Genomic DNA, 141,521 nt, shown 5'->3' on the forward strand with positions numbered 1-141,521 from the left:
CTACTCCAACGTGACCTCCTCTTAGCTCGTCACCTCTGTGATGACCCTTTTCCCAAATAAGGTCATATAGTCTGAGGTATGGGGGGTTAGGACTCCAACATGGGAATTTGGGGTGACACAGGGGCGACACAGTTCAACCCGTGACTGGTGCATAGGAGCGTGACTGTGTGTGCGTGTGTGCAGGCGCGCGTGTGTGTATCACTGCTGGGTGGACTCTGCCGCCGCAGTGACTGTCCTCCATGCCGGAAGCCCTTGTTTCTGCGTGCGCGCCATCCAGTTACAGAGCTGTAGAGCGCAGCTCCACACCTGTGAGGCAGCGGCCTTTCTCCACACCAGCTGACTCACAGGCTTTTTCTCCTCTCAGCTGCTTTTGCATAAAATTCCTTGAATCCTTTTTATCCAGAGGTCAAGTGCCTTTCCCCAGTCTGGGCGATGATTTTCATGGCCGCAGTGGCAATGGGTGGACCCCCCCCAGCCAAATCCAGCTTGGACATGAGTTTTGATCGGCTCAGGTAGGATTGAAAAATGTGTGTTGTTTGCCAATTTGAGAATCAGGAAATTTCACATTAAAAATCCAGGTTTCCAGGGTGCCCAGGTAGCTCAGTCTGTTAAATGTCAGACTCTTGATTTTGGCTCAGGTCACCATCTCAGGGTCAGGGGATCAAGCCTTGTGTTGGGTTCTCACTGCTCAGCAGGGAGTCTGCTTGAGATTCTCTCCGTCTCCCTGGGCCCCTCCCCTCCCTTAAATAAATAAGTAAAAAATCTTTTTTAAAAATCCACGTTTTCAATTTGGAAGATATGAAGGTCTGGATCTTCTACCTGTGTCTGTCTATTTCTACCTGTGTCTTTCTCCTTGCAACAACCGTGCTGGAAATTAGGGCTTAAGTGCCCTTTCATATGACATTGTGATACAAGGGCATGCGTGGGACCTGCATGGGTGCTGTTCTGCTGTGGGGTGCTCCCAGTCTGCTGAGTGCTGCCTACATCCTTGGCCCAGCAAACATGCCATAGAATACCATGTCCAGGGATCGTAAATACTTAGCACCTTTTCTGTCTGTGTCCTTGAGGCCAAGATATAAGAACTCAGGGACATGGGACAGCAGAAAATAGGCTGAAAATTCAGGGGGAGATAAACCAGACCCGTGTGTTGTTCAAGCTAAGCAATGAAGTCAGCAAAGCTGTTTGGAGACCAGAACAAGACCACCCATGAAAGAGCATGTGCCCTGCAGGGAGAGGACTGGGACCCAGTCACCCATCCTGAGCCTCTTCCCACTAGCCAGGCACAGCAGGGAAGAGCCCAGAGCTCTTTCCTCTACATTAGTCTTTCACCTGTGTTAGAACAAAGCCCAGGGGCTCTAGGAACACACAGGAGGATGCCTCACTTGACCTGGGACCTTCAGGAAATGGTGAGAAATGAGACTAAAGGCAGGAGAGCTGCAGACCCTGGATACTCAGCGAACCTTGCGGGATATGCTAAGACATTCAAACTTGAACCACTGGGCAACTGGGGGCCCTCAGACTCTTTTGCAAAAGGGAGGGATACCAAAGCGGGGTAGGACCAAAGTGGAGGTAGGGAGCTGTCCAGGTGCTGAATCAGCTCCCTGAGGGACTGGAAAAAAGAGATGGAAAGGAAACACACAGGAGGCTGAGTCCACAGTTAGAATTTGGGGAGAGGTGGAGGGAGGGTTAGGGTGGCCCCAAATTTCTGGCTTCCCAACACCTTGTGGTGAAAGAGGGGGCAGAACTGGAGGGTCAGTGAGGTACTTGAAGCACAGGATGTCTGCTGGAGGGAGACATGAGGCAGAGCCTCATGGAGAAGACAGGCTCCTGTCTTATGCATAGCCACTCATTAGAACTTCTAGGTTACTCACATTCTGGTCCCCTCCTGGTAGCCTGAGGGAGACCCAATTCTCCATAACCAGGGTAGGGCCAACAGAGTTGATTGCTCAGTTTGCAAGACACCAGCTGTTCTGAGGAGGGCTCCAGGGAAAATCATGCTGGACTAGAGAAGATCAAGGATGTGATGGTTAACCATGGAGCCATCTTAAAGGGGCCAGCCCGCTCCCAAAGGGGATGTCCGTGCATGCGCACTGTGCAGACACACAGGGCACACCTGCTAGACTCCGCATGACCTCAACCCAAAGGACTGAGCTGGTCCTGCTATGCAAGGATCCCTTCCCTTTCTCCCTCCTCTTCCTAGCTCTCTCTTTGCTTGCCACACATTGCCCGAGCACCTACTCTGTGCCAGGCATTCTTGGCAGCTGGAAACACAAAGGCAAGTCCTCTGGGGGCTCCCTGTGCCAGCCACAAGGAGAGGGATTCCCTGGAAGAAAGCCAAACCTCCTTGCCATTCTCTCTTCTTCTGGAGTCTATGGATTGCTGTTTGCAGCTTGAAGGCAGCTGCACCCTGCCAGGGGCCAGGGCATTCTAGGTTTACTCATACACTCCTTTCTGTCCATATTATACCCCAACTTTCAATTTTGAGAAGTAAATATGCAATTTTTTCCTCCCTGTAATTTTCCCTGCTGTGGCTGTGGATGTCAGAGCAGCTGGAAAATGTGAAAAGCTCAGTGCTTTCTAAAAGTAAAAGGAGGCTGTGCAGCATCATACATCGTCTGCTGCTCTTGGCAAGACCCAACGGCTTTGCTGGGGATTGGGGGAGATGCTCTCTAGGCTGTACTGTCAGGGGAACTTTTAACCCAGAAAATCCATGCCCCTGCCTTCCATTAGCAATGAGATAATCGCCAAGAACTAAGCATGTGTGTGTGCACACGCGTGCATGTTGCAGAGATGTCAGCCGAGGTGAGGTAAGGGTATCTGCTTACGCAGTCAGACTTTCTGTGTGTTCCTCTGGAGACTTTAAGCCCTTCATGTCTCAGTAGCTGAAGGTCAGGACAGTCTGATCTACACTTTTGTTTGGAAGAAGCAGTGAATGGGGTGCGGAGAGGCAAGATTTGAGTCAGGCAGATCTGATATCGCTTATGTAGACGTAACCTTGGCCATGTTTATTCTCTCTGGGTCCTAATTTCACCATCGTAAAATGAAGGTAGACTTGGAGATGTGCTATCCAGATCCCCCTGCAGGAAGGACTCACTAACTGCCCACAGGACATGTGGCCAGCAGCCACCTCCCAGCTGTCAGCTCCTTCAGGATCTACTGTGGTTGCAGCAAACTGTCCTCTCTGGGGTCGTGCCTTTCCCTGGGCATGCCACATCCAGTTACTGAGCAGAGTGATGCATGAAGGCACAGCCATTTCTGCCTGCTGCGGGACACTCCCATGGGCCACACCTAATTCAGCCCTCCCTACCCAGGCTGGGTTAGACCTGCATCCCTGTCTAACCTCTTCTGCTTGCTTTGGCTTCCTCCCTTTTCCCTTCACAGGTTATGATCCTTAATAAAAGTTTTGCACCCTAAACTCCATCCCCACATCTCCTTACAGAGAACCAATCCCGTATCCAATAGGGATAATGATTTTACTTCACGAGGTTATTGCTCAAAAGCTAAATGGGATGTTTATATAGTATCCCGCATGCTACTTGGAAGGTTAACAAAGCATGATATACATCTATGCCTTCTCCTTGCCCTAAAAACTATGACACTAAATCCCATCCAGGCCTTGAGCCTGTGCTGTGTAATATTGGCTTGGAGAATGTGGCCCTGAAAGTCTGTGCTGCCTGCTAAGTTCGAGGGCCGGGCAGAGGACTCTGGAGCCAGTCTTGTCCCTGTGAAGTTCATTTTCCATGGATCACATCAGCCCTCTTCAAGGTTCCTCCCTGAAAAAGAAATTGAGCATGCAAATGCTCTTTTATCATAATCACCACGTATCCACAGGGTAATTCATAAAAGAGCTGAAAATATATTGAAATTCAATATTGTTTGAGTCCAAATCAATATTAATAATTGTTTGCATTTTTAAAGTGCAATTTGCAATTGAAAAATGCACAAAGATCAACCAGTAGTTGCTAACACATCAAATTTTCCTATTAAAGGCATAGTCCCTTAACTTTAAAATGTTTCTTATACAACAAAGGATGGCGCTGATCCATGAAAATGGTTATCTATTATTTACGTGCACAACATTAGAATTTGCTTCCATTATGCATGAACGGAAAGGCCAGTTACTTTTAAGTTCTTGATTTTTAAGAAATTAAACTGTTCATTTTGAGATAATTTTAGATTCACATAACAGTTGTAAGAAATAATACAGAGTAATCTCAATGTGCCCTTTTTCCTGTTTCCTGTTCCTATACTCACCCCATACATCTTGTAATAGTATAGTATAATATCACAGTGAGGGTATTGACATTGATACAGTCAAGATGAAGGACATCTCCGTCACCACGAGGATCCCTCGTGTTGCCCTTTTAAATTCTTTAAAAATTGAAGATATTTATTTATTTATTTGAGAGAAATAGAGCACGCGAGTGGGAAGGAGGGGCAGAGAGAGAATCTCAAGCAGACTCCCCGCTGAGCAGGGAGCCTGACATGGGGCTCAGTCCCACGAACCATGAGATCAAGACCTGAGGTGAAACCAGGAGTCGGAGGCTTAACTGGCTGAGCCACCCAGGAGCCTCCTCCCCCTAATTAAAGATTTTTAGATGACAAAGGTGACTGTGGATACAGTGGAATCCCCGTCATTAGCCTTGTTTGGATTTCTGCCTTGAAATGAATTCCATCCCTAAATTGAGGCATGACTAAGTGTGGCTCAGTGTAGATGTTGAGACAGAGCAGTGGTCATGTAGGGAGGGAGTGACCTCAAGTGGGACTCGTCTCACCCAGACAGGCCTCAGAGAAACAAGGCTTTGTGGCTCAGAAAGAACCTGAGAACACAATTTCAAGTTTAACACTTGGATTAGAGTCCTTTGCTCCCTCCACAAGGACAGAGTTGTCCTGAAGGGAAAGAGCTTGGCAGCTTTGGTCCATGGAGGCCAGCAGTGATCCAGATTTGTGGCAAGGGATGGGTGGCAGGTGTGCATAAGGGATGTCTTGGCTGAAAGTCCTCCTGCTCTGCCTGATTGTGGCCTTGTGCAAATGAAATTCACAAAAACACCTTTCTCTCTGGACATTTGTCTCATACCAGAGCTGCAAGGAACTTGGGAATTCATCTTCAACGGATATTTTGGAAGCAGGCTGGTTCTGAGATTAGGAAATCAACTTGTGAGGGTCCCACAGCTTGGAGGGACAGCCAGGCCCAGAACCTGGGCTCCCCACTCTGAGCCTGGTATCCATCTTGTGACATCTGACTACTTTGTTCAGGCTGCCTGGTCCACAAATGCAGCTCCCCTGTGTTCTGGTCATGCTTCACATGGGCATGAAGTTGACCCCTCTCCGGTGCTCAGCTCCTGGGCCCACAGGCAATCATCAGTGCAGTGAGGGAAACTAACAGATAGAGGGTGGTTTCTGCTCAGTTTCAACCTTTAGTTTGCTTTTGTTGATTTTTTTTTTTACTGTGGTAAAATATGTATAATATTAAATTTACTGTTTTTTTAAAGTTTTTTGTTTATTTATTCATTTATCTGCACACTCAATGGGGGGGCTTGAGCTCAAGACTCCAAGGTCAAGAATGGCATGCACTTTTGGCTGAGCCAACCCTTTACCCCTAAGATATACTGTTTTAATCATTTTAAGTCCAGAGGCATTAAATACACTCACATTGCTGTGCAATCGTCACCAACATCCATCTCTAGAACCTCCTTCAACTTCCCCAGCTGAAACTCTGTGTCCATTAATCAATGACGCCCCCTCCCCCCTCCCCTGGTAACCACGATTCTACATCCTGCCCCTGAACTGGACTGTGTGGAGTCATACAGTGTTCGTCCCGCTGCACCTGGCTAGTTTCACGTACCACAGTGTCCTCCGTGCTCACCCATGTTGTAGCATGTGTTGTGTCTGTTGACTTATTCATATGTTCATTTCTTTTGTTTTTATTTTTATTTTTTAAAGGCTTTATTTATTTATTTGACAGAGAGAAAGAGAGAACACAAGCAGGGAAAGCAGCCTCATTTGTTTTGTTTCCAGATTGAACATGTAAGTGGAATCATACAGTGTTTGTCTTTCTTAGTCTGAATTATTTCACTTAACAGAATACCCTCTTGTTCCATCCCTATTGCAAATGGCAAGATGCCATTCTTTTTTATAGATGAATAACATTGCATTGTGTGTGTGTGTGTGTGTGTGTGCGCACTTTTAGGTATGTGTGTATATATAGACACTATCTTTATCCACTCATCTATTGATGGACAGACACTTGGGTTACTTCCATATCTTGGCTATTGCAAAAAAAAAATGCTGTAGTGAACATAGGGGTGCATATTGTCATTTTTTAAAAAGATTTTATTTATTTATTTGACAAACAGAGATCACAAGTAGGCAGAGAGGCAAACAGAGAGAGAGAGGAAGGGAAGCAGGCTCCCCACTGAGCAGAGAGCCCAATGTGGGGCTCAATCCCGGGACCCTTAGATCATGACCTGAGCCAAAGGCAGAGGCTTTAACCCATTGAGCCACCCAGGTGCCCCCATATTATCTTTTTGAATTACTTGTTTTTATTTTCTTTGGGCAAATACCAAGAAGCAGAATTGCTAGGTCATATAGTATTTCTATTTTTAATTTTTTGAGGAACTTCCATACTGTTTCAAATAGTAGCTGCCCCAATTTACATTCCCACCAACCATGCATTGAGGGTTCCTTTTTCTCCACCTCTTTGCTAGCATTTGTTGTTTCTTGTGTTTTTTATTTTAGCCATTCTGACAGGTGTGAGGTGGTATCTCACTGTGGTTTTGATTTGCATTTCCCTGCTCATTAGTGATATTGGGCATCTTTTCATGTGTCTATTGGCCACCTGTATGTCTTCTTTGGAAAAATGTCTATACAGGTCTTCTGCCCATTTTTAAATGGGATTATTTGTGGGGTTTTGCATTGAGTTGAGTGAGAGCTTTATATATTTTAGATATTAACCCCTGAGCAGATATCATTCGCAAAAATCTTCCCTCACTCAGTAGGTTGCCTTTTCATTTTGTTGATGGTTTCCTTTGCTGTACAAAAGCTTTTTCATTTGTGGTAGTCCCAATTGTTTGTTTTTGCATTTGTTTCCTTTGCCAGGGAAAACATAGCTAGAAAAATATTGCTAAGGGGTGCCTAGGTGGCTCAGTTGGTTAAGCATCTGTCTTCTGCTCAGGTCATGGTGCCAGGGTCGTGGGACCGAGCCCCCACATCAGGCTCCCTGCTCAGTGGGTTATCTGCATCTCCCTCTCTCTCTGCCAACCCCTTGCTCGTGCTCTCTTGCACTCTCTCTCTATCAAAGAAATAAATAAAATACTTAAAAGAAAAAAGAAAGCTATTGCTCAGGCCAATGCCTGAGAATTTACTGCTTATGTTTTCTTTTAGGATTTTTATGGCTTTAGGCCTTACATTTAGGTCTTTAACCCATTTTGCATTTATTTTTTGTGTATGGTGAAAGTGGTCCAGTTTCATTCTTGTGCATGTAGCTCTCCATTTGCCCCAATGCTATTTATTGAAGGGACTGTCTTTTTCCTGCTGTTTATTTTTGCCTTTTTTTGTTGAAGATTAATTGACTATATAATTGTGAATTTATTTCTGGGCTCTCTGTTTTGTTCTGTTGATCTATGTGTCTATGTGCCAGAACCATCCTGTTTTGATTACTGTAGCTTTGTAGTATAGTTTGAAATCTGGGATTGTGATACTTCCTGCGTTGTTCTTTCTCAAGATGCTTTGGCTGTTTGGGGTCTTTTGTGGTTCCATATAAATTTTAGGATTATTTTTTGCAGTTCTGTAAAAATAATATTGGCATTTTGAGAGGGATTGCATTGCATCTGTAAATTGCTTTGGGTCGTATGGACATTTTAACTATTTTAATTCTTCCAATCCATAACTATGGTGTATCTTCCTATTAATCATTGTCAGTTTCTTTCATCAATGTTTTACAGTTTTCAGAATATAAGTCTTTACCTCCTTGGCTGAATCTATTTGAAGATATCTTGTTCTTTTTGATACAATTATAAATGGGATTGTTTTCTTAATTTCATTTCTGTGAGTTACTTGTGAGTTACTACTGTATAGAAATGCAACATTTCTGTATCTTGATTTCATATCCTATAACTGCACTGAATTCCTTTATTAGATCTAATAGTTTTTTGGTGGAAGCTTTAGGGTTATATATGTATACTTCTCTATATAGTATTGTCTACATATCAGTTGCTAATAGTGACATTTTGTTTCTTCCTCAACAATTTGGAAGCTTTCTATTTCTTTTTCTTGTCAAATTACTATGGCTTGGACTTCCAATACTATGTTGAATAAAAGTGGTGAGAGGAGTCTCTTTGTCTTATTCCTAGTTTTAGAGGAAAAGCTTTTGGCTTTTCATCATTGAGTATGGTGTTAACTGTGGGTTTGTCATATATGACCTTTATTATGTTGAGGTATGTTCTCTCTATACACACTCTGTTGAGAGTTTATCTTGAGTGAATGCTGAATTTTGCCAAATGCTTTTTCTGCGTCTACTGAGATGATCATATGACTTTATCTTTCATTTTGTGTATGTTGTATATTTGTGTTGTTTTGTGAATGCTGAACAACTATCCTGCATCCCTGGAATAAATCTCACTTGATATGCTGAATGATGCTTTTCATGCAGTTTCAAATTCAGTTTGCTAATATTTTGTTTGGGGAGTTTTGCATCTGTGTTCATCAGGGATATTGGTCTGTTATTTTGTTTTTTTGTCATGGCCATATCTGGCTTGGGTATTAGGGTAATGTTGTAGAATTAATTTGGAAACATTTCTTCCTCTTCTATTTTTGGGAATAGTTTGAGAAGGATAGGTATTACTTCTTCCTTAATTGTTTGGTAAAAATTTATCTGTAAAGCCATCTGGTTCTGGGGGCTCCTGGGTGGCTCAGTGGGTTAAGCCGCTGCCTTGGGCTCGGGTCGTGATCTCAGGGTCCTGAGATCGACTCCCGCATCGGGCTCTCTGCTCGGCGGGGAGCCTGCTTCCCTCTCACTCTCTCTGCCTGCCTCTCTGCCTACTTGTGATCTCTGTCAAATAAATAAATAAAATCTTAAAAAAAAAAAAAGCCATCTGGTTCTGGACTTTTGCTTTTTGGGAGTTTTTTGATTACTCATTTAATTTCACTACTAGTAATTCGTTCAAATTTTATATTTCTTCCTGATTCAGTTGTGAAAGATTGTATGTGTTTAACAGTCTATCCATCTGTTCTAAGTTGTCTAATTTGTTGACTTTTTTTTTTTTAGTAGTCCCTTATAATCCTTTGTATTTCTGTGCTCTTGGTTGTAACTTCTCTTTTGTTTTTGTTTTTTTTTTTTAAACAAAGAACCAGCTAATCGTTTCATTGATCTTCTTTATGGTTTGTTTGTTTGTTCGTTGGTCCCTATTTCACTTATTACTGCTCTGTCTTTATTATTTCCTTCCTTCTACCAACGTTGTGCTTTTTTTGTTCTTTTTCAAGCTCCTTTAGGTGTAAGGTTAGATTATTTGAGATTCTTCTTGCTCTTTGAGGTAGGCCCATATCATTATAAGCTTCCCTCTTTTTTTTTTCTTTTTTAAAGATTTTATTTATTTGACAGACAGAAATCACAAGTAGGCAGAGAGGCAGGCAGAGAGAGGAAGGGAAGCAGGCTCCCTGCTGAGCAGAGAGCCCAATACAGGGCTCCAGCCCAGGATGCTGAGATCATGACCTGAGTTGAAGGCAAAGGCTTTAACCCACTAAGCCACCCAGGCACCCCATAAACTTCCCTCTTAGAACTGCTTTTGGTGTTGTCCCAGAGATTTTGAACCATTCTGTTTTCATTTTCCTTTGTCTCCATGTATTTTTTTTTGTTTCCTCTTTGATTTCCTCTTTGATCTACTAGTTACTTAGTAATGTGTTGCTTGGCTTCTACACATCTGTGTTTTTTCCAGTTTTTTCTTATAATTGATTTTTAGTTTTACACCATTGTAGTTGGAAAAGATGGTTGATATGATTTCAATCATAAATTTATTGAGACTTGTTTTGTGGCCTAACATATGATCTATCCTGGAAAATGTTTTATGTGCACTTGAAAAGAATGTATATTCTGCTGTTTTTAGATGAAATGTTCTGTATATATCTGTTAAGCCCATCTGGTGTAATGTGTCATTCAAAACTGCTGTTTCCTTATTGATTTTCTGTCTAGATGATCTATCCATTGATGTAAATGGGGTGTTAAAATCCCCTACTATTATTGGAGTACTCTCAATTTCTCTCTTTATGTCTGTTAATATTTGCTTTATATATTTAGATGCTCCTATGTTACGTGCACAGATATTTACAATTATATCCTCTTGTGGGAGTAATCCTTTTATCATTATACAATGTCCTTCTTTATCCTCTTGCTACAGTCTTTGATTGCTTGCTATCCTCACTTTTTTTTTTCTTCTACTTGCATGGATTATCTTTATCATCCCCTCAGTTTTAGTCTTTATGTGTCTTAGATCTGAATGAGTCTCTTGTGGGAAGCATATAGTTGGGTTAGTTTTTCTGTATATTTAGTCACCCTGTGTCTTTTGATTGCAGCATTTACCCCAATTACATTTAAAGTAATTATTGAAAAGCATGTATTTGTTGTCATTTGTTAATTATGTTTGTGATTGTTTTTGTAGTTCTCTGTTCATTTCTTCTTCTCTTCCTCTCTTCTCTTGTGTTTAATGTCTTTTAATGTTATACTTGGGATCCTTTCTCTTTATTTTTTGTGTATCTATGATATGTTTTTGGTTTCTGGTTACAATGAGGTTCATATGTAACATCCTATGTATATAGCAGTTTATATTAAGTTAATGGTCATTTAGGTTTGAACACACTTTAAAAGCACTAAATTTTTTTATTTGACAGACAGATCACAAGTAGGCAGAGAGGCAGGCAGAGAAAGAGAGAGGAGGAGGAGGCAGGCTCCCTGCTGAGCAGAGAGCCCGATGCAGGACTCGATCCCAGGACCCTGAGATCATGACCTGAGCCGAAGGCAGAGGCTTTAACCACTGAGCCACCCAGTTGCCCCTAAAAGCACTAAATTTTTACTCCCCCTCCACATTTTATGTATAAGACGTCATATTTTACATATTTTTACTTTATGTAAAGTAATTTACATTACTTTTTAAACTACTTTTTGTAGATATAATTGATTTTACTGCTTTTATGTTTTAACCTTCATACTAGCTTTATAAGTGATTGATCTACTACCTTTACTATATGTTTGCTTTATCAGTTAAAGTTTTTTCTGTCATAATTTTCTTACTTCTAGTTATGGGTCTTTTCTTTTACCGGAAGAATTCCCTTTAGCATTTCTTATAGTCTAGTTTAGTGGTGATGCACTCCTTTATCTTTTGTCTGGGAAACACTTCATCTTTCTTTCAATTCTGAACATTGCTGGGTAGAGTATTCTTGGTTATAGGTTTCTTCCTTTCAGTACTTTGAATTCCTCAGGCTGTTTTCTCCTGGCCTGCAAAGTTTCTGCTGAAAAATCAGCTGATAGCCTTATGGGGTTTCCCTTGTATGTAACTGTTTTTCTCCTGTTGCTTTTAAAATTCTCTCTTTATCTTTAGTTTTTGCTATACTTTGCAATAATTACAATAATTTTAATTATTGTGTGTCTTGATGTGGATCCCCTTGAGTTCATCTTGTTTGGAGCTCTCTAGGATTCCTGGATCTGGATATCTCTTTCCTTCCCCAGGTTAGGGAAGTTTTCAGTTATTATTTCTTCAAATAAGATTTCTATCTCCTTTTCTCTCTCTTTTCTCCATCTGAGACTCCTGTAATGTGAATGTTATTTTGCTTGATGTTGTCACAGAAGTCCTTAACTTATTTTCATTTTTAAAAAACCTTTTTTCTTATTTCAGTCTAGTTGTTTTTTACTACCCTGACTTCCAGGTCATTGATCTGTTCTTTGCTTCCTCTAATATGTTGATTCTTCTGGCGTATTTTTCATTTCACTTATTGTGTTCTTCAGCTCTGACTGGTTCTTTTTAAATACTTTCTATCTCTTTGTTGAAGTTCTTATTGAGTTCTTCCAGTCTCCTCTCAAGTCTGGTGAGTATCTATAACCATTAATTTGAATTCTTTATCAGATAGATTCCTTATCTGTGTTTTGTTTAGCTTGTGTTCTAGGGTTTTGTCTTGTTCTCGTGTTTGAATTATATACCTCTGCCTCCTCACTTTGTCTGACTCTGCGGTTGTTCTATATGTATATATGTGGTGCTCCTCTATGTGGGCTGGAAGCACCCTCTAGTTAGGACTGGGCTGAGTGCTGAGGGTGCACTGGTGGATGGAGTCAGTTTTCAGCCTAACTTGTCTGGTGGGCGGGGCTTGGCTTACATGCTATTGGATAAAAGGGTCATGTGCTAGTTGGTAGGGCTCATTCCCTCACTCCCTGGGTCAGGATTTGTTCTGGAGATGTGCCATTTCTGAACAGAGCTACCTGTTGGGTGTGGGAACTGATAGTCACTCTGGCAGGGCATCGGTCCCGGCTGGGGCTGCTCATTGTGGGAGCCACTTTGGAGAGGTGCCTGCTGGTAGGTTGGTTTGGTGGTGGTGGGGGCTAGTCTTCAGAAGAATTCTGGGGCAGGGCAAGTTAGATGGAGAGTGTCAGAACTGGCTACCTCAAGCATCTGGCCAAGACAAAAGGCAGGCAAGAGAAATAGCACCTGCCAGAACTTCCCATTCCTGGAGAAAACTCTCACAGATCCCTAACCCTCCAACACATACCCTAGAATTAGTCCATAAATCCTCTTCTGTATACCCCTGATGCTTTTTAAACTGCTGCTTCTGTTGCTGGCTCTTGGGCCCAGTGATAGAGTGCACTAGCCCTTTAAGACTGAAGAACCGGTTTCCTATAAACCACCAACTCTTCCAAAGGTAAATCGGGCTGATTTTCAAAGCCAGACATCATGGGGGCTCATCTTCTCTGTGCAGGTCCTCAGGGCCAGGGATGCCTGATGTGGGGCTAATCCTCTTCACTCCTCCATACCTGTGATGTCCCTCCTGATTGTGGATTGCCACTCCGGGAGTTTGGTTCCTGACTTTGTCTCTGACCTTCGTACACTTCTCAATATGGCCTTCTCTTGATGTCTTTAGCTCAGGAAGATCTGTTTGGCCAGGCTTCAGGTTGTTTTCAGAATGAGCTGTCACACATGTAGTTGATGCTTCAGTATGTCCCCAGGTGGAGGTGAACTTAGGATCGTCCCTCTCCACTATCTTCCCCCACTTTCCTCATTGACTTTGGTTCAACACATTAAAACTTCAGTTTCGCGTAGGAGTTTCCTAGCATAATCCATTTTTTGGCATCTAAATGACTTGTATATTTGTACTTATGTATATTAATACATATATGTACATATATATATGTATATGAATAGAGTACACATTTACCTCCATGAGTATATTGGTCTTCAAGCCCCATGATTTGAACTCTGCCTTACCAAAATGAGGATACAAAAGAGGCATCCTTGTGGTGAGTGTGCATTGGGTATGTGGGAGCTGCCAGGTTCCATCAGGATCTCTAATGGACCCCACTTCCTCGCCTCCTCTTTTCTCACAGGACTGGACTCCTCTTTGGACCTAATTTTAACCCAGACCTGATCAAAACAAACCCACAGCTCCCTGAGACAGCATAACCTTTTAGAAATACCAGGTCCGTGGAGTGCCTCTCTGCAGATGGCCCAGATATGCTCACACCACATGCAACACAGGTTAAGTTGATCACCTGCCCTGTGCCAGACACTGTGCTAAGTGCTGGGAATACGAAGGTGCGGAGAGGGTACGACACTGCTCTCGGGGCTCCAAGAGTTTGAGGCAGGTGTGTGAACACTCTCCACATGGTGAGAGAAGGGCTGTTATCGAGGTAACACATGCTCATGGGATTGGGGGTGCTGAATCTGCATCCCAGATTCTGCCAGAGTGGGACTCGGTTTCTCTACCTGCAGAATAACTGTCCCCTAGCCTGCCTTATAAAATGCCCTAAAAGTGAAGTCTTGGGCAGAGATGGTATCCACGATGTAGTCCTTCCCCTGAAAGCAATCAGGGCGTCATAGCTTGTGACTCCTTGGCCAGGCTCTCAGAGACCCCTCGCTGCAGCTGTGTGTTTGCAGGCTTCCCCTCTGCCTCTCTGTGTAAGCAGTGGTGGAAAGCTGGGCTGTAGCCTAGAAGATTCGTGGGGACAAGGCTTTGGGGCTGTTTGAGACTGATTTATGCTTTGGCCTCTGCCTTAGGGCTCCCTTTCTCCCACCCAGCAGAAAGTATGGGGAATTGGAGGGAATCCCTGCCTTATAAAGGAGAGGAGTAGGGCAGGTGAACTGCCTTCCCCAGGAGAGGGGAGCACCCATGCGGGCTGGGGTGTGCTGAGGCTGGGCTCTGGGCATTTCAGGACCCAGGTCAGCACCCTCTTGCCTCTGGCAGGGCAGGAATCCACAACCCCGCCTCTGTCTTGTAGCCATTCGTCACCCTTGCCGGGCATTGCAACTTTATGCCTACGCATAAAAACTAGAGGGACTCATCCCAGAGTTTGCTGCTGCCGCTGCTGCTGTTAGGTTTTAATTAGCTGCAGGATTTTAATGAGCTGAAATCAAGAAGAACCCCATCTCAGAAGCAAGCAGGAGCCACACACACGGAAGAACTTGTCTGACAAAACAGATGGAGGTGGTGTTCTCGGGGGACTGGGCTGTGTGCTCCGTTTCAGTGAGGAGCAAATGAGTTCCTGAGGCCAGGAGGCTGAGCAGGGAAGGCGGGAGGTCAGCCCCATCGCAGGAGGCTTGTCAGGGGCGGAGTGGAGGTGCAGCCCCCTCTGCCCGCGGTGGAATGCTTGGTGCCGGATTCAAGGTGACGGCAGTGCCTGGCTCCATTCTCCTCAAGTTGCCATAGCAGCCTCTCTCCCGATGAGCAGCTCCTCCTGGAGCCCTCAGCCGGGAGGGACGTCATTGTTCGCTCCTGCCCGTGCACGGAGGAGACTGACTGGACAGAGAACTTTCTGGGGCCCAGGGTCCACACACCAAGTGGGTGCTCCCAGGAGCACAGGGCCGGATGCCTCCGGCTGCCTCCAGTGGGACACTGGAGTGGGTCCTCACAGCCCGAGGGGTTCCTCTGGGTGACTGGGGGAAAGCATCCAGGCCTTGGAGCAGCCGCAGCCAAGCGTGTCCTTGGAGCCATCCGTCCATCGCCTGCCGGCCTGTCGCCACTGGAGGTGCGTGCGTTTTGGCTGAATTCCCAAGTCCTTGCTTGTGCCCTAAAGTGAATTTTCCTGAGACAAATTTTTAAATCGGATAAATAAGGAAATGGGAGGAATCCTTGGCCCTGACCTGTGTCCCAGGAGGTGTTTGCAAAATTAATTGCATTTTTTTTTTCCTTACAGTAAAAATTGGTGATGCCATTCAGGCCTCAGGGAGAGCACGCCACTGGGAAAACTAGGGATTGTGAGGATAGGACAAGTGGGCTGTTTATTTTTCTTGCCTTACTCCTCCTCACTCTGCCCTCAGTTACTTGAATTTTCTTATTGTCTGTTGGTCCTGGAAGAGAGGCAGGGAGGTGGGGGTTGGGGGGGACTTGTCAGGGGAGCCGAGTGGGATGCTGTGCACTGTAAGGCTGTAACAGTCCCAGGTGGGAGTGGAGGACTGTGAGTATGTCTACGGGGCCCTGGGCAGCCTGGTCCCGGCCTGTGACAGATCACGGAGTCCACTCCCCCTACAGCAGCCCAACTCCCAGGAGACAAGCAGCCTTGGACCAGCATCTCCCCGTTGCCTTGAAAATAACATGTGATTTTGAAGACAAGGACCCTCGTGGGAACAATAGAGGATCAGATACACACACTCCCTGGAGTGTCGCGTGCCCGCCTATCTACCCTCCACCTTTAACGGAAGGAGGTTCCTATGGGTTCTATGATGTTGGCCCCCTCCTGGAGCGGTGAAGACCCAGCCAGCCTGCAAGCCAGTTACCCAGGAGGGGAGGCATGTTAACCTTTTGATTCCATTTGCACATAGCAGGGAGTTGGCTGATTAGATGGTCTGCAGTGAGAACTAAACACTGAGAGGAAGGCGTCTGAGGGGAATGCTGGAGTCTGATGCTTAGGGAGGGTTCAGGGAGAGCCACGCCTGCCTCTAATGCCAGCTTCCCTGGGCATGGAGAACAGAGAGGGTGCTGTATTCTCCTGGACGTCAACAAAAGGGTGGGTCTCTGAGATCAGACACTTGAAGGGTTGATGCTTCTGCTGTGGTGAAGGTGCAGGTCCTAGGGCTGATTTTCTCCCCCTAACCCTCGTCCCCCAGATTGGGGGCCAGGGATGTGGTCCTCATCCTGGCTCCCAGGCACGTGGGCTGCTGGAGGCTGGCTCCGTGTTGGGGGTTGGGTTGGGGGTCGGTTCAGAAACAAGCGAGGACAAGTTGCAGCTGCAGAATGGGGGAAGTCTGTATTGACTTGGACTGGGACAGTGGGGCAGTGACTGGGAATGGGAGGGGACTGGCCAGTCCTTCCAGAGCCACTTTGGCCGCGCCAGCTCCTGCAAACAATGCAGTGATGATAGCATGTTCTTCTGAGCCACCCCCGACAACCTGCTTTTTTTCCCATCCACTAGAGCCTTTGCACCAAGATCGGGTGGCACTTTATTAGCTGTTTTACTGGGCAGCAGTGGGCCCTAGCCATAAACTGGCCACTCTCTTTCCCTTCCTTCCTACCTTCCTCTCTCTTTCCCTCACCCTAGGTCAGATGGACCTCCTGGCCTCGTGTCTGACCCAGGAGGCCCGTGAGGCTGCAGGCAGCATGCGACCACCCCAGCCCCACACATCAGGGCTTTGTGGTACATTCTTTACAGTTTGTGGCCTTGCTGGGGACTGTCGATGGTGTGTGCATGCGTGCTGTGTGTGCATACGTGTGTGTATGTCTGTTAAGAGCCCTTGCATCTGATCTGGAAAGGCCTTGAGCCGCCTCACCTGCTCCCTATCTGAGGGTCTTGTCCCTGCCGAATCCATGTGTGTGACACTTTCCCACTCTTCTGACTCCTTTCCGTGGGGGTTAACCAGAGGGGGATTAAGCCAACTGCTTTGGGACAGGAGGCCCTCTGCCCCCCCCCCCCCACTTCCCCCAGACCTCGAGGCTGGCCCTGCACACAGGGCCTGTCACTGGGAGACTGAAGGACACAGTGTTGAGAGTGACTTTGTCCTTCAGAGGGGCCTGGGACCTGTGTCTTTGCAGGACGTTGAGCTAGGCACTGTCCCCCCCACCCCCCACCGCCAGGACAGTCCCATCCTGGGCAGCCACAGAGGGAGACGCCACAGAGCCCCACAAGGGATTTCAGGGTTTGAGCCTTTGGGGACATGCGGCTGCCTATTTTTACCCACTGTAAGCCCCCTGCAGCGGTGTCCCTGGTGATGGAGGGCGCAGCTATCTTTCTTTGGGGTGGGGGCCATTGCCAGGAGGTCGGGGCCAATGGCAAATTGAGCCGGCTCCAGAGACAAAACAGCCCTCCTCAGTGCTGCCTCCCGAACATAAAAGCTGGGAGGTCGTGGGAACCACCTGCTCAGCACGGCCCAGAGAGCCCTGCGCTCAGACGTGTTCCCGTGCATAGAGGCCTGGGGCAGGTTAATTAAAGTTAACTGAGTGAAAACATAATTACAGAGACTGCAGAGGGGAGAAACCCAAACCTGCAATTTAACACTCAGCCCCAGAGCTTTGCTGAGAACAGTCTAGACGTTGGGAATTTTTGTCTGGGCTGGGGAGGGAAGGACTCCTCTGACTTCCTGCCTCGTGCTCCCCCAGGAGCACGAGTTCACAGAGGGACAGGAGCTGGGGCTTCCTCCCCCAACGCCTGGGTGCCTGGTCAGGAATGGGTTCCTCGACCACAGTACAGTGCCCAAGGAGACTCCAGGCGGGGAAGAGTCCTTGTGCCAAGCAGCACATCTGGTGTGGGGATCTAACCACCCACCTGTGATCTCAGAAACTGCCCACCTCGTCTTAGCCTCCTTTAGAGCTGTCCTGTGTCAGGGCAGAGGAAGCTTCCGCAAGGCCTTTGGGTAGAGAGAGGATGGTGTCTCTGCCCAGACTAGTAGGAATGGGTGAAATCAAGGGGACAGAGCGGCCTTTCTCTAAAATGGGGGGGGGGTTCCTGAAATCCCTGCCCATCCAGCATGACCTCCTGTGCAGATCCCTCTTCAGCACCTGTCCCACTCCACCCACGTCATACCCCACTGCAGGATCTTACCTCCTTCCTATGAGCAAATGGCCTCGGGCTGCCCCCATCTCGACCCACAGCCTGGCCCAGTTGGAGTCACTTGTGGTATGTGGGGTGTTTGGCATTTCTGGCTCTGCCCTTCAGGAGGAACCGGGGTGAGGGACAAGTCACCTGGGCACACTCTGGGTCGGGTGCCCATCGGCAGGAACACAAGGGAGGTTGTCACTTGCCTCTGAGCGTGGGATCTGTCAAATGTGGGTCTGGCTGCCTCAGCTCCAGGCCCGAGGCCTCAAGAACGGGAGTAGCTCTGGCCAAGAGCTTCAGTTCCCCGTGACGCAGCTGACTAGCCGGTGGATTCTCTATTCTGCTAGCCCACCCATCTGTCAGGGAGACACAGCCCTGGTTGGTGAGAGCAGCCACCAGGTGGGGGATTCTCTGTCCCTGGCAGCCACTGGGCCTGGGAGGCTCCTTCCCAAAGCATCTGGCTCTGTTGTCCCCAACACCCTGCAGAGAGGAGCCAGGGCAGAGAGATCCAAGAGCTTCTCTGTCCACCAGGCCACTTGTAAGGGACAAGGACCCAAATTGCTGGGCCTGTACCTAGACCCCCTATAGGGACCTATAGGGACACCAGTTCTTCTGGAAGCTCAGAGTGCCTGGACAGTGCAGGGGCTGATACTGACTGTGGGTCTCTTGGGTCCCCACCCTGGGCTCCCCCAGGCAGAGTCCAGAGAGTATCCCCCTGGTTTTTCTGGGGGTGCAAATACAGGAGCCCCTGCTGGGAAGCTGGTGTCCCAGCCACAGGTGGTGACTAGACCTCCCTCAGCCTCCTTGGGATTGGAGAAGTGGAAGGGACATGCCTGAGTAAGTTCCAAAGGACGGAGGGGTCAGGGGTCATACTTGGTCGCCGGCAGTGACTGGGGCCTCAGCCCACACGGGTTGTCTTGTGTCTCGGTGATGGACCCTCTTTCTCCCCGTCTGCCCCGTAGACCGTGCCCTGATGGATGCATGGTGTGGACGATGAAGGAAGAACGCACCTCCCACACCCGAGAGGTGACCCCGGAGCAAGCCCCGGATGACTGCACGAGCCGGAACCATGCGGCTGGCCTGCATGTTCTCATCCATCCTGCTGTTCGGAGCCGCAGGCCTCCTCCTCTTCATCAGCCTGCAGGACCCCACGGAGCTCGCCCCTCAGCAGCTGCCAGGTGAGCCCCTGTGCTGGGCCCTGCTGCCCACGCGCCCCAGCTTTCCTGTCTGAAGGGCAGGCCTCCATGGCTGCCCCGGTGCCTAGTCTGTGCCCAGAGCCCCGGCACGCAGAGGAGGGGGCCTGACCTTCTCCTGGCGGGCATCAGCCTCTGGCCTCTAGCCTGTGGTCTCTGGCCTGTGCCCTCCTCTTAAAATGATAGCCAGGCTCTCATCCGCTTGTTGCCTTTGGTGAAGTTGAGGCTTAAGGAGGATTCTGCCATCTCTGGGGGGCCTCTCCCATGTGATCTGGGATATTAGAGGGTGAATGACTTCTCCTTGAGCTCATGCCCCTCCATGGGACTCTGCTTCTCTGCCAACCCTGGGACTCCTCAAATCCAGGCCCTTTGGCCTGGGCAGAGGGGGTCAAGCTACCTCCTGCCTTTGTGAGGTTGAGATTGCTCCTCCTGGCGTCTGCCTGCTGCCTGCATCCCACGTGTCCCTCGTGAGCCATGGAGGGGAGCGCCCTTCCTGACTTGCAGAGATCTGCTGAGGACAGGTGGAAGATAAAGTGGAAGGGATGGTTCTGGAGCCTCAGGCAGGCAGAATATGGAGAAGGGGAGCTCAGGCAAGGAGCCTCATGCTGAGACCCAGCCCCCACTCATCTCTCAGTGGCGGGCCTGGGACCTTTAGTGGGGAAGTCTGTGAGGATACCCGTGTGCTCCAGGACACGGACAATATGGAAGACGAGTAGAGGCTGTGGGCTTTGGCAGAGAAATTCCTGCGCCAGTCTGCAGAAGAGCAGGGCCCTGCATAGGGCACCTGGCCCTCAGGGAGGGGGGCCCAGGTACTAGGGCCTACAGCACCCCCCAGGTCCGCCCTCAGCTCTGGCTGGCTTAGCCATCCTATGCATAGACTAAAGGCCTGTAGGCATCAGATGGAGAGTCAGAAGGAGCACCAGGAGGCTAGAATGAGGCCTGGCAGCTGCCCCAGGCGGGGAGGCGGATGAGTTCACTCTTTCATCAAGAATCAGTAAGAGTCAGTCAGGGTGGTGGGACCCCAGGAGACAGCAGGTGAGTCACTGGGACTGACTCATGCCTGGGCCAGGCCCTCAGGGATAGTGGCTGTCAGAAGCGGGTCTAGGTTCTCCCCAGCTTCTGGAGAAGCAAGGATACTGCCTGCTTCTGAGCTGGCTCCTCTCGGGACTTTATAGCCCCATGTGAGCTTTAGAGTCGCTGGTGGCCCTGTGGCAGCAGAACCTGGCCCTGTAGGATAAGGCTGTCAGGCGGGCTGAGATCAGATCCCCTAGGCGTAGGGTTATCTGTGATGAACAAGGGCCCTTAAACGTCGTTTGGGGTGAATACGTGGGGTATACGTGGGGTATCCTCAGGGTGACCCCTGGAACTGTGGTACCCGTGTTGGTGTGTGTTGTGTGGTTGCGGAGCGTGCACGGGCAGCGGGTCCTTGTGTTCAGGGTCTTCGTTCTGTGGGATGAGCCTAGGAGAGAAGGCCCGAGTCTGTGAATGGCATCCGTGTGGGCAGGGGTCATGCACTCAGCTGTGGTACACTGTAGGGAGATGCTATATCCCTGGGTAAAGCTGGAGCCTGGTGGCCCCGACCCGCACCCCACCATGCCAGTCACGGCAAAGCAGAGCGCTTGCGCTTTGTGACTTTTGGCCCCTCATACAAGCCGGCTGCCCCTGCGCATGCGCCCCCGGCCAGCTGTGCCTGTGCATGCGCTCGTGGATCTTCTCCATTACCCGTGGGGCCAGAGCCCGGAGGACCTCTGGGATTTCCAGGGTGGAGTGGCGAGCTGGGGAAGGAGCTCCGAGTCTCCGCAGGGCATGGGGAATGCCACGAAGCTTCGGTGAATATTTTTCCCTGCAGTGGGGACAGCGTGGGCCTGGCTGACTGGTGCAAGGAGCACACCTGGGGCTTGAGCCAGGTGGGTGTAATGGTGTAAATGGAGCCGGACCACCTGCGCCACGTGGCCGGGGATGGGCAACCTTGACGGTCGACGTAAATCACATCAAACACAGTCATAAAACTTTAAGTAATGCTTATGTTACTTTCCCTGAGCAAAGTGTTCCTGACACAGGCTGTTTGTGTTGATTTGTTACTATTCATTTATTCTTTCCCTGTACTTCTCACAGCAGCCTAATTGTGATTCGGTACCAAGAAAGCAATATCAAAGTAATTTTCCACAACATTAGTTACAATTTTCTTCTGATCTTTCAAGTGAAACAATCCCATCCTGTTGGCTTCTCTGAGCATATAAACCTTGATTACATTTATCTGTTGGAAACCAGTGCTTACAAAGTGTATGTATCCAGTTGCATGCGTGGGTGGCCCCAGGGGCCTGGACAAGCCTTCTCCCTGTGGATTTCTGCTGGTGGGAGGTACAAAGTCAGGAGGCTGCCATGTCATCCAGATTGGGGAAGGCCATCGCGGATGCGGCCTGGAGAGGGAAATTCCCGGAGAGGGAAATTCCGCACGGGGCTACTCGGGCTTTTATAGCATCAGCAACTTCCCTGGGAACTCGAGGTCTGGGAGCCACCCTTGGTGGCGTTGACCAGGCTGGGCAGGGGAGGGTGGGCTGGTGAAGATCCAGAAACAAGCCCGAGAGTGGGAGAAGGAGCCTTCCCTTGCTTGTGCTGCTCAGTTTTCTCTCGGGCAGTCATTAGGTGTTAATAGCATGTGAACTTCTCAGGGACCAGTTAGCAAACCTCACCTGACTCATGCATCAGATGCAATCTTACGGGCTTGCCAACTTTTGTAAATTAAGCCATTTTTAAAAAATGTTTGCTATATTTTAAATCAGTCAAACCTTCTGGAATGTGAATAGCTGCTGGTTAACCTGTCTCTCACCTAAAATGAGATTTTGGTGTGTCGTCTGTAACAGAGAATTCAGGTATCCAATTATTTTCCAATCTCCAATATTGCCAGGCCTTGAGGCCTCAGGAAACTTACTCCTTGACCCAGGAGACTAGGCTTGCTCCTTCCTTATGTACAAGATGCAGAGAACAGGCCAGAACCAGGAGTAACACATCCTGGCCTGCTAGCCCTGGGGATACAGAAGACATTCCAGACGTGTGGCTGGGCAGACTGAAATTTTACGAGTGGCCTTTCTTTATGAACTTTTTATTATGGAGGGTTTGGAACACACATAGAGTAGATGAGACGAGCTCCGGGCTCCAGGTACCAGCGGGCTCTGTCATGGGGCTGCCCACGTTCACAGCCACTGGCACCTTCCTCCTCCTGACTTTTAAAGCATATACCAGATAGCATGTCAGTTCAGCCATAAATACTACAATGTATTGCTTTATTTAAGAGATAAGAATTCTTTAAAAAAAGAGAGAGATAAGAATTCTTTTTTTTAAACATCCAACGATTCTTTAATATCACCCAATATCCAGTATTCAAATTTCTAGTTGCATCACAAATATGACCAGTACCCTTATTTCCACTTTGTTTTATCCAGGATCCAGATTAAGCTCACACATTGCAGTTGGTGGTCGAGTCTTCTATCTCTTTCAATGTGTAGGATTCTTTCCTCACCTTTGTTTTTCTCTTGCTCTTTATTAGAGGAAACTTGGTCCCAGGTCCTGCCGAGTTTATCCCTGTTGGGGTTTTTGTCGATCGTATGTGTTTGGTGTATTTTTTTTTAAGATTTTATTTATTTATTTATTTATTATTTACTATTTATTTAGATAGAGATCAGAAGCAGGCAGAGAGGCAGGCAGAGAGATTGGAGGAAGCAGGCTTCCCATTGAGTAGGGAGCCTGATGCGGGGCTCATCCCAGGACCCTGAGATCATGACCTGAGCCGAAGGCAGAGGCTTTAACCCACTGAGCCACCCAGGTGCCCTGTTTGGTGTATTTTAACATTGTTTTGTGCTCTTTGTATTTCTTGTAAGTTAAGCAGATCTGGCAGCTTGATCAGATATGGGTTTGGGAGATTTTCTTTTCTTTTTCGGAGATTTTACTTATTAGAGAGAAAATGTGCCTACAGACATGCATGAGTGGAGTGGAGGGGAAGGCAGAGGGAGAGGGAGAAGCAGACTCCCCGCTGAGCAGGGAGCCCGATGTGAGGCTCTATCTGAGGATCCCAGGCTCATGACCCAAGCCAAAGGCAGACACTTAACCAACTGAGCCACCCAGGTGCTCCTCTTTTCTTTTGGGGGGATGCACGTGTGATTCTATGTTCTTCCATCAGGAGGTGCACATCTGCCTGGCTCTCTCTTGTGACACCAGTTAGCCACTGCTGAAGCCCCTGGATCCATCCATTCATTCACGGCTGCAACTGCACAATGTGGTGTTGAGAGTTTATCATTCCTCCTTCATTCTTCTTCTTCTTCTTCTTTTTTTTTTTTTAAGAATTTATTTATTTATTTGACAGCGAGAGACAGTGAGAGAGGGAACACAAGCAGGGGGAGCAGCAGGCAGAGGGAGAAGCAGACTCTCCACTGAGCAGAGATCCCGATGCTGATGCGGGACTTGATCCCAGGACTCTGGGATCATGACCTGAGCCCAAGACAGGTGGTTAATGTCGAGCCACCCAGCTGCCCCTCCTCCTTCATTCTTTTAAGTGGGATGGATCTTGTTTTAATGGGGCAAGGTGAGTCGTCGTTAGTGACCCATGCAGCCAAAGTGATGGTGGATTGATTGGTTTATTCATTGGCAAATAAAAAACCATGATCTTATGATAGAGATTCTGTTGCTAACGCACTATAAATAGGTCTTTTTTCTTTCCTTCTTTCCTTTTTTTTTTTTTTCCCTAGAGTGAGTTTTCTTAAAGCGGGGACACCGCATGTTTCAGAGACGTAAGCTCTTGGCTTTCCTGAAGCCATGGAATTGTGAATGATGGAGCTGGGTTTGGGGATGATGCTGGGGTGTCGAGGATGGAGACAACCACAGTGACAGCAGGAGTTCAGGGGCCCCTACTGCAGACAAAGGGACTGCACCGGGGACAGCCCCCGGTGACCTCATCAGCAACAGTCTGCCCGGGGCATTCCTTCCACAGCACAATGGCATTCAAGGATGAGGGTAATAATCTGCTTTTTACCATGTGCCAGACCCTAGGCCAAGCACTTTGTATGTTTTAATTCATATAATTCTTGTTTGTGTTTTTGTTTTGTTAAAGATTTATTTATTTATTTGAGAGCCGGAGAGAGAGAGAGAAACAGACTCCTTACTGAGCGTGGAGCCCTATATGGGCCTCGATCTCACAGCCCTGAGATCGTGACCTGAGCCAAAATCAAGACTCAGACACGTAACCAGCTGCACCACCGAGGTGCCCCAGTACATACAATTCTGTGAACAACTGATTATTCCTGTTTACAAAGTGCTGGACAGCCGCCCGGTGGGCACACAGCAGCACTGTTCTTAATGTGTTATTCGCTGCATGCTGGGCACTGTACCCGGCACTTTACAGGTATTTAGTACTCACTGAATGCCTTTAAACCCATGAGTTAAGCACTATTACGCCATCTGACAGATGAGACTATTGAGATCAGAGAGGTTAAGAGCCATGCCCGAGACCACACAGCTTTGGGTTTTGGAACTGGGATTTGTCCTTGGGCAGCAGGCTGTCTGCATGCACTTGCTTCCCTCCTAACAACGGCGATGCTCCACGTTGCCTCCCCTGGCCCCAGAGCAGGGCCGGGGCAGAGAGAGCCTGGATCAAGATTTGGAGGTGTGTTGCGGTTTGGCATGGGAGGAACTCCCAGTGGATCAGGGGCCACAATGTGACCTGGGGGTCTAGACTCCTGCTGCAGACACAGCCAGTCCTGGGGCCCACAAGGCCTCCCTTGGAGCCTCTCAGAGGAGCGAGCCTTCACTACAGGCCGAGGGGAGCTCCTGAGGTGGGGGTGGCTATTAGAAGGCTTGCATATGGAGCTGTGATCAGGAGCACAGGAGGGGACAAGAGCACAGGGAACCCAGTGGGGAGGTTCAGGACAATGCAGGAGAGAAGGCAGGACCTGGGGAGGCGGAGCCCAGAGAGCTTGGATGCAGGGGGTCGGGGCAGAGTCAGCAACACAGAGTGGGACAGTGATGAGGGTGAGTAGGGCTGCTGGCTCTGACAGATCGGGACGGGTCTACCACTCACTAAGGCAGACACGCCAGATGGGGAGCGATTTGGGGGAGGGGGCTAGAGACCACGTGTTCTATTTTAGGCAGGTGGCATCTGAGTTGCTGGGCAGAGCTGCTCTGTCAGTCCTCCACCCTGAACTCCAGACTCACAGACTGCAGGAACAAGCAGGAGGCACAGAAAGCCCCTCCCCCTCCCGCCTCTCTGCTCTCAGGCCTCACATTCACTTCTTCCATGTCCTATGCCTGAGGGCAGAGTCGTTTGTAGCTGGAGGAGCCCGGAGGGCTGCCTGGAGAAGGGGAGCTGTGGGTGGCATGTTTGTGTTCTGTAGCGCCCAAGAGGCCACCGGGTATAGACCTACCATGGAAGCAGTGAAGTAGGTTTGGGTGAGACTTGCTTGGAGCTTGGGGCCTCTCTGCAGTGGGCTTGCCCTTGCGCCTCTTGCCTAGTCTCTCCCAGCTGCAGATCCGCAGAGCCAGAATTCCACTGCCCAGGGGCCGAGAACTACTGTCGAGGGCTCCTGCTTCGGTCCCCTGGAGGCAGGGATGTGCTGGCTGGAGAAAGTGTAGCCCTCACTCCTGGTCCCATGGTTACCGGGGACACATAGCCCTGCCTGAGCCAGTACTGAGCCCACACTTGGCTCGTGCATCTTGTTTCTTCAGCAACTCTTGGCCCAGGGATGTCCCCTTGGAGCCCTAAGAGCATGGCCAGGCCAGAGTGGGCCAGGTGGGCCGAGGCAACAGGCGTGACTGCCGAGCAGCGATTCATAGCTCACTTATGTGAGGTTGATGGCGTGCGCAGAAGTGTGGTGGCCGACCCTCCTCTTCCCCTGCTGGCCCCAGGGCAGGGACAGCCAACCGGCACCGGGGCATGCGTGCTCACACTCTTTCTGGGCCAGGGGAACCAGACTCCCCGCTCCCCCAGCCCCCATTTCTGTGGAGCCATCTGCTTTCCCCGGGCAGGTGGGTTTTATTGGAGTTCTTCTGAGTCTGTTTCCCGAGACCAGTTCCCACCAGCATTGCAGAGTGCCATATATATTTTCTACAAACCTTGTGAGGCTGACACATCCTTGTTGTGACTGTGAATATCAGAAGTGACATGTAATTGCAGTGATCCATCCTGTTAAGTAGCTGGCAATATATCATTGCGGAATCAGCAGGGCTGGGACTCCCAGAACCCGGTGTTTCTGAACAACACACCTGCAAGCGTGTTCAGACTGTCTCGCCAGTGCCGAGGGCTCGTGAGGGCTGCCTCACTCTCCCTCACCTTGCTTTTCTGTGACCACAGCAAAGGAAATTCTACTCGAGGTAAAAGCACCTGCTGAGTTTCCTCCTAGTCTTTGGAGAGCACTCTCCTCATCACAGAAGGCACCAGGCTCAAAGTCAGGGCCATGGGGCAGGATCCTCGTAATGGTCTCCTTACAAGTGTGGCCCTTGGGGGCTTCTTGGCGCCCCCCCCTTCATCCTTGTAAACTCCAGAGCAGCTCTGAGGGGTTCCTTCTGGGGCCCCAGGGTGGTAGTGAGCTGGGGCCTCCCAATCATCACTGTGCCGGCGGAAAGAAGGAAACCCGTGGGCTCAGCCATTGCAAGATTAGAAACCCATGTGGCTAGAAGCCCAGGGGTGTGATGGCCAAGCCCTCCTTGACGGGGTGGGTGCATGGAGTCTGCGTATTTCAGGGGGCACCCCTCACACTGCGTTCTGTGCTCATTCTGGAGTAGTGCTGACTTAGACTCGGGGTGAAGGCTGCCCCCTGGAAGTGCTGAGGGCAAAAGAGATGAAGACGGATCCCTCACGTGGTAGTCAGGCAAAAGGTGCCGGAAAGGGCAGGGCAGTGTCCGAACACATAGTCCTCAAGTGTGGGCACCTGGAACACACTGGTTTGGTGGACTCTGGGGTGCTGGCTGGAGTCTTCTTTTGGGGGGTGGGGTTCCTGAAGGACCCTCCTTCTGCCCTCCCTGGGAGGCTCTGTGGGCCCTGTCTCTACAGCAGGAGTTTCCCTGTCCCTACCCTCTCTCAGTGCAACAGGGCCATTCTTAGTGGCACACCTGGCCTGCAGTTCCCCAGCATCTGTTTCTCTGATTCAGGCCTCAAACACTCCTCTCATCCCTGCAGAAGACACCCCAGGGGTCTCCAGCCAGAATCTCACTTTCCTATGGTGCGTTAAAATAGGCTAAATGAAAAATAATGAACATGGAGGAACTAATAACAGGAATCACCTAATGAAATTAAGAAACAGACATCATATCGCTGTAATCTGGAAATTGATATTAATAGAAAACGGTCCCAGAATTGTTATGCTAAAGGTTCCTAGGGGTAGGGGAGATTAAAAAGGAGAGCAGAACGGAACATTGGGGCACCGGTTCCGTTCCAGTAAGAGCAAGACTTCGGTTTTAAAGGAACTAAAAGGAAATGTTAAGAATAGGAGACGGGGTCACTGCGTGGGTCTAACTGAGTCCCGGATGAACGTGGCTTAGAAAGCCACAGTCCCCCACCTGTGTTTGTTAATTTTTTAATGAGACTGTGTAATTAAGCTTCCATGTGCGTGAAATGTTGTGAGAGTCCCATTCCTTGGCGCTTGGCACCGACCCTGGCACCTTCCCTTTTTTCTCCACCCTGGGAGTCCAACACGATTGTCCTCAGCTGGGACTCAACGAGGGTAAGTGAGTGGCCCAAAGTCCCACAGCCAGAGTGGCCCCAGCCAGGATTTGAACCCCGATGGGCCTGACTGCAAAGCCCCTCCTTGGCTCACCCTGCCCTCTTTGCCTGTTGCTACTGGTTGATGTCACAGTCTACTTTTCTTGTACATTCTGATGTTTTTCTGCCACTTCCTCAAAGTGCATTTCTTGCCAACACCCAGCAGCAGCCGGACACCCTGACTCCAGCCCCAAGGCTTTTCTGGTGGCTTAGCTAATGAGGCCCACACAAAGCCTCCTTCTGAAATTACAGTCGTGCTGGAAAACTGGGTCTCCTATTGTGTCTGGGCCTGAGCCGGGGCTAAGTGGGGCCGTTGGTTCCGATGCCCGTGCTGGCTCACAGAAACCCTGGTTTCAGGTTGTGTGGCCACAGGGACCTACTGTTCCCCCGGGCCTCTCACTTGGGAGGTGAATCGTGCTCTGTTCACTTGTGGTGTGAGTCATGGCTTGGCGGGCCCAGAGCGGGGCTCAGGTGTGGTGTGACCCCTATCCCACTCTGCCCGTCCTAGAATGAACTGAAGGGAGACCGGGGTTGGGGGCGTGGCTTGAGATCTGTGTGTGAGATGCCCCAGAATCACATCCGGTCTGGTATGCTGTGACTGCCCCTGGGCCATCATTGAGTCCCAGGAGCACTTAGGCTCAGGGGTTACTCCCAGGACTGAGCTTCCTCTCCCTCCATGTGGGCCCCACCTCTCCCCAACCCCTGACCTCCTTCACCAACCAGGCATCTTTAGTTGGGGGGGGGCATTGACATCAGAGTCAAGGCCTCCCCTCAACTCAGGAGATCTGCCAGCAGGAGCGGAAGGGCAGAGAGCGCTCTGGTCCCAAAGTGGCATGGGGCTCCGAGGGGCAGCCCCTCTGCTTGACTTGCCTTCCCCTCAGCCACATCTGTGCTGCGGCGGGAGGGGAGCTCAGTGCACACCGTGAATCAGAATGCCATGTTCATTGCCAGTGCAGGGAAGAGTCCAGTGGGCTCCTACTGTGTGTTTATGGAAGGCCCTCTAACCTTTCTGAAAGCCTAAGTAGCTAATGTGGGCAGCAGAGAAATGGTTCTGTGCCAGAAGGGTCCGAGGACGGGCCTGTTGCTATGGTTGCTGTCCTTCTCCATGGCCACTGGGTGGTTCTTGGTTTTTTAAACCCTGAAAAGGTCATGGTGGTAGTTATGACAACAGCAGCCCTGGAAAGTTGGTTCTGAAGACCGATGCAGGCCTGCAGCGTGGTAAGCCCATCAGGGGTGCCCTGGGGGTGGGCTGAGGCCTGCATGCCTTGGGTCAGGCCTCGATGGGGCTCTCACGGCACCCTACCTGCTAGCCCCTCCTGTTTATGGTGACCCTTTCTTGTGGCTTAAGGGTCAGCATGTGTCTTCTTTCTCCTGAAATAATTTGCAGGAAGTTAGGAGCTCAGGTAAACGCCATCTAGGCCAGAAGCTTCCCATTACCTATCTGTTGGTGTTCTCATTATAAAGCTTATCTGGGATGGGGGTGCTCTGCAGTTTTAACTTTCATGGGGAAACTCCGTGGACCGTTCTCTCATTGAAAACGTTTTCTTTATATGGGAAAAGTAGCCCAGCTACAATGGGTTCCATTGCCCACCCCATGTAGCTGCTGCTTGGGAGCTCCACACAGACATTGGCCCCTAATGGATGGGGTAAGAAGCCTTTGGGGAGTTCTTCCCATTCTCACAGCTTGGGGTCCAGACAGGAAGTTGAGGCTGCTTCTCACCCAGCCTTGAGGCCTGGCCGTGGCATGCCCAGCCCTCCTCAGAGGTTCCAGAGACCACCTATAGAGCAGTCTAGCCCCCATTCAAGTTCCCCTTCCCCTCCCCCGAGCTTGGTTGTGCCCAAAGCAGGTCAAGGGCCCAGTCCCTGGCCAAATGGTTCTCAGCCCAGGTGGTTCCCGACTTAGGTTGGACTGAGGGGGATGGTTTGTGAACCTTTCTCCCCATTTTGGTTGTGTATCCAGATGTGTTTCCTCCTGGGAAGTTGAAGGCCACAGTCATTTGTGAATGCATTTGACCTTTGCCCTCAGGGTCTGGCCTGTCTAGGAAGGAGGGAAATGGGGAGGGACAGGGATGAGGTGGGATGTCAGTGAAAAGTGTGTGGGGTCACCAGGTCCATCAGAAAATGCATCCAGGGCAGGGAGACCATAGGAGACTGGGTGGGGGAGGGAGGTGGGGAGCAGACAGGCCTGGGCCACTGCTCAGCTCCAGTCAAGAGTTTGGTGCCATGTGGGCCCAGAGTGCCCAGGCCCTCCCTTTGATTTATTTTTTTCCAAAGAAGCTAGGGATCTGTAACATATTTCTGTGATTTCTCCTGATTTTTAAGTGGCGGTCAAATTTTGGAAGTTGAGAAGACAGCTTTAGAGTTGGACCACACTTCACACGGGTACCTGCTAACCAGTTGGATGGACAGGAAGGAGGGGGTCTGTCCCATATCCCAAAGCTCCCTCAGGCTGAGAACTGTCCCCTCCTGCCTTCTCTGTGCAGCCCCCATGCCCCAGGACAGAGAGGTAGTGGGTCTGCCTGATGGGGAGGGGACTCGTGAATTCTTCCCAGCCCTGGTAGGATTTGCCTCAAGCCAGACCCAAAGTGAGTCAAAGCAGAGCCTCTGGAGGTGCTGACAGACCAACAGTGGCCTCCTGGAGTCCCGAGGGGGCACTTGCCTGGTTCGGAAGGCCCGAAGCCCCACCAGAGAACTGTCATGATTTCAGCATGGGGCCTGGGGGGAGGGGTAGAAAGTGACTAGTCAGCGGAGGCATGGGGGAGGCAAGGCAAAGTCAGGGTCTGGGGAGGTGCACAACGAAAACCTTCCTTCATTCACACACATGATACTCCAAGTATTTGCACCACTAACAGCAGCAAGCTTTGGTGCTGTGAATAAAGGATCATTTCTGGACAAACCTTCCTACAAGGGTGGGCCCCTCAGCAAAGGGCGGGGAGTGGACTGTGGGCTCCCTGTGGAGCAGGCTTGGGTGGAAATGGAGATCCTGCTTCCCATAGTGATGGCAAGGTTGGCTACACTGGTCTTCTTTCTTCCCTACCTGGGATACTGTCTGTGGTAGTCACATCTGTCTAGGGTCTTCTGGGCGAGGGACCAAGTGTGGCCCAGCCAGGGGCACTGTGCACTCTTTCTTTCCTGCTCTCTCCTTGTCAGGGACGGTGCCACCAGGGCTGTGAGTGGGACCAGAGAGTTCTAGAGAATCCAGACAGCATCCGGGGAGCTGGCACCAGGGAATGTGGTCTGAGCAATGATGACAGTATGAGTGCTGAATGCCTGCTATTTACCAGAACCTTCTCCCTGAAACCTCCTAGCACTTACTAGGTCTCTTTTTTAACAGATGGGGAAATTGAGTACAGAGAAGCAGTCATTGGTCCAAGGTTACACAGTCGGCAAGTGGCAGTGCCTAAACGAGATCCCAAAGACACAGGGTCTCATTAGTGATTCTGATCGCCACTTGGAGCTGGGACACCATGTTGGAGGGGCCAGACTGGGGGCCTGTGCCACACAGTCATGCTGGTGTTGGGACATGCTTCCTTCCTGTGTGTTGCACATTCTGATCCGTGCATACGTCTGCTGGTGCAGGGGTGGGACCTCTGTGAATGTGTGCACGTCTGGCTCCCGCTCACAGTGTGTGCCCAAGTGTGTTTGTGCACAATTCTGAGGTCCAAGCATGTGTGCTTGGGGCTCACTGCTCACGTGGGAAACACTTTCATGTGGGACAGTTTGGGGCAGGCTGCTTTGAGGGCACACTGATGCTCCCCCCTGCCCTAGGCAGATGGGGGATGCACACAGGCAGGGCTCCGGGCTGGGCAGGCCAGTCACAGAGGAATGAGGCATGGCCGTTCTAGCAGGAACTCGGCAAAACCAGTTATTGTAACCCTTTTGCCCGACGTGACTGGAGTAGACCAAATAATGAAATTACGTTCATAATATTTCAAGTCGAGTGATCGCTGCTCGAATTAGTTCCTTCCCAGAACCAAGCCACAAGGAGCAGCACTAATTAAAGGATTTGTGGGCTTAAACCGAGTCTGTTCATCAGGCGTGTACAATATATGGGGCTGTCAAGAAGGGTCTAGGCCTTGCCCCTTCCCAGAGAGCATGAGCAAGCATTAGAAGCCCACGGGCCAGCGGGAGGGGGGTTCTTAATGGCTGGGAGCACTTTTCCATGTTCACTCAGTTATTTCAGAAATATTTACTGAGCCCGAGCCTGGCTGGGCACTGGGATTCTGCAGGGAGCAGGACCACGAGGTCCCTGGGCAGACAGAACTCACCGTGAGTAGGGTGATGGGGAACTCCTGGTGTCCACCCCAATTCCTTTCCAAGCTGGCCCTTCCACAGTGTCCCAGGAGTGCTGGGATGTCTGATCATCGTTCCACATCAGGGCTTGTAAATTAAGGGACTGAGCTAGGATTCCTCCTTGTGGGAGAAAGAATAGGAAAGGCATTGGTGTGGCTCGACCTCCCTCCCCCACCACTGCCCCACTCAATCCATTCTGTGTCCTAAAGAGAGGGCCAGGGAGCCAACAGCAGAATCACACCCAGGGCCAGAACACCCCTCCATCCGGCCAGTTTTTGTTTGGATTTCTTCCATTTGCTTCACTGAGGGGGGAGCAAATGCATGAAGCCCTCCCCGGGGAGCAGAAAATACCAGAATCCCGTGAAAGCGAATACCGACCGTGTGGTCAGCCTTGGCAGATCTGCTTTCCAGCCACTGCCCTGGAAAAAACAGGACCTAAAACTTCTTTAAAAGGAAAGAGAAATCCCAGGAGGCAGAAAATGAGAGGGATTCAGGAGAAACCGTGAGCTCCAAGGGATGCCCATCATGGCGCCTGGAGCCAGGGCTTTTAAAAAAAAAAAAAAATCAGCTTTATTCACATATAATTCATGTGCCCTAACACTCAATCTGTTCAAGTGTACACTTCAACAATTTTTAATAAATTTACAGAGTGTGCAACTATCCCCACAATCCAGTTTTAGGGTCTTTCCATTGCCCCCTTCCCCCAAATCTCTTTTGCCCATTTGTGGTCAGCCCCCCCCCCCGCCCCGCCCCGCCATTTCCCTCCTGCAACCACAGATCTGCTTTCTGTCTTTCTAGATTTGCCTTTTCTGAACTTTTTACATAAATGTAATCCTCCAAGACATAGTCTTTTGCATCTGCCTTCTTTCACTGAGCGTCACGTTTTCGGGATTCACCCATGTTGCGGCATCTATCGGGAGTGCGTGCCTGTTTACCCCTGACTAATGTTTCCAAGTCACACAGCACCGTGGTTTAGCTGTTCAGGAGTGGCTGGGCATTTGGATTGTTTATACTTTTTTTGGCGATTATGAATAATGCTATGAAACTCCCGTGTCTCTCTGTGAGCACGTCTTCATTTCTCGGGTGGATGGATAGGAGTTGAATTGCAGGGCTGTATCGTAAATTGGTGTTGAATTTTTGAAGAAATTGCCAGCCTGTTTCCAAAATGGTGCCATGGCCATTCCCGCCAGCCACGCAGGAGGGCTCCAATTACTTCACATCCTCATCAACACGGGGTATGATCTGTCTTTTTAATTATAGCCATTCTAGTGGGTGTGAAGTGATACCTCATTGTGGCTTTAATTTGCACTCACTGAAGACTAATGATATGGAGCATATTTTCATGTGCTTATTAGCCATTCGAATTTCGTCTTTAGAGAAATGTCTATTCAAATCTTTGCCCATCTTTTAAATTGAGTTATTTGTCTTTTTGCTAAGTTGTTGTTCTTTATTTTGTAGCTCCAAGGACTTACTAAATTTGCAAGGGATTTCTCCTCTCTGTGGTTTGCCTTTTTGTTTTCTTGATGGTGTCTTTTGAAGTGCAAAAGTTTTTAAATTGGGAGAAGTTCATTCCATCAATTTGTTTTCTTTTGGGGATTATGCTGTTGGTGTTGTGTCTAAGAAATCTTTGCTTAACCCCAAGGTCATAAAGACTTTCTTCTGTGATTTCCTTTAAAAGTTTATAGTTTTAGCTCTTACATCTATGTCTGTGATTTGTTTTAAGTTAATTTTCATGTTTTATGTGAGATAATGTTCTAAGTTCATCTTTTAGCTGTGGTTTATGGTTTGTCCAATTGTCCCAGCACCATTTACTGAAGGCCATCTTTTCCCTATTGTACTACCTTGGTGCTTTGGCCAAAAATAAATGGCCCAAATGTAAGGGTTTGTCTCTAGGGTCTCAATTCTATTCAGTAGAGCTTTATGTCCATCCTATGCCAATAGTACAATGTCTCGATTGCTGTAACTTGATAAGTTTTGAGATCAGGAACTATAAGTCTTCTTGCTTTCTACTTCTTTTTCAAGATCATTTTGGTTATCCTGGGTCTTTGCAAAGTTTGCATAAATTTTACAATTCATTCATCTCCACCAACAAAAAGCCTAGAGGGATTTTGATGGCTGTTGCATTGAATCCAACTATCAAGAATATGGAGTCTTCCAATCCATGAACATGGATGGAATGCCTCTGTATTTATTTAGGTTTCCTTAGTTCCAATTAGCAATATTTTGTAGTTTTTGGTAGACAAGTCTCATCCTTCTTTTTTAAAAATTTATTCCTAAGTATTTTATTCTTTTCATCACCATAGTGAGTGGAATTGTTTCTTAATTACATTTCTAATATGTTAGATATTATTGCTAATATATAGAAATGTTCATTGCTAATATATAGAAATAGATTAGATTTCACTATATTAATCTTATACCCTGCAACATATTAATTCTAGTAGTTTAATTGTGTGTGAATTCCCCAGGATTCTTAAGACACAGGGTCATGTTGTCTGCAAATTTTACTTCATCTTCCCATCTGGGTGCCTTTTTTTTTCTTGCCTATTTGCACTGGCTACAACCTCTAGTACAATAAGAAACAGAAGTGGTAAGAGTGGACTTGCTTGCCTTGTTTCCAGTCTTGGGAGAAAAGCTTTCAGTTTTTCACCATTAAGTATAATGGGAGCTGTAGGATTTTTGTGGGCCTTTACCACTTGGAGAAAGTCTTTTTCTACTGCCAGTTTGTTGGGGGGAAAAATGTTTTTACCGTGAATGTCAAGTTTTGTCAAATGCTTGTTCTATATCTGTTGAGATGGTTATGTGGTTTTATCCTTTATTCTGTAAATATGATGTATTACAGTGATACATCAACCTCATGTTCTTGAGATAAATCCCACAGGCTCATGGTGTATAATCCGTTTTATATGTTGCCAGATTCAGTTTACTAGGGTTGTGTTGTGGGGGTTTTGAGAAATAGTTGTAGTTTTCTTGCAATGGCTTTGTCTGGCTTTGGTATCAGATTAAAGTAGGTTTCAGCATGAGTTAGGAAGTATTTCCTCCCCTTCTTCTGTTTTTCTGGAAGAGTTTGTGAAGGATTGGCATTCTTTCTTCTTTAAATGTTGGGTAGAATTTGCCATTGAAGCCATCTGGAACTAGACTTTTCTTTGTGGGAAGATTTTTAAACCACTAATTCAGTTCCTTTACTATAGGTCTTTTCAGATTTTCTGCTTTTAAAGTCGGCTTCGTAATTTATGTCTTTTTAAGGCTTTACTCATTTCTTTTTTTTTTCCTAAAGATTTTATTTATTTGACAGACAGAGATCACAAGTAGGCAGAGAGAGAGAGAGGAGGAAGCAGGCTCTCTGCTGAACAGAGAGCCCGATGCGGGGCTCTATCCCAAGATCCTGGGATCATGACCTGAGCCAAAGGCAGAGGCTTTAACCCACTGAGCCACCCAGGTGCCCTGGCTTTACTCATTTCTTTTAAGTTGTTTCATTCATTGGCAAAAAGATGCTGATAGTATTCTCCTGTATTCATTCATGGTGTTCCTTATTTTCTTCACTCCTGATTTTAGTGATTTGCGTGTTCTCTTTTTCGTTTGCAAGTCAAGCTAAAAGTTTATGCATTTTGTTACTCTTTTCAAAGAACCAACTCTTCGTTTCATTGCTTTTGTCTTTTCTGTTTCTCTGATCTCTATTCTAATATTCATGATTTCCTTCTTTTGGCGTGCTTTGGGTTTTTCTTTTTCTAGTTTCTTAAGTTTCTAGTTTTTCAAGTGACTGATTTGAGATCCTTCTTTTTGAAGATATTGCCGCTCTAAATTTCCCTCAAATGCTACTTTATCCATAGTCTACTTTAAGGATCTCCTGTCCCAGAGCTGTCTTTAAATATCTGTCTGGTCTGCTGGTCTATTGCTGCCCCCAAACTCTGTCACAACCTCAGAGAGCTGAGATTTTGGAATTATTATTTTCAACAATCCTGGACATGGGATTTTTTTATCTTCCTGGCCTGCCCTACATTGGTAGAACTTCAGTCAATGGGGAAGCTGGGGGGGTGGGGGTGGGTGGCGATGGAAGCCGACCCAGGCTTACTTTCCTCTTCCTGAGGTTCAGTAGAACTTCTTGACTAAATGCTTCTTCTTAAATTCTGTATCTCTGGTCAATTTCCAGAATTCTTAAATGGTGGGAGTTTTAAACAATTTTTATTTTTATTTTTTCCTTCTCTGTTATTTCTTTTTCGGGGAAAGAATTTGCCAACCTTCCCTCAGTCATTCCAGAAGCTCTACGTCCAGGACTGGAGTCATGATGTCTACCCAGACAGGAGATGACATCTCTGGTCCAACCAAGGTGCTGAGCTGGACTGCAACCACTTGTAAATAGCAGCCTGGGGAGGCATCAGAATCCATGCCCACTGGCCCAGTTTTCTTGAAAGGTTCCCAGTTTCCACCGGTGGTCAGGGGTAATTGTTACCAGGGCCCCTCCCACTCTTAGAGGTAGCTTAGTTTCGATGACAAACCATAGCATAGATGTAATTCCGAAAGAGGAAAATTCAACCAGAGAGAGAGTGGGAGGCAAGAAATAATGGTAAGGTAATACGTTGGCAGTAGGTAGATAAATACTTGTAAGTCTCTAAAAATAATCAGAAAAAAAAATAAAAATAATCAGAAACCCTCGCTTTTGTGGGGGTTTCAGAACCGAGATCATGTGGAAGTTCAGATAGGGGACGGTAACCGGGGTTAAGAAGTCTAAGGGAGTCAAAGTCTGTCAGGTGGGGCCTGGGCCAGGGACTTGGGTTTACCTGTGACAGGGAGGGGTGTCAGTGCTGGAAACACCAGAATGCCGGGATTGTAATAAACTTTGGACTTTATTTTAAAATATGGCTGACCCCTGGAAGTATAATGTGTATCCCCTGAGCCTCTGCCCTGACCCCTCTCATGGTAGGTAGCCCCACTCCCAGGGCTGGGTGTTTGTTTAATCACCTTCTGTTTGCCTCACTGGTGACAGAGGGATTCCCAGCCTGTGGTTATGGGATGGCCAACAATTCAGCATGGGACAGACATGTGTCACATGGGTAGGAGGATGGCTCATGGCACACAGGGTCCCAGGGGGAGTAATCAGCAGGGGCTGTCAGAGGCAGGCTAGTAGTTTGGGGTGGGGGAGAAGTGCTACCCAGTTCTCACAGGAAGATGTCATTGGCTTTAATTGAATAATTTTGTGGGCTGTGCTCAGGTAAGCAGGAACCATGCTTGGTCCCCTTGATGAGGACGCTTGTTTGGCTATGGGACTTCACGTGCAAGAGCGGAGAGAGAACTTACACTGGAACTCTCTGTGGGCCTCCCAACTGTACCAGATATCAAGGCGGCATGTGACATTGGGCCTCACTTTCCGACCTCACCGGCATGGCGGCAGTCTGTCCTGCAGCAGTCTGAGTGGAAACAGGTCATCTTCAGCGGGAACCACCTTGAGGGCAAAGGAAGCTGGAGAGGGGAGGATCCTTGCCCCAGTCTCAGGACTCCCCCAACCACAGCAAGGGTGCTGGGACCCTGCCCGGCTCTTGCCCTGGTCACCCTCAGCCCCTTCCCTCTGCCTGTGTATCCGTCCCTCTCTCCCCCAGCTGTCTGTCTATCTTTGTTTAGAGGGACGTGCTATAAGCTCGGGGCCTAGTTTGTGCCCTCTTCAGAAACAGTATCAGTGGAGACTGGCCAGCCATGTGACCTGAGCCCAACATTGGTTACCTGTCACAGGTTAGGTTACCTGTCACCATCCCTGCCCCATGCCGGGGGTCTGGAGCCTGGCACTGCTCCCTGCCATTTCCAGAACCGCAGTGGAGTTCAGCAGATGGGTGAAATAACGTTTCACTGGCTGCTTGCGGCTTCTTCCGGCCCATGGGGCTCTACGGACGTGCCCCGTCTAGTATCTGCTCGCCATCATGTAGGAATGACAATTGGGCCCCCCTCCTGGCAGGCCCCGGTGCTTGGGAGCCGCCCCAGAGCACAGGTCAGCAGTCAGGCCCCCACCCCGGCCGTCTCTGAGGCACTGTCTCAAATGCCACAACACATGGAGGGGCAGACATGCGGGCAAAGCAGTTGCTTCCCTCCCTCCCTGGGGTCTCCATTCCTTGGGGCATGCAGCGACCCGGCAAAACCCAGACAGTTCAGGTCATTACTGCTGGAGAGACTGGGACTGGGGTTTTGAACCTGCCAGTTATTTTGAGCTGCAGAATCCCCACGGAGTCTACCTGGTTATTTCTTTTTTGGGGAAGCTGGGGGGGTGGGGGCATTCAGTTTCCATCTACCTGGAACTGGGAGAGGCAGCTGCTACGTACATAGTGCTTGTTAATCAGGCCATCAGAGCCCGATGTCTGAGCGGCTCCCTGAACCAAGCAGATTTGAATCTCTGGGAGAGCCCCTCGGGCCACAAGCGAGCATGAAAGCCATTGGATTTGGAATAGTGTTTCTCTGGCTTCAGTGTAACTACAGATCATTTGGATCCCCTGTGAAGATCCAGATTCTGATTCTGTAGATAGGGGGGCAAGATCCCTGCATTCCCTGCATTCATTCATTCATTCATTTCTCTTTCCTTTCCTTCTTTTTTCTTGTCTTTTTCCTTCTCTTCTTTCTTCCTTCTTTCTTTATTAAGATTTACTTATTTGAGAGAGAGAAAGAGAAGAGAGCACTGAGGAGAGGGGCAGAGGGAGCGAGCAGACTCCCCGCTGAGCATGGACCTTGTTGTGGGGCTCGATCTCATGACGCCAAAATCATGTCCTGAGCTGAAATCAACAGTCGGATGCTGGTGCCATCCAGGTGCCCCAGGATCCTGCCTTTCTAACAGCAAGGGTTTATATTTAGGATCATGCTACTTAATGTCTCTGTAGGCCAGTAGGCTCAGTAGTAACATTTGGGAGCTTCCTAAGAAGCTTCCTGACCCCAGATCTACTCAATTAGAATCTGCATTTTAACAAGATTCCTGGTGGTTTGAATGTACTTGAAGGCTGAGAAATGCTGGTTGAGAAGAATTTAATGGCCCAGCAAGCCTGAGAGAGAGAGAAGATGCTTTCTGCTTCTTTGGGGATCACAAGCAAACATGTCTACATCACTAGGTGACAAAGCCTGGACTCGGGTCCTGGCAGCTCTTTTTTCCTTAAGGAGTAGTACACCGCTGAGTGTGGCTCTCCCTTTGCCTTCCCCAAACCCCTGCTCCTGTCGCCTCCTTCCCTACCCCACCCTGGTGTGGGATCCTGACACTGGGCTTCCCATGCCTCTGAAATTGGCCTCTGAACTTGACTCAGCTTCCCAAAGCAGTCCTGCCCATAGGGAGGTCTCTGCAGCCTCCTGACCACACAGCACTCTCTCCAACACAGCTTACCTCCACCCCTGCCTGCCCTGGCAGACACCTGACCCCAACATCAAGGCCACTGTCACCTTTTCCCATACCCACTTCTTTTCCCATCCACTTCTCTCTAGATGACTCATCCAGGATGCTTCTCTGTTCTTGTATTTTCCCACCTGCCATCTGAGCTGCAACCCCCTTATCCAGCCACTAAAGAGCCCCAGCCTTGCCCACTCACCCTGGGGCTGCTCTTTGTTCAGGCCACAGGTGTGTTTTCAGTGGCCTGAAGCTCCTAATCCACCATCTGGCTGTCATCCCCTGCCTTGTCCCCTGTCAGTTCTGAGCCCCTACAAAAGCTCAGTCCCAGGCCCCCGTTCCCAGGGTTGGATAACATGGGGATCTTGGCTGCGGCTTCTTCTGGAACTGGGGTCAGGAAAGGGAAGCATTCCCAGAGGGTCAGTTTCTGAACTGATAGGGACAGACCTTGAGGGAGCACTGGTAGGTCTGCGGTTTAGGAAACGGAATAAGGTACCTTCTGGGACAATGAGCCCCGCACCCCAGCACGCTAATGCTCGCCTTGGCAATTCAACGGGTTTAGTGTCAGCATCTGTGCCTGCTCAGGGAGGAGGTGACGGGATCCCTGGAGGTGTGCTGATCTTCACAGGGCAGACAGCTTGGCACTCAAGATGACCTTTACCTTCTTGCTCTGTTAACTGGCCTCAGTTGTCCTCAGCTACCTGCACGATCACAGGATCATGTCCAGCCAGCCACCCCTGCATCCAGCCAGCCACCCATCTGTCCAGCAAGCAAATGTTGAGTGCCTGCTGTGTGACGGGCCTCACACTGGCTTCCCGGCCCTCCAGGTCCAACAGGAATGCCTCTGTGGGCCCAGGGGTAGCTGGGTAAGCATGGAGGTCCGGAGATCCACAGGATTTTTTTTTTGCCAACACCTATGTGAGCCCATTTAGAAGACACTCTCAACCCATGTACCCCGCGGCCTGCCTACCACCTTCTGCCAGACCCTTCTTATGTACACGCAGTCTGCATAAACACAGTCGCACCCCGCGTGCTGTGATCCATTTCCCAGCACCTACTGAGACACGGTCGACCGCTTTCCACACTGATCCGTGTCCGTGGTTTTTACCCCTACTCAGAGGCAGAGCCATGGAACTAAACCATTGTGAAGATGTAGCATAGATTTGCTCAACCCGCTCTCTTCTGGTCTGTGCTTTACACTGTGCTGTTCACAGTTCGGGGCTGATTCCCGAATCGTTTCTATTTCCTCCAGAGTCTTCTTTTTCTGGTTGCTTCTCTTTGTCTCTCTGATGGTGGAGGCTGTCCTCACATGATGGTGGCTCACATGCCTGGTGGCCCTCCGTCCACAGTTGAGAGTGGGGCACCCAGCACGTGACTGGTGTGGAGTGGGGGACAGGGCTTTCCTTCGCAGGGTGGGGTGAAGAGTCAGCCTTCTCGCTGGAGAATTTCGGGGGGGACTGTGTTAGTTCACTAGGGCTGCTGAAAACTACCCTAGACTTGGGGGTGGGGCTCTCAAACAAGGCAACATTTATTCTATCAGTCCTGGAAGCCAGAAATCCAAGATGAAGCTATTGGCGGGACGGCTTTCTTTCAAGGCCTCTCTCCTTCGCTCATAGATGGCATCTTCTCCCCGTGTCTCCACCTGGCCTGTCCCTCCCTAGGTCTGAACTTCTCTTTCTAGGAGGACACCAGTCCTCTTGGATTAGGACGCACCCCAGCGACCTCATCTTGACCTTCAGCTCCGTGTCCCCTTCCCCGTGTGGAATCTGTCACTACCCTTCATCCACTTTCTAATTTCCAAAAATGGCTTGGAATCTGTGCCACCCCCTTTCCAGCTCCTGTTGTTCCCGTGGCCTTCTGTTTTATTCCTTCGCTGTCATTACACTGGGATCTTAGGAGGAAGATGAGACAAATGTATGTGTTCTGTCCACTGTGTCTCCCCAAAGCCTCCTGGCTTCTCCCCCAAGAAAAGGGACGAGCCCCAGCCTGCCAGGGAGGGCTCTGAAGCAGGATCTGGTGGGGGGGCAGCTGCAGCAGCCTGGGGCTTGCCCTTTGAATCCTGAATCGCTGTTTCTGCTCAGAGAGGGAAGAAGCTTCCCTGGGAGGCTCAGGTTGCCAGGGCCTGGCACCTGCCTTGCCCGCCAGCCTCCTCTCCCCCTGTGATGTCATAGGTGTGCCACTCTCGATCCAGAGACAAGGTGGGTGTCTGACACCTCCAAAATAATGCATGTTTTCCAAACTTGTTGCTGAAGCTGCTAAAATGTTTTTTTAAAACCATTTACACTTCCCTTGATATAAGGCAAATACCTTCTGTCAGCCGGGCGTGGGTCGGGTGGGGGTGCCTGAGACTGGAGAAGCCAGATCAGAGCAGCCCTGGGCCTCGGGGCTCCCCAGGACATAAGAGGGTCTCCGGAGGGGGGGGAGACCCAGGCCTTGGGGGTGGGGTGGGACCGGTGTCTGTGGGGGAGGGGGAACTCCAGGATGGGCAGAAGGGCCGAGCAGCTGTCACAAGGTAATTTGCGTTGACAGTGATGGTCTGTGTTTGGCTTAGCGAAATTGTCCTTTCCAAGGCCTCTCTGTGTCCTTGAAGGGAGTGGCTTTGTATCTGAGGAGACGCCACCCCCCACCCCCCACTTCTGGCTTCTGTTTTGGAAGGTCTGAGCTCATTGAGGAGTTGTTCTAGGGAAAAGGGACGGAGGGGATATCTTTGAAAGATACAAGATCGATCCAGTGACCAAAGCTGAGAGCAACAGAATTCGCCAGAGGCTAGGAAGAGATGGGCGTTTGGGGGTCCCCTGGGTCGTGAGCGATAGGCCCGGGGAGGTGGCAGGGTGGCAGGGCACACCTGGGGAAACCGTATAAGAGTGGAGGGTTAAACCATCCTCTTGCTTGCAGTGGCTGAGAACAAGCAAAGCAGAGGGCCCTCGCTGGAGGCTCCAGACCCTCTAGGCCTGGGAGGGGAGTTTCTGGGGACGCCAGAGAGGGGGAAGGGCTGCACATGGCTGAGCCTGACCCTCCCCTTAGCCAGGTGGGGCCTGCAGCGATTCCTTCTAAGCTACAAGAAATAAAAGAACGTGTGCAGTGGGATCCAGACTGTTCACAACAGGCCTTGGCTTTCCATGGTGCGTGCCCTTCTCTCCCCAGCCAGGGAGGCCTGCGTACACTGTGCCCAGGTCCCTGGTGCGGCTGTGTGCTCGTGTGTGGCAGCTGCCAGGTGACTGTTGGGAGACTTAGGGCCACAAGGGCCACTTCCCATCAAGAGAGCTTCAGCACTGTCTGCGTTCTCCGGGGGCAGCATCTGGGAGCAGGGCAATCCTACTGTCTGCCTCAGTGGCTCACTCCTGCAGAGGCCGGGAACGTAGCCCTCTGAGCCAGGCCTTCCCGACTCAAGAATGCAGTCAGAGGAGCGAGAAGAGCCAGAGGTTCCCGCTGGGGAGTGGAAGGGAGGGACTGTCTGGGCCCTTTGATGTGCTCACATCACACACACACACACACACACACACAAACACACACACACAAAACCATCCCACTGGCACCTGTTCACCAGCCCGAATCACACCCAGCTAAAGCTCCTCTCTTGAGCCTGGCATGTGCTCCCTGAAGAGGGGGTCCCCTTTCCCCACCTTTACCCTCTGCGGCCCCCACGGCGTTCGAAACACTCAGGCTGGTGAGAGCTTGGCACCTTCTCCAGCCCAAAGCCGCGAAGAGGCAGGAAGCAGGGAGCAGCAAAGGAGTGCAGGGTAGGAACTTCCCAGGGCAGGACCCTTCTGCTGAATTCCCTGCAGGGTCCAGCCTCGCCCGGGAGCTGGGGCCACTGGTGGGGGATCCCCCATCAAGGATGACCATGCCCATCCCTGCTGAAAGCAGAGGCGGCCAGCCCTGGGCTCTGGCCCAGCCTGGACACAGGGAGGAATGGTGCACGGAGGCAAGCAGGCCTAAGCCAGGGCAGCCGAAGCGCGGTCTGACCGGATGCTCTCTGCCCATTCTGGGCCTGCACCTGTGGCCATCCCCAGGCTCAAGGCCATTTGTCCCAGAGATGCCTGGTCTGTGGCAGCAGAAAGCCTAGAGCCCTCATCTCCACAAATGAAACCCCTGTGGGAAACGATGGGGCCTGGCAAGAAGGCTGGCGGTCCATCCTTAGGGTCCCCCTGGCCACTCCTTGGAAACCCAGTTCTAAAATCCCTGGAGCCAGGGTTGGTGTTAGAGGTGTGCACTTGCCTCGCCACCAGCAGAGGGTGCCCTGAGCCAGCTCATGATGTTCTAGTCTGCCCTCAGACCTCAGAGACCGGAGACAGGGCATCCCCAGGACAGGACTGAGGTCTAGTCCTGTCTGTCCACCTACAACCAACTTCCCACCTCCCATCACCATAACGGATGCAGGACCCGCACATGCTCAGTGCTTAATAAATGTCTGTTGGGTGGCTGTGGGGTTCAACAGATGGACGGACAGATAGATGAAAAAGAAAGGAGGAGAGGGAGGAAAGGAATGGATGGACGGACGAATGGATGGATGGATGGACAGATGGATGGATAAACAGATGGGCAGGTGAGTGGATGGTTGGGGTAGGTAGCTGGATAGATGGTTGCCTGGGTGGTTGGACAGATGGACAGGTGGACAGATGGTTGGGTGGATGGACGAATGGGAAGGTGGTGGATGGACAGACAGTTGGATAGGTAAATACACCATCAGAAGGCACTAGAAGGTCAGTTCAGGCTTATTGATGGACTGAAGCCATAGCCCCAGCTACAGATGAAGGTCTTTTAAGGAACAGAAGAAGTTTAACAACATCTCTAGGACAAGGGCCCAGGTGTTGATTTGTTCTTGCATGTTCCGTGCCCAGTGGTCCTGTGGTCTTGGCATCAGTTTTCCCTCCATCCCTCCCGTGCCCCGGTTACTCCCCTTCCCCTCTCCAACCTAGACTGGGCAGTCAGGGCTGGAGATGCAAACGTGGGATGAGGGAGCACCCTGCCTGAGTGTAACCGCGGGCCCAGCAGGGGCTGGGGGCATGGACCAGCCTGGCAGGCCCCCCCGCCCCCTGCACAGACTCGGCCCTTCCCTCCCCTGCTTCCTGTGGTCTTTAGCCAGGGTGCTGGTACGAGTACACTAAGTGGATCAATAGCGTGTCAGCCCTTTGCCAAGAGCAGGCTGCATCTATCAAGGGCTGAGTGACAGCTAATCATTTTCCACCTGGTGTTCACCCTTGCAGAGACCTGCGGGCTCTGCCGCCAGGCCTGCTGGAGACCAGGAGGCTGACAGACCCTGCCCTGCTCCCCCTGCAGGCTGCAGGCACCCTCCCGGGCCACATTTCCACTCCCCGCATTGCCCCCCGCCCCCCACCCCCGCCTGCATGAGGGTACGGCTTAGTGGGAATGTGTGCGCACCCGGGGCTTGGGAGCACACATGTGCCGGGGAGTGTGAGCATACCTGGAGGGTGCACGGCTGGCCTCTGGGGCCAGCCTGAGGGCTCATCTAGCAGTGCGTGCATATGCCTGTATGGGTTTGACTGTGTGCACTTCCGTACTGATCCCTGAGGGTCCGTGTGAGCACGTGCATGCACAGGCATATAGGAACTCACGTCTCCATGAGTTGTGTGACCTTGTCTGCATGAAGGAGTGTGCTCGGTGCCCATGTTTGCCATCAGGGTGCTGCTGGACCTGCCAGAGACCACAAACCCCCCCGGTACTCCCGAGTCCTCTCTCCGGGAGGGGAGTTGCTAGCATGATGTCCCATGCTGAGCCATCTCGCTGTCTCCCCGACCCTAGCTGGTGCCTGGAAGGAAGGAACGGTGGCTGGAGCCCCGTGCTCCCTCTCTGTCCCTTTCCTGCCGAGAAAGCAGGTGCCCCAGGGAGGAGGAGAGTCTGAAGGGAGGAGGGTCCTGGGTTGACAGGAACATTTCTTTCTTTCTTTACTTCTTCTTTTTTTTTTAAAATTTCTTAAGTATCTTTATTCTTTTTTTTAAATGACTTAAATTCAGTTAATTAGCATATAGGGTATTATTCGTTTCGGAAGTAGAGTTCAGTGAGTCACCAGTTATGTATAACACCCGGGCTCATGGCATCACGTGCCCTCCTTACTGTCCATCCCCCAGTTACCCCATCCCCCCACCCACCTCCCTCCAGCAACCCTCAGTTTGTTCCCTATGATTAAGAGTCTCTTATGGTTTGTCTCCCTCTCTGATTTTGTTTTGCTTTATTTTTCCTTCCCTTCCCCTATGCTTCTCTGTTTTGTTTCTTAAATTCCACGTACGAGTGAAATCATAAGATAATAGTCTTTCTTTGGCTGAGTTATTCTGTTTAGCATAAGACCCTCTAGTTCCATCAGTGTCATTGCAAATGGCAAGATTTCTGGCTTTTGATGGCTGAATAATATTCCATTGTGTGTGTGTGTGTGTATATATATATATATATATATATATAGAGAGAGAGAGAGAGAGAGAGAGACACCACATTTTCTTTATCCATTCATCTGACAGGAGCATTTCAATTGAAAGTGATAGCATCAGGTAGGGCTGTACTCAGCTGTCGTCTTGGTGTCGGAAGAAATCAGCGTCTCCACTCCTCCCCTCTGCTTTGCCCTACGTGCTTCACTGCCGGGCATCCTCACCCCTGGGGGTGGCCATCGCATCTCCACACTTCCACGGACCCCCTCAGTTTCATCTCCTGATGCTCCTTGATCCAATTCCTATGGCTGAGGGATGGACTCGACTGCGGGATCACACGCCCCTCCTGGTGTGTACCACAGGGCCTGAGAGCAGGGGAGGGGAAGGTGGGTGCAATGGGAGGGGAATGGGAGATGGGTGGTGGAAGCTGTGTAGGGGTTCTTTTCTCTCTGCCTGAGGTCTCACGTCTGAGGCGTGAACAGTTGCATCAGAAAGGGCTCTGGCGCTGTCAGCACCCCCTGGAGGCTCACAGCGGCTACTACACAGGCCCCTGGCTGGGGCCAGCTGTTTCCGCTTCCGGCTTTCAAAGAACACCTCACCCATCCCCCCCACCTCCAGGCTCCACTCTTGGTTTCCAGCCACGTAGGCCCTGAGCGGGCTCTTGCCCTTAAAACCCCACAACCTGGCTAGGCCCCACCTGTCTGATCTACCATTGCCCCACCTTCCCGAAAGTCCCCAACCAGCAGGCAGCATCTGCCCTAGGTGTGGGGCCTCAAGCCCCTGAGGGGAGGGCGCTGGGCCAGGCCCCCAGCCCTGGGGTCTTACAATGGGGGAGGGACTCACCTTCCCCGGCCGTAGCTGAGGACACCCATGGCTCCTCTGGGTCACTGCCACAGGAGCCACGAGCAGCCGTTCTGCAAAGTGTGGCTGCAGGCTTGCTCTCAGCAGGCAGGCAGCTCTTCCAAGTCTCCATGAATAATTGAAAACACCTTAAGTGTGCACCCGCAGCCTGGAGGACGTCCCCCTCCCCCGTTGTGTTTAGGAGCAAGCTCAGACAATAGCAATAGCACTGGACTGGGTTGGGGGGAACACCAGGCCCAGGCCTGCCCCTCCTGGGCCTGTCCCCGCCCCGGCCCTCTCTCCTTTCCCACCTCCCTACCCTCAGAGGGGGCTTGACAGGCATGGCAAGCCCCCACCCCAGCCGCCAAGGGCTCAGGGGACAGGTGCACCGAGATGGTGGGGGCGGGGTAGGACCAAGGAGGAAGGGCTCCAAGGGGACTGACTTGGGGCTACCCCCGGGCGGCCCCCTCTCTGGACAGCTGCTCCAGGGAGCCCAGGGGATGTGCCACACCTGGGCAGACCCCAGGTAGGGGCCAGGCTAGAGCATAGCCAGCCTGCCACTGTCCCAAAGCATATCCCTGGAGGAGGGACTTGCAGGGGATGGGTAGAGGGAGCAGGTAGGTAGTGATTGCCCTTAGCTCCAGGGAGCTGTGTGTGTGTGTGTGTGTGTGTGCATGTGTGTGTGCGTGCACACGCTGAGCAGAGCAGATATCATGAGGGCAATGCTTGTGCGTGTGCAAGCATGTGGCATTGTGTGGGTGTGGCAGGGGCTGTGTGGCTGGGTGTGGGGTTGAAGGAACACACCTGGGCCTCTGTGTCTGTGGCTTTGCACATCAGATGTCTGCTCAGGACTGAGAGTTCCCAGAAGGGCCTCTGCCTTGAGCTCCAGGCTGGACACCTCTCCCGCCCAGCTCCAGGGCATCCTGTCCCAGAGCCCTCTCTCCACTGCTGCTGTCGGGGACTCCTCTCAGACCCTCCCTCTGAGAGCTGAGCCTGACGTCCTAATCCCTCCAACCTAGAGTTCCTGGTAATGACATTTCTGAAACATGAAAATTAGAAACTAGCTGCCACATTGCTCTGGACCCTGGGCCAGCCCGGCTTCCTGCTGGGCCCCACGTGGGGTCTCAGAGGCCACACACGGCCCTTCTTGTGGCTGTTCTGCTCACACGGAGGAACCTCCTTTCTCTTCAGCACAAAGGGGTGACTCTACTTCCTATGTTCCCCATGCCATGTGAGCAGGAGACAGGATTTCCCTGCAGCTCTGCCCGTCCTCACCTGGGACTCGGGGTCTGCGTAGGGGCCGTGCAGAGGGAAGGCGTGGCAGTGCGAGGGGAGACAGGAGAACCAGACTCGGCGGTCAGGTGCAGCTCACTCCCCGCCTTGGGCCCTGCCATTCCCTGTGTCCCTTGTGTCCCCTTCTGTCCCATCTTCTAGGAATGGTAGATCCTTGGAGGGACTCAGGCTAGAGTGGCTGGGGCTTTGGCCTGCTTCTGTCCCCATGAGCCCACAGAGAAGATGCCACAGTGGGTAGGAGTATCAGTGCAGATGTCCTGCACTTTCTCTTCCCCTTCGGACCTGGAGAGGGTGGTCAGCTGGGTATGAGGCCAGCTCTGCCAGGAGGCCTTTGTGGACTGGGCAGAGGGCTCTGGGACCACTGATCTCTTGAGATGACCGTGCTGCCCATGGGGAGCGGAAGACAGGGCATTGGGGAGGGCAAGCGTGAAGTCAGTTGCTCGCTAGACTGCGCAGAACCCGCCACGTTGTGTTGGGACTTCGAGCCACTTGAATGTGAAGCTTGGGCCTGGAGGTTGGGGTGGAGCACAGACCGGAAGCAGGACATAGCTGGGTCCAATTCCCTGGAGCAGAGAGGGCCACCAGCTAGGTGCCTCTCGATGATAGTTCTGAGCACCTGATCGGGCAGGGGAAGTTCTGACTTTGCTTCTTGATCCCGATGGCTATGAAGGAGGGAGATCCCCTGGTAAGGGAAACGTGGCTGAGGGTTGTGAGCAGAGGCCGGGGGAGGAAAATGTCACAGTGGGTCTGGCCTTCAGGCTTCCCCAACTGCCCAGCTTCGGGGCCGCTGCTCCCACCCTACTCCGGCCCTCCAGCCTATCCGCGATCTCTGATCGCTCCTGACCTGACGTCTCCCTTCCAGCCCAAGCCGAGATGGTGAACATTGTCCAGAATCACCTGGGGACCATGTGTCCAGCTCCCCAGAGGTATCCTGAGATGCCCCCCCCCACCTCCCCACGGGGTGAAAACTTGGTATCTGGAGCATTGCTGCCCCCAGGAAGCCCTCCATCTGTAGAGCTTGCAGTGGACAACTTTGTGCTAACCAAGGAGGCAGAACCAGTTCCCCTAGTGGCTCTCAGCACCATTCAAGGGGTCTCCGCCCTGTGGGAGCTGGGGACTGGTTGGAGGGCAGTGCGTTTGTGTATGCATTATATGTGTGTGGTTTTCTACAAGCCTAGGGGCATATGCGTCCACGCCCATGTGTGTCTGTGCACGTGAGTGTGCCCCTGAGTCTTGGGGTGGGCCACTGGGTGCCCTAGAGTCTGTGGCCAGGCAGGCTCCGGCTCCCAGCCGGAGGAGCAGTACCAGGAGGGCTGGGGTCTGTGCACTTGTTGAGGCTGACTTCTTTATTAATCCCTTTTATGTGCAGACCCGAGAGTTCGTGTTGTGAATCTGGCCATTTGCTCCCGCCCCCCCCCCTCCCCCTGCCCCATGCACCCCGGGAGGAGGATCACATGTTAAATATTTGCAGTTTTGCTGCGTTAGGTTTTCAAGTTCAGCAGTAATTACTGTGACCAGGTGCCAAGTGAATCTGCTCCCTCGGGAAGCCTCCCGCCGTAGCAGGGCTGGTGGCTGGGTTCCAGGCCAACCGCGTGCCGTTCTCACAGTCCTGCGCGTCTTCCCTTCTGGACCTCACTGCTTCACTGAGCCCCAAACCCAGCCAGGCGATACCACCTGTGAGTGTGGTGCAGACGGATGCTCATGGTGGGTGCCTTGCCCGAGCGCCGATGCTGTGAGCAGAGCCTGGGGGCCGAGTGAACACCTTTACCTCCCCCACCCCACCCCCCCATGCCCAGCACGGTTCCCAGCCACACTCATCCTGGCACAGTGGGCAGAACTGCTTTTATTTTCAGGAGAGATTTTAATTGTTCAGCTCCGGAACCACCCACCCCCCACCCCAGCCCGCCTCTCACAGGACTACTTAGCCTTTCTTTCAGGGGTAGATTCAGTCCAACCCACGATTTCTTGGACACCTTCAGGGTAATTAAGACAGTGCCTGGTGCAAGCCTGGGTGAGCGGTGGCGGCCACGTCCCCCGCCTGGTTGTCTGTAGGCGCGGCTCCTGGGGTGGCTCCGGGGGCAGAGGTGGCGCCCTCAGGTTTTCTGGGTAACAGCGCTTGGCCCTTGGCTTTTCCTAGGACGACACATCACACCCCTCAACAGTGGATGTTCTTCAGGGTACTCAGACCCAGAAAGTTGGGGTGGGGGAGGGGTGCCAGGTGAAGGAGAGGGGCAAGTTCAGGCCAAAGCTCCCATCTGCATGCCTCCAGGACCTCATGCAGTCCTGGGAGGGAGCTCCTAGCCCAGCCCTGATACAGCCATTTGAGCAGTCTCCCAGATGCTCTTCTCGCCATCCCTGGGCTGGCTCCAGAGGTACACCTGCCCTCAGTGGGCTCACAGCCTGCTGGGGGAAAGGTGTGGGAGACCCCAGAGCAGAGCCCAGAGCAAGGAGGAAAGGAGGGAGGCAGACCCCCACCCCGACAGCTCCCTGAATGGCTGTGAGCTGGGGGTGAGAGGTGTTGGGACCCCCTGGGAGAGAATGCACCAGGAGTCAGGCTTGCTCCTTTAAGGGAGCCTTGGATCTCTGGGCAGAAGCCGACACACCACAGGGTATTGGGCGCACCAGTTCAACTTCTGGGCTCACCCGCACTGGACCACATCTGTGTCCTTTGGGAGGGGCTGGGAACAGACAAGAAGGCATCTCACCAGATGCCAAGAAAGCATTCAGGCACAGGGTGGCGGGGGGGCTGCAGGAGTGGGAGGGAAGGGAGATGGGCCCACTGCTGTGCTGTTCCAGGATGCCCTGCCTTTTGGCCATCCCTGGAGTTATAGGGTCCAGGGGCGCTAAGAGGGAAAACCAGTGGAAGCTCAAGGAGAAGCAGGCTTCCATTGAGGCATCTGGGGCAGCAGTCCCATCTGAAGGTTCAGCCGAGGGTGGACCCATTTTTAAGCTCACCCCCATGGCTGCTGGCAGGTTCCATTCTATCTGCCTTGGCCTGAGAACTCCCTCAGTTCCTTGCTATGCGAGTCTCTCCCAGGAACAGCTCACAACATGGGAGCTGGCTTCTTTTGGAGTGAGTAAGCAGGAGAGGGCAAACCAAAGAGAAGGCCAGGCGTCTTTGTAACTCGCCCTCCAAAGTGACATGCTGTCCCGTGAGTTATGGCCGGCCCGCACTTACAGAGGGTAGGTAACAAGGGCAGCTCACCCAGCAGGGAGCTGGGAGGCTGCCCCCCGAGGTGGGTTGTGACTGAGGAGCTTTCGTGGGGGAAATTGCGTGTTCTGGTTTACGGTTGCAAAAGGACCTCTCTGGCTGCTCTGTGGAGAAAATTGAAGCCGGGGGACCATTCAGGGGAAAGCCTACTTCACTGGGAGCTTCGCTGTGGGCAAGCTGGGCATAGGACTCACAGTAGAGATAAATAAGATAAAACAGGACCATGCTTGGCATGGGCCTAGTGGCCATGTAGGCTTTTCTCTTTGGACACAGCCATTGCCTCCTCTAGGGTCTGGCATTGGCCATGGCCCCCTTCAGTTCACTGGGGGTGTCTTTCTGTGTCTACGTGAGTGTGAATAGTGATTGGAGACCAGGTTCGGGTTCCTTCTGGGGAGCTGCAGGCCCCGTGAATGAGGGTACAGCCAGGTTCCCCAGTTTGCGACATTTCCACCCGAAGCAGCTCACACCTCAGGGAAACAGGAGGGCCGGCCCAGCACCTCCATTCCATGGGCAGAGACTGGGACACAGGCATAGGGTGTCCCTTATCCACCTGCAGGTACAGCCTCCCCTTCAGCCCGGCCTGGTCTGTCGTCACACTGAGCATGTTAGCGTGAATTCAGCTGAAAGCTGAGTGTGTCCTGTTGTGATGCCGCCTCTTTGCTGAGCAGGTCTGAAACACAGCCCCTCAGACTCCCGATTGCCCTTTAGGGATGAGGTCAAGCACACTTGGGAAGCTCCCGCCTGAGGTGTGCCCCCACGATCAGTTTCTCCCCGAGATGGGCTGTTACTGACTGCACGGCGGTTCTGATACTGATGCCTGACACAGTCTCAGAAGTATCACAGGGGGCCCCTGGGTGGCTCAGTGGGTTAAAGCCTCTGCCTTCGGCTCAGGTCATGATCCCAGAGTCCTGGGATCAAGCCCCACATCGGGCTCTCTCTGCTCAGTAGGAAGCCTGCTTCCCCCTCTCTCTCTGCCTGTCTCTCTGCCTACTTGTGATCTCTGTCTGTCAAATAAATAAAATCTTTAAAAAAAAAAAAGAGAGAAGTATCACAGTATCCGCCTCGTCACACCCCATGGATGCACACTGCAGACCCCAGCCACCAGTGGGGTCTCTAGGCCACCTGCTCTGCTCACCAGCAGGCGGCAGATTGGGGGGTTCTCATGACCCCTTCTGTTTGGAAAATTCACTGGAATGGCTCACAGACCCGGGGCGCGCTCTATTCACAAGAACAGCCTTATTGTAAAGGATACGCAGGGCCAGGTCCCAGAGGGTCCTCAACGCAGAGTTTCCAGGCCCTTCCCCCACGGAGCCGGAGCACATCCCTCTCCTAGTACCGCAGCGTGCCCACGCCAGGGGAACCTTGCTGTCTGGAGTTTCTCTGGAGGTTTCGGTGGGTAGGCATGATTGACGAATTATTGGCCACATAATGGAACTCAGTCTCCAGCCCCTCACCCCTCCTCAGTCAGGCGCTGAAAGTTCCCACCCTCTAATCAAGCCGTTGACCTTTCTGGTAACCATCCCCCATCCCGAAACTGTCTGGGGCCCCCCACACCACCAGTCACCTCATTAGCATAACGAAGACACCTGTCACTCAAGAAATGCCAAGGGTTTTGGAAGCTCCAGAGCTGGGAGTCTGGAGACCAGGACCGGTTCTACTCCTTGTTAAGACTCCAGCCCAGTCCCCGGTGAATGGGTCGCGGTGAAATGCAACTTTCAGGCCGGCTTCGGATCCATTTCTCTCCCCGCCGGGTTTTTCCTTCTTCCGTCAGACCGGCTTTTAATACATGCTCTTCTCATTTCTTGTATGCCGAGCTGGAGTAGAATAGATAATTATCAGTGGTTCCAGCTTCAGCTTCAAAAGCGCGTGTGACCTAAGAGCAGAGACATCCGGTGCCTGTCACCTAACAGCGGGGAGCACCGTGCAGCGGGGGGCCCGCTCCGCTGTCACAGTCTGAGCCAGACCCTTTAGCCGCTGAGCTAGTGCTTCTTCTAGGTCAAGGTTCCTTTCTCTGCGAGCATATGGCGGCGGGACCCGCTTTGCATGACGCAGGCGTAGAGATGAAGGGCCTGGGTGGCTAGCTAGGCCAGACCCCGGGCTCCTAACTACCGAGAGAATGCCTTTCCATTGTCACCCCAAGTGCAGGAACTCCGTGAAGGGACAGGAAGCAGGAGGAAGAGCACCAGCCTGGCTCAGAGCCCAGGCGAGGGAGGCACCAAGCAGTGTAGTCGGTTGGCAGTGGGGACTCACCTTCCTGCTCCCAGAGCTGCCCCTGGCTGGGCCTTGCCTGCCTCTTCTGCAGCACACAGAGCACCACCCTGGGAGCTGGGACACCCCGGCAGACCCTGCTGGGTGAGTTGGAGCTGAGGTCCCCTTCAGGGTCATGAAGATTCTGAATATTCCACAGCGGGTTCCTGAAACATCTCCCACCCCACCCCCCAGCATCAAGCCCAGCAGGGGGGCAAGCGGGGTCCCTGGGCCGGGGTCCTCCATGCCATGTCCCAAGCAAGGCCAGAGACGATAGCAAATGTCAGGCCCGGAAGTCCCCGGCCCCGGGGAGAAGGCGGCATCCTTTAGAAGCATGAGCTTGCTGGCAGGGAGCGGCGCTAGGCCTGGCTTTGGATCAGAAAATGCCAGCTGTTGGCAGAAACTGAGACAATCCCTGGAAACAGCCTGGCTGAGGAAAGATGGAAGAGAGGGGTGGAGATAGCTCCAGACCCCCTCTCCTGCTGGCACACAGCCTCCCACCGCAGAGGCTGCCTTGCTTCTCAGCGGGGAGCGTGGGGCACGTCCAGACGAGGCTTAAAACGCCTCAGACACAGGGGAAGCAATTGAGCTGGAGAAGAGAACTCACAGATTGATGGGAAAAGCCATCAGATGTGCCCCCGGCAGCAGGAGAGCTGGAATGTGAGAAGAGGGGACCGTGCCTGCCTCCAGCCAAGCCCTTCCCCTTCTGACTCCACAGCCCATGGGCAGCCAGAGGGCTGGTTCTAGTGCATTCTCTCCCTCCCCACCCGCCCTGCGCGGGAGCATGGGGTGCACACATACACACACACACACGCAGACACTTGGCTTTCCGTAGCAGCCATAGAACATCCGCCAGAAGGATCACTCACACCTATAAATGGAATAGAGGGTCCTCTGCACCTGTTTCTATGAGGGTAGTGTTTTCTCAGGTCCCATCCCTCCACCTACAAAGAGGACGGTTCCCTACCGAGGGGCCACAGGTGGTCTCCGCCCAACAAAGCCAAGAACATGTGACCCCGGAAGACACTGGGGGTGTGCTCGGATTGCGGGCCTGGCTATCCGTGGGCTGGGGGTTCTCTGGCCTCACTCCCCGATCTGGACCCTTAGCTGGGGACAGCCTCGGAGGCTGTTTCTGGAATCCTTGTGTGAACTCATTCTCCCTTGAGTTGGGGGGAGTCTGGAAGCATCCCAGGCTCTGCCCTCAGGCTGCGTGATTCACTTGCTTCGTTCTTGTCCCCATCGGTGAGGGACAGAGAAGGAGGCTGGAGGACCCACTAGAGAGAGCTTCAAAGTCGAGGTGTGTTTTGGAAGTTGGCAGTGAAGAATTAGCCGGGAACTAGGTACCAACTGGGGTCCTGTGCCTTCCCCAGTGTCCTCTGGGTCGCCCCTCCCGGTCTTTCCCATTCTGCCCACCTTTCTTCACAATGTGCTCATGGATGGAGTGGGGAGAGGCCGTGTTAGGATCACACGGGGCTCTCCCAGACCCTGCCAACCAGAATAGAAGGCTGGGGTGGGGTGGCAATCTCCCTTCCCCCAGCCCTGCCTGTGATTGGCGCCTGGCTGCTTCTATGAGCTGGTACCGCCATCCTCAGAGAGGGAGACCTCCCTTTTAGAGAGAAGGCCCCTCTGAGGGCCCTTCTGGGGTGCTGTTGGGTGTCTTCTTGAGCTCAGACTGGATGCATAGGCCAGTGCCTCTCAGACCAACTGGGATGGCCACTATGCTGGGAGACGAATGTATGGGGGCAACTGTGGGGACATCAGGCACTGCTGGGAGACCCATGTCCTTGGGGCTGTGAGAATGTCCTGTCCCGACTCCCTTCCTATGCTTTTTTTTTTTTTTTTTAAAGATTCAGTTTATTCATTAGGGAGAGACAGAGCACAAGCAGGGAGAAAGGGAGAGGGAGAAGCAGACTCCCTGCTGAGCTGGGAGCCCACTGATGCAGAGCTCAATCCCAGGACCTGGAGATCATGACCTGAGCCGAAGGCCAACACTCCACCAACTGGGCCACCCAGGCGCCCCTCCCTTCCTGTGCTTTAAGAGATGGGCTGGCTCCAGCAGACACACCGGCCACCACCCTGTGCCCCCAACCCCACTCCATAGAAGGTATGGGTCTGTGGCCGTGCAGGACACAGCCCACAGCCCAGTCCCCAACACACACAGAAGAAAAGATGTGTGCTGTGTCATTATCATTCCATGCCCAAAAGCAGGACCGGTGGGTCATGCATTCAGAGCTGTCCCCAGCAGTGGGGATTGGCAGGGATGGGATTCGCTGTGGGCATGATTAGAGCCGAGACGAATGGAGGAGACAGTTCACCTTCCCGTGCTGTCGGGCGTCACAGTCAGCTTTCCAGAACCCAGGAAGAAGCCTTAGGACAGAGCTCTGGAGAGCAAATTGTCCCCAGGCAGTACCCGAGCTGGTCACACTCTCTGAAGTATGGCCGCCCTCCCAGGATGGATGTCTCAGCCAACTCTTCCTTTGGGCTCCCCCTGGGCCTTCTCCAGTTTGCTCTCTGCAGACTGTCCCTTCGCCTGATCCTGGGCTTCCCTCTCTCCCTGGGACTGCCTGTTAATGTGGCCTCTGCCTTTCAGAGCCATGCACCTGGCCCTGGATTGTGACTCCGTGCTTATTTCCAAGTCCTGGGGAATTTTCTCATGTCATCTTCAGCAACAAGTGGTTGCAGTTTTCATTATCATGAGACCAAAAAAAAAAAAAAAAAAAAAAAGCTGAGAAAATAGATATGTGCCTTCTACCCTACGCTGGGAACATCTTGACATTTAAATCCAATTACCCTTTTCTCATTCTTGATGAGGATATGACATGCAGCTAGAGAACATTCTGCTAGATAAATATATCATATTCTCTGACTGCTCAAAACTTCCCAGGGCTGATCTGGGGACCCTGTTCTCCCCACCTTTGCCAGTCACCATCAGCCTGCGGGAGAGGTTAAGGTCACGGACCTGCCAAGTAAAGGGCCCGGGCCCTAGTAATGTTTGAAAAATTTGGACAGCGTTTGACCTCTACCCTTCCCCGAGCCATTAACTGGGAAAATGGGACAACTACAGAAGCAGGAGGACTCTGACCAGCCTTTGCAAAGAGCCTGTGGTCATCCTGAGCTCCCCATGCCTGGGCTTTCAGCAAAATGCCACAAACCAGTTAGATCGTGAGATTAATGAAACACATTCCCATATTCCTTCAGAAAACCTTCAGTTGCCTCGGAAGAAAAGAGTAATTGACTGCAGATGAATTAGGAAACCAGCAAGGAGGCCTTGTACTACTATTCTGAGTAAATACTAGTTCTCTTTGACATCCAGAGAGATGGAATGCAAGTTCCTTACCAACTGCACAGAGCTGTCCTTGGCTGGAGAGACAGCAGGAAGAGAGGAAATTGCCAGGATTAATTAAGGCCACAAGAACCCTGCCTCCTATGCCTTCCAGAAGGGCTCCCTGATATGGGCTCTGTCCGAGGAGATCAGGCAAAGCTCTCCACCCCAACCCTGTCCAGCTTCAGAAATCCATTTACCACTTAAAGTTACAGGGTTTGCCTTGATGCTTCTCGCTCTATTTTCATCTCCGTGTGTGTGAGAGAGAGAGAATGGAGAGAGAGGGAGCACTAGAGCCCAAGGCAAATGTAGGTTCATGGAGATTTAGAGTCTCATTTCAGCTTAGTTCCAAACACCCAATCTCTTTCCCAGGCTCGACCTTTAGCTGCCCAAGCTAACTCTTCCTCCTCACCCAGAAGGTGGAGGACCATCAAGCAAAGAAAAGTGACCCCACCTGACTTCAGCCATCCCCCAGAAGTCACAGAAGCAGAAAATCTTCCCTCCCTCCCTCCCCTTCCATCAGGGCTGGGGGACCAGCTCTTTCTTCCGCAGAGGATCATATCGTCCTCAGAAACTGCACACAGTGTCTGTAGCTGCTCATCCCGAATTAACACTGTTGTTTTAGCCCATGTGCTCAGCACTGGTTATTCAATGGAAATTAAGTCATTCATTTACTTTTTGCTGCAGATCACAGTGTGAGACTCGAGTGGTACTTCTGTTCGTGAGTGCACGGGTGTGACACCGTGCACCTGCTTGCGTGCTAAATGGAACTCAAGACTCACTCCATTAGCCCTAAAGCACCATTCCCAGGAGTTTGCGTGTGTTTGTGGATTTTTACAAAAGCCTATTTTTGTCTCTTTTCATATTCCCTGAATGGTTAGGGAAGAGTCGAAAATGAGATAGCTCTTCTCTGACATCCACACTCTGGGCATCTCTCAGAAAGAGAAGGTCAAAGGATCTGATAAGGTCTTGGCTGATGGACAAGGTGCCGTAGAGAGCCAGACATGTCCTCATCCTGGCAAGTGGCGTCTCATGCTCAAGGCTTTGGTCTGGTGCAGTCTGGTTAGAGGAGGCCAACTCTCAGAAGCAGGGGTGCATATGTGGACCCTGTCACTTTCTTAATAAGTCCTTACGTATCGCCTTTAAAGAGCAAGTATGTGTTCTGTGTTTTCTAAATCAATTCGCAATAGATGCTTGTAACCTGTCCCAGATTAGATGCCAATAGGAGGCTGTGCTAGAACCTTCCAGCAAATGGAGAAACTTAGATTGACTCATAGGAGCAAATCCCACACAGCTCCCTCCAAGAGTGCCTCACAGTGGGTGGTAGAGTTCCTTGGTGGATATCCCCAATCCCTGAGGGCAAGGGGACTCCCTCCAGTGGCCCCCAGGACCATTCTCAAGTCTGTTGGTATATTTGCAGAACTGTCCCACAGAAACCATGTGCCATACCAAGTTCAAAGTCTGGGTACCTGCCAGGCTGAGAAGACTCGGGGTTTCCCTGGGCTTTCAGCCTGTGTGGCCATGTGCCTTGGGACATTAGGTGTGGGACAAACATAAGCTGCTAGACCAGGTCAGCTCAGAGAATTAGTGAAAAAGCCTTCTCAGGAAGCAGAGAATGACACTGAAACTGATCAAGACTTGTTTAAAACACACTTTTTAACTCCTACCCCAGCCAAAGGTCCAGACAAGTGGATCTTGACATTTTGGGACCTCCCTCTTTCTTCTCCCCACCCTCTCTCTTAAACACACACACACACACACACACACACACACACACTGCTCACCATTGAAAAGATTCAAAGACCCTAAAAGGCCATTACATGTTCACCATCTTGGATAGTGGACTTCTCTAGAGATAAATTATTTACTTTGGTATCAGCTCCCAGACCGATATCTTGTACATATACAGATCTTGGCTTTTGAGCTTAGATTTGGACCTTTAGGAACTGTCTGTGGTGTTAAAACTTGCTGATGGCCAGGACCTCACATAGGTTATCCAGGAGAGCAGAGCCTAGGGCTAAATCCATGCCAAGGATCATTAGGTGCTGTCCGTTGTCCTAAAAGTGACCTCCCTTCTTCCAGTTGGCTGAACTGCCACCACAGGGTCCCATTCTCAGAGATGTCTTTGGTGCCAGGTCTCAGTTTGGTTTTCATCACCTCCTTGATAATTTCTCTGTTTCTTAGTCCACCTTAGATCCCAGCCCAAATCTGGCCTTTTGCTTCCATCATGCTTCTCAGTCTGACATGATCCTGACAGATCCAAATCCATTCTGCCTGTCACCTCAGGGCTGCCGGCCCCTGAACAAGGGTTGGCCTCTGACCACAAAACTATATCTCCATTTCAGCCTGTTGCCTGTTGGGTTCATTGGGAAAGCAGACTCTGAGACAGGGATTTGTGTGCAGGTAGTTTATTGGGACGATATTATAATAGAGGAGAGTTAAGTTAGCTTTGGAGCAAACTATGGACGTCTACTGTTGTCCATTCCAAGTCAACATGAGCTATTTCTGCCACTCCTTTTTGACAGGGATGGAAAAGAACCTATTTATCGGACCATTGGTTGCCTACCTGAGATCATGTAAATCTTCTCTAGTTAAAATACTACACCTGACACAGTGGTTACAATTAGGACTATAGCTTGATAGAGTTCATGGCCATCTCCTGTCATCCTCCAGAACCCATTCATCTTTTGTAGAGACAAGACTGTTGAATTTCATGGACATTTGTTGGTATGACTAGTCCTGAGCTTAGGTCTTTAAAGGTAACACTAATCTCTGCCATTTTTCCAGTATTATTACCCTTGTTAAATATGTTGGTTCAGGTGATATGGTAACTTTCAAATGTCTCCACTAGGCATTCCTTATTATGGTAGTTCTTGTCCCAGGGGTCAAGGACATGGCAGTTTTGCCAACTATATACCCAGAGACTGAGGAAAATGGATCCCCTGGGGTGGGGGAGTCTTTGAACCTAACTTGAGCCAGATTTGGGCAACTTATTCCCTGGCCTTTGTTTGTCCTCTCCAGGAGGTTACAGTGACTCTATAGATTGCCAAGTATCAAACCCTCGTGTGTAAATGTCAACTCAGACAAAAATTTGACATATTTGGTGTTTCCTTCCACCACAATGTACATTTAACCGAATAAATGACTCCAGGTCACTTGGGGAAGGACTAGGGAAACTTTACTATACACTTGCCATGATGGGATAGAGTTCTACCTCTTGGGGGAACTAACCTGTCCATCAGTTATTGACTTCTGCATCTGAAAACTAACCAAGGGATTATGCCATGTTATTAGGACAGCTGACCTTAGCCTCCTGATTTTCCATCCCTGATTTCTTTTAGTTTTATGTATTGGTGCATACCTTGTTGGCCGCCCATCTTTCCTGCCCTTAGGGATGTCACATTCTAATAACCATCCTCATAGCTCGCTCCTGGTCAGCTTCTCTTGGCTGCCACACTGACAGTGCTGCTCACTGAGATTCATTTGTGATGGCTGAGTACTGCCATGTGGCTTCTGTTGTTTCAAGATCCTATGGTTCCCCACTGGTATCTGGAAATCCAGGTCTCTAATGGCATCTCCCATACTCAGCCCTGACCTACAGAGGAGAGCCATGTCTGAGCTTCCCACTGATGCTGGTGCCCCTTCTACCAATAAATTCCCTATTGCTTTAGATAAGGGGGGTACCCTCCAGGCCCTCCCACAAAACATAGTCATGTGGTCGGTCCTCCAGCCTTTCATTGATCAGTCTGGCACGATCACCTCTGAGAGCCCTTTGATGTCTTCCTCCAGTGTCTGCCACAACAACTCTGTCATTTCTACTTTATTTGGTATGGGCCATGGCCTTCTTGGTGTTCCTGAGAGCATCCTAGCAGCATGTTAGCATCATCATCTGGGGTCCTTGTCATACTGTTCAATCCTGTATCCCAGGAGAATTCTTCCATATAAACTATTCCTCATTACCCATCTTTATATTCTGGTGTCTTATGTAAGATCCTCAGAATCAGGTTGGGTGTGTACTTCTGGCTCCCACGAGGACCTGGTTCCTGGTTCCTTTACCTCTTTCTGAGTAGGGTCACTTTCCTCTTCAAGCGCATCAATCCAGATGTCCCCATCCCATTTCTCAGGATCCCATTCCTTCTTCATCAGGTGCCTGACACTGCCAGAAATTTACCTTCTCTGCGGCTCGGCTACTTTTATCACTAGGACCTAGAACTGTCCCCCTGGAGCAGAAGACTCGCATCTTCTGTCCCTTGATAGGCTGCCAAAGAGCGATAGCCCTTTGTCCCTAAATTGCTTTTTGCCTCATATTTCTCAACCTTTTGATACATTTCGGTACACCCCAGGGCACTTCCTTCCGTATGCCATCCTAGTTCACCCCCAGTACAAAATTTAACAGTTGCATTACTGCATCTTGCCAAGGGCTTTCTGCACTCCACCTATAGCCAGTTCTGGGGTCCTCATTGGTGGCTGGTTGCCAGGCGATTCGAGTCTAACGTTTCATCTTAGCATCTGCTTTCTTGGACCACTGGCACCAACTGTCACATTCCTGGGGATTAGACTCAGAGGAGGTGCAGGGAGTGTGTGGTGGGGTGGGAAAAGGTCCTAGAGGATTGACACCCATGGGGAAGGGAAGGAAGCGTAATCAGGCAGCTGGGAGAAGTCAGACTATGACTGAGCCGGCCACTCCTGCCCAGAGCTGGGTTGTCCTGAATCGATGTAAGAGGTCTGAGACGGTTTACTTCACATTGGACCTTCCAGAGCCCAGAGTTGATCTCTGCACGGAAACTGGGCTGTGAGTCGTGTCACTGTGCTTCCATGGTAGTCACAACACCCCATCGTCCCCCAAATTTCATCTGATTGCAGCCAGTCACCTCTGGCTCCCAGCCCCCACTCACCCCATCTCCTCAGCCCCATACGACAAGAATTGCCCGAGGCTTAGTTTGGGGGGCAGGGGACAGTTTTTCCAAATTTCTTTGCTTACTCCAGGATCATTGAAAGTTAACCATAGCTGATGCTATTGAATTCAGTCCTTTTTTCAGTTTGATAAAAGCTTTTTCCTTCCAGGTATTGCCATTTGGTTTTTGAGATATAAGCGTGATCTCGGCAAAACTGAAATAGCATATTTTTTTTTTCCCACATAGCACTTTAGAGTTCTAAAATATGTTCACAAAATTTTTTAGCGATTTAATTGAGGTATAATGTATATACAGGAGAACACATTCATGGTGAGCTTTGACAAATGTATACCATCACCCCAGTCGAGATCTACAACATTTCCCTCACCCCAGAACATTCCCTCATGCCCCTGCTCACTCATCCCCCACCCCTTTGTCCCTGTCCCCCAGGCAACCACCGATCTTATTCTGTCGCTAGAGATTAGTTTCGCCTATTGTGGAATTTGATAAGTGAGACCCTACAGTATGTACACTGTGGTTTCTTTTTGTTCAGAGTGTTTGTCAGCCTCAACCCCATTGTCATGTGTATTGGTGACTTGTTTCTTTTTTGTGGACAGGAGCATTCCATTGTATGGAAATGCCATCCTTGGTTTATCTGTTCTTCGTGGGTGGGCACGTTCTTAGAGTTTCTTGTCCCAGCACACCTGGACTCGGGCAGTGCTGTCCTTAGTGAAGTGCAGGCAGAAAGGGGGACCCGTGCACAGCCATGCAGCCAGGCGAGGCTGGGGCCAACAGCTACCCCGCCCTCCAGCATCACTTAACAAAAGAACCCTGGGAAACAAGGATCCGGCCAGATCACTGGTGCATTTCATAATTTCTTCCAAGGCATGTATTATTTTCTAGAAGATGCTTGAGGCATTTTCTTTGGATGCTACTCGAGGTAGCATCCTGCCAAACAGTATTAATTCCCCCTTTTTAATTCAGGGTAATCGCAATTGAGGGGCAGAACGGCAGAGCGATCGTTTTTGGCACATGCATGTCAAACGGACAATATATCATGACATCAGACATTGTGAGAAAATTGCTTTTCCCCCCTGAATGCCAAATCATAAATAATTTCAGGTTGGGAAGAGCTCTGGTAAGTATGTGCTTGACTCCAGGGAGTGGCTTGTAAATTGTGTGAGTCCCAGAATAAAAAATGAGTGGACAGATTTGTGGGGTCACTTGGAGTGTGGACCTTGGTATGAGTCCTTGTAGGAGCAGCTGCGCTGCGGGTGCCCCGCCCAGACCTGTTTCAAGGTGGGTGTGCCCCCCTCCGCCCCGCCCCCTCTGCCCCGCCCCTCCCTCTCCCCCCCTCCCCCCCGCCCCGCAGCCGCGTCCTTCGTGAGAAGCTTGACTTCCAGTGACAGGGAGGCCCCCCTGGAAGGCAATGCCTTCCTCCTGGAGGTGGTCTACCACCAAACACAAGGTGGCAAACGTGCTTTGGACGCAAGGGACAAAGTCCTGATTGGTCGCATTCACTCCTTTCTCTGGTGTAAATACTCCCACGGTGGCCAATTGTAAGCTATGTTGCAAAGATAGATGATAAGTTGCTTAGGGGTATAGGCACGTGCAGATAATAGTATTTCAAAAGACAAGAGAACGATTGGGGGCGCTTGGGTGGCTCAGTTGGTTAAGCGTCTGCCTTCAGCTCAGGTCGTAACCCTGGGGTCCTGGGATGGAATCTCGCATCCGGCTCCCTGCTCAGCGGGAAGCCTTCTTCTTCCTCTCTCTCTGCCCCTCCACCTGCTTGTGCTCGCTCGCACATGTTCTCTCTCTCTCCCTCAAATAAATAAAATCTTAAAAAAAAAAAAAGGCAAGAGAACGATTAACAGAGAATTCTATCTTCTTCTGCATGAATAAATTGTTTCATGACAAAAACAATTCTACGGAAAGCTTTGAGCTCGATGTCCCCTGCGCATACGGGGCACGGCTTTTTGGTGCAAGCAGAGTGAAGACTGTTCGCAGTCCTAGACCAAGTTCACAGTCCTAAGGAGTGTTGTGGGGGGGGGGGGGACTGTGGTGGCCGGATGGAGGTTGGTCTGCTCAGATGGGCAGCAGGAGGAAGTGATTGCGGGGCCGTGGGGAGACTGTCCTGTGTGGCATCCCCTCCCACCAAGAGCACAGGGGAGAGCTGTCCTTTGGCCTGACGCCAAGCCTCCCCTCTACTCCCCACAAAGCAATTCTTTGCCCCTTCAGCAAAACCTTCCTTCCAGAGGTTCGGCTTCTGCTTGCAGTCTGGGCGGGGCTCCCAGCCGGGGAGGTGGAGCTAGAGCGTGGGCCGCCCCCTCCCGCAGGGTCACCCAGAGGCTCTTACTGCTTGAATACCAAGGTGGGGGGGGTGGTTTCTGCCTACACCTTCTCCATGCCTGTGGGCCCTGTGGTTCACAGTGTCCTGCTGTCTGGGAGACTCAGTGGTCTTTGGGTACAAAGCCCCTGGTTGCTCATTGTAGAGATGGTGAAACCAGGGCTGCAGACAGATCTTCTGGGGGGGGGGGGAGGGCTGGAAGGTGCCAGGAAGAAGGAGGGACCCCAGCTCAGGCAACAGCACCTGGGGCTAAAGGCAGAGAACAAGGAGAGTCTAAAGAAAGAAGTCAGGCGGGGAAGCTCACGTCCCAGAGGTACGCACAGACGCTTGAGGGCATCAGAGAAGTTCCAGAAGCTGTTTCTGATAAGTCCTGGGCTGAGGCTGGAGAGAGAGCCACAGGGAGAGCACACCCTGAGGGGAGCACACCTGGGGAGGAGGGGTGCTGAGCCCTGAGGAGAGGAGGCAGAGGCAGGCCCGGTCCCTCGCTCGGCAGGTCCCTGTGGGATCCCCACCTTGCCGCCACCCGCGAAGAAAGCACCATGAGAAAGCAGCAGGTGGAGAAGAGAACAGACCCTGGGGCCAAGGACAACTGGGTTCAAATCCTGGTTTATCCAAGGACCAGCTGTGTACCCTTGGGTGGCTTAACCTGTGTGTATCTCGGTTTCTTCATGTGCCCAGTTGGGTCAACATGGCCCTGACCCCATGGGCCTCTGTAAGGGCCCAGTGCTGCAGGCTCTTTGCAGCTAGTGGGGACCTGGAATCCATGCCCTCACTGAGGAAGACGGCTGAGGGGAGAGCCAGGCGGGGCTCTGCTCACCCCATCCCTGGGCGGCCCCTCCATCGACAAGCCAGCCCACCCACATCTTGCCTTGGAGGCACTGGGGGGGGCACTGTGGTTGGGTGCATCGCCCCGAGGGCCCAGGCTGCGGGGGCACCCAGCCTTCTAGTCCAGGTTCAGACTTCCGGGAAGGGGAGTGTGGCCCTTTGTAGAGGGTATGGGCTGGTGGCTCACAGAAGGGTCAAGGGCTTCTTTGGCTCACAGAAGGGTCAAGGGCATCGCAGCCGTCAGGCAAGGGGCTGTGGCAGGCCCTCTGGGTCTCTGAGTGGTTCTTGACCTCCATCTGTTCACCAGCTGCCTCGCGGCAGTCCTGTGGGGCCTGAGGGCCTCTGTGGAGCCTGGAGCAGGAGCAAGCGGTGGCCCCAGGCCCCAGGTTCCCTGATGGGACTGAGGGACCACAGGGCTGAGAGGCCATGGGTGAGGCCTGGAAGGACCCAGACTCCGTGTCAGGGTGAACTGCATCAGGCCTGCCTGAAACGTGGGTCTGCTCCCTGAGGAGAGGCAGAGAGGTCTGGAACCTGAGAAAGACCCAAGAAGGGAGTGTCTGAGGGGGATGGTGGCACTTAGGAGACCGTCTTGGAGTCCGTGAGTGGGGTTCCAGGGGTTAGGGAAGATTGGGAGAATGCATTCTTGAACAGGGGCCTGTCAAGTGTGCGGGGAGAGTCAGAGCTAAACTCAGTTTTCCCAGCCGTCTGCAAAATTAGACGCTCTAACCAGGCGCACGGGTCCCTAGCAAAGGCACGAATGGGGACAGACCCTTTCTCCTCAGGGTCTCTTGGTCATTCCCCTCTGGGGTTATCCGGGCCTGAGTTAGCATCTCCCTGTGTCCTGGGCCACTCCTCTCTCCATGCCCCCTGCCCCCAGCCCCCAGGCCTCCAGCTGGGCCAGCCAGGCCCCAGAGGCTCCCCAAAGAGATCGCCACACCCTCACTGCACCAGCAGCCAGGCTCTTGAAGGCCCACCTTCTCAGTCTCCCTGCCAGGAGTTCAGAACTATTGATTCTCTTAATTGGTTGCTCATAGGAGACCAAAGGGGGGGAAAAAAAAAAGGCAAAGCAAAACCAAACATGCTTTGTAGTTTTCCACAAGTCTGGGCACCAAAGCCTCACAGTTCTCCCATGAGACCCTGGACACCGGGCGCCCACCCACCCAGGGAGAGGAGAGGTGGCGGTGGGCGCCAGCCCAAGCCCTTCAAACCAAAGCCTCCTTCCCAGGACAGCACCTGTCCCTGCAGCCTTCTAGCCATGACACGGAGAGCCTGAGGATTTCATTATGAGCTCAGATTATTATCAAGTACAAGGGGGAGTGAAGGGGACGTTATAAGCTCTCCTTTTAATAATGAATCCCATTTCCTCTTGCATTTGGTTTTCTTGCAACAGATGCTGTTGCAGAAAATGGAACAAAATGGAAAAGATAAAAAGGCGAGTAATTAACTGGGCCCAAAAGCCTTCCCAGCAGATGTCAGGGACGGCAGGGCAGGGTGCCCAAGGCCCACCCACCGCACCCTCGCCTGGCACGGCTGCCCGGCGGCTGCTTCGGGACCCATATGTTCAGATGATTCTCGGCTTGGCTTGGTGTTGGGGAAGCATGGAGCCGCCCCCCTGCTGTTCGGTAACTGATGACCATTTTTCTCCAATTATACTGAAATTGAAGGATCCTCAGACTTAGACACCCAAGTAAAATAATTAGTGCTTAAAATGTTAATTGTGCTCAGATGTGCCTTTGCCGGTGGAGGCTGTCTGCAAGGAAGCGTGCAGCACGGAACCCTGTGCGGAGAGAGCTCTGCCTCTACATCCCTGCTTGCCCCCTACCCCCACCCAACCGGCTGGCCTCCGAGGGAACCCCAGGGTGGGCCGCCCAAGACCAAGAACCAGGTGCCTGTTCTCACAGGGGATGGCTGTGTGAGGCGTGCCGTGACCGCCTCCCAGGCCACCCCAGGGGTCCCCAGGAACTGATGGTTAGAACAAGGGCACATGGGGTCGCGTCTGGCCCGGGCCCCTGCTCTGCCACCCTCCCAGCCAGCAGTGTGGACGAAGGCAAGACAGCCAACCTCTCTGAGAGTCAGTGCCCCCATGTGAATGGGGTAGGCACACCAGCCCCCTCCTCCAGGGCCCGGTGGGTTGGGGGTCAAGACAGTCATCCTGTTGTGGGTAGTCAGGGGTCCCATTCTGGGCAACCTGCTGTATCCCAAGTGGAAAGGATAATCGGGGTCGCCCATATCCACCACCATCCCACCGCCTTGCTCACTGACTGGGATAGAAACCTCTCCCTGCCCCGCGGAGAGGAATTCAATCTCCCTGCTTGTGACTTGGCCCACGCGTGCACCCAGGTCCGTTCTCTGCGGAGATGACACGCCTAAGAGGCTTAGGCTCCTTTATGCCTCGTGTCCCAAGGAAATACACTCAGATACTCCGCGTTCCGGATCCGCCACATAATAAGATTCCTTTATCTCTTGTTGTCATGGGAAGTATATATTAACTGATTAATATTAATGTGTTGGCCGATTAATATTAATATCAGAACCGATTCCTACTTCACAAGGCAGTGATGTTGATGAGCCCGGCAGAGCCCGACAGCTGTCGGGTGTTGGCAGTTTCCCCGGGGAGACGGCGGAAGTCAATGCTGACCCTCTCCGCCGTGCCTCGTTATGGACACCGTCATTAGCGGTGTCTGTCAGCGCTGGCGTGAAAGTGTGTTTGGACTCCGATTGTGGCAATTAAAATCCTTGCCATCGAAGACAGCATATTTTATCATTTAAATAGCATTTTACATTCTCCTACCATATTTTCCCAGTAACATTGTTAAATTAGGTGATAAAAGGTTATTTCTTGCTTCTGAAGTTGAAATACGTTACCATTATTCCTTATCTGCCTGGAATTAGAAAGGTTTCCGTATTATACATTCTAAAGATTTCATTATCAAAATTTGCCAGACTTTAGAAGATAAACAACATTTTTTTTTTTTTTGCCCTTGTTTTAATCAAAGACGGACGGAGCTCTCTTTGTCTTCCGACACTGGAGATTGCTTCCAGTATTGGGTAGAAAGGGAAAGGGTACTCCTAGGGCTCAAGGGGGGTCACTAGGGACCCTGGCTTACCTTCAGTTTGGAGCTGTCACCTGTGCCAGATCCAGGAAAACCAAAGATGGTCAGGAAAGCCTGAGTGTCTTGTCCCTCTTGCCTACAGGGAGGGAAGAGCCAGATGCACCTTTAGCTGGTGGGGCTGGACTGGAGCCTGTCTGTAGCACACGGCTTCCCCATCCATCTCCCCTCCAGCCACCTACCTCTCCAGCCCTAGAGCTTGCCTGGCCTGCATCTCAAGTCCTTTCCTCTGGACCTCAAACTATCCATCCACCATCCACCTGTCACCCACTCACATCCATCCATCCATCCATCCGCCCACACCCCAGCCCAGCTGCCATCAGTGTGGCCCCCTCCAAGGTCATCTCCCCATCACATCTGACATGGAAGCCTGCCCACCCCCCTCAACACACTCCTGATTTCCCCACCCACAACTCCCAGTTAAATGTGCCATGAACAGGGGCTGGGGCCATATGCCTGGTAATGGCTCACTTTCCCCCCGATGCCCAGCATCCCCAAGTCACCCTATATCATGACTTCTTAGAGGCCAAGTGTCTCTCATGTGGCATTTTCAGCCATGGGCTCTTGTGCAAACATATCTCTGCCTGAAGGGGAGAATACCTGGGGGAGTAGCTATGTTGCCCTGGGATGAATCAACCTTCTCTAAAACTTGACCCCAGGCCCACCTCTTCCCATCATCTTTCCCAGAGCTTGGATGCCAGGGGCAAGATTAATTTCACCAAGGAGGAAGCTCACACTTTTTTTTTTTTTTTTAAGCTCACACTTCTTAACAGACTTCTGGCCAGAACAGAGCTGTAGCTGGGTTGGTGGAAATGGTCCTCTTGTACTGTGACAGTCCCCCAAATGTGTCCCCTCCCACCCACCACGCCGTCTCCAGCCTCTGTCCTTGCCTCACAGGGCCAGCCGGTCCCAGATGCTGGGGGCATGGATGACAGCATCTCTGACAGAGTACTTCAGCCAAGGGTGGGCACTGGGGAAACAGAGCTGCCCGTTTCTTCCTGAACCTTGACGTTGATGGCAGTGTTCCTCTGAGCTCCTCTCGGCAGGGCGAGGTCTCAGTGGAAATCTTTCCTCGGAGTGAGAAGTGCCAGCCCAGGGGCATCTGTCTGAAGCCGGGTGGGTCCTCCTTCACCTGCAGAGCTCAACCCCGCAGACCTGGTCCATCCAGATCTCTCCCCACCCAGGACAGGGCTACAGACTGAAAAATGGCCTCAGCGTATTCCAGAAGCTGTCCTGAGCCCAGAGGAAAGGTGTAATCCATGGGAGAATTCCTTGCCCTGACTTCCTGCCTGTAGTTAGGGGTACAGCCGGGCAGACAGTGGTTGAGAGCTGGAAATAACGTTCCCAGGAAGTCCGCCCCCCATGCGTGGTCCCCAGCACCCAGGACTTCCCAAATCCCTGCCATCTCCAACCACAAATTCTCACAAAAGCCTCAGGCATTCAAGCCTGCTGCACCGTGTTCATGCCACCCACCGCCCACACCCCCATGTGTCCTGTGCCCTCCCTGCCCCACGCGGACCATTACGCAGCACCCCTAGCTCTGCAGCCACCTCCCCAACAAACAGAAAACAAGCTCGTCGCCGTTGTAAGCGTCCCTGGCGTGATTTATGGCCGTCATCACAATATTTTGTTTGGAGCTCTGAACCTCTAGACATAAATCAAGTCATTAGAAGGAATGACGTTTAATCCTGCAGAAGATGCCTCCGTGGGCTGAGCAGCCCTTGCCTGGCAAGCGAATCATTCATTCTAGAGAGGACGGGCCCATACACACCTCCTCGGCAGCTCCTCGTCGGCACCGCACACGGGCATGGCGAGCCGGAGGCACACGCCAGGCTGCTTTTGTTTCTTGGAACAGCGTGTTCACAACCGCAAAGAGATGCCCCAAACACATGCCTGGGAATCCAGACGGGAGTCTTAATTCTGCAGGAGAAGCACGCAGCCGGGTGGGGCCGTCTTTGTGCCTGTGACGGCTCGCGTCGTCGTCCTGAGAGCTGCCGCCGGTGGGACTTCAAAGGAAGCAGGGAAACAGCTCAGAACTGTCTTCAGCTCTCCTTGCGCAGAGACCCCTGCCACCTTGGAGCATCCATTACGGAGGACCATATTTTATATGCAAGACCGGAGGGTCTAATTTCCAGAAGACACCTGCTGAGCTTGAAGGGGGAGGTTCATGGACCTCAGACAGTGCCTTCCGGGAACCGCGCACCCCCACCCCGCCCCGGCAAACAGCATCGGGCTCCCGGCAGGAAGATGGTGCCTCTCACAGTTAAGGAGGCACCCCCAAAATGCTGGGGAGGGGAGGAGACCGAGGGTCTTGGCTGAGGGATCGCCTCAAAGACTTTGGCAAATTCTCAGCACACATGGTAATTGTGAAAATTCTGGATGACATTTCTAGGGTTTAGTTCTACTTAATATTCCTGTGCTCCGAGCTAACGAGGGTGTTGTTACGCAGCGTTATGTCAGCTGCGTGTGTTTCAAGGATGCTGGTCGTCGCAGGGCTGGGATGTGCGGCTTGTGTCTGGACAGTGTTGGCCCCCGCTATTCTGTCTCCAGCTGAGAGCTCCTCATTGCAAGCCTTACCCAAGTCTTGTGCCTCTGGGTCCACGTGGCCCAATTCAGGGCTGGGTCTTGTCTCTGTCGGCCTCTCTGTCCCCCCGGACCACCCTCTGACAGCATGTGGGGCACAGACATTTTCTTGCCCTTCCCCTTCCACCCTGACTCACCGAGCTCTGCAGTTCTCCCTCCCTTTCTTCTCTTGGGCTGCCTGAACTCAGGCTCCCTATCCTTCACCTGCGATACGTTGTAAGAACCCTCTCCAGTTTTGCCCTTTTTTTGGGACCTCCCCTTTTCGTGGCCATTCCCCACTTGCCCCCAGAGGGATCTCTGCGTACACAAGGCCCCTCTACCTGGGGGCCTGGATGCACAGATCTGAGAGTCTTTGCAAGCGTGGGTGATGTGGGTGTGGAGCCCAGCACAGCCCACTGTGGTGCGACAGTCAGCGGAGAGGGTGTCTGCTCCCCAGGATGGCCTGGGGGTGCTGTGGTCAGTGTGGCCATCTGCGGTCCAGAACCCAGGGCACCAGGCTGGGCAGAGCCAATGGCTGGCCAGCCAGAAGGGAGAGGAGGTGGGTGTTGGCTAGATGTCCAGGGATGGTGGTGTCCCCATAGTCAGCAGTCACCAAGGCCAAGACGAATGCTGTCCTCCAGGCCTTACCCCCAGGGAAGCTGGCCAGAAGCTTCCTGAGGTACTGCTGGCCCAGTCCTTGGCAGGACCTAACTTGATGTTCAAGGGGGCAGGGAGTCCCCTCTCTTCTCCGATGTGGATTGCAGCTACCTGGACCCGTGGCAGGGCCCCCCTCCCATTGCATGGTGCTCCAAGCACCTCCGGGCTTCCCCTTGCAAACAGAGGCTCCATTCTGCTCAGAGCAGGCGGGATGCTCCCTGAAATGCCGTTGCCGTTCAGAGGTCTGTATGGCACAGGAGGAGAGCCTGGGGCTGCGCTCTGGTGTAGGGAGCTCGCATCGGGCTGGAGGTGGAGAGGGCTTGCTGCCCAGTCTTGGGGCCCGTATGGGTACAATCCGTGGACAGCGGTGACTACCCATACACAGCCTCTGGGGACTCTTCCGAGAATTGGTGTCTCTATACCTGAGCCCCGGGGCAGCTCCTTTGCAGACCTACTTCTAGGAGCCTGACTCCCCCATGGGGGCTGGAGGGCTCCCTGCGGACGGAGCGGCTCTGGTTGCAGGAACGGAGCTGCTAGGGAGTGGGGTGCTTCAAGGAAGCATCGGCTAGAACAGATTCACTTTTGTGGCTCTCAGAGTATTGAAAGCAGCAGCTGTGACAGGTCTGGCCGCCACAGGGCAGCTCGGTAATTGACGCTGCAGCCGGAAAGACACATCCTGAAGCCAGCTAGAGCTCAACCGATCATTATCTTGGGCCTGGGCCGCAGCAGTCAGGAGGCTGCCCCTGTGGGTAGGGAGTGGCTCCCTGTGGGCTCTGCACAAAGGCAGACTCAGGCAGACTCTGCTGGGCCTGCAGCCAAGGCTTCTGGGGATGGGCTGCCACCTTCGGCAGGGATGGTCTCCTTCCCTTCGCTGAGAAGGGCTGGTCCTCCCCGCTCAGCAGGCTCTGGACAACCATGGGCTGTGGACTGTGCTTTCGCACACACATACGTCTGCCCTAGCTCCTCCCCATCCTCCATCTGACCTCTGGACATCTACACTCAGAGACCCAACGGCATCTCAGACCCAATGAGGATCAGCTCCCCTTCCTAGGAAATGGCACCAGCGTCCCAATGCTCTCGCTGGAAACCCAAATCTCCCTTGTTCTGCTCCCAATCAGTCCCCAAGTGGTGCAGACTCAGTGGCGTGCAGGAACTGGCAGTTACCAGCCCATGAAGACCCAACCCCATTTCCCATCAGTGGCTTGGAATCTGCCCGGGAGGAAGTGTTTACACTGCAGGAATCCGCCAGCACTGCAAATAAGCCCCTCCCCACCAGCCCGAGAGCCAATGTTAACATCCAGCAGTGCACTACCCCATTTATTCTTCCTGAAATTGTCTTCCCATCTTCCTCCGAATTCCCCCATCAGCCTCTGGGTCCAGGCCTCAGACATCTTCTCCACAGATGGTGGCAGCTACCGCTGACCGACCAGCCTTTCTGTTTCCGTGTTCAGCTCTTCATCTCAGAATGGTCCTTAAATTCAAAATAGCTCCCAGCTCCAAAAAGCCTTTGTAGACTTTCTTCGGGCCTTAGGAGATAAGATCGGGTGTCTTTGCCAGACCCAGGGGACCCCTAGTTTGCTGTCCCCCCCACCCTCAGTGGTCCCATCATTTCTGGACACCTTCAGCCTCTATGTCCCTTCATCCCCTAAGGCCACCAAGTTCTTCCAGGAATGCCCTCATTACCCTCAGGTGCCAACTAACGGCCCCTACTTTAAGGAGACCTCCCCTGGTGCCCTGGGCTTGTTGACATCCCTAGCCTACGTGGACCGTCGCTCATCCCATTGCTGCCATTTCCCTGCTAGACCATAAGCTCCATGAGAGCAGAGGCCCCGATGGTCCCATTCATTGCCAAGACCCTGTCACCAGTGTGTAAGCCACTGCCGGCCACACACACGGTGTGTTTTGCTCCATCTGTGGAACGAAAGGACAAATGGCGTTGGCCAGTGCCACTGAGTTCTTCCTCCTGGTCTTGCTGCCCACACATTGCAGGGGTGGCAGGGATGGCCGCCAGGGGGCACTGTGCCTTCACTGACCAGTGTCGCAGACTTAGTTCTTTGTCTTCTGCAGTGGCGTTCCCGGGCTCCTGATAATCCTTCCAGGCTCATGTGTGTTGAAAGAACACATGAAGGGAGGAGAGGCATGACCTGCTCTAAGCCACATGCCATGAGCTCTCAGAACGTGAGAGTACACCTCCCCACCCCAAGCCCACCACGTCCCGTGGCAGGACACAGGCACAGAGAAGCCGGGTATGCGTGGTGTACCACGTCAGTTCCATGTGACCTGCACACTTGGAGGTACGGTGCAGGGCAGTGCAGGACCCCCCCTCCGCCCCTGGCCCAGAACATGATAGGAATCACCCTCCGCCCCCAGGCTCTGACAGGAGAGCTTTGGAGCAGGAGCTGGGGACCCCTCCCCTGTGTCTAGGCAAGCATGCTGCGGGAGTGGGGGGAAGCACAGGGACAGCGCACCCCCCACGTGATGGACAGATGCGGGGTGTGGAGCAGCAGGACAGCTGCTGGGTTTGCAGACTGGCTCACCGGCTGGCTGGCTGACTGACGGGCAGCTCCAGCGCTCCACTCTGACAGCTGCAAGGGAATTCACAGCCAAGGCTGAGCTGACAGGGAACGACCCAGCTGAATCGTGGATCCTAATCACGGAGGCGAGGGAATGGAATCGCTAAACAAAACAAGTTGTGGTCAGAGCAGTCAGGAGCCCATCAGGCTGAGACGGGAAGATTCCCTCTTCCCTCCTCCGCAGACAGGCCCCAGAGTCCCCACGCTGATGCTGGAGCTGGACTTGGAAGAATGGGCTCGGGAAAACTCAGCTGCTACAAAGGTGACCTGGTGATGGGAACACCAGGAGCCGACAGCTTCCCTCCCATGAGCTCTTCTTTGCCAAGCACTGTGCACGTTTATGGACCTGCAAGATGGGCATTTTTAGGGGCGCCTGGGTGGCTCAGTGGGTTAAAGCCTCTGCCTTCGGCTCAGGTCATGATCCCAGGATCCTGGGATCGAGCCCCGCATCGGGCTCTCTGCTCAGCAGGGAGCCTGCTTCCTCCTCTCTCTCTCTGCCTACTTGTGATCTCTGTCTGTCAAATAAATAAATAAAATCTTTAAAAAAAAAAAAAAAAAGATGGGCATTTTTATCCCATTTTACGGATGAGGGAACTAAGGTTCACTGAAGTCAAGGTCACACCGCTGTGCTTTTGCTCTCGTTTCTTTTAAAATATGTGCTCCCTTGTTAAAAGCTATTACTCAGAGTCTCCAGGCGAAGGGAGGGCAAGCCCTTGCTCTGGTCTGGCCCAAAGGTCAGGGGTTACTGTATCACCCCACCATGAGTTTGGTTGTGTCCGAGCCTACCCACAGAGGCTGAGGCAGGAGAGGGACCTGTGGCTTGCCCAGCTACCTCCTGCCTCTGCCCGAGGCCCACACTCTGGCCACAGAGCTGCTGGGAACCCTGTCTCCCTGCCCTGGGCCTGGGACAGCAGAGGTGGTCACCGTTGGGACCGAGGCTGGTCTCCAGGCCATGCACGAGCCCGAGCAGAGAATTTAATGAGTTGGATTTTCCTGTGATCACAAGTGAGAATTTAAGACCCTTCGGTGAGGCTCCTTCCGTCTGAATTCTGTGCCTGGAGTCCAGGCTGCCCACTAATTGCTGAGTGTGTTTAAACTTCAGTTTTGCATCTCATTTGCATAAATTAACCTGCCCAGAGGAAGGGAGCAGCTCACAGCGTGGCATCAGAGGCCGATGTGGGGGGAGGGGGTGCCTCTCAAAAGGGCAGAGCCTGAGCTGCTGGTGGGGGTAGAGCCAGAGCTGGTGTGGCCACATGGAGGCCACAGGCCCTGTCCTAGTGCCCCACAGATGGCAATGGGAGGCAGCCAGTTGGATTGGTCGTAGATCTGACCTCACCTCCTGGGTGGGAGTAGACAGACCCCTCAGCCCGGGCAGCTCCTTCCACAACTTGCATGAGCTGATTCCTTAAAAGAGATTTCCCCGTCCCCCTGTACATGGATCCTAGTCGTGGAGGGCTAATTGAGCCCTTCCTTCAGAACCCTTCCATGCTTCCTGTGGAGTGGGGCCTGGCTGTTCCCTCAGGGCTTCCTCCCCTGACCGCAGCGAGCCGCACAACCTCCTGGCTGCCTTTCTCCTGCCCGCATCCAAGATTCCCACCTTGCGGCCCCCCAGCACTGTGCAAGGACCCGTACGCCACCCCACCATGCGGGCTGCCCCGTGGCACACACCTGAGGTTCAGGATCTGCTGCTTTCTAAGGAGGAAGGGACACAGCAGAGCAGGGCAAGGCTGCTCACCAGACACACCTGCCAGGGAATGTGGGCCAGGACCAAAGTTGGACTCTGTATCTCACACATGCCAGACACCAAGATGCAGTGGGGGCTCTGTTTCCAGTGTCTTCCCTGGCTCAGGCCAGCCTGAAAGCCCTGGAAGTTTCCTGGCCTGATGGACAGCATAAGAGGACATGTGGTGAGACAGCCCAGATGGTTGTGGACACATGGGCTCAGCCACCAGAAGATCCAAGACATAGAAAAGGAGCCAAGGAAAGGCTGTTGGGGGTAGCTCTGGAGATCAGGGACCATGGGTTGAAACTCTGCACAGAGCAGGGACTGTGGACTCACACCCATGCCCTGTGGCCCATGCTGGCCCCTTCTGTTCTCTCCCACCTCTTTTTCTTTGCAGTTCCGACTCCTTCAGGACAGCCCTGCCTGCTCCCCAGCCTGCGGTGTTCAGAGCAGCAGGACCCTCTCACCACGATCAGGGCCTGGGGCTGGGATTGGGGTAGTTGGAGTAACAGTCATACTCCTCAAACATCGTCAACCAAGGGCTCACATGGCACCTTCCCGCCCTTTCTGGGAACTTGGGTCCTCTTTCGGCCCATGTCAGTGTTGTTGGTCTACACAGCCTGACTTTCAGTGGGTCCTGGACAGTAGAGATGGGGGCTTTGGGATTAAACCCAGCAGGTCTCTCTCCTGTTCCTTGGGAGAGGAGTAGGCAGCATCCTCTCCCCAACAGCCCATGTGCCTGCAAAGCCCACTTGGTAACTCTGCCCCAGACCCAGACTACACAGCCTAATTATAAGAAACTGGCCACACAGGGGCACCTGGGAGGCTGTCGTTTGAACATTCAACCCTTTATTTTGGCTCAGGTCATGGTTTCAGGGTCATGGGATGGAGCCCCAAGTTAGGCTCCATGCTTAGTGGGGAGTCTGCTTCCTCTTCTCCCTCTGCCCCTCCCCCATGCTTGTACTCTCACTCTCTCTCAAATGAATAGATAAAAATCTCAAAAAGAAAAAAAAAGGTGATATGTCAGTTTTCTGTCTTTATAAGGAAGGAAGGGAGGGAGGGAAAAGAAAAGAGAAACTGGCCATATACACCATCATCAGCCTTTGCCTCCCCTTGGCAGGTAACCAGTAAGCTTTTCAGCCCAACAGTCTGAAGAAAACCCCGAGCCAGAGAAGAGTTCACAGTGTGGAGCCCACTTGGCAGTCCCAAGGAGTCACGCTTTGTTTATTCTCACCAGCGCTCACTCCTATCATACAGCATGTGTTTCAACCACTCTGCAAATATCATCTGTCCAGAACGAGAAAGCGGTTGTCTTTTTCTTACCGTGCAGGGGAAGGAGCTCTCTCACAGATTGTTAACGTGATGTTGAAAGGAGAAGACAGGTAGCTCAGCCCCTGAACGTGGAGCTTGGGCATGACTGACCTTGGGATTCCCCTGTCACAGGGTGGGGGTGAGGGAGACAGCAGAGGCGTGTGGTGGCATGGGTGCCATCAGATGGAAAAGGAGGCTGGGGCTTGTGGTTTATGTTGTTTAGCAAGCCCGCTGTTTCTGTCTAGATGCATGTTTATTTGAGGGCTTACGAGGGGCTGGTGGTGGTTATATTGAAGCCAAGTTCTCCCTAGCCCCATGGTACTTTCGTGGGTGCTGCTGAGGCAGTGTCCTTAACTGTCCTCTACCCCCAGCACGCCACGGAGCTGTCCAGAGTGCTGAAGTGCATTCCGTTGTGGGCTACCCAGACCCCGTCCTCAAGACACCCAAGGCTGCTCACCTTCACTTACTCAGAAGTAGGCATGGTCTTTGCTTTGGCTTTTATCCAAGCTGTGCATGGAAGGTTACCTTCCTCCACAGAAAAAGTAGGGACAGTGGGCCCCTGGCAAGGAGGGGAGCCTGTTACATTTCCTTCATTAACTTCCTGTCTTTATTCCAAAATGCCATACGGGATAGGATCCATCTTTGCCAAATGAATGATAATAAGTTTAAAGGTCAAGAATGTACAGCTTGTGGCAAATTTGGCCTCTGCCTAAGGCCTGTTGAGTTTTCCACAAGACAATTTTTTTCTTTTCAAAGGGGACAATTGCAGCCAGCTTGGCTTTACTGGGTAAAAGTGGCCATGAGGTCAGAGATGCCCCCAAGCCCGGGTTCGGTCTAGGAGGGATGTTTTCTCCAGCCTTCAAGTGGGCCAACCTGGAAAACCCCTTGGGGTTCAGCATCCTTCTGCACAGGCTGCACAGGTAAAATGGGACATTTCACAATTAGCGGGTGCCAATTGTGACTGTGGCTTTTGCCAAAGCCTCAGAGTAGAAGCAGCCATATATATGGCACAAGAGCAAGGAGAGCCCTTGGTGCCTCCTAAATGGGACAGGCCCCACGGCCCACCACCCTCCAGGCTGTGAGGACAGTGTTAGCGGGAGGTCACAGCTGTAGGGCCTGACATCTCCATAAACACGTCCTCCTCCAGCTCCACCGGCTGGCAGGGTGCTTTCTGTGAGTGGCTCCTGAGTCCCACTCTTGGCCAAATCTGGCATGACTCATTTGCTCCCGAAAAGGAATGTAAATAAGCGCCACCGTACCTTGACAAGTTGACAGGATTGACAAGCAGAGTAAATTCCTGTACCTGAGACTCTGAGGAGAGGTGGTTTAGCAGAGGCAGCTGCCGTCACCAGAAGAAAATAATTAAGGAAACCCAGCAGCGTGGAGGAGACCTGAGTGCGCAGCCCGTCCCTTCTGCTGAAGGGACTTGTGATCACTGGCAGCAGGAGGAAACCAGAAAGAAATGGACTCAAGAAGCCCATGCAGGGGTGAGGTAGAGCAGGGGAGGGGTGGTCAGCAGGAGGGAAGTGGGCTCTGGGCTCAGAGGGGCACCCCGATGAGGTGCTCGATTCTACAATACTCTTGTCTTGGAACCAAGGACCCCCTGCTTGCACCCAGTATCCCGGGTGCAGCTCGTTCTACATGGAGCTTCCCTTCAGCCTCCGCAGAAGAGTCTGGAAGACTTGTTTCAGAGTTGCTCCATATGTACACACATATTGCCCGTAAGCTTGGGAATGCCCAGGAAGATATGTACACTCTGTCCTCTGCCACACCCCTGTTCCCAATCCAAAGGGATCCAAGAACACTATTGCAACAGAAGAAAGAGGCAACAGGCCCAAGTTCCACCTTTGTTTCACTTTTGGAACTCAGAGAAGTTCCCAGGAGGCTCAGGAAATGTAGGCTTTCCATCCCAGGGGTGACCTTGCACCTCCCCTCGTAGCTGGTGAGTGAAGGAGATGTAGAGGCACATCCTCAGACTGACCAGCATGAGGCCAGGGTCACAGCAATGGCAGAACCAAATGTAAAACAACCTTGTGGAGAACTTGGTGGAGCCCCCTGAGCCAGGGACTGGATGTTCTTTCACCAGCTGGGTTCTGGCCACTGGACCTATGCCAAGTACACAGAGACAACGGGAGACCTGCTGGGCTGCCAGAACATCTAACACACATAGCCCGGGAACAGCCAGAACTCGGTCAGGTGTGCTGTGTCATGCCAGCTGGAAGTTCAAGCCTTTTCTTCCTTAAAGGGTAGCGGGTGCTAATTGTGACTGTGGCTTTCGCCAAAGCCTCAGAGTAGAAGCAGCCATATATATGGCACAAGAGCAGGGAGAGCCCTTGGTGCCTCAGTGGCCAGGCAGGGATGGGGGAGGGAGGCCAAGACTCCTAAATAGGTCCCCCCAAAGGAAATCATCTTGTTTTCCTGGACCTCCCCCAAAACAAAGTATGAAGCAGAATCCTTCCCTCCCAGTGGGGGTTCACTTCCCCAGAGCTTGTTATTCTGGGTGACTTCAGCCCCAACCTAGCTAAAGGGCCTCCTTGGGGGAAGAAGGAACGTTGTGGAGTGTGGTCAGCAATGCACCTCTCCCATCCAGTGACAAGTGCTTGCCGGACAGTCACTCTGTGCCTGGGCTCTGCTCAGCCCTTTGTAGGAGACCAGGGTGAGCAGGAGATGGCTAGCTCACTCCAGAGTCCCATGGCCAGCTGAGCTGGCCAAAATCTTAAAGTAGGTGCTTAGGTTAGGGGAATTCCCAGAGCAAGTGGGGAGGCCCCAGTCCAAGGGAAGGTGTGTGTTCCACACCCAGGCCTGTGTGTGCAAAGGTATGGGTGTTATTGTGTCATATTCTGGATACAGAAAGCTCACATTGACTAGAGCAAGGGCTGGCTGAGCCAGTGGAGCAGAGAGAGAGGAGGGACAGAGCTTTCAGAGGGTCCTTTCCCTGTGACTTAATGACCGTGAGGTTGCATGGGGGTGAGGGGCAGTGCTGTGGGTTTCCTGGCTATTCCATTGAGCAGGTGGCCAACTTTTGAGACCTTCAGGTCACATCGGGAAGTAAAACACTAAGAAGGCATCATCAGCTAGGAGCCAGTGGGGCTACATCTCACTGCACCCCCATTTTCCATATGGGTAGGGGGGTGGAGGGGCACTCACACTGAGCCGTGCCCCCCTGATCTGCTTTGTCATGGAGCCCACGCCAAGTGCCCTCTAGCCTGGGGGCCCACCTGTCAAGGGCCCGTGAACAGGTCCTTCAGAGCCACATGTTACTTCTGCTAATACTGTCCTCTCTGCTTTTCAGGAATAAAGTTCAGCATCAGGCCACAGCCGCCCTACAACGTGAGTTCTGAGAGTCTGATAAATCTGAGCACCGACAGCCTGGGGCGAGTTGGAGGGGGTGGGGTGGGCAGGGAAGAAAATCCAGAGCTCAGGTCAAATCCATTCTTGGAAAGAAAAACGTGCCCGGTCCTTCCCAGGAGCCTAGGGAACAAAGCCCAGGGCTTTGGACCAATGAATTTCCCCTTCCTGTTAGCTGGCGCCTTTGGACTTTTGCTAATAGAGGCAGTAAATCTGAGCCAGCCTCCACCGGCCACCAGCTCCCTGCCCTGTTCCCCTCGCCCGGTTCTGAGAGGTTCCTGGGAGGCCTGCGCCATCTCGTGGCTGAAAAGACACTTGCATCTCTGGCCTCAAGACCGTGGCCAGCCAGGGGTGGGGCCTTCAGGGACTGGACATGGGCTCTGCCAGAGGGGTCCCATCTGGCAGACTCAGCTGGTCTCCTCCCTCACCCTGAAAAAAAAAAAGACTGAGGCTACAGAGTGGGCAGGGACCCCAGCCATAGTGAGGGTCTGACCTGTGTGATGCTCAGTGTCCTGCTGATAAGTGGCCCGTCCACGCTGATAACCATTTCTCTTCTTGCTCCAGGACGTCCCACCAGGCAGTTCCCAGGATGGTGATTCGAAGGCACCGATGGAGAAGGTCCCCGGAGACTTGTCCAGCCGGGCCCCAAGGGACTTCCACCTGCCGGTGCCAGACCAGCCTCAAGCCCACCTAAACATGGGGGCCCGGCCCCGGCCCCGGCAGCGCCGCCGGCGGCTACTTATCAAGAAAATGCCCCCTGCGGCAGCTGTCCCGGCCAACGGCTCAGTGGGCGCGTTTGCGCGGCCGGCACCCTGGGCCCCCGACGGCCACTGGGTCACTCTGCATCGTAGCCAGCAGGAGCGCAAGCGGGTGATGCGGGAGGCATGTGCCAAGTATCGGGCCAGCAGCAGCCGCCGGGCAGTCACCCCCCGCCATGTGTCCCGCATCTTCGTGGAGGACCGCCACCGCGTGCTGTACTGCGAGGTGCCTAAGGCGGGCTGCTCCAACTGGAAGAGGGTGCTCATGGTGCTGGCGGGGCTGGCCTCGTCCACCGCCGACATCCCACACAACACTGTCCACTACGGTGGTGCCCTCAAGCGGCTGGACACCTTTGATCGCCAGGGCATCCTTCACCGCCTCAGCACCTACACCAAGATGCTCTTCGTCCGCGAGCCCTTCGAGAGGCTGGTCTCCGCCTTCCGCGACAAGTTCGAGCACCCCAATAGCTACTACCACCCCGTGTTCGGCAAGGCCATCCTGGCCCGTTACCGGGCCAACGCGTCCCGGGAGGCGCTGCGGACGGGCTCTGGCGTGCGCTTCCCCGAGTTCGTCCAGTACCTGCTGGACGTGCACCGGCCCGTGGGCATGGACATCCACTGGGACCACGTCAGCCGGCTGTGCAGCCCCTGTCTCATCGACTATGACTTCGTGGGCAAGTTCGAGAGCATGGAGGACGACGCCAACTTCTTCCTGAGCCTCATCCGGGCGCCGCGGAACCTGACCTTCCCCCGGTTCAAAGACCGGCACTCGCAGGAGGCCCGGACCACGGCGCAGATCGCCCGCCAGTACTTCACCCAGCTCTCAGCCCTGCAGCGGCAGCGCACCTACGACTTCTACTACATGGACTACCTGGTTTTCAACTACTCCAAGCCCTTTGCGGACCTGTACTGACGCGCAGCGCCGGCTGGCCGCTGGCAGCCCCACCCCACGTGCCCGTGCGCGCTCCCGCACCTGTCCGCGCTCCGGAGACCGAAGCAGCCGCGACTGCTCGGTGCCGCTGGCCCTACATGGGGGACAGAGGCCCGGGCCTTGGAGGGGAGCCTCTGGCCCCTGTCCCTTCCCCACTTCCTCACGCCTCCGCTGAGGAAGACGCCCGGGGGTTGAGCAGGACCCCAGGAGTCCCAGCTGCATACACCCAGCTCAGCGAAGAGTCAGGATGGCCGGGGAAGTCTGAGGCCCGGAAGACGAGGGCCCCAGCGGTGAGGGACTTCCTGCGGTCCCTTAGCCATTGCCTTGTACCAAACCACATGGTTTGCAGCTTTTCTATGAGCCAGGGGGGAGATTCCCTCGGAAAGAGATTCCAAATAAAGCACATGGTTTCCAGAGTAGAGGTGTCTACACTTGGTGTTGGTATGGGAACACATGGCCCCTTCCCCGGGCTCTGCGGGCTCTTTCTCTCTCCCCAGGGGCCTGAGCCAGGCGTCTGCAGGTCCTGCTGCAGGAAAGGAGGCGCGGAGAGTAGAGGATCTGAGGCTCCCATTCAGGGCACCTGGGGCCTCTGGTCTCAGTTCCGGCCCATTTATCCTGAAAGGAGACAATTGACCTGTCCCCGTGGAGGCCCGCTGGGGTCTCTTCTTGTTCGTCACTTTGTGGAGGCCCTCTGGGGACCTGCCCGGGTTCCCTGGGCAAGCTGCCATGTGGGGATCTGTGGGGTCCAGCATGGGGGTTCTCCGTGGGTATGGCACTTACGGGCTGGGAGGGATGCTCTCCCTTTCTCTCAGCAGGGCTTTATCTCGAAGCTGTTGTCTGGAGACCCCTTGACCTGGCCTTGACCCCTGGCTCTCTTCACTTGACCAGACACCCTTAAAGCTTTCAGGCTGCCCACCCTTGGGGGAGGAGTAAGAGATGCCCACAGGGGGAACTTCTCCAACAGTGTACTTTCCACACACAGTAATGGCTCTGAAATTGTCCAAAGCCAGAGTGATTCTCAAAAGGTCCCAGAAAAAGTGTGTTGGAGCTTTAAGGGTGGCTGTGGCCGTGATTATGTCCGGTCCCGTTTGTAATACAAAATGCTGCCTGTTTCTAAAGGTCGGTCTGTCTGTTTGCTATCAGGCCTCATCCCTCTGTCAGCCTGTCTGCTGCACGGCCTTCTGTATCTTTCCAAGGGTGTCTCCGTGGATCTCGCCAAGAGATGGCTGTCAGTCTGTTCCCACATGTTGGGGGAGATGATGCTGGGGCCTGGGAGGAGACCCTGCTGGTCCCACGGCGGCCATGCTGCTGGCTCTCAGCTGGCCTGTGTGGCTCCACCCCCTTTCTGCCTCACCATGGGCTCTGGAAACTTAACAAAGGTGGGACAAGGAACTGAGGCTGCATCCCCCTGCTTGGGGTCACGTATGTCCAGGAACCCCGATCAGGGTCCCCCTTCCCCAGGTTCCAGCGGGAGTGGCCCGGCCATCTGGCAGGAGGAGCTCGGAGGGGCAGGAAGGAGGCTGTGGTCAGGGCCCCAGGGGCTCCGGGGTGTGGAGATAGCGAGACAGGTGCCTGGAGGCTCCAAGGCCGAGTCAGCGTGAGAGGAGGCAGGGAAGGGCCCCGGCACAGCTGCGCCTGGGCTTCCGGGCTCGAAGATTGAGAGGGAAGTCTCCACACACAACTAGTGTCTCTGGGCAGGGAGGCATCTGGTGAAGCCTGAGGCCAGGTGTCACCATGTCATCCCATCAGCCAGGGGGACACCTGGAAGCCCAGCTGAGGCAGGCTGCTGCTTGGAGACAACTCGGATTGCCACGGGACCATCCTCCCCCTGTGAGCGTATACGTGTGTGTGTGTGTGTGTGTGTGTGGTGCATGTGTGAGAGAGATAGAATGAGAGAGAGAAATGTGTGTGTTGGGGGCGGGGGGTGTACTGGGAAGAAACAACTTAACTCGTGTCATCCCTCAGAGACAGCTCAGCCTGAGCTGGGCACATGGACACACATAACACATCCATCAAAGAGGGGCTTCCCTGGGGCACCCGAGTGGTTCAGAGAGTTAAGCCTCGACCCCTTGGTTTCAGCTCAGGTCATGATCTCAGGGTCACGGGATGGAGCCCTGTCTAGGTCCAGCAGTCAGCAGGGGAAGGCTGCTGGTGGAGTCTTTCCCTCTGCCCCTCCCCCAAATTGCATCCCTCTCTCTCCCTTTCTCTCTCTCTCTCTCAAATAAATAAGTCTTAAAAAAAATAAATAAACAAATAAAAGAGGGGGCTTTCCTCTGGAAATGGAGAGCGGAGACACAGAATCCAGGCAATGATCATGATGGCCGCTTGGTGGCGTCCAGCATGCCGTCCACCTGCGCACAGGAGGCCCAGCCCTGAGTCCTCACCCTGAATCCACCGAGGGGATGCTGAACCCAGCTCCAGCCCCCAAACCCCAGACTCCATCCTCATAGAGCCCTAGGGCTTGGGGACTGTGGACTCAACTGCCGACACAGGAACATGTGTGGATGTGAGTGTGTCTGTGTAGGTGGGTGGGGCAGGGGTCAGTGTGAGCGTGAGCGTGTGTGTGTGTGTGTGTGTGTGTGGTTGGTGTCTGTCTCCTGGGGGTCAGTGTCCAGGGTGATGGTGGTATGGACCGTCCGTGAGCCTGGGTTTGTGTCGGGTGGGGGAGGGTACCGCGGACGATCCTCCCTCTTCTCCGGGATCGTCTTGTTCTGCTCCCTGCCTGGTCCATCTCTGTCCCCTTTTCATCTGCTCACCATTTTGTGGCTATAGTCTGGAGGGGGGCCCCAGGCTTCTCCCAGGGTTCAAGTAGGCCCAGGAAGTTGGGGAAATAACTCCCCTACCCCCAGTGCCCTTCTCCAGCTGCATCACTTTCCCAGATGTCAGCCTTGCTCTCTGAGCGGTGAAGAGCATAGACTTCCCCCAAACCTGGAGTTCCCACTGGGACCTGTGAGCCCCAGAAGCTCTGGAATGCCCCGTGGAGGTGAGATGTCAAGTCGAGCCAGGTGGTCTCTGGCCTCGGACACGTGGCCAACCCTCCTTCTGCCCTCATTCCACTGGCTGCTCACAAAGGGGCCCAGGACAGACGTGACAGGTTTCCAGCACCCACTTCCCCTCCAAGGCAAAGCCCATTTGCCAACTTCAGCCTCCATGTCTAGCCCATTGGTGGGGTTGGGAGCCTCAGGAGAACCCCCGAGACCAGGAGGTGATCTGCCCTCACTCCCTTCCCCCGCCTTTCCTCTCTGGGGAGCAGCCATGGCTGATGAAGGGGATTGCCTCCTGCTGTCTCCCTACCACCCCACCCAGAGCTGGGCACCAGGGGCCCGGGAAGACCGTGGGCCCCAGAAAGGACTAGGTGAACAGGGCGGAAATCATGCTGTCCCCGTCTCTGGGGACCCATGCTGATGGCTTAGTCATGCTGGATGAAGAATGAGCTGGCACCCTGGGGTAGCCTCAGTGGCCGGTGGGGGAGGGGATAGCCTGTGTTCCCCTTGCTGCTTCTGCTGTGGGGCTGGGGGCTTGCAGGGAGAGGCAGGGGGAGGAGAGGAGAGCACAGGGGAGCCCTGAGCTCCCATCCATTCTGTTGGCCTGGACTGCCCTGGAGATGAGGCTGGTGCTGTGCCCTGACTTCCTGCTGCCCAGAAGGGCCTTTCGCCACCAGAGTCTCGGCTATGAGGTGGCAGCAAGACGGTATCCAGGAGTCTGGCTGGGCCGGGACCATTCTGGAATAGATGCTCCTGTTCCCTCTCTCACCTCTGCCCCTACCTCCTGAAGGGGATGGGGAGAGAATAGGCTGAGGGCTGCTCCCCACAGCACATGAAACCCAGGGCAGGTGGCAAGGGTCAGGAGTCAGAGGTCAGAAGCGAGTCATTCCAAACTGTGGGGCCTGGGGTCTACCACGCCGTGCTGGCCTTCCCTGCGACTCCCTGATAGACCCCTCCCAGCAGCCCTGACCGTGTGCGTCTAGCCCTACTTTATAAGCGGGGAAACTGAAGCACAGAGAGGTTGTCTGAGCTGCACAGCGACAGCACCTGGAGCTGGGATCCCGCCCCAGCAGTGGGGCTGGGACCCCTCCCTCTGGTGCCGCCCCCGCTCTCCCCCTCCAGGTCTGCGTGGTGCTGTGTGGGCGCTGGGCGAGCGCCGGACTCCGCCGGCAAGGGCGGCACTCGGCCACCAGGGGGCGCCAAGTCCTCGCTCTTGAGCAGCCTGGGCCGCAAGGTTGCAGGAGATTCCGACCCTGCAGTTCCAAGAGAGGTGAGGGAATCCCCCAGCCCCACCGGAGACTGGGTCCCAGCCTGCCACCCCCGCCCCCACAGTCAGCCGGTTTTCTGCCCTTTCTCCCTCCATAGAGTCCTGGGGCTCCTACCTTTTCAGATACCTCTGGGCAGACGCAGAATTCACTCCCAATATACCAGCTCCAGGGGCCCCACCATAACCCCAAGGAGGAAAACAGGCCCCGTCCCCACTCCTCTGCCTCCTCACATGGGCCTAATGGGACAGTACCGTCCCAGGATTCTCTCCAAAGTGCAGACACAGGGAGGACACAGAGCCAGGAAGAGCCACGTATACACCACTCCTGCTGGCTCCAGTCCTTGTTTGGGCGGCAGGCTTAGACCTGGGGGTGGATCCTGACCTGCTTGACCTTCAACACTGCTCAGTCTCCTTGTCCTGGCAAACCCCAAGCCAGCCAAGCCCCCCCTCCATGGCAGGAGGAAATGATCATGAACCCGACAGGGTCATTAACGACCTGCTGTGTCTGTCCTTCACTCCCCATGAGGGTGACCTCAGGCCTTCTATGACCTCAACATGCGTATACATGACACACTTACGCAGACATGCTCCCCTACACAGACCCACACAGACCCATCCTCACCAACACACACGCAGACGCGGAGACACAGAAGCAAACACACATGCGGATACACACGCATGCTTGTGCATGCACGTCTACAGGCAACTACAGACCCAGCCGCACACGGACACAGACACATATCCACACGCTTCGGCAGACACACACAGAAAGGCACACAGCTAATGGTGGGCCTCTCGCTGGAACGAGAGCCACAGGAAGAACCAGAAAGGTCTTGGCTGTCTTCCAACGTATTTATTTCTGATCCTTTTTTAAGATTTTACTTATCTATTTGAGAGAGGATGTGTGCATGCACAAGCAGGGGGAGCAGTGAGTGAGAGGGAAAAGCAGACTCCCCACTGAGCAGGGAGACTGACAGGGGACTCCATTCGAGGACTCCGAGTTTAGGACTTGAGCTGAAGACAAGACACTTAAACGACTGAGCCACCCAGGTGCCCCTCTGCCTCTTCTGTCCATCTCTCCTTCCTGCCCTTTCAGAGCCTGCCCTCCATGCACTCTGGGAAACCTAAGCTCTTTGTCTCCCCCACAGAGACATCGCTCACACACCCAGCCCTCCTTCCCTGGGTCACTGGGCTTCCCTGTCAACACCTCATCTTTGAAAACAAAAAGCCATAGCCCCGTATTCCCTCCAGCAGTTGACCTGTTCCTCTCTCTTCTTGTCCCTCACCTCCACCGGCCTTTGACGCTTGAACCTGCTGCCTTGCAGTCCCATCCCCCACGGAAACAGCTTGCTTCCATGTCTTCAACTACCCCAGCTTCTGCATTCCACAGACACTGTCCGCACACTCCCTAGATGAGCTCAACGGACTCACACCCTCATGATCCTTGCCCCGCGGACCCCTGGGGTCAGCAGCCTAGCAGCCTGACCTCTGTTAGCAGGGGTGAGGGCACATCCATGGGAGCCTTGAGTTTCTCCCCTACAGGCCTCCCCTGCCCCAGGCTTCCCATCTCAGCCCTCCATCCCTGGAGTGGCCTGGATTTTCCCCTTCACACTCATTGTCTCTGCCACCACCACCCACCCCCGCTCCCCAGTGCTGAGACTGCATGTTCCCCTCCCTCTCCAGCACCTTTTTCTTAACCACAGCCACTAACATCTCCCGCCTGGGCCTTCTGAAGCAAAAAGTAACAGTCCTGGTATTCACTGGCTTACCAGGAACTGGTATTTAATCCTCAGCATAAACCTGGAAGACAGATACTGTCATTGCCTCTTCATTTTCCCAACTGAGGAAACAGACACAGAGAGGGTAAGTAATTTTCCCAAGCTCACACAGCTATTAAGAGGATGTCACGGGACTCAAACCCTGGCAGTTTGGCTCTGGGGTCCACCAGTGTGCCATCCTGCTTTTTGTATGGCATAGAGTTCAGAGCTGGGCTCCCCTAAACATATGTGGTGGCTGGAGGAAAGGGAACAGGGAGATGGTGGCCCAAGGGACCTAGAGCGGGCCGGGAAGGGCTACTGGGCACAGGGAGGGTGGGGGTGGGGAATCTGTAAGCTTGGAGACACTGCATCTTCCTGTGGCAGTGAGAGCAGACTATGCCAGGGTTGGGGGTCAGTGACTGGCCAGGATGGGCAGAGGGAAAGGTCGCCACACAGAGATGACCTCAGTTCCCAAGCCTGTAGACAAGTCACATCCCACAGACCTACCCACTTCACCCTCCGTGGGTGAAGACACCACCATCCTCCACCCATGTTGTCTTGAACCCAGTCAGGTCATGTCTATTGCCTGAGACAGCCCGTGGGGGCCTGAGGGTGGGAGTCAGCCTGTCTGCCTGGGTTGGTGGCAGTTGCCAGGGCCACAAGTCAGGCCTCTCCATGGGGTGCAGAGGCTGGGAGCCAGGGGTGACGGGAGGAACCCTGAGTGGCTGACGCCTGGAATACGCTTGCAGGGACACTTCGGTGCACCAAGGGCGACTCCAACAGACCCAGGAAAGGGGGCCCGGTGTGTTGGCACGGGGGAGCAGGGCGGGCAAATACAGGCCAGGAGGGGAAGCCACATTCTTACTCTGCAAGACCATGTGCTGAATTTTACTTTTCCTTTTATTTATTTCTTCTTCTTAAATCCTGTTTCTCTCCCTGAGGCACCTAATCTATTATTTAACATTGGATTGTACGATTGAAACTCCCAGGCAAATTGAAAATTATTTGTGTTTGAGGTTTCAGGCATGAGGCTGAGGCAACCATATCTGGGAGATCCTGGGAACTGGGGTGAGAAGAACCCGCAGCCCTGGGTTCTAGTGCTGGGGAGTGGGGGTGAGGAGCAGGGGGTCCGCAGGCCCGCAGGCCCAGCCCGGCGTCGCTCAGCCCCTGCGAGCCCACAGCTCAGGGGTCATTAATCTCCACGCGGCATTTCACTTGGGAAACGCTGTCGACACCTCCCACTGGCCAAAGTGCTCGTAGGCCAAGCAGGTGCAATCAGTCACCCCAGCCCCGTGCCCACCCTGGGGGAAAGGCCTCGGTCACAAGAGAATTAATGACACGAGGACAAGGGCTCGCCATCATTTCTCAGGGGTTGGGCTCTCCCAGAATTGGCGGCCAGGGCTGCGGGCCTAATGGGGTCCCCAGGGGTGAACCGAGGTGGGAGCTAACCGGTGGGCGGGGCTCAGGGTGGGGCTGAAAGCTGGTAGGCTTTGGAAGGGGAGAAAGGTGATGGCGTTTGCAGAGCAAGGAAGACGAATCATGAGGCCGGGAGGCCGTCAGCGGGCGTCCATGCCACCTGCTCTGGGCGGTCACGTGTCAGGTCTGCGCTAGGCACTGTGGGAGCGCAGTGATGCGGCGCATGCGCTCCCAGCCCGAACCGGGGCCCAGCGTCAGGGACCACAGTGAGGCTCAGGGATTCCCCAGCATGGCCCTTGGCCACTCCGACAGGAACACTGGGAGGGAAAGGGGTCACAAAGGACTCTCCTAGCCCAGCTCGCTCCCCGCCCTTCCCACAAGCCCTAGATGCATCCAGGACTCAGCCACGCAGACCCCTTTGTGCAGCAGTGCCCACTTCCCACGCCACCCCGTGCTGTCCACAAACACCTGTTCGGCACCGGGACTGAACGCGAGATGCACTTACCCGTTTCATCTGCTGTCCTTCCACCTGTGACCCAGAGCCAGGCCTGTGTACCCAGCCTGGCCCCCGTGAGGGTCAACAGGGGGCTTGTGCTATTATGCTTATATTTAGAATGAGTATCATTTTGCAACCCAGAGAGGATGCAACGCCTTTTCATAGGCGTCTGGAATATATACAGAAGCTTATCACAGACCTCTCTCTCTCTTTCTTTCTCTCTCTCTCTCTCTCTCTCACACCCACAAGCACACACATCTCCGTTTTCAAGGAAGGAATGTAAGAGCCACATGTTTAGACAACAATGACAAGAACTGGAACTTGTAACAGCTGGACCCTTTTGGTAGCAAGTATAACAAATCAGGAAGACCCACTTCAGATAAAGGAGGCCCTTACCAGGGCTCCAGTAACTTGGGGACACACACAGCTGGACCACAGGGCCTCAGAACCTGGGACCTTGAGTGCCACAAAGGCTTTTGCTCTCAGGCTCACTGCCACTCCCTCTATGGGATGTTTTGTGCTTCTCTGTCCCATTGGAAATCCACTTCCTTTGCTCTTTCTGTGCCCATGGCAAAAACCAAAGCAGAGAGCTCGCTCTGGGCTCTGCTGCCCAGGGGTGACCTGACCCCTTTATTCCCAACCCCAGGAGACTGGTGGCCCAGCAGAAATCTGTCCTGCAGAAACTTCCAGCAAGAGCACAAGCCTGTGCTTGGAAAATGTTCCCTGAAGTAAGACATGAAATATCAAAGGATTGTAGACAGCCTCAATATCCATGAACAGGGAAATGGTGGACAAAGTGTGATCCACTCATGCTGCCCAATACATTGTCCCCCCATTTGATTAAGAAAGTAGTCGTCCCGTACATTCATTTATTCCACAGATATGTTCTGAGTACCTCAGGCCCACTGTGCTTAGTAGAGCAGTAATAAACCCCAGCTGTGTCTACCTGGGGTGGGGGACGGAGAGGGGTCTGACTCTAATGAAGTAGTAGTACCTACGGCTGTAGCATCATGACCTTCAAAGAGCTATGAAGACAACCCAGACAGAGAAGTCAGGGAAGCCTTCCCGGAGGAAGTGGTAATGGAGCCAAGATCAGGACAAGTGGGAGAGGATGGGAAGAATATGTGCAAATGTCCTGCGGCAAAAGATTCCATGGCCTAGTGAGGGACAAAAGGGGGTTGTTGGGACTGGAACAGAGGGGCTGTAGTAGATGCCATGATGTGCACCCCAGGTCTCCTTTAGGAAAGAGAGACTTCCAGTAGCCAGAGTGCTGCTAGCAGACAGGCCACCAGCGCCAAGCCTCTTAAGGGCCAGCCCTGGCTAAAGACAACTGTCTGCAGAAGGTCACATCATACCAAATGATAAATCAGCATGGAAGGAGAAAGGCCCAGTGTCCCCACCCAACAATTCTGAAGGGTCATCCAATTTCAAAGCTCTACATGCACAGATAGAACAATGACCTCCCAAAGATGTCCAGATATTAATCCGCAGAATGCATGAATGTGTCGGCTTACATATCTAAAGAAATTTTCTCTTTATAATAAAGGATCAGAGCATGCAGAGATGATCCGTGATTACCCAAGTGGGCACAGTGTAATCTGAAGGGTCCTTATGAAAGGGAGGCAGAAGGGTCAGAGTTAGGGAGGATACTGGATAACAGAAACTGAGATGGAAGTGATTAAAAACCATCACTCCAAGAGCCATGAGCAAAGAATTCAAGAGGCCTTTAGAAACCAGGAAGGGCAAAGAAACACGTTCTTCCCATAGCCTCCAGAAGGAAGACAGCCCTGCTGACCCATTTTAGACTTCTCAACTCCAGAAGTGTAAGAGAATAATTATGTAATAAATATGTACTGTTTTAAGCCACTAAGTTTGCGGCGAAGTGTTAAGAGCAGTCCTGGGGGACTAACACAGCATCAGAGCCCAATTTCTCCGTCTGCCTTAGCCTGCTTTCCTCCCCTCCACTCCATGCATATTGATCCCAGGAACCCTCCCTAATAAGCCTCTTGCATGCTAATGAGATCTTCTTCCCCAGGGAACCCCCACCCGCACCCCACCACCCCCAGCAGTGAGTGCCCCGTGGTCTGAGAAAGCAGATGCTAGGTGGGATTTCAGAGCCAATTCAACCGTCTTGCCTGTGTGGCAACAGGACCCGGTAGGGCTTGGTAAGAGCATAAAATGACCAGGCAATTGTCAACACTTTCACCATTGGCCAATTGGGACTGTTTACCCATGGGAGGGAATGCAGTGGTACTTGAGCAATTTCAGGGTAAAGTGAAATTAGTGGCATTAGATGGCTGTAGTTAAATTTGACTGACACTTTGAGAAAAGGTAGGGCTCAGAGCAGTTAAGAGCTGAGTGTCAGAGCCAGAAGTCTCCTGGAGAACATGAGCGGAATCCTCGGTCTCCTCTAGCAAGAGGGTAGAGAAAGCTGAGGACCTCAGAGCAGCCATGGATGACCTTGACCTACGCCAATGTCATGCTCTGGTTGGGACAGACATTTCAGATGGGGCATCTGAGCGGAGGCACCCCCAATATCTTAAATCCCAAGATTGCCTTGAATGCGCTGAGCCTGCAGAAGGTGGTCCAGTCTTCCCTACTAAGGGCTAAAGCTCCCCTATTCTTTGAAGAAATGCAGAGGTCTCTACTCTGCAAGACAGCGTGCCGCCCCTGCAGGATCTCCCCCACCTCCCCTTCCGGCCACTAGACTTGTAGTCAGGGGTCAAGTCACAACATAACTTGGCCAGAGAAGTGTTGTGCGTTTGATAAGGAAGGAAAGGAACTCTAGCCCAAAGGAGGTCCAGAACCTGTGGCCTGCAGGCACTGGCAGGTGCCAGCAAGCCCAGGTGGGACAGGATTCTGAAGGGGCTCCGTCCAAGATCACATGGCAGGGAGGGGTGAGGGGCAGAGGGAAGCATGTAGATTAGGATAGGGTTGATTAACTTATCAATATAGAATTCAGTATCCTAGCAAGAGCTACAAAAGATGGGGCAGAATGGTCCTGAGATGGGTTCTAGAAGTGTGAACAAAGGAATGCCCTGTCATACTCTTAGAAATGCCCAGACTGGGGCGCCTGGGTGGCTCAGTGGGTTAAAGCCTCTGCCTTCGGCTCAGGTCATGGTCCCAGGGTCCTGGGATCGAGCCCTGCACCGCCCTCTCTGCTCAGCAGGGAGCCTGCTTCCTCCCCTCTCTCTGCCTACTTGTGATCTCTGTGTGTCAAATAAATAAATAAAATCTTAAAAAAAAAAAAAAAGAAAGAAAGAAATGCCCAGACTTCCACGTTAGATGGTAGAAAAGGCTATGAACGGGCTCTGCACCATGGGTATGCTGGAGTGAGTGTAAGGGCCAAAGGACAGTACAGGACCATGCTCAGTGGGAGCCCCCAGCAGAGACAGAGCTTGGGAATGTGCTGGTTAGAGGAGCACTGGGTGTCACTGAGAGCAGATGACAGCTGGCCTCCATAGGCCAGGGCTGCTGGCAGGAGAGGCACTCAGCAGCGATGGGGCCAGGGCACCCAACCAGAGAGGGCAAGTGTGATCTTTCCCCGTCAGAAGCAAGGCGGCGAGTGGTGTCAGGTCAGCATGACAGCTCGCATGGCCTGGCTCACAGAGAGGCAACGAGCTGGTCCACAGGACAAGGTGTTCCCGGGGGGCAAAATGGATGGGTAGCCAGCAGCAGAGCTACGCGATCGGTACAATCAAAGAAATCAAGAATGGATAATCAGGAGCCTGAGGGTAATCCTCTCCTCCCAATTAAAAAAAAAAAAAGAAGAAGTCATGATTCTTCGCCCAGTTTCTGGATGTAAGCCAGCTTTCAGGCCAGGAACCCAGTGACTAAAGGAGGATCCAGCCCCCAGGATGAGCCTATGACATCAAAGCAAGAATATCTAGTAATTATCATCCTAGTTCTTCCCCCAAAAGGTACACTGGAGAAATAGGGTACCCAAGCAAACCGAGCACCGTTGGACGGGGTCTGACTTGATATTGATATGCTGAGATCTCATGTATCATGGTGGCCTTCCGTTAGAGCGGGGGTGTGTACAGCTGTCTGATCAGTGGAACGCTGGCCCCCATCTGGCTCATGGCGGACCCAGCCAGTTCATAGACTCACCCAGGGGTCATGTCCCTACTCCCCCAGTGTGTTAGAGGAATAGACTTAGTAGTTGTCACAACTCCCTCATTGACTCTTTGGCCTGACAGGTCAGGGCTTTTAGTAGTGGGGCAGGCCAAGAGGAAGTCTCCGAAAGTGCCCTCTGCCCCCTTCCAAGGTAGTAAACATAAAACTGTATTGCATCCGGGGGCGGGGCAGAGAGGCAGCAGATACCGGAGTTGTCCTTTAAAGCCTAAAGGAAGTCTCCAAGGGTAGTGGTCTTCAGTATAGCTCCATTGAACTGACCAGTTTGGACCCTGCAAAAACAAGACAGATCCTAGAGTATAGACCATGAACTCTTGCAAGCCCAAACAGGTGGTGGTCAAAATTACAGCTGCCATGCCGAACGTGGTATCCTTGTTAGTGCAAACTGTCATGACCTCAGCGCATGGTCTTTGGCCCGCGATCTAGTACATGCGTTATTTTCCATCGTCATCGGAAGAGAGAATCAAAACCAGCTTGCCTTCAGTTGGAATGGTTAAGAGTATTCATTGACAGTCTTGCCCAAGCAATAGAACTCTCCAGCCCTCTGCCCCAAAACAGGCCCAAAAGATCTGGATTGGCTGGCCCTCTTACAGAACAGCATGCTGGTCTGCTGTATCAATAACCTCCTGCCAATCAGAATGAATGGGCAAGAAGTGGCAAGTACATTGTGGTCTTAGGAAGACCTATGAGCTCCGGCGTGTTGGAGGATAGCTCCATTAAGTTTCAGGGCCTCTCATATCGGTAAAAATTGGGGGATCTGCTGTGCTCTGGGGCATTCCAGGACCACCGAAGTAAAGGACATAGTGGTATCTTGGGCCTCCAACCTCAAAGAAGGAAGCACAGTGCTTGGTAGGTCTCTTTGGGTTCTGAAAGCAGAGTTCCCATGTAGGAAAACCCCAAACCACATATCAGAAGAAATGAAATACTGTCAGCTTTAAGAGAATCCAGACCAGGGAGGGGCTTTGCAGCAGGTCCAAGCTGTGGTAGTAGAGGGGCTATCTTGGGCTCTATGACCCAGAAGACCCTGTGATATCGGAGTATCAGTATTAGAAAAAGATGTCATGGGGTGCCTGGGTGGCTCAGTGGGATAAAGTCTCTGCCTTTGGCTTGGCTCATGATCCCGGAGTCCTGGGATTGAGCCCATGTCAGTCTCTCTGCTCAGTGGGGAGCCTGCTTCCTTCTCTATCTCTCTGCCTGCCTCTCTGCCTACTTGTGATCTCTGTCAAATAAATAAATAAAATCTTAAAAAATAAAAAAAGAAAAGAAAAGCAAAAAAGAAAAAGACATCATGTAGAGCTTTTGGCAAACCCCAAAGTGGGATTAGAATGCAGAGCCTTAAGGTTTTGTCACAGGCCATGCCATGTGGAAAATTGTAAATCTTTTGAAAAGCACTTCCTGGCATGCTAGGTATGGGCTTTGGTAGAGACGGATGGCCTGAATGGCCATGGGACACTGTGAAAATGCAGCTGTGACCACCTAGCTCAGTCCATGCAGGCTGCTATAACCAAATATTGTAAACTGGATAGTTTATAAACAGAAAAATATGTATTTCTTGCAGTTCTGGGGGCTGGGAAGTCTAGATTTTTTTTTTTTAAAGATTTTATTTATTTGTCAGAGAGAGAGAGAGGGAGAGCGAGCACAGGCAGACAGAATGGCAGGCAGAGGCGGAGGGAGAAGCAGGCTCCCTGCCGAGCAAGGAGCCTGATGTGGGACTTGATCCCAGGACGCTGGGATCATAACCCGAGCCGAAGGCAGCCGCTTAACCAACTGAGCCACCCAGGCGTCCCAGAAGTCTAGATCTTGAACTAGACTTCCTAGATCAAGATCTTGGCGCCAGAAAGGTTGATGAGGGCCCTCTTTGTGGTTCAGAGCTGACACCCTCTCCCTGTGTCCCTGCATGATGGAAGGGGCTAGATGCCTCCTGAGCATCTTTTATAAAGCACTGGTCTCTTTCATGGGGCTTCACCCTTGCGACTTACAGATCTCCTCAAGGTCTCAACTCCAGATATGGCTGATCTTAGGGGTTGGGACTTCAATATATGAAGTTTGGGGGTTGGGGGACACAAACATCAGAACATAGCACTGCCCATCATAAACTGAGTTCTGTCAGACCCACCAAGTCCCAATGTCACATGGACCCAGCAGCAGCCATCATAAGACAGAAGTAATGAGTCTAGGATCAAACGAGGACAGGACAAGAGACCACACACAAGACACGTGTAGCATATAACCCAGACTCTCTGGTTATTCATTCCTATTGCACCAGCACCTCTCTTTGTCTCACACCTATAGCCACATTGTGGGGAATGTGATCAGCTCATGAAAGAAGGAATAGCCAGAGCCACAGGGGTATTGGTTTGGTGTGTGGAAGCAAGTAAAAAAAAGGGCACCTGGGTGGCTCAGTGTGGTATAGCCTCTGCCTTCAGCTCAGGTCATGATCTCAGGGTTCTGGGATTGGGCCCCGCATCTGGCTCTCTGCTTGGCGGGGAGCCTGCTTCCCTTTCTCTCTCTCTCTCTCTCTGCCTACTTGTGATCTCTCTTCAAAAAACAAAACAAAACAAACAAACCAAAAAACGTGTAAGGTCTACATGGCAGCCCCACTCAGGGGTGGCCTTGAGACATGGTGGGTGAAGTGAAATCCCCCCAGTGGGTAGAGCTCTGAGTAATGCACTTGGTTGTCCACTTTGGTAGAAAAAAAAGGACTCATGCACCCAGAAGGAAACCAATTAGAAGGAAAGACAGGCCTGGGAGGCAGTCACGGGAATGAGACTTGGATCAAAGCATGAGCCTTGGTCTCTCACGTGTGGACATTCATTGGAGAGCATCCGTCATGGAAAGGGCACCAAACAACTAAGTCAACAGAATGACTTAACCAAGGGACATTAACCAGCTTTGGTCATTGGCCTCTTCTCTGCTGGCACAAAGAGTACAGAAAAGAACTAGTCTTTGGGGCAGGGATGGAGGCTACGGAAAGTCTAACACACTGACGGCCACTCACAAAGCTGATCGAGCTGTAGCTGCCAAGTGCAGCCTTTCAGAGCCCAACACTAAGTCCCAAACCCGCCACCATTCCTTGAGGACACCAACCGGTCACCTCATGGCAAGTTGCCCACAGTGGATCCCTTTCATTCCTGGAAGGAGCAGGAATTCATTTTGTTAGGAATGAACACATATTCCGGCTACAGGCTTGTTTTTCCTACCCACAGGGCCTGATCCAGGCTACCCTCCAAGGACTTCTGGATGCACCAGCACAGGACCCCACAAAACATGTCAGCAAAGGAGGTGAGAAGGTGGGCCCACAACTATGGGATAGGTCATATCACTCAAGACAGCACCCTGAATGTGTCAATCAGATAGAGGAATATGCCAAATCAGATGGGCCATTTTACTAAGATGTGGTCCCCCTCTTGAGAGAAAAGCATATACAATAAATTAACAATAGTTTGACATGGGTCTACCCCTAGGGGGAAATGACCATTTCCCCCAAAGATGTCCACATCCTAATTCCAAGAGCCTGTATGTATGTTCCCTTATATGGCAAAAGGGATTTTGCAGACATGATTAAGTTGACCTTGAGATGAGGTGAGTATCCTGCATTATCTAGGTGGGTCCAACATCCTTATAAGTGAAAGAGGGAGGCAGAACAGTGTCAGAGTGGTCCAGGGTAAGAAAGACTTGACCAGCCATTGCCAGCTTAGAAGATAGAAGGGAGTCATGAGATAAGGAAAGCAACCAGACTCCAGGATCTGGAAAAGGCGAGGAAATGGATTCTCCCCTAGAGCTTCTAGAAGAAATGCAGACCAGCCTAGACCTTGATTTTTAGCTCAGTGGGACCCATTTCCGACATCTGACATCCTAAACTACACATAAGATGACAAATTTATGTTGTTCTAAACTCACCAAGTTCCTCGTAATTTGCTGCAATAGCAATCCGAAACTAGTAAACTAAATTGAAGGCAGGATGGATTTGGAAGCCAAGGAACGGAAGTAAGGGGGTCCCGTTTGCTCCTGGTCACCTACGTGGGGAATCTGGGCCACTCATTCCCACAACCCTGGGTTCTAAGGGTTTAGAGATCCTGGTTCCAATGAGTAATGCTTCTGCCAATGAACACAGGAAGAGTTTCATGAGCTCTTGAAGCTGTGGACGCTGTCTGGGCACTTTAAGATCCCTTGGGCCAAGGGACCAGCAAGCAACAAGAGTCCCCATCTTGGCAGGAGTTAAGGAGCCTGGTCATCAGAAAGAGGTAGTTGTGAGATACACACACACACACACACACACACACACAGGGGGTAGAAAAAAACATATTTGGTATCTGGTTAATTAATCTGTTTGGGTGCCTCTTGGTACCTTCCCCAATTTTGACTGTTAAGTGGAGAAGTACAGCAACTCTGGCCTGAGCTCATGTGGGCCAGCGTCTCAGACCCCTCAGGGATGAAGGTCTGGTTAATCCACCAGATAACCCCCTGAGGCCAGGATGATCATGAGCTGAGGGTGAAATTCAGAATAGATAACCAAGGTGAGAGAGAATGAGTATCAGCTGTTGCCTCAGACCCACTGCAGCAATGGGGGTGTTAATGTCATTAATCCCACTAAATTTCCTCTTCTCTCCCTGAGAGAGAGGTATGTCAGCATCCTGGGGAGTATACCTCCTGAACATCCATGAAGAAGTAGAGGCTGATCATACAAGTGATGGGCTGTGTTGGACGCTGTGGTCCACCACCTGGGGCCCTCGTCAGTAATGAAGGGTTTCTCTCCCCACCTTTGGGGCTGTCATCTGCAGAGAGCATCCAGCCATCAGCTCCCTTCAGAGATGGCCTGGGTGGAGAGTGCCGTCTTGCTCAAGGTAATACCCCCATCCAATATGGCGACACAGACGTTCACTCCAAATGAGGGACTGTTCTGTGCTCCTTGTGAGGTCAAACACAGCCACTGTTGAGACTTTTGAAAGCTCAGCTTCTCCCTCTGCCCACTCCTCCCTTGCTCTCTCTTTCACAAACATCGGTGTGAAGCCAGGAGGACCGCCACTATGGGCATCCAGATGAGAGGCAATGGTAGCTGGACAGAGGCTGCAACAGAGGAACGTGCGTGGGTCTGGGGGGCTGACTGGACAGACCGTGGTGAAGGGCTGGAGGTGATCAATGAACAAGAGGGTAAGGAAGGCAGCAGATCCAGGAAGGAAGGGGGCAAGATCAGGAGCTGGAGTCAGGACATGCTGAGTCCGAGGAACCCATGAGACATCCCAGGGGAGACATCCGGTAGGCGGCGGGACCTGGCAGGTGTAGATCTGAGGGTCTTTGATGCTGGGGAGCTGAACGAGATTATGCAGGGAGGAAGCGTGAGAAGAGAAGGAGACCTGGGAAGGGCCAGGTAGAGGAGAATGAGCCAGCAAATCAAACTGAGAAGCAGTGGGCTGAGTTGGAGGACAGGGAACGGGTGTGAGTGCTGCTCTGTAGAAGTCAAGTGCCCCGGGGGGTCGGGCAAGGTCATGCGGCAGACACTACTGCCCCTAGAGTCCCCACGACCTAGAAAGACCACAGTCTATTTCTCCCTCACCATACAGGTCCTGCGTGGGTCAGCAGGGACTCAGCTCATCATGGTCAGTTGGGCACTAGGTTGAAGGAGGCTCCGTCTCTAAACCAGCCTCCATGATTTCCCAGGCAGGGAAGGGGCGGGGGAAAGGCATGCTGCCTCCTTAGGTCTGTGTCACTCATAAAAGCTGGCAAAGTGAGTTGCATGGCTCCGCCTAACTTCAGAGGAGGCAGGGAAGGACAGAGCCACCCTGGGGTCCAGAGGGAGAGAGCAGGGAGCTGTTGGTCCCACTACTGTCCAACACAGTGAGTGGTAGTTGAACCAGATGTCGCGGAGGCAGGGAAACTGAATGAGGGGATGCAGGTGCTGGGTGACCTGAGAAAAAGGGGACTTTGGAGACTTGAAGGGATTAAAGGGTGGAAGGTGACTGGGATTGGTCGAGGCAGGACTGGAGGTGTGGAGGAGACAAGAAGTGCCGACCATCCTTTCCATCGTGTCCGCTGGGATGAGTGGAGGGAGACAGGAAAAGGGCTGGAAGGGGATGCCTGGAACAGTTAGAGTCCTGTTTGCTTGTTTCATGGGACGTAACTTGAACGTGTGTTAAGGCCAATGGAAAGGATCCCTTGCAAGGGGGAGGTTAGCTATGGAAGACAGGATGTGCTGGCGCAGGGATAAGAGGGTATGGGAGAAAGACGGGCTGGATGAACATGAAACACCAAGTCATTGGTCTCTATGTGCTGATGCATCTGAGACCCTTGGATTTTCTGCCCAAACAGCCCTGAGCTTCCTGCCGGGGCCTGCCTGGGGGTCTTCCTCAGGTCCGTTGTCCTGAGCGTGGACAGCACCCACCCGTGTGTGTACTCCCAGGTACATGGGGTGGCCAAGGGGCAGCCATTTGTGGGGTGTAAGCATACAGTATGGATGAAGCCTGCCGATTGTCTGGGGCGGAGCCAAGCAAGGTGAGGGGAGCAGTGGACCTGGGCCAGCTCTTCCCAGCTGCCATATTCCAGCACAGGACTCCAAAGAATCCAAGAACTCCAGACTGAACCCATTATGCAGGTCATTATGTAAGTGTATCTGTATACACATACCATTGGCCTTTGAACAATATAGGGGGGAGGAGTGCTGACAACCGACCCCCCCCCCCAGTTAAAAACCCATGTATCACTCTGCCCTGCAAATAACCTACTGTTCACCGGGGGTCTTACCAATGACATAAACAATTAATACATATTGTGCATGTTATCTGTACTAATATACTGTATTACAATAAAGTCAGCTGATAAAAAAGGAAAATACTAAGACTATCATAAGGAAGAGAAAACACATTTACTATACTGTAAAAAAAAAATCCGCTGTCGGGGTGTCTGAGTGGCTCAGTGTGTTAAGCCTCTGCCTTCAACTCAGGTCATGATCTCAGGGTCCTGGGATTGAGCCCTGCACTGGGCTTTCTGCTCAGAGGGGAGCCTGCTTCCCCCCCTCTCTCTCTGCCTGCCTCTGTGCCTACTTGTGATCCCTCTCTCTCTCTGTCAAATAAATATATAAATAACCTTTAAAAAAATCCACTGTCAGTGGACATGTGCAGTTCAAACCCACATTGTTCAAATCATTCAAGGTCAACTCTATAGGCATTACCACACAAATTAGATTGGGAGCATACGCACACACAGACACATACAAGGATAGAGTTTGTATCAGTCAGCTTCTGCTGTGTGACAAAGAAACACAGAAGTCTCAGTGGTGTACAACAAAAGGAATTTATTTCTCATGGAACTGTGGTGGCTTGGGCAGCCCCATCCCACATGGCTCATTCTGGGGCTCAGTCTGGAGGATCAGCATGTCTTCCTACTGCAATGGCAGGAGTGCAAGAGGCAAGCTCAGCCACAGGAGTCTATTTCAAGTCTCTGCTCATGCCACATCAACTAACTTCCCTTTGGTGAAGCCCAGTATCAGAGAGCGGAAAAGTCCGTTCTGCCAAGCCTGACGCCGTAGCAAGTGTATAGATGTCTGAAACTACTACAGAGCAGGGAAAAATTGGAATCAATAATTTAACCTATCACATACCAAAATGAGGTTCCTTCGAGGAGAATGAAGTTGCTGGGGGGGGGATGGATAATTTGTAATTAATTCTAAATACTGAAAGATGTTTCGTTTTGTTTGTTTGTTTGTTTTTTACAACTTACATGTGTTCCCATATTCCTGGTATAATAAAGCAAAAATAAGAAGACCTCAATTCTCTGCAATTCTAAGAAAAATCCCAATATGAAATTTTTACTAGCTGATTCACCTGGAAGACTGGCTAGCCGTCTTTAAACAGCAAATTCTGTTTTAAATCCCGACCTCAAACTATAAGCAAAAGTTAATTATAAAAGCTTAAGGGACCCAAATGTAAAAAAAAAAAAAGACGTGTAAAACATCATAGGGAGATCATATTTTGAAATATATCAAGACGGCTTTTCTTTTTGCAGCTCCTTGGGTGACCTTCCAGCTTTTCAGCCAGAGGCTTGCATTGCCTCTAGGCTCTAAGCAGGAGGATGGAAGAAGGGAGAGGGGAAGGGGGGCGGGGAGGAGAAAGGGAGGAAAGGAGGGAGGGTTGAGGGGGAGGAAAAGGAGGAAGGAGCTGGGAAGAGGGAGGAGGGGAGAAAAAGGGGGAAGGAGGAAGACAGGAGAGGAGAAAGGACAGGAAGGAGGGAAAAGGTGGGAGGGAGGAGGGAAAGAGTGGACATCATCCACACAAACACCTGCCAGGCAATGCCCTTGTCCAAAAGCAGGCTGGTGGGAGGTAGGAGGTGGGAGGTGGGAGGTGGAGTATTTCCTTCCCTCCGACATCCATCGACATTGAGGTGGTCAGAAACTACTGTTTTCAGCAAATGCATCAAAGACCCAATTCCAGCAGGAGAGGCCCCTTGGGGCCCTTGGCTTATAAGCCGCAGAAGAGCGGGCTGAGGGAGGGGGTGGGGAAGGAGGCAGAGGCCCAGTGTGGATCAAAGGAGTGACAAGGGAGGGGCACCCACCACACCCAGTAATGTGACAAAAGTGAGTGGCAAAAACAAAATGCAAGAAGACACACATGTTGGATATCATTTGTATAAAAGTTTAAAACCAACACAAACGGTATCATTGTTTATAAATACATTCATATGTTGCAAAAAGTATAAAAGTGTGTTCAGGAATGTTGCAACTCCTGGGTGGCAATTTTAGAAGAGGAGAGAAGGGAGGGATTTCAACTGGTCTGTATCATTTCCTTTGATTTTTAAAAGGGGAATCTGAAGTGAATATTCAAAATGATAACATTTATTGTGTCTGGGTAGTGGCTATAGGGGTGTCTGTTAAATTTTCTCTATTTTGAAATACACAGCATGGAAAAGAGAGGCTATGGATTAGCATGAATGGTTTGATGCCCTAGTTTGAAAACTATGTACACATGGGTACATTTGCATGCATGCGCACGCGTCCCTGTGCCTGTGCTTCTACGGGACTCTGTATCTGTGCACATTAGGTGTGTGTGTGTGTGGGCCTTTGTGTGCACCACTGTGTGTGAGTGCGTGTGGGTCTATGTATCTATGCGCCTGTGTTTCTGTGATCTCACGTGTCTGTGCAGTCATGTCTGCAGTTGTGTTTGTGTGTGTCTATGAGTGTGCATATCTGTATGAGTCTGTGCGACTGTGTGTGCCTGTGTGTGTTTGTGCCATCTTTGTGTGTACACATGGGAGAAAGGCTGGCTGGATGAACATGAAACACCAAGTCATTGACACATTCCTCTCTGGGAAAAGGAAATAGGATTTTCGTTTCCCCTTCATACATTTTTCCTGTGTGTGTGTGTGTGTGTGTGTGTGTGTGGTACGCATGCACACACATGCAGGTTTTTTTAATGATAATGTATTCTTTATTAAAATTTCAAAATACTTTGAAAAAAGCAGTGAAGACTTTCACAGTTTGAAAAATGAAAAGAATTTACCAGTGGATCGCTGATGCCCTCCAGGGTTCCTCTTTGCTCCCTGGGCCCCAACCTGGTGGGGTGGATTCCATCTCTCCCTGAGGGCCCCCAAGGACAGAAGAGCCTGAAGACACTTCCTAGCTCCACCCCAGGGGTATGGCCCAAAGCAGGATGAAATTTCTCTGAAGTCTTGTGTCTTATCTTTGCATGTTGGGTAACATCTACATTCTCCACTTCAATGTATATACATGTTTATCTTAATTATACAATCACGAGGTTTTAACCCCTGAATCTTGGGGTCCAGGAGCCATTCAAGGGGACTCCCTCTGGCTCACCTTCCCCAGGTCGTGTGCACCCCCTGTGTGTGCGTGCCTAGCCAGCTACAACTGGAGTCAAGGTGAAGGGTATAACCCTGGTCTGCGGTGCAGACCGGAGGCTCTTGGAAAGTCAGGAGGAAGAAGCAGCGAACCATCGTCATTTCAAGAGCACTGACAATGGGCTGGGCCAAGTTCTTGCTCTCTTGAGGATACTGAGACTCAGAGAGATTAAGCCCAAGGTCACTCAGTTGGACTCAGACTTTCAAGTTCATGCGGTACACAGTCTGTCTCCCTAGAGGACAGGCCCGAGGAGAAGGAACCAACTGTGACAAGGAAGAGGGTGGGTGTACCGAGCTTTGGCTGGAGGGAGGGGCCCCAGGGCAGGGTCTCTGCTCTCCTCACTGTCTCAGCTCCGTTTTACCCTTGGACCTGTGCAAGTGCTGCTGTAAGGCCCTTTGTGTTGTGAGCCCAAGGCCACTCCAGTGGCCCCTTGGAGCCAGACTGGGAGCCACACAAAGTCATTCAGGGGCAACACTTGGCATTTAAGGCTGTTCTCTCAGGGTTACAGACTACACTTATATGGATTGAGAGACCTGAAAAAGCCTGGAGAAGGTCTCGCTGGCCCCCAGGATGGTAGCAGCTTTCTAGAAACCTTTTCCCTCTGTGGCGCAGGTGGAGCTGCTTTTGTGCTTCTTCCCAACATTGGTGCCGGGCCTGTGTAGAGATCCATTGCCCTACTGAGCCGCCGGTGCAGCTCAGGGAGTGGGGACAGCCTCACCCCTATGTCCTAATGGCCTACTGGGAGTAGGGACTTTACTAATGAAGCTGGCCTCAGGCCACCTGCTCTGCCAGGCCACCTCCCTGTTTGGGCCTGGTGTCTCCTGGAACCCAAGGAGAACCGGAGTGGCATGGCTGTTTACAGATTCCCTGAAAGTGCAATCGGTGTTTGGGGCCTCTCTTCACTCTTCAGCTTCTACCTTCCTTCCAGCTCAGTGTTCGGTGGGCATCAGCCCCCAGAACCAAGTCCATTCTCTCCCCCTTCCCCCTGGACTGTGCCCAGGGTCCACCCTCCTCTCCAGGACTCGGGGCAGCATCGCTGGCCCCACCGGACAAGGGCTAGACCTGATTGGTCCAAGCTAATCCCCTTCCCAGGGACTGGCTTGTAAGTCAGCCAATGGAATCATTTCCCTGCTCTCCATGCGTGCCCAAGCAAGTGCAAAGCCTGGAGCTACAGGGACCTTGAGACCAGAGAGGAACGGGTGTGCAGACAGTGTGGAGGACCACAGAGGAGAGTGGAGGGAGCCTGGGTCCTTAAATTCACTGCTAAGCCACTCAGAGTCCAGTTGCCATTATGTGAAAGAACCTGTTTTCCCCGGCTCGAAGGTTCGGTTATTTGCACTCATGTTCACCTCGACAAATCTGGTAAAAACACGGAAACTCCCCTTGGAAAAAAGGCTCAGAGTGTTGAGCAACTTGGGGGGGGGAGGGAGGGTCTCCTGGTCCCCCAAGAATGCCTAGTCAGGAGATCTCAGTCTTGCCTGGTTACTGTCCCCATTCCCGACCTTCCCCCACCTCCCCGCTGCCCCTGCACCCATGCTAGCTCTGAGGGAAAGCAGGCTGGTTCCGAGGTGAGCAGACCACTAGGACTACTGCAGGAAGCAGGAAGGATGAGGTGGTCTGTAGCACCCGGAGGCGATCCCTGCTCTCTGTCCCACCAAAACTGTAAGTGCCCCTGACCATAGTGCTGGGGACTAGCCAGAGTTCCCTGAGAGCTGGGTGGTCCCATTTTATTCACTTCAAGGACAGGCAGGGGGACAATCCCCATCCCACCCTGCCACACACACCCCCTCAACCACCACCCTAGGACAGGTTTGGACCACTGCTCTCCAGCGAGTGGGTCCCCAGATGACAGTCATACATTTCATCTGTCCAGGGTCTCTGAGGTCCTAACCTGTAGGGATTTCTGGGGTGGAGGCCACGTGGATGTGAGACTGATCTGTGAGCCAGGCGGGCTCCATCCTATCCTGGTCAGGGGCCGGCCATCTCTGAGCCTCCACGTGGGCACAGACCTAGGAGGGCCTGGCTTTCAACCTAGGGGGCCAGGGGCTGTGGGAGGTGACAGCTCTGTCATCCTCCTCCCCGGGTGGGGGGGGGGTAGTGGGCAGCTGCTATATCTCAGCCTTTTCATTTGCTGTCTGTCAGATCACAGCTTTCCTGAGCAGGCTGAGATAGTCTAGCCAACTCTGGGATCTCATTTTGAGCTCATTTTGCTTTCCTTACTGAGGTCCTCATTGCTAACCATTGTCGGCAAACGGCAGCGACAGGAACAACTGGAGACTGAGGTCTTGTCTGTAGCACCTGGATGCAGGGCCTGGCGCCCACACCATGAGCACCTGCAGAGGGGCCCCAGAGAAAACACAGGTTCGCGCCTGTTTTTTAAGATATGAACCGTAATAGCTTAAGCTTTAGTCCAATCTACTGATAAAGCCAGTTACATTTCTGGTTAGACTCACAACCAGTTTTGTTCCTCGGACCAAAGCAACAAAACAAGATGTGTTTCACAAGATGTTTCAATATGTTTTCAGTCCTAATTACACATCTTCAATTAAAAAAAAAAGCCTCACCATTTTACGTTATAGCACAGATCATTAAATGCCTATCACAGCCATGCCCAAGTCTTTCAATGCAAAAGATGGTTGACATTTAACCAAGAACTTTTAAAACACTTGAGAATAAATTATGACCCAAACTTACTCTTCTTAATGACACGTATAAAGTTCAGTTCTTTCATAAAAGGATTCAGGAATACGAAAACAAAGTTCCCAGCAATATTAAGGAAATAAAGGTCCTGCAAAATGGTCAGTTCTCGTTTCGATTAAGTTGTGCCTTTTTAATATAGTTGGTATAAAGTGAAACCCTTAAAAAAACACGTAGGAATTTAAAATAAAGTGGAACATCCTATTTTCAGGGTCACCAGCACCACAGTGAGATTTTGTCTCTTAAACAATGACACTTAGTATCTCTGTAGTTCCATGAATACTTTTGAAGTGTCATATTAAAACCAATCTCATGGCCTTGAGGCAAAGAGAAGCAATTAGTCTTGGAGTTGTGAATAAATAAAAATCCATTTATACACCCGTCCTTGACATGTACCTTGCAAATCTTAGAAACTTCATCTAGTGGGAAAAGAAATGTTAAATCATGAATACCAATACTAATCACATCACCATGTGGCTTCCTAAAACAGTTTGGTTTATACCAATCTTTTAAGTATGATTTTATATGTATATATTCATCCATGTTGAACACAAAACAAAGCCATCCTCGCTGGCACCTAGGGGAGGGTGGGGGTGGAGTGAGGGATGCTAGGGGCCCCAGGGGCCATGACAAGTAGGTTTCCAGTGGGTCTGCTCCTCAGACAGGAGCCTGATGCATTTTTCCTCCTGCTCCCCTTTCCCTCAAGCACTCAAAGGCCTGGAAATGGGGTAGGCTCGGTCCACAAAGAACTTTGGGGTCGGTATCCACACCCTGCTCCATTTGGAGTCCCAGCCCTGAATTTAAGGGAGGACTCAGGAGGTCAAAGTATTTGGAAACTTGCTTCCCTTCTTCTAAATTGGGTGCATTCCTTCTGTGCTACCTGGGGTGAGTGTGGATGGGGGCTTTGCTTTTTCCTAGCCCCTCACAGAGCCCGGAGTGACTGGGGCAGTCGGTCACCTAGCAGAGCAGACCACAGTGTAGGCCACTGTGTAGAGAGCGGAGAGCGGTGCTGTCAAGTCAGAGCTCGGAGCCAGAAGCCCGGAGGCGCCAGGGCGTTGGGGAGCCGAGTGGGCAGCCTGTGGGCCGCGCTGGAGCTGCTGCACAGATCCCTGACCTACTTCCAGGCCCCCTTTCTGTTCTAGGAGCAGCTAAAAATCCATAAATTAAGGAAATTAACTGATGGGGCCTGCGGCATCTTTGTAAGCTATTTAAATCTATAAATTTACAACATCTTCTGCATATATCAAGTAATTGAACTAACTGCAGGGATGTAACTTTAATGAGAAAATTTCCCCCTTCTCCTGTAGTTCGAGCTCTAAAATAAATAAATAAATAAAGCCTTCCCTTAGGAGGAAAGTTTCTGCTAATTCCCGCGTGGAGAAGTTACAGAAGCGCTGTCCAGTCGCTCTTTCCACGTGCGAGGTGCCCTAACGAAGGCAAGCAGGCCCTGACTTGGTCCTTCTGCCACCAGCGCCCCTCACCACCAAATCCTCCACCCCCCCACCCCCGCCCAGCCCCCGGCCTGCCCGGAGCGCCCCCAACCCCGCGTGATCGAAGCCGCTAGAGGGCGTCTAGGTCCGGCTGGAGCTCGGGGTGGGGGCTCCCGCGCCACTCCGGGCGGGAGCGCACCCGCCCTCCAGCCCGGGTCGGCCTCTGGCCCGGGCGTCCTCGGAGCCGGATGGGGGCGCAGTGCCGGCGAGGCGCACTGGAGACTCCGCGCTCCGTTTCCTAGGAGTCGGGAAATGGAGTTGGGGAGGGGGTGGAGCGGGCGGGGCGCAAGGGAAAGAGGAGAAAGAAGAAGCGGGGCGGGGGTGGGGGGGAGTAGGAGAGGAGGAGGAAGGGCCAGCCGACCCCCGGACCTGGAAGGGATGCCCGGGGCCCTGGTCTCGGCGCGCCCGGGGGAGTCTGAGCCGCAGACGTCTCTACCGCGCCGCGCGCGGAAAGGAAATGGCGCGTCTGGCCGCGGGCGGGTGCCGGCCGGGTGCCCCCCGCGCGCCCCTCCCCCGCGGTGGCCGACCGCGTGTCCGCAGACGTCACGGACGGCGCTGCTCCCCGGCAGAGGGGCAGTCGGGGCAGAGACCCGGGGAGGGAGGCCGTGGAGGGGGAGGGGCGCCCTGGCCCCCGGCTCCGCTCCAGCCCCGGCCGACTCGCAGCCCAGTTTCTTCCCAAGTCCCGCCCCTACCCCCGGGCGCCGCGGCGGCGGCTGCTCTCCTCTTTGTAACCGAAGAGTCAAGAAATGTGAGAAACGTGCCCTGTGTTACTTATTTGGGAGCCGAAAATTTATGCCCAGCTGAAAGCGCCTGGGGAAATATTACATCAGATGAAATGACAATGATTAAAATCAGCTTCTCCCCCGCCCCCTCCCGAGCCCGGAGGAGGCCCGGGCGCCGCGTGGCCGGCCGGCGGGGGGCGGGGGGCTGGGCGGCGGAGGGCGCGGGGGCCCGGGCGCACCGCTCCCGGGAGGGTCCTGGCGGAGGCCCCGGCGGGAAGGCGCGGGCTCCGGGAGAGGCGGGTGGGGATCGCCCGGCGAAAGGAGGGGAAACAGCGCATTTTTGTCGCCGAGCGCGGCAGGCGCGGGCGCGCGGAGCTAATTGCGACTCTAATCCTCTGCCCCGCGGCGCAGCCGAGCCCCGAGCCAGGAGTCGCCGCGCGCTCCCGCTCGCGCTCGCCGCGCTGGGTAATTTGGAGCCGGATCGCTGCCCTTTGCGTCCGGGCTCGGCCGCGACGGGGCGCGGGCTACAGACTGGGGTGGGGGGCTGATTTTCTCGCCAGCAGTCAGGGAAGGCCGCTGGAGAGAGAGGAGGGAGGAGAGGAGGTGGGAGCGGCGGGAGGGCAGCGGGAGAGCGGCACGAAGAGGAGGTGGCGGCGGCGGCGGCCGCGAGGAGGGGAGGAGGCGAGGGGAGGGCGGGGAGGGGAGGCCCCGGCGCGCCGCGCCGCGAGGGGCCGCGCGAAGCGGGGGCCGGGGCGGGAGGGGTGGGTGGGGGGAGGGTTGGGGGCGAGAGAGAAAGTAACTCCAGGACGAGACCGGAGCGACCCGCGCAGCGAGCATAGGCGGCGAGGCTGTGCCCGGCGCCCGAGACCGGCGGCTGCGGGGGGCGGGGGCTGCGCCCGAGCCGGATCCGCCGCTCCGGCTCCGAGGTAAGCCCCGCGCGGGCGGCCGCCGCTCGGCGCCGCGCACCCCTGTCCCCAAAGTGGCGGCGATACGGAGAAAGTCGCTTGCCTGGGGGTCGGACCTGGGTGGGGGCGGCTGCTTTGTCCCGGTGCCGGGCGGCGGGGGCTGGCGGCGCGGGGGCACCCAGCACAAAGGCCTGGCGCGGGAGGGGGGGATTGCCCACGTGGGCTGGCCCTGGCCCCGGGTGGACCCTCCCCACGCGGGCGGGCGCCGAGCTTCCGGCCGCGCGGGGCGGGAGGTGGGGGGGTGGATGTTGCAGGTCCTGGCCCTCGGGCCTCAGTGCAGGGCCGAGCGCCCTCCGGGGCCAGCGAGTTTCCGGGGTCAGAAACGAGCTCATGCAGCTGGGGCTTCGGGGCGCACAGGGCCCGGCTTGGCGCCCAAATCAGAAAAAGTCTCTAACGGGACAGATGTGCGTCCTCTAACACCCACCCCGCGAGTGCGAGACGGGGCGGGAGGGGCAGGCGAGCTGTGGTGGTCCCAGGTGCGCGGGGGTCGGAGGCCGAAGCGGGCCGCACGGAGACGCGGTGGCCGCCTTCGGCTCTGGCTGCCCGCGGGTACTCCCTGACCTGGACGCGCGCACGGGGCACACACTCGCAAACGCCCCTCTCCCGTAGCCGAAACGCCTTCCCGTCCTCCCGCGCCCCCCACCTCGAGTGCAGAAAGATAAGCTTCAAGTTTTCACTCCGTGTCTCAAATGTGCATGAAGGAATTTAACTGCACGAGTGAATAACAGCATTAGTTTCAATTAATTTTTTTTAAATCCCGGCAACAATAAACTTTGAGAACAAAAGCGCTTTTACGTCCTTAATTAGGCGAGCTTCCCATCTGTGGTCTCTAAGTGTCTGCCTCTTGATTTAACTTTGTCCTCCGCCCCGCCCCCGCCGCACAGCCCCTCCCCGCCCTGCCGGGCACTTCGGGTTCCAAGGCCACCCCCGCCCCGCGGCGCCGGCGGCCTTGGCCCAGCCGGCTCTGGACGCCCCGAAGTTAACTCCGGCCGGCGGGCTCTGCGGCTGGGCTAGCGCGCACCAGGTGGCACGCCCGCCCCCCTCCGGACACCCCCACCCCCACCCCCGACAATTCTGCAGGCCCCTGGCACTCTTGCCCGCGGCTGGCGCCCAGGGCTCAGAGCTGAAGGGAGCTCGCGAGGCGCCTTCTGTTTACCTTTTATGGTTAAAATAACAGCTTAGCAAAGAAGCGACTTCACGAAGAAGCGATTTAGTGAAATCGTCTCAAGCTGCCGCAGCTCAGCCAGTTTAATCACCCCCAGAGAGCAGAACAACTGCGAGCACAATGGGACACAAAATCATTTTGTGTGTAAATGAGCGTGGCATTCTGCTCGCTTCCCTCTGCTCGGGCGGGCGGGGCTCGGCGGCGGCGGCGGCGGCGGGCGGGCGCGGGACCCGGGGCTCCCACCGCAGCTCCGAGAAGCGGGTCAATACCTAGCCAGTTTGGCATCCCGCAGGCCCCGGAGCACGCACCACACCGCGGAGGCCCCTGCAACAGGCGGTCTGGGCGAGCCTCTGGAGGGCCCCCGGCGCGCTGGGGCTGGGTCGTGGGGTCGTGGGTTAGCTGGTGGTGTTGAGGGACTGAACTTGTGTCTCTTACTGCACCCACTTTTGTGCTTCTGACTGCAGCAGTGGTATCGGGGAAAGGTCGTTGTCCAGCACAGATGCGTTTGCCCGAGGCAGCACGAGAGGTTCTGGTCGAGGCGTAAAGCCTGGGGCTTCCAATGGTGAGTTTCTGGTTTGCCGTGAACATCAGGTTGTGCTTGTGATGGAGAAGAGGCTTGGGTGAGAACAGGACTGAAGAGCTTTTGTAAGGGGTAGTTGGTGTTAAATGTCACTTTGAGTCGTGTTCCTGGTAGTTGGGAAAACATTGCGCAGTCTGCTTTGATAGAATTTCCATCGGAATTCCTTCCAGCAGTTTATCCCCAGTGTGGCTTTCCTTCTGACTCCTCCCCCGGCAGAGCCTCCCAGGGCAGGATAACCCATCCTGAGGTCTGTTTTGGTCTCTCAGAACTTCCTTGAGATAAGGGACCTGCTTTTCTTTTCCGAGCTGGCCAGAAGTCAGGAATGCCACAACAGCAGACCCTGAGTAGCCCCCAGTGAGAGTCTAAATTAGACCTCGCTGTCTATTACCAACCCCCACCCCCACCCCAGTTTCGTGTCAGGGAACCTGCCAGAACACTGAGGGCAGAACAAATTCTGGGAGAGGAACCTTACTTAAATTGACAGGATTGATGATGCTCATTGGACCTTGGACCAGGTTTTAAAATTGGAAGTTGGATTTCAAGACATAAGTCAAGGTTAGGATTTCAAGACAGATAAGTCCAGGTTAGGCTTGTGGGGGCACCAGCGTGTGAGAGGTCAATGGGTGGGTGTGGGTGTTCACTGCCCCCCCCACCAGGAGACAGCCTCAAGTCCACGCAAAGGACTGCGTAGATCCGTTCCCCTCCTATAGTTTCCGAGAGTGGCTTCCAGCGACCGAGGGACAGTTTTATTTCAGGTGGTCGTAGCGCAGAGGAAGATCGCTAAGTGACTGGGGAGGAGCAGGAGACAGGGTCCATTTGCTGAGCCGCTGTCTGTTTCCTTCTGGCCAGCTCTCTAATGCCTTGGGGGGGTGGTGTGTGATCCCGAGGGGGTCTGGAATACATTAGGCACAGACAAGACTGTTCTGTGGGTCTGGGGAGCAACGGCAGAGGTTCGGGCTAGGCAAACAAAGGCAAGTTTCCTCTCTGAGGCGCCCTAGGGAAGAGGTGGCTTCCTCCATGACTTTCGCTCTCCCCCTGGCTTCTGCCAAGGGAGGCTGCCCTGGGTCCGGCCATTCACAAACTGCATCTTAACCACGGTGGAGACTGTGTTCAAAGAGGTCCCAGGCTCCCCAGCTCCTGGAGGGTGGGGGATCCTCCCTGAGCTGTGGTCCACGGGGCTCTCTGCTGATGCAAGAGGAGACACGCTTGGTAACGTGGCTCTGAACCAAAATACCAGGAAAATCAGATTTGTTCTGAGACATTGTGGGGCAATAATGGTGAGCATATGCTTCAGCGCTGTCATTAACTGAATTAGCAGACGTGGAGCTGCCCAGAAAACACGTGTGTGAGTGTGTGTATGTGTGTGTGCACATGTGCATGTGTGTGTGTGTGTGTGTGTGTAAGCTGCTCTGGCTTTGGAGCGTGGGGACAGGGTTGTGGCGGGTGGAATCTGGAGAGGGCTGTGTGGTTCGGGGCTCCCCGGGAGCACAGGCAGAAAGGATGAGTTGGAGCATCTCTAACTCTGGGAACCCGGGCAGCCACGACTACTGAGGAGTAAAAGCCCTGTGGTTTTGTCGGTGCTCCCCACAGATACTCTGGGCAGCGATGGAAGCCTAGATGCCTCACCGCAAGGAGCGGCCGAGCGGGTCCTCGCTTCACGCCCACGGCAGCGCCGGCACTGCGGTGAGAGCCAGCAGGGTGGGCTGGGGCAGCGGCCGGTGGCCCCCTCCCTACCAGTTTTCCCCAGCGTCTGCCTGCTCACCGGCCACCCGTCCACTCGGCCGCCACCTTCCAGAGATGGCTGTTGACTGGCTGTACGATTATGTATTTTTTGAAGCCAAAATGCTCTTAATTTGATGTGAAATTTACTACATGTATAAAAACCCAACGCCTTAGGTGCTGAGGAAGTCACTAATTTAGAGGTGTCTCGTTACTGAGACAAACTTGCAAAAACCCCTGAATCCCAATTCACAAATTGGTGATTCGTTTGTCAGGGGATATTTCACATCTAACACATAAGCCCGCGACCTTTAATTAGAATTTTGCAGTTTGTTTTATGCCCCTGGAGGCTGACACCTTGAAAAATTTTTTTTCTTGATTTCTTATTGCTAATAAGCATCTTTCCTTTTTTCCCTCTGGTACTTTGAAGAAAATGATGCAAATACACTTAATTACAGTGGTGGCCATAATTTGTCAGCTGAATATGTGATCAGGCACAGGCAGAAGTGATCTGATTAGATCTGTGATCACATTGGCAGAAAAGGGAGTGCACGGCTCTGTGGTGGAGACACTCTTGTTCTCGCCTTGTCCCCATCTCCAGGAGGGAGGAAGCATGTCCCGGTTATCTCTTACCCGGTCGCCCGTGTCTCCCCTGGCCGCCCAGGGCATCCCACTGCCCGCCCAGCTCACCAAGTCCAACGCGCCTGTGCACATCGACGTGGGCGGCCACATGTACACCAGCAGCCTGGCCACGCTCACCAAGTACCCCGATTCCAGGTAAGCTCCAAGCGCGCCGTGGCTCCTGGCAGTATCGGCCGCCTGCTGCCAGTGGAGTCCGTCCCCTCCACCGGCCAACAGGTGGGCTCCCCAGGACCCACCTGCTCTCCCAGACCCAGGGTGCTAGCGTTTGGGAGGCCTAGGCTGCCTCTCGAAAGATGCTTTATAACAGGGACTTGGGACCCTGTGTGTGTGGCATCAAAAGTGCCAGGTAGAGCTCCTGACCCACCAGCAGAAGCTCCTGTGAGACCCTGAGAGGTACCAGCTGGCTCCCTTGGGCCAGGCAGAGGGGTGGGGAGCAGCTAGGAGCTCCAGGATGTTCAGGCACCTCCAGGGCTGTGGGCCAGCAGGAGCCTCATACCCCCATCAGCACACCAAGTATCTCTGACCTGGAGCCTCCCAACAGGGCCCCTTGTGCGCTCGGCCCAGCTCCCTGGAGCTCCTGGCTCCTGGGCCCGCTGGTGGGAGGCGCTAGGCGCTGCAGGCTCCCCAGCTCCTGCCGCTGGGGCATGACCCTCCCAGGGGCAGCCCTGGTTTCCTGTCGGCATGGCAGCAGGGCTGACTGGGGCTGGGATGGGTCTCCGTGCATCTCTTGGGGGTGATGCAGTGTGCTGTTCACAGAGCCCACGCCGGCTTGCTCCTGGCATAGGGAGGCCGCCGCTATGGAGGGCAGAGCAGCAGGAGGGCTGAGGCTGTAGGGTATCGCCCTTGTTTTATACATTTAAAAAAAAAAAAGAGGAGTTAATTAATCCCCCAGACACCGAGGGATCATTTCAGGGAAGGATTCTCGTCGGTCTGCCTTGTCGCTAGTGCTGTGGCTCAGCGCAGAGACCTGGACACCTGGCCTCTGGAGCAGGCAGGGCTGGAACTCTCCATGGGGGCAGGAAGGTTCCCTCGAGGGGCCTGAGCTGGAGGTGGAGATAGCGTCCAGTTGGGAATCTGGGGAGTCCAGGGTACAGGTGGCGGTTGGGTTCATTCCCTCGGCCCAACGGCGGCCAGGCCTGGGGCGCCTGTGAACTTGGGGCCTGGCAGGGGCAGCGGCCACGAGGCCACACTGGCAGTGCTGGCCGGCGCGCTCTCTTGCGGAGCTCTGTCTAGGATGGGAGATGGATTCTGCTTATTTAATTTCAATTTTGCCTTCTGCGGCATTCCGGAGTTGTTCGAGATAGATCATCCCTTAATCGGTTGACGACGTTTGTGAGTGAAATTCATAAAACCCTTGCCCACAACCTCTCTGAAGAGTGTTTCTTGAAATCAGGCACTTGCCTTTCTAGAGTAATCACAGCTCAGGCCTTCGGGGAAGGGCTGCCTCGTTCTTGTCTTCAGGCTGCTGCCTGGGATCAGCGGGGGTAGGGGGCAGCCCTCCCCATACCCATACCCACAGCGGAGCTCCTCCTCGCCCAGCATCCTGCTCTGCAGAGGGGGCAGGCCCTCTCACTGAGGGGGGGCTGAGGCCCCCTGTGATCCCGTGATCTGGCGTGTGGGACCCTCAGCCTGCAGGATGTGCCCAGAGGGGGTGGGGATCTGCATTCTTTCCCCGGGGCTGGGGCTCAGAGATGAATCTTTCATTCTTGCCTGGATGGCTTCTGGCTCAGGGAAGAGCTGCTCCCTGGGCCTGAAACTTTGGCCTAGAGGCCAAGGAGTAGCGTGACCCGTAGGACAGTCAGGGGACAGTGGGTCAGGCCACCGCGGGTCGGGCCAGGCCTGGGAAGCGGGTTGGACAGCTGTGCTGGCAAGAACCCCTTGTCCTTCTTTAAGTCAATCATTAAAATTAAAAAAGGTTTTTTCACCCAATCTGGAAACCAAGATCAGCCCCTCACCCAGTGGCACTGATGTGTGAGTCAGCAAGAGAGGGAGCAGTGAGAGAGCTAAGGTCACCCCAGGGAGCTTCTGGATGTCAGGCAAGTCCCACTCATGCGGTGCCGTGAGACTGGGGGCCTGGTGCCCCACAGCCGTGGGTCCCTGAGCCCACAGGACGATGCCTGGGCTTCTCAGGGGGGCTCCCTGAGCAGGGATCAGGCGCGGCCACTGGCCGGCCCAGGCGTTGCCATTATCCTGCAGCCAGAAAAAGCAAAGCACTGCTGCCCAGGGCTGCTACCTTCACAGTCCCAAGCTGGGTCCATGCTGGCTCTGGGAAGCAGCCAATTAAGCCAGGAGCTCCAGAACTTCCACTTAAAACCTTCCACTGAAACATGCAGGGAATTGGAGCCAAACCTTTAAAAAAAAAAAAAGACTTCTGTCAGGTGGGGTCAGAACTGGCCAGATTATTCCATGAAAGACCTCTGATGTTGGCAGCCCCAAACCCTGCAGCCTCCTCACAGAGAGACCCAGAGAAGGAGCTGGTTCTTAAGACCCTGACAGTGGTTTGGGGGTGGGGTGGGGCTGGAGAAGGGGGCTTCTTTTGTGGCAGTTGTCCTAACCTGCCATCAACCTACTCACATCCTTGGTAGCCTCAGACCCCGAGGGCCTGAAAGGCCTTTGTTCTTCGAAGAGACGCTGACAGTAAGATCTAGAACCAGTCTTAAAGTGAGGCAGACTGAGAACCTTCTAGTCTTGGACCAATAAGTTAATCTAGAACCCAGCCAGACCTGGAATGTGGGGTGGCCAGGGTCTCCCAAGAGATCTGCAGCTTAGGTAGGCCTAGAACAGCGCTTGCCGCACAGAGGGTTCAAACTCAGCGAAGAAAAGTGGCGAAGGTTCCACAGGAAGGCTGAGGCTTTGGACTAGCTGACTTGCTTATGGCTGTGGTTCGTGCTTCTTCCTGATAGTGCCACATGTGGGTCCTCTCCTGTCTGGCAATGACTGCCCATGGGATTGGGGCACTGGATGGTCCCCATTCTGACATCTCCGTGCCCATGCTCTGCTGAGGCCAGGTCCTGGGGGCTTTGGCAGCTGGAACAGGCCTTGGAGCCCACGACACTTACCAGCAGGGTCTGGGTGACCGCAGCTCTGGTTGCACAGGCCCGGGCTTCTCTATACCTCATCCTAGGCTCTGAGCTGCTCACGTCTATCCGTGAGGCAGCCTTGCCCTCTACACGCCCCCCACTGGGACTGGGGCTCAGCCATGTTCCCAGAGGGAGACTAGGTGAGTGCGTGGCCACTGTACACGGGGGCCAGCCCTCAAATGTGGACAGGCTTTGGGACAGCCTGGCTTTGGGAATTCTCACACCTCAGCTTCTGCCCAGCCCATATGCCCTGGTGCACAATAGGGCAGGGTAGAGCCTTAGGAGCCCTTGGAGCTTGGAGCGCACAGAGGACCAGGCTATTGGTAGAGAGGCGGGCCTCCCCGGAGGGTCCTTGCCAGGGTAGGCCATGAGTCAGGAGGCTCTGGCACTGGCTGTGCATCCTGGGCCGCTATGCTCCCGGGCTGTGCATGCCATACTTTCGCTGCAGCAGGGTTTTGCCAGTGGGTGGCCATACCTGTTGAAGGGTGTTTGGAGGGCCTGCCCCAGAGGGGACCCTGCCAACCCACCCCCCAAGGAGGGGCTCCTAACTGTCCACAGCCAGGCCTGGGTCAGATGGGCCCGGCTGCCCTGGGCATTAGAGAGGCCCCAGCCCTCTTCTGTGGAGCAGACAGGGGCCAGCAGGGTCTCCCTTGAGCTTCCCACAGGTCCTGGGTTTCCATCAGAACCCCTGCCCTCCAGAGGACAGGCTGCTGGCATGGGACATGTCTCTTCTGCCAGGGTTCGTGCCTGTTTCCGCACCTGCGCACACCGGTGTATGGGTACACACTGAGCGCCTGTGTGCGTATAGATCGTGGTGTGTGTGTACATGTTTACACTGCATCTTGTGGGCAGGCATTCTGGTGAGCGTGTGCTGTGGCACGCATGCTGTCCCCCCCATCCACGCTTGTTTCTTTTCCTCCCCTAGGGGCCCCCTGAGTGAGTGTGTGTGCATGGTTTGTCTGTGAGTCCGCCAAGCATACAGACCGGTGTCTCAGGGTGGTGGGTGTTGGGCTGGTGTGGCCTCTGCCTGGGTGTGTCTGGGGCTGCCTGGGACTCGTGTGTTGCAAGGGAGGGGACCATGTGATCCCAGGCCCGGTGCCCAAGTGTGTTCCATCTGAGGCTCATTCACGTGAGCCAGGTGCAGTGGGTATGCGGGACCCAGGACCGCCTTGCCCACCCTACGTGTGCTCACTGGGCGTGGGGCCGTGGGCCGGGGTGTCTGATGGCCAGTACGAGTTTTCTGGGTGGGTCTGCCTGGCAAGGGTCTGTGTGGGGGGGGCAAGGAGGCTGCTGTGTCTGGGTCTCACACTAGTTTCCCAGGCCTGGAACGTGTTGGTGGGCAGGTGCGAGTGGCCAGGTGTGTCTGTCTCTGGCTGGGGCTTGTAGGGGTGGGCCGGGTACGGAATATGTGCTGGGGTCCTGTCCATCTGTGGCCCCAGTGGACATCTGTTGTGCCTGGCATGGCCCCAGAGTTCCACATGGTGACCCCCTCACCCCTGCAGGTGGCCTGGCCCGGTAACCTGACCCCGGCCTCAGACGCCCCACTCTCCCTCTCTCCTAGAATAAGCCGCCTCTTCAATGGCACTGAGCCCATCGTCCTGGACAGTCTGAAGCAACACTATTTCATCGACAGGGATGGGGAGATTTTCCGCTACGTCCTGAGCTTCCTGCGGACGTCCAAACTGCTGCTCCCGGATGACTTCAAGGTGAGTCTGCAGCTGCCTGCTCCTGGCACCGCCTCTATGGGGCCATTACACAGGGGACGCTGGGACTTCATGAATGGGCCCGTGGTCGTCATGGCAACAATAAAAAGTTAACCAATGAAGCCGAGGGCTACATCAGTTTTTCTAAACTAATTTTGTTTTCTCACATTTTTAGCTTATTTATCAGGGTGTAACAATGATTAAGTAGCAGCACTTACCCCGTTTTGTTTGTCGCCTTGAAGGACGGTCGTGGGCCCAAGTTGGAGCTTCCCACAACTGTTCCTTGTTGGCAGCGAGCAGGGGAAACCCTGCTCCAAACCAAAGACCTCTTAAACAACAGGTTACCCCCAGATCCCGGGGCGAGCCTGTCTAGGGCAGCGGACCTGGTTCCGAGAGGCCTGACTCCGCACTGGGCCGCTCCACGGTGTCGGGGATCCCAGAGGAAGGGAGCTCAGGCCGGCTCGAGCCAGCAGATGTCCTTCCTTCCTTCCTGCACCCAGAGGCCCAGTGGCCCTGGGGCTGTTTTGTTCTCCATCCAACTGATACTGGGTGCCAACCACCAAAATCAGGCCAGAGATCCTGGGAAATAGGGGCAGACCTGGGTCCTGTCCCCATAGCACTTACAACCTAGTGGGAAGACAGGTGTTGAACAACAAAAATGCATGAATTCCCTTGGGGGGCAAATGTTCCATAGAAGGAGAGAGTGTAGTGAAGGAGAACCATGGAGAACCTGGCCCCAGGGGGTTTGGAGGGAAGGATGCTTCTCTGAGTGAAGGAGGGATGGGGCCAAACAAGTGTGAGGGCCTTGATGAGGGGGCAGGGTGGCAAGAAGCTTGGTACCTTCCAGAACCAGAGAGAAGGGGTCGGCCTGGGGCTCTGTATGAACCAGGGCAGGGAAAGGAGGCTGCCCTTTGAGACAGGACCTCGGTGACCAGCTCTGGCGTTTGGCATTTTACCCGGAATGCAATGGAAGGGTTGTGAGCAGGGAATGACCATCAGGTTTGCAAGTGAGAAGGACAGCCCTGGCTGCTGTGTGGGGAAGGATGCCGTGAGGGCGAGGCATGGGAGCAGGAGGCCGAGGGAGGTTTCCTGAAGGCCTTGGTCCAGGTGGGAGGCAACGAAGATAGAACAAAGCGGCAGATTAGATTTCTGTTTGGGAATTGGCCACAGAAGGCTGTGGCGTGGATCGGTCGGGGGTAAGGGGACTCTTGAGGCTGCCTCCTGGCCTTTGGCTTGGGTCCTGAGGGGATGCGTGGAGGCCCCGGGGTGGGACAAGCTGGCAGGGCATCAGGCGGAGAGGTTCTGGGCTGTGAGGGAAAATGGGCGCAGGTATCATTTAAAAACTTCGGGAGTGGATGAGAGCAGACGACAGGGAGGGAGCCTTGAGGAACCCCAGCAGAGGGAAAGGACGGGTCTCTGGCAGACAAGACAGGCCTGGGTCGGGGGCTAATACTTGACCTTCCCTCCAAGTAGCTGCAGAGGCTGGGGCCAGCAGGGGGAAAGGACTGAGGGCCTGTGGGGTGGCCCTGCTCTGGGGGTTGGGCCTCCTTGCCTCTCCCCCAGGGGTCCTTAGGTTCATCCACCAGCCTTGAGCTCAGTCCCAGTGAGTGGCCCAAGTCCTGGGTCCTAAAGCTGCTCAGGGCCAGGGCAGACATGGGCGTGCCTGTGTTTGCGGGGCAGGTGGTGTGAGCCTGCCAACCTGGGAGTGAGCTGCGTGGAGGGGGCCTTCCTGCTCCCAGGCGCCTCCTCGGCCTGCCTGTTAGGGCAGGATGGGCCCCGCGCTCGGCAGATTCCGTCTTCCCTCAGACTTCACCTCCTTCTCTGTGCTGGGTGTTTATGTCCACTTTATAGACAGGGAAACTGAGGCTCTGAGAAAGTCAGTAACTGAGATCAGAGGTCTCAGGTCTGGTAAATAGTGTGCCAGAAATCTGCCCTAGGCAGCTCTGCTTTGCCTCCCTGGGGGCTGTGACCACGCCCTCTTTCTCCTCTGCTCCCGGTCCCCAGCAGGTGAGGCTGCTGCTGCTGCTGCGCTGAGCAAGGCCCAGCCTCTCCTCTCTGGGATTCTAAGGCAGCAGGTCCCCAGGCATAGGCACGGCCTCAGGCTCCACTAGTCCAGCCCCCCTGGTCTTTGCAGAGGCGGCTCTCTGCCCCAGGGACTTGAGGCCAGATGGAGGAGTGTTACCCGGCAAAGGCCCACACCAGCTGCTGCCTTTTGGGTTAAGGCTAGACTCCTGTGGCTTGTCCGTGTTCACCTGAGCCTCATTCTCCCCATCCATACAATGGGCACAACCATCCCAGTGCGCACTGAGCCAAGGGGTAGCAGCTCCACAGAAGTGCATATGGGGCAGGGCACATGGGGGGGCGGGGCTGGAGCCCGAAAGAGCAGCTCCCACCCGCTGCCCTCCGACCTGCCTGCGCCCACAGGACTTCAGCCTGCTGTACGAGGAGGCCCGGTATTACCAGCTGCAGCCCATGGTGCGGGAGCTGGAGCGCTGGCAGCAGGAGCAGGAGCAGCGGCGCCGCAGCCGTGCCTGTGACTGCCTGGTGGTGCGGGTCACGCCGGACTTGGGGGAGCGCATTGCGCTCAGCGGCGAGAAGGCCCTCATCGAGGAGGTCTTCCCTGAGACGGGGGACGTCATGTGCAACTCTGTCAACGCCGGCTGGAACCAGGACCCCACGCACGTCATCCGCTTCCCGCTCAACGGCTACTGCCGGCTCAACTCTGTGCAGGTGAGGGCTCCGCCCGCTCTGCCCGCTCTGCCCGCTCTGCCCGCTCCGCCCGCCTCACCCCTCCTTCACCCCCTTGGCCCTCTGGCAGGCGGACGACGGGGATAGGTGGAGGGAGGCGCCATCCCTGAAACGGTGAAGCCCTCCGTGCCATCTTACAGAAAAGGCAACAATGTGTCGATGCATAATTTATGTCCCGCTCATAATTAAATGATGGCGCCTGGGGGATGGACTTAAAAAAATTGATCTGGGCTTTTTTTTTTTTTTTTTCCAAAAGGATGTTCTATAAAAATGGCCCAGAGTATTTTCAACAAAGTGTGCTTCATTTGACACCCAGAGTCTGCCTTTCGATTCAAATTAAACCCAGGCCATGGGTGGGGGGCAGGTCAGAGGCCGAGCGAAGTGGCCTGGAAATGCTGACCCACAGCCGCCCCCCACCCCACAACCAGCCGAAGGCCAGCAGAGCTGGCTTTCCTCAGATGGGTCTTGGGTTTGGGGAACCCCAGATAGATGGGGCCTATTCCACATCGGCTCTAACAGACCCAATAGCATGCTCCTAATTTAGGCTTAGGGCAGAGTGGACACTGGTGGGGGAAAGTCTGCCCCCCCCCCTCGCCTGCACACATTCCACAGGCTGTCAGTCAGAACTTGCTACTGGTGGGACACAGGTGTCAGACACAGTGACAAGACATCCCCAACCCCCACCCCTCACAGAGGCACAAACCCACGTGGACATGGAGGCCTATAGAGACTCAGACGCCAAGAGTGCTCCTCCCCCTCTCCACCCTGAGTTCCCTTGAGCTGATGAGCCCTCAGGCCCCAAACCATCTGGGACTCAGCTCAGGGAAGCAGGTGGCTGCCCAGAGGCCGGGGGCAGGGTCTCTGTTATTGAGTCAGGCCTCAGTGAGGTGGGGGAGGGGGGGAGGAACCACATGTCCATAGAGAGAGGGTCAGGTTCTGGACAAGAGAGAAGAGCCCCAAGTCTCTTTCTGCCTCCGGATGGAGGCTGTGGACCCCCTAAGAGGGGCAGGTTGGGGTAGACTTTCCCAGGTTTGGTCACACAGGGGGACCCTGGGTCTGGCTGCTCCCGTCCCTCCTGTGGTTGCTCAGCGAGTGGTTCTAGAAGCAGGGTGGTCTCCGACCGGAGATGGCAACAGGAGGGCTAGCTCGCCCTGGCTGATGCCCACCAGGCCTGCTCTCTTGCCTCGGGGCCCTGCTGACCCTTCTTTCTTCCCGGGCAGGTGCTGGAGAGGCTGTTCCAGAGGGGTTTCAGTGTGGCTGCGTCCTGCGGGGGTGGTGTGGACTCCTCCCAGTTCAGCGAGTACGTGCTCTGCCGGGAGGAGCGGCGGCCGCAGCCCACCCCCACCGCGGTCCGGATAAAGCAGGAGCCCCTGGACTAGGCCCTGCCTCTGTGCCCGCCTGAGGCCGTCTGGCCCTGGGGACACCCCCAGGGACCTGGAAACAATGCTGGGGAGCGCCTCCTCTGCTTGCTCAGCTGTGGGCCATGAGACTGAGGGCGGGGCTGGAGGGTCCAGAACCAGCCCGGGGAGCCCCAGATATCATGGCTACAGAATGTGGGCTGCCGGAGGCCCGCCCACTGAAGGACGGTTGATGGGACCCAGAGATGCTGCGGTGGGAACAGTACTCCGGGTGCTCGGGTTCCCCAGCCCCCTGTGGCCTTCCCCGAGATGGGGTCAGCAGAGGCGTCCGGGCCCACGCCAGAGGAGCCGCTCATCCTTCTCCACGCTTGGCAACTCCTTTGGGTCTCCTTGCGTCACAGATGGCTTATTTTTCTACAGTATTTAAGATGGAAGGAACTAACTGCACAAGCCAGAGAGGCCAACAAGGACCAACGCTTCTTCATCTGGTGCTCACGTAGCTGGACGGGCAGCGCCCCGGATCCCCGGCAGAGGAGCTCCTGGGTGCTGGGACCCGGGTGCCTGCGGAGCGGGACTTGGAGACTTCTGGTCCCTGCTCCACAGACAGACGCAGGAACGGCAATGCCTTTGGAACTGAGGCAGGGTCTCCAGAGGGCAGGGCTGCTGGGAGGAGGGCTGGGTGGGGGTTGGAGGGGGTGGAAGGCTCCAGAACCATCTGAGACCCTCCCCCTTTGCTGCCACCCAGGGTGCAGGCCACACTTGGTGAGTCACCTGACCTACTAATGCCCCGAGGGCTTCTAGTCCTGTCTGTCCTCCCAGCTGGGCTTCTGCAGAAGTCTCTCTCCACCCAGACCAGCCACAGGGCCACACCGCATCCTTACCTCAGGAATGGGCCCCATGGTGAAGGGGCCCGTGTGTCAGCAGCATCCTCTGGGTCCCCAGCTCAGGAAGAGCCGTCCCCAGCTCCGATTTTCCCACACTAATATGCACACTGAATTGGAAGCAAGCTGTTACCCTAGCCTGCCAATGAGACTGGGACACAAGGCATACCTGGGGCTCTGGGTTCCAGATTGCAACAAGGACCAGCCCTTAGGGGTCCTCCCGGACCCACTCCCTCCCAGACAACGGGTGCAAAGATGGATACCCCCCATCCCCTAGCCTGGTCCCCCTTCCCCATGTGCTGGCTCCACCCGGGTGGGGAAGTCTTGGAGGGGCCCCCAGCCGGCCTCCTGCCGTGTACGATGCCTGTAGACTTGTATATGACTCCTTTAATATTGTAAAGATGCCGATGTACAATTGTGTGTGTGTGTGTAAACACATTACGTTCCCAGTTCATGCCATAAATGATGCTCTAAAGTGAATGACTCACACTCAAGCGTTGTCTCCTCCCCCCCCCACCCGCACCAACGGGAAGAACCTGTGGACCCCCCCCACTCCAGTGCAGCCCTAGCTGGGTGGGGGGAGGGGCAGGGTCCTGAGCCACCGTTATTTATTGCATTGGGTGTTTCCTCCTGCTGTGCCTGTCCCCTCTGGGCAGCACAGATTCAGAATTCTGATTCATAGCCCCGAACCAGATGCGATGGGGTGGGGGGTGGGGGGCAAGGCAGACAGAAAATGTCCGGGGGGCTTTTGAACCCAGTCTTAAATGTTTGAGATTTTTCCCTCCCTGGCTCTGCGTTGAGGTTGGCGTCCTCAGCGCCCCGCAAAGCAGTAGAAGGTGGTCATCCGTGGCTCAGGCTGGCCCAGAGGTCCTCACAGCCCCCAGCATGAGAACGGCAGGCCTCTGGGGCGGGAACAAGGCCTCAGCATGCGTCTTTCCAGGGGTAGGCCTCCCGTTTTAATGAGTCTTTGTGCGTTTTTCCTCAAAGCCTTTATGCTTTAACCCACGAGGACCCTTTCCACATGCCTGGTGAGGGGCACCAGCTTCCCCCCGCCCGAAGGAGCAGGGGACGCAGGACATGGGAGCACAGGACAGCCTCATCCCAGTGGAGGCCACAAAGCAGATGCCCTACACTGTACGATCTCATTTGCCGGACAGACTTGCTGGCCTTTTCTGCTTAGCAACGCGTCTACCATCCACACATCCGCATTTTGGCATCTGAGGCTCACGTCTGAGAGCAGGAGAAAGTGTTGCGTTTACTAGAAAGGAAGTCTTGTGAATACAGCTCAGTGCTGCTGCGTGCGTTTTTAGATTTTTCTGGCCGGACACTGAGGATGGTTACTGGTGGCTGGAGACTCCCCCACATTTTCAAGCCAACTCTCTTTTTGAATAGACCACTGTGCTGGAAAAACAACAAAGGAAAGTGTTAATTACCTTCACTGACGGTCACCCCTATGTCTTTACTAATTAAGTAAAAATCAGGAAGTCCATTTCACGTAAATTGGGAGATGTCTCTGTCTGTAGAGATACCCTATGCTCCCACAGTAATGCTCAAATTCTTAAAGAGGCCCCAGAAACAGCCCAAATCAGTGATTCCTTTAACATGTTTTTCTGCTTCTGGAATGACTACATTGCACGTAAGAATCCCAGCCGCATAAATGTTTCTTTGGTTCTTCATGAGCCTCAAAACTGATTATTTATGACAAGCAAAACTGGAGAGGGAGCTCTGCCAACCTTGCCCAACCTCTCCCAGGTCAGGGGAGAACTGGACAAGCCACAGTACATGGCTTCTGCCAGTCCTGCTCACATGGGGCTCGAAGCCAGGTTCCAACACTAAGCATCTTTGAAAAAAGGTTTTTTGGTTTTTTGGTGGTTTTTTTTTTTTTTAAGCTACCAGTTGACTGTGTTCCTTAGAATAAATAAAGGCTATTTTATAAATTACGCACACGCAGCTCTAGTGTTTTGTTTCTAATCCATGCATGGAGGCAGCCACAAGAAGGTACTCTGGTCTAGATGATTCTGGAATCACCGCTCCTCACACCTGGGACTTGGCTTGGCCAGTGAATCGGATTCTGAGCTGCCCAAGTCCTAAATCCTAGACCTGATCGGAGGAGCTCCCGCGCAACCTAGCATGCACCATGCTGGTAGTCCTGAGAACAGGGGCAGTTCCCCAGACCCCAACCCCCCAGCCCTGATCCCTGTGTTCAGGGTGCAGTGGCCCTTTTGCACTATCTTGATTGTGTGTGTGTGTGTGTGTGTACCAAACCAGTGCATTTGGGAAATGGGCAGAGAAGCACAGATATGAGCAGTGAGGGACAGGCTCTCCATTGAGCCCCTGACCAGAGGAAGACTAACTGGGCTGAGTCCAGGAGAGCCTAATGACCATAGGGTTGGGGAACTGCCCTTTTTTCCATTCAGGAGGCAGATCTGTGTTTGCTGGAAGGATGGACTATCCACTAGGATGGCCCCAGTCCACTGGGCCCTGTCCTCCCTCTTGACTCTCCAGAGACAGGAAAATAGCCAAAGTGACCCTGGAGGACACTAAGACACACAAAATTGGAGCTTCTCCTAAGTAAGTGACAAGGGGGGGGGGACATACAAAAATGGGAGAAGCCAGAGGATCTGTGTTTCAACCCAATGGGCAAGCTGGACAGTGAGAGGGACAAATGTTGGCCAGACAGGGCAGCTGCTGGCCTCGAGCCTGACACCTTAGCCAACGTGGGCTGTTATAGAAATTAATGTTTCAACAGTATGATGGCCATCACTTCCACTGGCTTTAAGGCGGGTGGGCCACAAACTCAAGACAGCTACATAATGCTGGTCTTGGCTCAGATGTGATGAGGACATGGCGAACCCATGTCCTCATTGCTTACCCATCCCCATCTAAAGGAGGTAGCTCCATGTGGAGAGAAGGTCTGCCCTGCCTGGAGACTGGGACCCATGACGTAGGCCTTTCTGGACCAAGAGAAACAAAAAGGTATTAGTGGCAGCAAGGGGTCAGGAGCAAGACTGGCGCCCACAAGGTTGTAAAATGATCCCAGGGAAACCCAACCCCAGTGAGGTTGGTCAGAAAAGGAAGGTTAACAAGGGACTCTCTCTGGACCTCATAGTCCCTGCTTCAGTCCCTGCCCTCAAGGCCCTGTAAGTCCAAGGGCATTTCTGGAGAGCTGTCAGTGCAAGGGAGACTCCAGCCCCTGGGTAGCCTCTTCAACCCCACCCTCACCCACCCCCGCTGACGGTACTGGGAACACTGAATGATAGCTCTCATCCCCCAAGCCCCAGAGCCAGACAACCCAAGTACTACCCAAACCTCATGGCTGAGGCAGAGTGGGGAGCACAGCTGGGGTTGGGCAGGGAGGCGTGGCTGCCTGTCAGGAGCTGTTTATTCACAAGGGACAGAGGCCACCTGTGTTTCTAGTCTGACCGTCCTACCCACAGTGGAAGATGTCTTGGACAGTATTTGTGCTACTTTAGGGTCACATAACTTCAACTTGAAGAGTAGGCTGATGAGGTTGCTGGGGCTTCGCACATCAGCTAGCAAAAGGGTCCCTGTTAACTGCAAAGATCCTTACCCTCCCAGTCGCCTGAGGGGCGCCATTGGTGGAGGGCCAGCATGCGCCGGCCACCAGGGGTGCTTGGGGACAAGACAACCCATGAGACTGAGGGAGGACATTTGTTTTTCCACAAGGATTGTTTGCCTGAGGCTCCGTGAGGTTATCTGGAAGAGAAATTTCCATATTATAGTTTTCCAGGTTATCATGGCATCAAACACAGATGACCCCCAAATTCCTTGATTTGCACATAGAGCGAACAACTCCTTTGCCAGCCCCTCTGCGGCCAGCAAGCCTTCTCTGAAATTCTAATGAGAGACCCAGAAACAGAGGCAGGCACACTCCCAGAGAAAACACAAAGGAGAGAGGGCTGGAGGTCAGCCGCACTTGGATTTTTGTCTTTTATTTCCACTACATGGAACAGCCGGTCCTGACAGCCGTCTCTGGGCCTGGTGGTCACGCTGGACAATGCTCTTCCTCGCCCCAGAGCCATGGCTCGGGGACGATAACAGCTGGGTCATTTTGGGGCCTGACTCCCAGGACCTCCTCACACAGACATCACAGACCCAGACGGTCTTAAAGGGCAGGGGCGGGGCCAGGGAGGGGCCGGGAAGCCCAAGCCAAGCGCCTGGGAGGACGCCGCCCTGCTCCTCGTCCCCCCACCGCACCCCCGGGGAACAGAGGTCCCCCGTGTCCCTGGCTGGACAGCCGGAGGTGCGCCACCTGCCAACTGCTCGAGCCCGCTCCGGGCCAAGCCTGCTGCTCGCAGCCTGTGTCTACAATGTCACCAGAGCTTCCTCCTCTGTGTTCTGGACCAGATCCAGGGCTCCCGCGGAAGCTGCGGTTCGAGAGAGGAGTCGCCCGACAAGGCGGGGCGGGGCGGCTGCTCCCACTCCGGACGCGGGCCACGCCCTCTTGGACGCGAACACACCCCCATTTCCCGGGGCCCACGGAGACACGCCTCGCCCTGCAGCCAAACAGCAGGAAGGCAGATTTGTACGAGTATATACAAGGTCCTGGAATTCTCGCCCGGTTGCCACACAGTCAACGGAGCATAATTGGGGGAGGTTGTGCAACTGCCCGAGAAGCCGGGGCGCTCCAGGTTCTCATCACAGGTGTCCATGAGTCTTGGGACAGGGCCAGATGCCAACGTAGCCACCTTTGGGGGGCACTGATGGCCTTGCTTCGGCAGGTTCTGCTTGAAGTTGGGAAGCCTAGGTCTCTAGGAGCGGGGGCCAATGGGAGCGTGAGTTGGAGACCTGGGACCATGCCTGCAGCAGCCCCCCTCCCGAAGCTGCAGCAGCAGTGGTAGCAGCAGCCCCGTCTGGCAGGCCAGCGAGCACAGCGTTGCCCGTAAGGCCCCCAGGTAGGACCCACACCTGCCCCCTGGTAGGGGAGGGTGGACCCCAGGGGAGGCTCCACCCAACTCAGGCTGAGACTGACAACCCCTTCCCCACCCGATGGGGCCTGTGCCCAGCAGCTGGCCTGCATTCTCTGTCTCTCTTGAAACCCCATGGGTGGGTCCTTGCCCCGGGGCCCAGTGAGTCACTTCCCCAAGCCCCCGAGGCCTTCATTGAAGGTGCCTCCCTCTGCAGCAAAGCCTTCTTTGTTCTCTGGCTGGCTTCACTTCACAACCCTCTCCTCCCCTCTCCCTTGCAGACTCAGGTCCTGCCTGCTCTAGGCCCACGGGCTGTAAGCCACACAGGGGTAGGCCAATGGATGCCACCTGGAAAGTGGGGTGGCTGTGCAGAGATTAGGAGCTTGCTTTCTCGCTTCCTGTGTCCCTGCCCCCTCCGAGTTCTGAGTCTCTCTCTCACTGCCCCAGAGGCTGGAGCAGCCCCTACCTCCCTGCCTAGGTGGTGCAGCCTGGATGTGTGCCAGGAGGTAGGGTGGGCGGGAAGTGCTCACTCTGGCTGGCACCAAGGGGAGCTGCTGAACTGGCCTCTGACACTTCCCTTGCGTCAGAGAGAGGCTTCCTTGGCTCAGACCATTGCAGTATCATCGCTCCCTCTTTTGGTTCTCCCTTTCCTTGGCCTACCCCGGGTCCCTTGCCCTGGTGGAGGAGTCCAGGAAGGGAATTCAGCAAAATGCCTTGGGACACAGCTTCTAGTCAGCCTCCTCTCCCTTCTCCACCTTCCAGCCCCAGCCAGGCAGACCACATCGTGGGTTCACTGGCCTGGGTTGGTGTCCAGCTGCTGGGAGAGCTGAGCCACCCTGCACTGAAGGCGGCTGTCCACGGCACATCTTGTCTGTGTGTGAGCACCAGCCTTGCAGCCGACTGGAGCTCTGGTTTGGGAGAAGTAGAAGACCAATTTTGGGAAACAAAACAAAACAAAACAAAAAATAAAAAACCTGTATGCACCAAGATTCTCAAATTTTGTTTACGATAGTAAAAGAAAAAAAAAAAAAAGAGAGCATTGGAGAGAAACCCCAGTGTCAGAGGAACAATGAAGTCCCTTATGGAACATCATTTGATGAAACAGATTTATCCTTTCACAAATACATATTGTCTACAGTCTGCCAGACACTCGTAGGACCTCTGATCTAGAAGAGGGGTTACAGGAGACCACGCTCCTTGCCACACGCAGCAAACTCACCAAATCCGTAAACCACACCCATGAGGAAGGAGCAATCGATAGCGTTATTTGCACAGAAAAAGAAAGGGGTGGGTTCCCTCACCTTCAAGGACCAGAAAAGGAGCCCCAGTCTGTGCTCTTGCCAGTAAAAACAATGGCTAGTGCGTTCGCTTCATATTGCCACTGTGATATCAAAGCCACTATCAAAGCCACGAGCACAGTGGCTTCAAACAACACACACGTATCCTCATACAGTCCTGGAGATCAAAAGTCTGAAATGGGTCTCGCCAGGCTAAAACCAAGGTGTCAGCAGAACTGCATTCCTTTCTGGCGACTCTAGGAGAGAATGTGTCTCCTTGCCTTTTCCACCCTCTAGAGGCTGCCACATTCTTTGACTCACGGCCCCTTCCTCCATCTTCAAAGTCAGATCAAATCTTTTTGATCCTGACTCTTCTGGACTCATGATTACATTGGGCCCACCCAGATAATCTGGGATAATCTCCCTTTTTTAAGGTCAGCCTATTAACCTGAATTCCATTTGCAACCGTAATTCCCTCTTGCCATGGAAACTGACATACCCACAGATTCCCAGGTTCAGGATGCAGACATATTTAGGGCCTTACTTAGCCTGTCCACCACAGTTAGGTAGCAACTTTAGCCAGTCGAAACCTATTTATTGAACACAAGTATGTGCCAGGTTCTGCTGGGGAGACAGCAGTGAATGAGGAAGACAAAAATCCCTGACCTTCTGGAGTTTACACTCCAGGGGAGGGAGATAGACAATAAGCAAAATAAATAAGCCAATGTTTCATAAGTTAGATGGTGCTAACTGCTAAGAGGAAAGAAAAAACAGGGAAGGGGATGGGCAGTGTCTGTATATTGCTATTTTGATCAGTGTGCTGGACATCTATAATTTGCTCTTTCCCTGCCCTACACCTAGCAGCCGGTATCTGTAAACAACATGAACCACCAGCTTCCTGTTGGGCATGGCTGGTGGGGAACTCCTTCAGGAGCCCAGAAGGATGCAAGTGAGGTCAGATCCTTCAGCCCTCCTCCAAAAGCCTCAGTCCCTATTAGGAAGCTTTTCCCACAGAGCCCACCCAGTTCCAAGAACACCTTCCTTTCCTTGTTCCTTCCGACCTAGCGATGGTAACTATGGCTGCCTTTGCTAGCCCCAGGCAGGAGGGGCTCACTAACGCTTCTAGTTCCCCTATACCCTGTCAAAACCTTTGTAAATAGTACTTTATTCAACTCTCCTCAGATCGTGCTAACTGGAGGCTGCCATCTGTTTTCCTAGGAGCTGGTAACATTTAGATAAAGCCTCAAAGGAGATGAGGTGGAAGACAGGCAGATACCTGGTAGGAGAGCATTTGGGGCAAGGTAGCTGTAAGTGCAAAGGCCCTGTGGTAAAAGCATGCGTGATGTGTTTGGGAAAAAGCAAGGAGGCGTGTATGGTTGGAGTGGGTGAGAGAACGCAGAATGGCAGGTGAGGTCACTGGGATACCTGGAACAGGACAGAAGTCAGATCATGTCGGGTCTTTGAAGAAGGTGCTGGGAGTGCTTTACCTATATTCCCTCAGCGTTCCCCATGGATGCACATGGACCCTATGGCTTCCTACTGCCCCTGCAGCTCTCTGACTGAGGGCCTTTGTTAGCCACAGGTCTACAGTAGACCCTAGTGCAGGGAGAAGGCCAGGGAGTTAATGATCCTGGGAGTGGTCCCCAACCTACGTGGTTTGGTGAATAAACACCCAGGTGCCTTGCCTCTTGGGTTTGACAGTAGTGAGGCATGCTTTAGGCAGAATCTCATAAATCCCCAGGACAGGAGCTCCTGTCCCCAAAGCAGTAATTCGCTTATTAACACACCCTCTATTGGCTTCCTTCCTTTTCCTTGTCTCGCTTCTCTGTTTATCTCCCCATGCTCCCAGAAATCACCTCTCAAGTGAACTACTTAGACTCAAGCCCTTGCCTCGGCATCGGCTTCTAGAACATTCCAATGTGAGATATGCTGTGAGCCATCATCTGGACTTGGGCCTCTAGAAGAATGAGGTGAGCAGCCCCTGCAGATTAGGGGGCAGAGGGTGATGATATGGGGGCAAGAGAGAAGCAGGGAGACCAGCTAGATGCTTCTGCGATAGTTCAGAGGAGTGATGAGGGTGCCTTGGAGCAGGGAAGAAGCCATGCAGGTGGTCAGGAGTGGGTACATTCTAGATATTCTTGGAAGAGCCAATGGCATTGGCTGCCTGGTGACCTGTGGGATACGAGGAACAGTAAGATGTCTAGGGTGATCTCAAGGTTTTTGGCCTGAGCACAGGAAGGATGGAGTTGTCTTTTATTGGGGATGAGGAAGATTCTTTGGTAGAGAGCAAAACAAGGAAGGCGGGGAGCTCAGTTTTGGATATGCTGAGCTGAGATGCCTGTCAGACATAAGAGCCCAAGCAGGCTGCTGGGCAGGGACACACGTACGGAGCAGAGGAAGAAGCCCAGGTTGCAGGTTGAAGTTCAGAGTCATCTAGATATACAACCAGATGAGGTCTCTAAGGGAAGAAGTGTGGAAAGGAAAGGGCTGAGACTCCAGGACTGAGTCCCAGGCCCTGAACATCCAGAAGTCAGAAGAGAGAAGAGAGGACCAGCAGAGGAGTCCAGAAAGAGCAGCCAGCCGTGGGGGAGATGGGCCAGGAGGCTGAGTGTGGAAGAAGGGATCAGCCTGCCAGATGCTGCTGATGAGGCAGGCGAGGGGAGGCCTGGGGCAGTTGGATCCAGCAGTATGGAGCTCACAATGACTTTTATCCCTGCTCTAGCAGGTGGAATGAGGAGGCAAGAACCTAAAGGGAGATTATGCAAGAGAGAACAGGAGGAAAAGGAGAAAAGTCAAAACAAACATGGATGACTCTCGAGGGAAAAGTCATCAAGTATTTTAAATTAATTTTGTTTCATTTTGAAATCAGCCCCAATCTGCAAACACCATCCCAATAATGCATCCCAAATAATGCAAACTATTTTTCTGATGAAGCATTTCATAGTAGCCTTGCTGGCATGATGCTCTGTCTCCCCCAAATACTTCAGGCTGTGTTTTCCACAAACAAGGACCTTCTTCTAGGTGGCCACCTACAGTCACCAACACCAGGAAAGTACATCAGTATTCCTCTGACTCATTCAAGTTTTACCCATTGTTCCGGTAGCACCCTTACTAGCAAGGCGTCCAGTTCAGGGTCATGTGTGTGCTTTGCATTCGTGTCTCTTTCTTTCCTCTGTCTGGAAAAGTTCTGCCTTTCCTGACTTTTCACATCCATAACATTTTTGATGATTATAAGCCAGTTATATTGTAGAATGTTCCTCAGTTTGAGCTTGTTTGTTTTTTGTTTTTTCAGGGTGAGAGCAGGTTATATGACCTAGCAATCCGACTCTTAAAACACACCTCCAGCAAATCAAAAAACAGATGACGAAGCAAATACTTTTCTGTACTATTCACAATAGCCAATAGGTGGAAAGAACCCAAATATCTATCAATGGGCAAGAAGACAAACAGTGGTAGAGCTACACAATGGAATGTTATTCAGCCCCAAAGAGGAAAGGGTACTGATACAGGCTACAGCATTGCTGAACTTCACAAGCAATATGTAGAGGAAAAGATGGCAGACCCAGAAGACCACATGCTGTATGATCCCATTTGTAGGAAATGTCTGGAATCAGTGAATCCATAGAGATATACAGCAGGTTAGTGGTTATGGAGGAGGGAGGGTGGGTAATGGGGAATAATAATGAGTATGGGGGCTTTATTCTGGAGTAAGGAAAATATTTTGGAACTACACAGAGGTAGTGTTTGTACAACATTGTGAATACACTGAGTGGTTGCTTTAAAATGGTTATACTTATGCTATATAAAGTTCATCTTAATTAAAAAAAAATTCAGATCATGCATCTTTGGCAGGAATATGCAAGGAGGGTATTTCTGTTCTTCTCATGATGTCCATTCAGGTGACACAAGCTTTCTATTTGTCCCATTACCAATGGTGCTTACTTCGGCCACTAGATTAAGAGGGTGTCTACTAGGCTTCTCCTCCATAAGAGTCACTCCTTTTCTCTTTGCCATTAATAGCACTTGTCAGGTAGCTACTTTGAAACTGGATATTGCCTGTCACTTCTAGAATTTTCCATCTGCTCATATATCTGTGAAGGTCAGTGACTTCCTAGCCACTCACTTCTATTCTATTCAAGGGGTTATAATCTGTTACATTCATTACTTATTTTGGTGTTCTAGCTCCAGATCTCACCAGTGGGAGCTCCTTTTATGTTGGTTTTGGGCATTCTTTGGACATATCCCGTCATTTTTTTAGTACTTCTTGCTTACAGGCTCATCCTGTATTTTCCCTGCTTCAATCCCACAGTCAATCCTTCTGGCAAAGAAAATTAGTTCATTTTAATGGAGAATGGTATTTAGAAACCAAGATACACTGCTAGGATACTCACTGCTATCAGGGTGGTGGTTTTCCCAGACCTTCTCAGTAGCCAAAGCTAGGGAATATATGTGTGCATGTACACATGTATACTCATGCTTTTGTGCACATTACTTCTCTTTATATAGAAAATTGTGAGTTCTTACCGATACTTCCAACTCCATGTCTCAGTCTTCCAACACATGTCTCGGTCTAGCGTTCTGTTCATATCTGAAACTCTCTATTCTGGCAGTGAGAAACATCACTCCCATAGCCTTAGAGTATCCAGTCCCTGTCCTCCCCACAAATCCTCAGAAGCCTTCTTCATCCAGCTTGGGCTGTGACACATGTGTGAGGTCACACCCCTGCACAGATGCTTCCTTCATCCAGCGTGGGTTCACACCCAACCCCTCCCTGCACTGAGCTACTCTCCTGTGTAGACGTCCTTCTCACCTCTTAGGGTGCAAGCTCTTCTTTGGACCACTGCTGTTTCCTCCCTTGCTCAGCTCCACCTACTAAATTTTAGCCTGAAGTGTTCAGGAATGAAAGAGAGAACTCCGATAAAACATCAAGCATAAAAAGCAGATGAACGGACCTTATCCATTCTATATTTACAGCTTTACATTTTGCATGGAAAAAAGATTGTAGAAATTATACAAAAATTATAATTGGCACGGTTGTGGCTTGAAATTATGAAGGCTCTTCCCCCCCCCTTTTCCAGACTTCCCAAATTTTCTGTAATATGGTTATGTTACTTTTCAATTAAAGCATTTCAAGGAAAACATCATTTAAATTGCACTTTCTAAATCATCACAAGCTGCATATAGCATGCATGCTAATGGTCCAAGAAGATGCCCACGATTTTAATAGAAGATCTGGAGAAGAGCTGTTTTATGTTAAAACAGAGATCAGAATATAAAGTTCTCCTGAATTTTAAAAAGAAGACCTGAGTTCCAATTTGGGAGGAGGGGAATGATACTTTTCCCTTCTCCCTGTGTTGTCAGTTTCAAGATCTTGTACTGCCTTGACATCAGGAGGACCTCAAATGGTCTTACTGTAAGTTTCCTCCTTGCCCTGCTCCTATAAATTTCCTTAGCCAGATAACCCTCCTTATCCAAGTGATCCCACACAGTTCCTGTTCATCTCTGATGTCAATGCTCTACCAGCTCATGGAATTCTTCAAACAAGCTGATTACAACGTCCTGTAGGAACCAGGGGGTACCCTGCTCTGTTGATACTCCGGAGCCCCCCTCCCACAGCCCCTGCTTGTTCATTCTGTTCCCAAGTGCAGCTCCCATGTATCTCTGTATGGCATGTGGTGTCCTCCAGGCTACGAGTATATGTGACTATTAAAATGCTATTGATCTCACTTGCCCAGTCTCAGCGGTTGTGTATTCAACCATCCCCACAACCCTAGGGCGGGAAGCCCTCCCTCACCAAAGGGGTAAAGAAGAGGTGATCCAAACACTGCCCTCTAATTACAACTAAATATCCTCTGGAAGTTACTGGAACAGACAATGATTAGAAGACTCTTAAAGCTGGAAAGCAGAAGGTGGACTAGCCAGGGACCTCTGGACTTGAGGAACAAGGATGTAGTCAGCTCCCCAACGACTGGGCACTACAGATTCTTACAACCCAGAACCACCAAGAGGCATAAAAAAACAAAAACAATCAGGAAAGCTGCTTTCACGGGACAAAGGACAAGAAAAGGAAAAGCCCAAGAGAGACCTAATGAGGAGCCCCAGTGGCTGATCTGGCGGGAGGTCCGACCCACCTGCAGCAATCGAAAATCGGTGTAGAAGTTGGTCCACCTGAAGAAGCAGCCTCACCTGAGCCCTGCATCCACTTACCCTCCACCCGGTGGCAGAAAAAGACCCAGGCCCAGCAGCTTCTGTCCCCATCTCCAAGTCTCCAGCTGAAGAGAGTGGCCCTACGCCACCAGGTAGCCCTGGAAATGACCCCAACAGATGACACCAACTGTGTCATCAGAGACTGAGCAGTAGCCCTAGCAGTCTAGAAGAATTAATCTAGAAGACAAGTATCACAATGGAAGATTTCTGATAACCAAACTGTCAAAAATATATATATGAGAACCTGCATACTTAATCTAGACAGAGTGACTGCCCCCTAAAATAGATTTAAATAGGACAAGAGTGCCATAACATAATAACCAAAACGTCCAGGAGACAATTAAAAATCACTTATCTTATAAATTTAAAAAAAGAAAAAAAAAAAAAAGAAAATCATTCATCTTTCCAAAGAATCACAATTTGAGTAAGAAAAGACAACTGACTCCAATACCTAGATGAATAAATGTTGGAAATACCTAACAGGAATTTTATTTTATTTTTAAGATTTTATTTATTTATTTGACAGAGAGACACAGTGAGAGAGGGAGAAGCAGGCTTCCTGCTGAGCAGGGAGCCTGATTCAGGGCTTGATCTCAGGATATTGGGATCATGACCTGAGCCAAAGGCAGATGCCCAACAACCGAGCCACCCAGGCACCCCTTTTATTTCATTTCATTTCATTATATTTTAAAAATTTTACTTACCCAACAAGAATTTTAAAGCATTATCATAAAAATGCTTCAAGAAACATTTGCAAATTCTCTTGAAACAAAGGTGAAAAAAATCTTAGCAAAAAGTAGCAGTAATTGAAGAGAACCAAATGGAAATTACAAAACTGGAATATACAACTGAAAAGAAAAACCCGCTAGATGGACTCCATAGTAGAATGGAGATGACAGAGGATACAAACAATAAGCTTGAAGACAGATCAATAGAATTTACTCAGTCAAAACAAGAGACAGAGAACAGACTGAAAAAGATAACAACAGAGCCTCAGAGTTCTGTGGGACAATAACTAAAGATGTAACATTCATACAATTAGAATCCCAGAAAAGAAGAGAAAGGGTGTGGTGCTGAAAAAATATTTGAAGAAATACTATAAAAATAAAAATTAAAATTAAAAATTAAAAAAATAGGGGCACCTGGATGGCTTGGGCTGTTGAGTGTCTGCCTTCAGTTCGGGTCCTGATCCTGGGGTCCTAGGATGGAACCTTTCTTCTGGCACCCTGCTCAGCGGGGAGTCTGCTTCTCTCTCTGACCCTCCCCCTTGCTTGTGATCTCTTATGTGTGCACTCTCTCTCTCTCTCTCTCTTAAGTGAATCAATAAAAAACCCTTAATAAATAATAAGCCAACCCTGTACCAACACAGAACATAATCAAACTTCTAAAACTAAAGACAAAGAAAAAAACGCTGGAAAGAAATGACACATTACCTGTCAAGGAACATCAACTAGAACGAGAATTTTTTTTTTCATCTGAAACCATGGAGGCCAAAAGTAAGTGGCATAATATTTTTCAAGTACTGAAAGAAAAGAACCGTCAACTGCAAATCCCTATGTCCAGTAAAGCTGTCCTTCAGAAATGAAGAAAAAGAAAGTTATTCTTAGATAAGGAAGCTTAGAGAACTTGTTGCTTGCAGATGTATCCTTGAAAGAAGCTCTCCAACCAGAAAGAAGATGATAATAGAAGAAGGCTGAGACATTCAGAAAAGAAAGAAAAAGAATGGAATGGGTAAAAATTAAAGGTAAATACAATAAACTCTCCATTGCCTCATGAGTTTCTTTAATCATATTTTGTGGTTAAAGAACAAGTTATAATACTATCTGATGTGGTGATGTTCAATATAGAGAGGAAATGCTTAACATCATTATGTTTAAAAAGCCAGGATAGTAAAACAGATGGTTTTTACACTTCACTTGAAGTGGTCAAACATCGACACCAGTAGACTGATACGTTATGTATATACATAGTAATACCTACAGCAACCACAAAGGAAACTACACAAAGCAATATACTCAAAAAAATCATAAAGAAATCAAAATGAAACTAAAAATGTTCAAATAGCCCATAGGAAGGTAAGAACAAAGAAACAGAAGGATGAGAACCAGAGGCAACAAACAGAAAACAAATTATAAAATGACAGACTTAAGCTCTAACATATCAATAAATACTTTAAAAATAAATGTTCTAAATTCACAAATTAAAAGACAGAGATTGACAGAGTATGTGAAAACACAGACACACACACAACCACAATCCAAGGATATGCTGTCTATAAGAAACTGACTTCAAACATAGCGACAGGGAGGTTAAAAATAAAAGGGTGAAAAATAGATATCATGCAAACACTAATTTTTTTTTTTTTTACATTGGCGATGGTTTTTGGATTTAACACCAAAAGCAAGGCAACAAAACCAAAAATAAGCAAGTGGGAATGCATCAAACTAAGAACTTCTGCACACCAAAAGAAACCACCTAACAAAAATGAAAATGTAACCTATGCGATTGGAAGAAAATATTTGCAAATTATATATCTGATAAGGAATTAATGTCCACAATATATAAAGAGCTCATATAACTCAAAAACAAACCAAAAAGAAAACCCCACAAATAATCCAATTAAAAACTGGACAGAGGATCTGAATACACATTTTCTAAAGAAGACATATGACATACAAATGGCTAACAAGTATGTGAAAAGGTCCTCAGCATGACTAATTGTCAGGGAAATGCAAATAAAAATAAAAAATGAGATTATCACCTCACACCTGTTAGAATGGCTATCATCAAAAAGATAAAACAAATGCTGGCGAGGGTACGAAGAAAAGAGAATCCTGTACAATTATTCCCCTGTTGGTAGGATTGTAAACTGGTACAGCCATTATGGAAAACAGTATGGAGGATCCTCAAACAATTAAAAATAGAGCTACCAGGACACCTGGGTGGCTCAGTGAGTTAAGCGTCTGCCTTTGGCTCAGGTCACAGTCTCAGGGTCCTGGGATCGAGCCCCGCATCAGGCTCTCTGCTCAGTGGGAAGCCTGCTTCCCCCTCTCTCTGTCTGCCTCTCTGCCTACTTGTGGTCTCTCTGTTAAATAAATAAATAAAATCTTAAAAAAAATAAAACTACCATATGATCCAGAAATTCTGCTTCTGAGTCTTTATCTGCAGAAAATGAAAACACAAACTCAAAAAGATACAGGCACCCCTATGTTCATTGCAGCATTGTTTACACTAGCCAGGACATGGAAGAAATCTAAGGGTACACTGATGGATAGATGGATAAAGAAAATATGGCGTGGCTATCCGATGGAATATTATTCTGCCATAAAAAAGAATAAAATCTTGTCATTTGTGACAACATGGATGGCACCCCTGAGGGCATTATGCTAAACAAAATAAGTCAGAGAAACACAAATACAATATGATCTCGCTTACATATGGAATCTAAACAAGCAAACAAAGAAAACACACCAAACTTCTAGATACAAAGAACAGATCACTGACTGTCAGAGGCACGAGGAGGGGGTGGAGACAATGGATGAAGGTGGTCCTTCTAGGTATAAATGTCTACTTATAAAATAAATTAGTCCTGAGGATGTAATGTGCAGCATGGTGATTATAGTTAGTAATACTGTACTGTATGTTTGAAAGTTGTTAAAAGAGTAGATATTAAAAATTCTCATCATAAAAAATAATTTGTGACTGTGTGGTGACGGATGTTCATTAGACTTTCTGGGGGAACATTTTGCACTATACATGAATATCAAGTTATTATGTTATACATCTGAAACTATATAATATTAAATGTTAATTATATCTCAATAAAAATAAAGTGATGGGGGGCACCTGGGTAGCTCAGTGGTTAACCCTCTGCCTTCGGCTCAGGTCATGGTCTCAGGGTCCTGGGATCGAGCTCCGCATGGGGCTCTCTGCTCAAGAGGGAGCCCGCTTCCCCCGTCCCTCTGCCTGCCTCTCTGCCTACTTGTGATCTCTCTCTTTCTGTCAAATAAATACATAAAAGTTCAAAAAATAAATAAATAAAGTGATGGAAGAGATATATCATGCAAACATTAACTTAAAAAAAACCATGAGTAGCTATATTAATATTAGATAAAGTAGACTTCAGAGCAAATAAAGTTACTAAGCACAAAGAGGGACATTACTTAATCCACCAGGAAGATCTAGCTATCCTTAATGTATATGCATCAAACAACAGAGCCTGAAAATATATGAAGCAAAAACTGAAAGATCTAAAAGAAGAAACAGACAAATTCACAAAGCTGGGGACTTTAACACCCAACTCTTTGCAAATAATTGACAGCCTAGACAGAAAATCAGCAAGGATAACTATGAACCAGCAGGATTTAAATGCCGTGTATAGAACATTCCACCCAACAACAGCAGAACAGTTATTTGTAAGTACCCATGAAGCATTCACCAAGATAGATATCTTGGGTCATAAAACAAATCTTAACAAATTTAAAAGAATTGAAATCATATGGAGTATGTTCTCTGACCATAATGGAACCAACCCAGCAACCAATAACAGAAAGTCCAATAAGAAAATCTCCAAACACTTTGAAATTAAACAACTGAATAATCCATGGGCCAAAAGGGAACTCCCCAAAGAAATTTAAAATATACATATAACTGCATGAAAATGAAAACACAACATTTCAAAATTTGTGAGAGCCAGCCAAAGAAATGATAAGAAGAAAAATTATAGCACTAAATGCTTACATTTAAAAATAGAAGATGTCTCAAACCAACCAGCTAAGCTCCCATCTCGGGAACCTAGGAAAAAAAATTAAAATTAGACAAGTTGGAATGGCAGAAATAAGACATTCTCTATTTGCAGATGACATGTTGCTGGTGAGTAAAATCCCAGAGAATCTACCAAAAAACAAAACAAAACAAAACCAAAAAACCATAAACTTTTAGAACTAATAAAAGAGTTCAGTAAGTTTGCAGGTGATAAGATCAACACATAAAAATCAATTGCATTTCTGTATACTAACAGTGAACAAGTGGAAACCAAAATTTAAAAATGAAATGCCACTTTAAATTGCTCCAAAAAATAAATACTCAGATATCAATCTAGCAAAACATGGCCTGTATAATGAAAATTTTAAAATGCTCACAAAAGAAATCAAAAGATATAAATATGTGGAGAGATGTGCTATGTTCATTGATTGGAAGACCCCTCACAGTAAAATGTTTAATGTAAAAAATATAATGATGTATAAGTTTAATGCAACTCCTATTAAATTCTCAGCAAGGTTTTTTTGAGACATACACAAAATTATTTGAAAATTCATATGGGAAGACACAGGT

The 141,521-nt window shown here is 52.4% G+C and overlaps 2 protein-coding genes across 3 annotated transcripts; both read left to right on the forward strand.

The window, feature by feature from the left end:
* Positions 1-19,258: 19,258 nt before the first annotated feature.
* On the forward strand, positions 19,259-82,155 carry CHST8 (carbohydrate sulfotransferase 8). Its single transcript, XM_044260438.1, has 3 exons — positions 19,259-19,395; positions 80,383-80,420; positions 81,003-82,155. The coding sequence occupies exons 1-3, from the start codon at positions 19,266-19,268 to the stop codon at positions 82,107-82,109; spliced, it is 1,275 nt and encodes a 424-aa protein (XP_044116373.1). The 5' UTR covers positions 19,259-19,265; the 3' UTR covers positions 82,110-82,155.
* Positions 82,156-109,729: 27,574 nt separating this feature from the next.
* Positions 109,730-124,255, forward strand: KCTD15 (potassium channel tetramerization domain containing 15). 2 transcript variants are annotated; one of them, XM_044256279.1, is made up of 7 exons: positions 109,730-109,860; positions 111,529-111,626; positions 113,235-113,327; positions 113,965-114,140; positions 118,647-118,791; positions 121,213-121,518; positions 122,757-124,255. In XM_044256279.1, exons 3-7 carry the CDS (start codon positions 113,262-113,264, stop codon positions 122,913-122,915), a joined length of 852 nt encoding a protein of 283 aa, XP_044112214.1. In that variant the 5' UTR covers positions 109,730-109,860; positions 111,529-111,626; positions 113,235-113,261; the 3' UTR covers positions 122,916-124,255. The 2 variants fall into 2 exon arrangements, with proteins under 2 accessions (XP_044112214.1, XP_044112215.1); XM_044256280.1 differs by lacking the exon at positions 109,730-109,860 and adding an exon at positions 111,186-111,204.
* The last annotated feature ends 17,266 nt before the right edge of the window (positions 124,256-141,521 follow it).

Source organism: Neovison vison, chromosome 7, assembly GCF_020171115.1.
Source record: "Neovison vison isolate M4711 chromosome 7, ASM_NN_V1, whole genome shotgun sequence".
NCBI lineage: Eukaryota > Metazoa > Chordata > Mammalia > Carnivora > Mustelidae > Neogale > Neogale vison.

Coding starts and splice junctions, on each gene's coding strand:
- CHST8 (XM_044260438.1), top strand. CDS start 19,266: ATGACTGCACGAGCCGGAACCATGCGGCTGGCCTGCATGTTCTCATCC. Junction 19,396..80,382: donor CGCCCCTCAGCAGCTGCCAG/GTGAGCCCCTGT, acceptor TCTGCTTTTCAG/GAATAAAGTTCAGCATCAGG. Junction 80,421..81,002: donor GGCCACAGCCGCCCTACAAC/GTGAGTTCTGAG, acceptor TTCTTGCTCCAG/GACGTCCCACCAGGCAGTTC.
- KCTD15 (XM_044256279.1), top strand. CDS start 113,262: ATGCCTCACCGCAAGGAGCGGCCGAGCGGGTCCTCGCTTCACGCCCAC. Junction 114,141..118,646: donor ACCAAGTACCCCGATTCCAG/GTAAGCTCCAAG, acceptor CCTCTCTCCTAG/AATAAGCCGCCTCTTCAATG. Junction 118,792..121,212: donor TGCTCCCGGATGACTTCAAG/GTGAGTCTGCAG, acceptor CTGCGCCCACAG/GACTTCAGCCTGCTGTACGA.